The following is a 120,170-nucleotide window of genomic DNA, read 5'->3' on the forward strand; positions in this document are numbered from 1 at the left end:
AGAAAACTTATTTTTGACGTTTGACTAAATAATCATTCTAACTCTTATTTTTGAAGTATTTTAACTCCTAATATTTTATTTTAAAGTTAAAAAATCTATATTTTAAAAAGTTAATTATCGGTTAACTTGTAAGTCAGGTTTACGAACATTGACACCTTTTTTTATGCTTCGTAGAAAACAAAAACTATAAAGAAAAGAAGTGAGTACCAATTACCATAAAGTTGGTGTATTCGACAATGGTTCCACCATAATTACGACAAACTGTTACTTTCAAAACATACCTGGGAAGAGCAAATAATCAAACTACTGACTGTAACAAGAACTGTCACATTATGCATCCCATCAGCAGACCAACAAAACTTGAAGAAAAGGATTCTAGACCTCCAAAATTAGCACATCATATTATACATATCATATCAGACTAATTTCTAACCTCTATCAAGGTAAGTACACCAAAATATATCATCATAATAACAATCAAACTGATTCATATATACTAGTGCACAGGGGGGAAAATATTATCTTTAGAGGTTTTAAAGCAGTGGACAACATACCTAAGCTGCACATTTACACCATTATAAGATTCATATCGCATTTCAACCATAGAAAATTCAAATGGATATGTTGTTCTCTCGTATATATCCCCAGGACAATCCAATTCAAGTACTGCAAAATTTAGGAATGAGAAAAATGGTAAACAGTACAAACCAGCCAACTTAGTTTAAAAGGAACATTTTCATGTACAATTTGAGCCTCTAAAAGTATTAAAGGATATGGATAACCAAGAATGGACCGAGGGGCAGGGTGGGGAGATCATCCCTTTTTGAAATTTTCAAATTCTCCTTTTCTTTTTGAATGTTTTAGTGTATTTTCTATTGATAATTGTTTTCGTCCCTAAAATTTTATAACTTCGTCTCCTAGCATAAAATACTACATCTATCCTTATAGATAGCCATGCACTGCAAAGCACTAATTTAACTCTTAAGATCTTATATTCATCCCAACCCACTTCACATGCAATTTAATGAAACTAATACACTACTTAATGAAGATATAACCAATTTTCAGGAAGAACAAACAGATGGGAAGACAGAAAACACTCACCAAGAGAGGTGAAGTCATAAAAGTTGCCAGTGTCAAAATACATCTCTGGAAAAGTACAGCCGGATTCTGTTTTTACTTTATTTTATTTTCTGTTATTCGAACTTAAGTGTGACTGATACTCATATCGGAATATGCATAGGTTATAAGAGTCGAACACAAATACGTTCCAGAAAGATCAAATAAAATAAAAACTCAGAAGAAATTAAGAATAGGCTTCAAAGTTTATATTCAGCAATTATATCATTCAGAATTATAATTAAAAACATGGGACTGAGAGTGAAGAAGGGTAAGAACAAACCTATTTGACAAAGGAGCTCAACTTTCACACCATTATGTTTAATTCTCTTCCCTTGCCGTGGTTCTATTGTAATATGAAGATAGCAACGAATAAAAAACTCTTCAAAGCTATGATCCTAAGTCTGTTAAATATGGATAAAAACTAGAAAATTACCTTCCCGGCAAAATTATCTTGATCTCGGAAAAGCGGTACCATAAGCGTTTGGCCATTTTCCTTTTTTAATGGGACCTAAATTGAAAAACCAGATCCCGATGCAATAGATTACCTAATATAACTAAACGATCGATATGATTAAATATAAATTTGCAGATCCAAACGAAACTAAAACCGAGATGATCAAGAGAGATTACCTTCTTGCGAGTCCTTACATCGGAAAATTTGATCGAGATTGTACACACCGGCTTGAAAGCTTCAATCAATAAATTATATTTCAAAAAAAAAAGCTCAATTGCATTCAATAAAACCGCATTTTGAATATCCAATGAAATGAATGTAAGATACTACCATATTCAATTGTCGTAAACCAAAATCGAGGGAAGAAACGAAGGGATCAAGTTAAAACCGGAAGTTCGAACGAAATGTATGATTAGCTGACATTTGATTTTTGTTAAAATCGATTGTTTTAAGTTTCATGCATACATATATCAAATATTAGTACATAATTGTGTATTTTCTGGATTTAGTTTTCTCTCGTTGGTAAGTTGTTCATCTCTTTTTCTTTTTATCTTTGTTAATCGACAGCGGCATAACCTTTAATGTTTGTTGTCGAGTGTCGGTATTACTTATTGTCCTTTTATTTTTTGTTTTTTCAATAAATCTTCCTGCATGGTGTGTTTTCCTCTGTCTGCATGGCACGTTTTCTTCTAACTTTTGGCATTTTTTTTTGTCGTTTGATCATTGTTTTCATTTTTCTTTTTCTAAGGGTTGATTAGACATCACCAGACTGATCAAGATGACGCTTATATGATAGATTGTTTATCTTTCCTGCTTTGGACCCTCAGATTGGATTTGGATACCCGTTATGCGTTCGTTGATAGCTTTTCACGTCCTAAAATTAGTGATTTATTAAAAAAAAAGTTTCATGCATACATCACATGGGGAATTGAACTATAATCCATATATAATTTTGAAGTAATATTTATATTAACCCGAATAAGTTATAATCCACCATCATATTATTATTTTATATAGTAATTTTTGGATAAATTATACTCGAGGTCAATTTTGTTTTCGACTTGCCTTATTTTGATCACTGAAATTAAAAAAATTGTTTTAGTCACTTATATTAATAATTTATTACATTTTGATCACTAGACATCAATTTCTTTTCATTTGAAGACATGACATATTAAAAATATAAATTTTTATTTTGACTATTGAACTTTATATAAAATATAAATTTAACTCCTAAATTCCCCCGAGCTCTCTTTTAACTCGCACTATCGTCGCTACTCTGTCCATGCCTGAAGTGCTCATCAGATTTTTATTTTTTTTCAAAAGTCACTATTTACATCATCAGAATTTCGTAATGAAAAAACAAAAAAAAGTGAATAGACAAGTAGAAGCATAAACGCCTAAAATAAAGATGATATTATGATTATGGAAGTAAGAACGAGTCTCCTTTCCACTAGAGTGGCCATGTTTAAAAGAAAAGCATTCCCAAGGCATCCCGATAGTTGTAGCAAAGTCGATACATGAGAATAACACTCAATTTAATTACTAATATCACTTAATATGTTTTAACCATTAAGATCACTTAATAAGTTTTACATAGTTATGACATGTTTATTTTATATTAATTATTAATTAACAGTTATCATTAATTGAATAATATAATTTCAATCTTATATATTTACAATATTCTTAAATTTTAAATTAATAAAGAATTGTAAATGTTTAAATTTTATTTTACCTTCTGCTATAATTATATAGTTATATAGTTATCATATCAACAATTAACGCTAAAATTGAATAAGATAAAATAGGGACCGAAATTTTCAAATAGAAATAATACAAGGACTCAATTTCACAAAAATAAAATATGACTAAATTTTAAATTTTGAAATAGTGTAGGGACCTTTCACATATTTTAACCAAAATAAAACATCACATACATTAAAAAACAAACAAACAAACAAATTTTGTGATGAAATCTCTCTTAAAGTTGTATTGCATAACCAATAATCATGTTAATCAAGCATCTTTTAAAAAGAAAAAAAAGGTTGCACAACAAAATCCAAGTATGCAGTTTAGGAATTTCAAGAGTCCTGAGAATCTGATTGAAGGTTAGCAATTTGGGAAGCTACAAGCTTGGAGAGTTCATTAATGGCAGCTTGAACCTGATAATCATCTGACTCACTCTGGTTTTGCCTTGACCATCCAGGTAATTGTGAACTTAACCTGCTATATTCATTTGCAGAAACCCCAGTCTTCCTCGATGTGGCAAGAACTCTCTCCAAATCAGTTTGTGATAATGGCCTCGGAGCCTAGAAACCAGAAAAAGTAATTTAGCCAAAAAAACTCGGTAAGATAAATAATTGACTATTCGTGTTGCAAAAAATACAAAGGCTATATGCAAGATACAAGAGTTCATCGATTCTACACACAAACTGAAGTTTTACTCATAGATAGGTCATAGGTGTATGTTTAAGACAACTCCTAGAATCCCATCCCCTACCTCATTCCAACTCTCCATTTTTATTTTGAAATACTTGTGTTCAACACATATTTGGATATGGGCACTGGGGATATGACCCTCCAAAGTATAACTACATCTGACATTCAAACTTGAGCCGAATAACATAGCTCACTCAGCAATACTTCCAAAAAATGAAACATGGACGCAGAAAGAAATAAAAGAAAAATGCACTTACTCCAGATGGTTTTCCTTTCTTCTCCTCGTCTAGCAAGTTCCTAATAGGAAAGTATGCGGCTTTCTTACAGAGTTCGAGAATATCAGACCCTGTGTACCCTTCACATAAACTGGCAATGAAGTCAAAATTGATGTTTTCTTCAACATTCTCACCCTTCAAAATCACCTTGAGTATCTCAGCCCTCTCCCTGCGGTCCGGTAGTCCAATCTCAAAAGCCTGGGGAAGACGCCTGAGTATGGCTTCATCTAGTTCAGATGGCCGATTCGTTGCAGCAAGAACCATAACTCGGCCATTTTCTGCACAACAATATACGATTATTCAATTCTGTACTATAATTCAAAAACAATCCCTATAACATTCTAGACAACCCTTCATCACAAAACTGGAAAGATGGTTCTTTGAATGGCAATGATAATAGTATATAAGAGCTTTTTGGTACAAAAATACTCACGATCAGTGGTAAACCCATCCCATAAAGCCATGAACTCAGTCTTCATGTTTGTCATTGCTTCATGATCTGTATTACGACGCTGTCCAAGAAAACTATCGACCTCATCAATAAATATAATAGCAGGCTGAAGTTTATGTGCCAAGCTGAACACTGCAGCCACTGCATAGTAGAAGAGGAAACAAAAAATAAGATATAAGACGCATAACATTAATAGACATAAGCGGGGACTTTAATCCATTAGAAAATGCTTGATGAAAAAATGTTTAATTGATAAGGGCTAGCTTACTACTACTTGCGCATAATATGATAATTATCATCTTTTTTCTATCTTGTAATATAAATTTCAGGGTAATGATATAAAGAAACGCAGGCCATTGATTTTAAGAAAAACGAGCCTGGACATGGAAGGGTTATGCCGTTATGGCACATATTTATGTGATGAAATTATTTTTGGGCCCTGGCCTCGGGCAAAGTACATTCTATGAATCACCTCGGCATTCCGCAAAATTGTGGGATGGTTGAACCAGTTTTCTCTTCTCTTAAAAGGGTTCATTTATATGCATAAAGCGTCTTCTCACATTTCCACAAGAGTTAAAACTCCAAAGAATAAATAAATACTAGGAAAAGAAAGTGCTAATTCTGATCACTTTCAACCATATGAATTAAGGTGTAGTCGAAATAAATGCAAAAGCCTCAGAATCAATATGGATAGAGTAAACATTATCAAAACTTTACCAAGTTTCTGTGCATCACCAAACCACTTGCTCATCAGATTTGAAATCCGCACATTGATAAAAACAGCTCCAGACTCCTTAGCAATTGCTTTAGCAAGCATGGTCTTTCCAGTACCAGGGGGGCCATATAATAAAACCCCTTTTTGAGGACCAAGAAGCTTTCCATGTGAAAACAGCTCTGGCCTTCGTAATGGAAGAATCACTAATTCATAGAGAGCTTGTTTGATAGATTCTAATCCTCCAATAGACTCAAACTCCACGTCAATGTGATCAGAATTTATTACATCACATGCTATTACATCCTATTAAATGAAAAAAAAAAATAAGGTATAAGCATGCAGGCCACCATAAAATTAACAGTTAGGATCCTTTGCTTCTATTCTAATACTGAATTTCAAAGCATATATTCCACCAAATATATATTTTTGATTACCGAACATGCACGACTACCAAAGTATAGTGGTATGCATGCATTCTCAGATATGATAATTTCAGGTAAAGAGGACATTAATGAACATAATACAAAAAACACGAAAGGAAAAGAGTAAAAAATTACAAAAAATAAAACAGAAAAACACCAAAAGGCTGCAAAAAAAATAATGCAAAAAGAACACACACACAAGGTCATAAGGCAAACACACCAATGTTAACCGAAGAGTTAGTCAAGTATGATTTCATTTTAGCAACTTGAGAAGAAAAAAAAAAAGGAGGCAACAATCAAATCAAGCAACCCTAGTATCCCTTTAGCAAGCTTTAATTAATTCTATGTTCAAAATTCAGATAAAGGGCATTGATTTACATTTTAAAAAATTGCAATTCTGAACTACAAACTCCAGCCTTGGATTCTATTCCAAACAAGCAAAACCCTATCGAAAAGGGGGGAAAACTAAAGAATAAACATTCACAGTAATGGATGACTAATTCTCGCGTATTAATTTAACTTTCTACAAAACTAATTAAAAATCCACTTTTAAAAGGAAACAAATACAAATTATCATTTAAATAAGATAAAATTCTCCCCAAAAAGTGTACCTCGTAGGGATTAGTATGGATTAGAGGACGACCCAAACGCTTAGCAATTTCCTTCTTGTGCTCCAATGCTTTTTTAGAAGCTTCCCGGTTAGGGTCGAGGTGTCGGAGCCCCGCGAAGAGAACCAAACAACTGAGGGCGGCGCTGGCGGCGTATAAAATCAATTCTTGCAGGAACTTCGTCTCCGACGAAGATGAACCCATTCTTCGCATATATTGATTTGACTAATTTCTTTCTTTTATCATATTAGGAAAAAGAAAACTTTCACGTTAAGACTTATTGGGGTTCTAAATTTTAACAGAAGACGAAACAGAAAATATTTTTTCCCCCTTCGACGACAGTGCTTACGATTTTCTGAGGCCATTCAGCTTTTCTCGAATAGGATTAAGGAAACATTATGGGCCAGACCAGACCGAACGGGTTGGGGTAGACCCGTGACCGAACGGGTTGGGGTAGACCCGTAACTTTTAGGGCAAACTGAATGTCTAGTATCTAAATTATTATTTTAATTTTGTTTAAGTACCTAAACTTTATTTTATTTAAAAGTCATACTTAACATTTAATTTAAGTATTATTTTGGTATTAACCGTTAAAAACTTTATGGAATTGTTGTATGTGGTATTTTATGGATAAATTACATCATTCATCACTCAACTATCTTTTCACTCCTATTTTGGTCACTAAAGATTAAAAAATTTCAATTTAACTACTCAACTTTTAAATTGCTCTTGCTTTAATCACTCTAATTTATTTTATTAATAATTTTGTGACATAATTTTTTTATTTTATTAATATATAATTAAAATAAAAAAGTTAAATTTAAAAGTTATAGTGATTAAATTAAGAGTAGTTTAAAAGTTATGTAATTAGATTTAAAATAAATAAATTTAAGTGACCAAAATAGAAATGATAAGATAATTGAGTGTTGAATTACCCATAAAAAGGTGCCATTAATCATAGTTCCATTATGTTGTTAATGACGAGGTATCAAAACGGAACAAAAAGTAAACGTTATGTATGATTTTTTAAAAATAAAAATTTAAGTACTAAAACGAAATAAAAATAATAATTCAAGTATTAAGTTTCGGTCACCCAACTTTTTTTTATCAAAATTATACTTAATATTTGGTTTATATTTTATTTTAGTTAACATCCTTAAAATTTTAATAATGATATTGACGTAACATTTTTAAATATTTATTTTTAATTTTCATGTCATTTCCTCTAATCTAATTGTATTTTCCAATATGTTTTGGTCTAATAAGATGTCACCACCTTAAAGGAGTAAAATCAAAGGAAATAAACAAACACCGCTAGATGGGAACCAATCGCCTAGACATTGGGTTAGAGTCGTTATTAGGGTTGTAAATGAGACGAGACAGATCGCAAACTACTCGAGATCGACTCGATCTTGGCTCGATAAATACTCGGATCGAATGGACTCGACTCGAGTTCTTAACGAGCCGAAACGAGCTACTCGATATTCGACTCGAAAAGCTCGTGAGCAGCTCGAAAAAATATTATATTATAATTTTATATTTTTTAAAATTACATTATTAAAAATATATTAAAAATACATTATTGATGAATAAATATTCTTGAATTGAAAATGGTTAAAAATTATTTTTGAATAAATATTCTTATATTTATTTTAAATTGATAAAAAAATTATTTCTCTAATGACAAATATTTAATATATTTCTAATGATAATATTTGTAATAACTAATTTTTTAAATTGTTGTTATATTTTGAGGCTTTGGGTTCAAATATCATATATATCAAGGGTTTGAGCATTTAATATCAAGATACTATATTGTACTTACCTCATAACTAATTATGTGATAAGGTTTAGGGTTTAGGATTTAGAATTTATGTGATAGGATTTAAGGTTTAGAGTTTAGAGTTTAAGGTTTATGTGTTAGGGTTTAGGGTTTATGTGTTAGGGTTTAAGTTATGCCATGAAGGTAACATACAAATTATGCAAAATGATGTTATGTTATGTGACTCGTAAATAAATTATTCACATACTTATACATAAACATATCAACATGCAAAATAAATATACACAACTAATTAAAGAAAACAATCCAAAACAGAGACTAAATTAAGAAAAATCTAAATGTGAGGACTAATTTAAGCTAAAATTTAAATAATTGAGGGACTGTTTTGTACAAAATGCATAAATCTAGAGAGCCTAAAGCTAATTTACCCCTAAGGTTATGGTGGCTAAATGATAATTAACCCCAAAATTAATTAGGGTTTAGAACCTAAATTAAAACAAACCTAAACTAAATATTCATTTCAGTCGCTCAAGCCTCACGTCCTAACCTTCTCCAACTCTCCCCCTCTCATTCTCATGCAAACCAGAAAATAGTGTTGCAGGCCCGCAGCTGCCGCTCCTCTCGACTTTCTTCAACGGAGTTCTACACTTCAACTTCTATCATTTTTCCTCGCTCAACCCTAACAGAGACCCACAGCCTCTGTGGCTTCAGTCGCCTAGTGCTCCGATGTGGAGCTTAAACTTCTCCTAAACATATTTCGGTGACAACCTTCATAAAAAACATCCCCAAAACCTTAAACTTAAACCCATAAGACCCTCGTAAATACCCAGCTTCACCACTCCGTAACCATGCCAGACCACGGCCACCGTTGCCACCGCGGCCTTCGCCGTCCCCACGAGCTCCGATGAAGAGTCCTAAAGCCTGGACCACTCTTTCCTCGCTGACCTAGGCAAGAAACCCAAACTTTACTGCACATTAATGTATGCTCTAGATATGATATGTTCTCCTCAGTACACGATCTATGCCCTTCGAAAATCTTGGTGAACTTTTTTTTCATTCTTGCGTATCTTTTACCTGTATATCTGAAAACTTAAAAGAGAAAATCTTTCGCATGTGACAACATTTAGGTTTTTCAAAGTGGAGATCTCGCTGCTGTTGAAGTTGTTTTGTCGAACATGGCTGTTGCACTTGACCGTGTGCTTTTGGATGTAGAGGTAATTGTTCTAAAATGCTCTTTCAAGATGAATCTACAGTTTGTAACTTTTATGAACTTCCTTTTTCAGATACTGCATTTCGATTATAAGTTTTTATGAACTTCTACATGAAATATGACGGTAGCTTTTCAAGATCCTTTGTATTTCAACCCTACCACAAAGCTTTGCGGGAGCCATTTGACTACTACAAGTTTGGTTGCAAAATATTCGACCTTTGATTGATTTCAGGTGAGTGGACAAATACCACACTGTCTTATTATAGTGATTCTTATTTATGTGATTTAGGTTGCAGAAAACTCCGCTGATAATTGAATATGGTTTTGTCAAGAAATATAGGTTGTTAAATTCATAACTCTATTAAGGTGAACCAATACATTAGATTTTCACGTTAATGATTAGGACATATGTGAATGTCACAAGTAAGTTATATAAATTTTTGATTAATTATATCTTTGAATACAATCTAAGGTTGAAATTGTTTTATATTTTGTATTATCTGGTGGTTCATTCGTTGTATATTTCAAAATTTTCACTCCCCTTCTTCTTCCCAGAAACATATTATTTTACATGTTCCATAGTACAATTTAATTCTTATCAACTGCTGCATAAGCTGTTAATTGTCATTTCTAGTATTGGTTTTGGTGTTTGGTTCTCTGTCCCTTGTTTTTTGCTTGGTGCTCTGTCCCTTGTTTTGTGCTTGGTGCTCTGTCCCTTGTTGTGTGTCTGCAGGGCATGGATTCGAGCATGGCCAGCATGGGCGACGACAGCATTGGTTTCGGTGGATGGCAGACTAGCATGGGTCTTCCTCGGTGGGTTCACGTGGGTGGTGCACTATCTCGGGCTTCCTCGTCGATTTGCACCACATGTTAATATAATAAACATGAGTAATAATAATACTAATAATTATTATAAAAACTTCAAAACTTATATTAATTATCCTAAATTTCTTGTAATTGTATTTTTTATTTTTTAGATTTTTTTATAGTTCATACATTCATATTATAATGTATTGGTAATGGTTGATTAAAGGGAAAATTATTTATATATTTTAAATGTAATATAAGATTTTTGTAGGATCAAATTCGAGTTTGAGTTCGAGCTTTAATCTAGTTCGAGCTTGAATCGAGCTCAAAATCGAGCTTCAATCGAGCTCGAGTCTCGAGCTTCAATCGAGCTCTTGAATTTTTTTTGAGTTCTAGCCTTTTCGAGTTCGAGTCGAGTTTTAATATTATCTTTCGAGTTCGAGTCGAGCTTGAAAATTTTAGGCTCGCGAGTTTTCGAGTCTAGTCGAGCCTACATTTAAAGTTTTCGAGTTCGAGTCGAGCTCGGCAATACTCGAGCTCGACTCGGCTCGTTTACACCCCTAGTCGTTACTTTGGATAATTTTATTAATAATTATATTTCACTTATATTAAATGATAACCACAATAAATGAATTTAAATAATTTAGAATTTGCTAAAATAAACAATTTTTTGACATAATGCATCAGCTCTAAGGCATTAATATAATCTCTGCTGAGAATAAAACATCCTAAAGAAATAACATTAATATTGAGAAATTAAAAACCAACAAACATCTTATATCACGGTTCAAGAAACATAAAATATTTGATGCTACTCAGTATATACAGCATTTAGAACAGTATCCTAAGAAAGATCACAAGAAAGAGTAGACTCACTTGGGACGGATGTAGAAATTTGTGTCAAGGAGAAACGAATCTTTAAAATTTTAGGTAGGATATGACGAATTTATAAAATTATAGAGGACAAAAACATATTTTCAATAGTAAATACATAAAAAACTTAAAAATATATGATGATTTTAAATTTCAGAGATACGAAAACAGACTCACTCTCGATTCATTGTAAACATTGATACCAGTCCTATACGTTTCAACAATGATTTATTTTACTTAAGTTTTTAAGTTTGAATCTTAAATCATTCAAATTGATTTATTTGTGATTATCATTCAGTATAAGTTAAATATATTTATCTTGGCTTAGTGGTTAGGTATTTGGCCCCATCCAAGGGGTTCATGGACTGTTTCCTCCTAACAACAACAATTGTCATATTTTTTTTTTATCATTTTATTGGTCGTTTTTCAAATTTTATAATATCATTTTTAATTTTAATATTTATACATTTTATATTAAAATAGTAATTTATTATTATAATTATAAAATTAATTTTATATGGAATTCGGGATGTACATCTATTTTTTTAAATAATTTGAAATAATATAAAATAATATTATATGTATTTATAATATTTCTTAATCAAATATAATATTAGTTTTAAGAATAATAATATTAAAATATAAAATTAATTGAGACATTATTAAAATATTGCAACGTAAAACTGTTCTTTTTACCCTATGAATTGAGGCCGACAATGGCCACTTTGTCAGGCTCTTCTGGAGGCAGGAGTAATGACCGGGTGTGCCATCGGTGTATGGTGTTAATGTATTGCCACATTTCCATAACGACTGTTCGTAAAATGGATATAATATAACAATATATATAAGTTATTATTTTATGTATAAATTTTATAATAACTTATTTTATAGGGATTTTATTTTAATTTTGAATCTTAAAATATAAAATTTCAAATATTAAATTTAAACTATCATTTCATAAATCTTAAACTATAAATATAACATATAAATCAAAATAAATACATTTATATAAATTAAAATTTATATTTATATAGGATTAAGACACACTTAGATAATGTAAATCTTATTTAATTTTACATAAATTTAGAATCGTTAGATGAGTGAAAATAGATAGTTGAGATTAATTTCTTGCTCATAAGTTATTTCAACTCATCCAACAATCTTATATTTATGTAAAACTAAAAGAGTTTTACATTATGTAATAGTATTATGTATCATATATATATATATATATATATTCATTATAATTTTAAATATTTGTAATAAACTAATTTGTTTCTATTTGCATATAAAAGAAGTTAACATAAGATAAAAATTATGAATCAATATGAGATAAGAGTGACAACAAACTAATACATAAAACGAGTAATGAAGGCTAATTTAATATATGATTATGGTTCAATTTCCGAAAAATAAAATAAATATTGGGCAGTGTTAAGGTGTTGTCACTGGTAAGGTGAGTCCAATATTTAATAATTGAGAAGCCAAATAAAGATAAAAAAGTAAAGGAAAAGGAAGCATATTGATGGAAAACTTGTATGGTTCTTTTATTTAATACATAAACGTTACTACTCAGAAGAGGAATAATTAAGACGGGATAGGGGTACATGCGTAGGCTCTTTTTTCCTCGACTTCTTTGATGATCAACAACTCAACTTCAATCACCCTTAAATGTACAAATTCCTTGCCTCTACCATTTGTCCTCCTCCAAATTCATTATTCCCCATTACACGTAAAAAAAGAGACCCACCTAAAAGCCAATAATACTAAAATTAACCCTCAATTTTTTATTAAAATAATTCTTTTAATTTTTTAGTCTCTAATATTTTATTTTAGGATTAAAATACTTCTAATATTTGATTAATTCTTATTTTTTTTCCTTTCCGAAGCATTTTTGGACTCCTACGTCTTATTTGAGGGTAAAGAGACCTATATTTTGGAGCAGAAACCGTTTTTAAACTAGTGGTTTACAATTACGGAGAGACATTTTTGTCTCAAAATAAAATGTTGAGGACTAAAATGCTTCCAAAAATTATTAGTCAAAGTGACTATTTAGTCAAACGTTAAAGATTTTTTTATGACGTTATGCCTATAAAAAGTGTAGATATATAATTTTTCTAATTCTAATTTATATGTAAATATTTTATCAATTTAATATTTATTTTTTTTATTTTTCTTCATGACCCTTTAAATGTATTTTTTTAATTAAATGACTGTTTTATAATATGATGAATAATTTAGTGATATGAAATGTATTTTACTTATTTATAATTTAATAAACAATACATATTAATAATAATAACATTTGTTCGAAACAATGGATCTCAGTGGTCAATGAATTATTATTATTCCTTGAGATATCGGGTTCGAACACCAGAAATGTCAAATGTAAGATTGTTTAATATCAAATGGTTAAGAGTTTATCTTTAACATATTTTATCTTATACTTACTCCATATCAATAATAATAATAATAATAATAATAACAGTCTAATCACACGTATTTTATTTTTATTACATTGAAATTAACTTTTTAAAAGATGTATAAGTATAATCATATCAAACGTTATAGTGTATACTCATTGGCAGATTCCAAATTCGAATTATTAATCTAGGTGCTTACAAGTGGATACTGGTAGTATCTGTCTTAAAGTCTCACAACTATTTGACCATAAATATTTAAATACCCTATAATATTTAGTGCTCGAATCTGGAACTTCTAAAAATAACAATCATTCGTTTAATCAATGAGATAGTTTGGTTCGTGCCTAAATTTGAATTAGGATGTAAATGCTATTCTAAAATATATATGCTCACTTTTAAAAATATTTTTAAACTCATATATATTTGAACAAAATGAGAAATTAAAATATATATAGATTCAAATTATAAAAAATATGAATGAATAAAAAAGTTTGAATCAACACATAATTTGAGTTAATATAAAATCGGAACATAAAATCTCAAAGATCTCCACAACTTTAAAACAAAGGATTTAACTTCATAAAAGGATGTCTTTTTGTTTAAAATAAAGCAGAAGTGTATTCAGTGATGTCAATGGAATTAATGATAGATTCTCCCCATCTAGAGGCTCTAAGGTAAGACACGTGTTCGTCATATTTTCTATTTGCATGATCTGCACGCTAAGGTGTATTCTTAGAATTATCTAATTCACAATTATACTTAAAATTTATATTTATTTATAAATATTATTACATGAAATCAAATTAAATAATATTTTAATTAAGATTTGATTCTTCAAAAATGTAATCTTTAAAATTATATTAGGCTGTTATCATTTAATATATACTCAAAATATTATAAAGTTATAATAAATTGAATATCAACAAGGGATGGATAATTTGATACGTTTCAACTTGATTCGATAGGGTTGTTTTTTTTAATTGAAATTTGGGTTAGATCGAGTTTTTCTAAAGGACGAGATCGAAGTGAGTCAGGTTTAAATTTAGGTAAAAAGAATATTGACTTGAGAAAATAATATAATTACCATTTATATATTTTAGAGATTATTACAATTATATCCATGTCTATTTTCTTCAACTAATTCTTTATTTTATCTATTGAAAATAATATATATATATATATATTGGGTTGAATCAGATGTGAATTTTAACCTAAAAATTGAATCGAATTTTGAGTTAAAAAATAAAATCTCCCTAAATCCTCGTTGTATTGAATTCAAATTTAGAGGTGTAATTTTATACTTAGTTTAGATGGGTCAAAAATTTGAGACGATCCACGATCATTTAGGGTGCGTTTGGTTCACGGAATATAAGATTACCAGTGGGAATGTAAGATTACCAAGGAATAGCATTACTGGGAATGTTGTATTTTGTGTTTGGTTGGCTTAGCAGGAATGTAAGATTACCATTTTGGTTAAAGGAATAAAAGATTATTGGAATGTATATTTGACCAAATTGTCCTAATTATATTTGTGTAATATTACAAGTTGGAAAATATTATATATTTCTTTAAAAAAAAATTAAATTCATAATATTTATATTTTTTATAAAATAAAAATAAAAAGTTTAATGAAAGGGTTAAAATTTTATTTAAACCTTGAACTTTATAAAATTTTAATTATAGATTTTTTTTTGTAAATCTAAAATAATTTAAGGATAATTTGTAATTTAACATTCGTAAAATTTTTATTATTCGTGACAGAATAATATATTTTGAAAAAATAAAAATTAGGGCATTTTAGTCTAAAACGCCGGTAATCCAACAATACCTAAGGAAAGGGAGGTAATGACATTCCCGGTAATATACCCCAAAAAATCCACTATTGGTAATCTTACATTACCGGAAATAGGATTTCCGTGCTAACCAAACGGGGGAATGTGGATTCCATTCCCATGGGAATCCCACATTCCCCAATCCAAACACCCCCTTATAGTATTAACACACATATGAATAATATATCCAATATATATTTAAAATTTTATAAATATTATAACAAATTAAATATACTTTATAACAATTAAAATATCTATACAACGACTGATAATTATTTGATTTATGTGATGGAGTATTAGATTTTTTTAAATAAAATTAAAAGTTTAAATTGTAATATTATAAAATAAAGTAAATTAAATTAAGATCGTTGTCTAAAAATGATAATTAATTTCAATTAATTTAAATAAATTAAAAATATTTATTTATAATTCTCATTGAAATTTTATTTTATTCATTAATAATATGATATATTGTGATTCACTAATAATACATTATACATTTATTCGTCCTGCACCTCTGGAAACTTGTTTAGTAAATTGATTTTTTTTATAGAAAATAATATTAACTTTCGATTCCTTTAAATTAATTAAATCTTTTTATCATGCTATTATTTATATTTAAACCATCATATTAATTATAAATTATTATATTAATATTATCGCAATTAATAAAAAAATATTAATCGAAAGAATATATTAGTATAATTTAAAAGTTTAAAAATAGTATTAAAAAGCGACAGACAATATGAACTAGTGTACTCGAATTCCGTACAAAAATAAATGAGATCGTGGGATTGTAACTATATGTGGAGTAGTAATACATATTACAATTTAACTCGAAACTGATAAATTCTGAATTAATCTGATTTGTTTTGATTTGATAGGATCAATTTTTTATTTTAAAATTCAACTTCAAATAAAATTTTATATAAAATAAGATCGGATCAATTTAAATAAAGATTGAAAAATCTTTAACTTGACCAATCCAAGAATAATAGTGTAACGTTTACATATAAATTTTACGAACAATTAATATAATTCTCTCTTTATATTTTTTTAATTAAATTCTTATTTTATAATATGTAAGGTCAGATCAAATTTATACCTTACAATATAAGATTAGATTGAAGAAATGTTATTTTCAAATCAAATCAAATAAAGTGTATTTATTTTATATAGATTGAATAAAATATATATATTTTTAAAATCGAATCGGTTTCACAAAAAATCCAACCATATCGTTGCCATCACTAAGGGCATCTCCAATCCTATCTCTACTCTAAAGCATCTCTATCTCTATTGTAGAGATGAAATAATAATTCATCTCCAGCGTTATCTCTACATTACCATCAATTCTATTTTATTTATAATATTTAACTATTATAATATTAATTTTATAAATATAAAAAATCAGAAAAATATAAAAAAATCCAAAAAATTACAAAAAAATTAGTAAAATTATTTATCTAATTTTAATATATTTTAATATATTTTATAATTTAATATACTTAAAAAAAAAAAAAAAATGTGGCGCAAGTTACAGTGCCGCGCCACATCTAACGCGGCACTGTAGCAGATCTCTACTGTAGAGCAAGATCTGGCGCAGCACTGGAGCGCTACAGTGCCGAAAATCGCTACAGTTAAATAGCATTGGAGATGGGCTAAGTAGTAAGTAGTACCTACAACCAAATAAAAAATAAAAAAATCGAGAGCACGCCCACTTTCCTAGGGAGCGAGTTACAACCACGCTCGAAAACAACACCATTGGAATCACGGAGCCCATTTGTCCGAGCCATTAACAGTGACATCTAAGGTTATGCTTCGATCTGACGCCAACAGATCAACTTTGATACCCATTTCCATGGTCCCTTACTCACGCTATCTCAATTTGTAATCTCTGAAAGTGTTTTTCCTTTTTCGATTCTTTGACCTTTGTAACCTGTAAGCCTTTTTCGCTGAATTTCTCATGTTCGTTGTTAAAGGACACACGCCTTTCCCCGGTAGAGCCGCTTTCAATGCGAAAGGACTGGAACAAGTTCCATTGAATCTCTTTGAAAGGACCTCCATTTCCATGGCTACCCCTCACTTTCTTCTCTCTGTAAAATTTGTAGCTAGGATGGCAGTCGGCATAAAGAATCAAATTTTATGGCTGGAACAAGTTCCATTGAATCTCTTTGAAAGGACCTCCATTTCCATGGCTACCCCTCACTTTCTTCTCTCTGTAAAATTTGTAGCTAGGATGGCAGTCGGCATAAAGAATCAAATTTTATGGCCACCAAGTGTTTGTCGAATGGTTAATAAATGTACAGCGTGGTAACTCTGTTTGTATATATCTGCTTTACATGCAAAGGGTCTTCAACTCTTCATCCTTTTAACATTCCTTTTTGTTGCGGTTACTAAGCTGTGGGGTTGCTTTAATATAAAGACTTGGCGATTTGTGCCAAATCCACAAGCCTTGAAGTGCTGATTTTGATATACCCTTTCTGAAGTTCCTTTTTTTGGGGTCTTCTTGTTTCAGATGTGGAATTCAATGCCCTTGTGATATTGCATTGAATTGAATTTATGTACCCTTTTGGCTTTTTCGGCGTGTGGATTGCTAGTGGTCCTTTTAGAGGTGTTTATTTACTGCTGCCTCGACCATTGAACTCAAACTTTGATATTTCTATATTTTCTTCATTGTATTCGGAGCTTTCTGCTGGTCAACACGAGGAAGGAAAGGCTTGAGGTGAGAAATGAGTAAAGTATTTTATTACTTCCATGGCATGTTCTTAGATTCAGCAAAGAAAAGCATAAATGGAAATCCCAATTTGAAATTGTTTCATGAATTCTAGTTAATATGATGGACGTGAATTAGAAGAAACAAGTTTGATTTTGAGCCTGGATAGGTGTTTACCAAGCTGAACTTTAGCAAGAAGAAGATCAAGCTGATCACCAAGTTTGATTTGTTTCCTCTTTGAACCGGTCCTTAAAAATATTTGGTTTTTGTGATGATTTTAATCAGACTAGCATTCCAAGAACCAGATTTTATCAAGGGAAACGTGAACATGGAGGAGATGAAAGAGATTGAGAGGGTTGAGAGAGAAGATCCAGAAGAGATAAATGGTGAGCAAGAGGAGTTGAAGAGGATTGCACCTTGGACGAAACAGATAACAATTAGAGGACTCGTAGCTAGCCTTCTTATTGGCATCATATACAGTGTGATAGTCATGAAGCTCAACCTCACGACCGGGCTAGTTCCGAACCTCAATGTCTCAGCCGCTCTTCTTGCCTTTGTATTTGTTAGGTCATGGACAAAGCTGCTGCAGAAGGTTGGATTTGCTTCAACTCCTTTCACTCGACAAGAGAATACCATAATTCAGACCTGTGCTGTTGCTTGTTATAGTATTGCTGTTGGAGGTATTTTTTGTCTGCAATCAGTTTTTGGTTCCTTTTTGAATTATTTTTTTATCATTGATTGGATATCAATTCACCTGTTTTGTTGTTTTTGTTTTCCATCAATTGTTCAGGTGGATTTGGTTCTTATCTATTGGGTTTAAACAGGAAGACTTATGAACAAGCTGGCGTTGACACCGAAGGCAATAATCCAGGTAGCATCAAGGAACCTGGGATTCATTGGATGATTGGTTTTCTCTTTGTGAGTTCCTTTGTCGGGCTTTTGGCATTGGTTCCTCTAAGAAAGGTATGCCTATTTCTTCTACTTCACTTTCTTGCTATTCAGGGTTTCCAAGAAAAACTGATAGATTCATTCACAGCCATATCATCTAGTCTTAGTTGGTAATTTGGGTCTTTATCATGTAAGATCATACCATGGATATATCATCTTAATAGTCGAGCATTTTTGTTCTGTCAGATCATGATAATCGACTACAAATTAGCTTACCCAAGTGGAACCGCTACAGCTGTTCTGATTAATGGATTTCATACTCGTAAAGGAGACAAAATGGCCAAGTATGAACCTACGGTTCCAATTCTTTTCTTTTCAAATTCAAAACTAAACTGGTTTCAATTGTGGCATAACTCGACCTTTTAATGTTCCATTTTGCAGGAAGCAGGTTCACGGGTTTCTGAAATTCTTTTCACTTAGTTTCCTTTGGGCTTTCTTCCAATGGTTCTATGCAGGTGGAGATGCATGTGGGTTTTCTCAGTTTCCTACATTTGGTTTGAAAGCATGGAAAAACTCGTATGTGCTTTAGATTTCATGTTCTTTATGTTTAACATTTTTCCACCTATACATCTCTTGCCATATTCATTGATTCAAGAAAGTTTGATTTTGCAGATTTTACTTTGATTTTAGTATGACTTACATGGGAGCAGGAATGATCTGTTCACATCTAGTAAACTTATCTTTGCTCCTCGGTGCGGTGCTTTCTTGGGAGTAATGTGGCCACTTATTGGAGGGCTCAAGGGAGAGTGGTTCCCTGCTACTTTACCCGAAAGCAGCATGAAGAGTCTAAATGGCTACAAGGTTTGCAGAGCTTCTCCCTTAATGATATTTTATTATTTTAGCTCCAATATTGGTTCACATTTCTCATTGGTTTCCGTTTATAATGCAGGTTTTTATTTCTATTTCTTTAATTCTGGGGGATGGGCTCTACAATTTTCTGAAGGTTCTGTTTTTCACTGCAAGAAACATCCACACTAGAGTTAAAAATAGTAACCTTAAAACATGTAAGTCAGCTACATTGTAAAATGTCTTTGTTGGCTCCTCTCAAGCTCATTACTTCAATTACTTTTTACTCATTAGCTATAGCTACCATCTTGTATGGATCTAGTAGAGTCTGTTTCCATTTTACAAGGGTATGTAAGCAATTAAAATATTTTGTTTTCATGGTCCCTTTTTATCACGAGACATGTAAAACGGTGTTCATTTGATCTTGGAAGTGCTAAACCCTATAAGCATCGTCATGTTCACATAGATCCTCGGAGAATAAAAACTTTACTTTAGAGAGAGTATTCCTAGAGAATAGCAGCTTTATTAACATTCTTTACGTGTAATGCAGCATCCGATAACCAGAAGTCGCATCCGGACGATCTTCATCGAAATGAACTATTCGTTAGAGAGAGAATTCCTATGTGGGTAGCATGTGCAGGGTACACTACTTTTTCTATCGTTTCCATCATTGTTATCCCTCAGATGTTCCCCGAGCTAAAATGGTATTATGTAGTTGTTGCTTACATTCTTGCACCCTCTTTGAGCTTCTGCAATGCTTATGGTGCTGGTCTGACTGACATGAACATGGCGTACAATTACGGGAAAGTAGCTCTCTTCGTTCTTGCTGCCTTGTCTGGAAAGGAAAATGGTGTCGTTGCAGGACTCGTGGGCTGTGGTCTTATTAAATCTATTGTTTCTATCTCATCTGATTTGATGCATGATCTCAAGACCGGTCATCTAACTCTCACTTCCCCAAGATCCATGCTTCTCAGCCAGGCTATCGGAACGGCCATCGGCTGTGTTGTAGCTCCTCTTACATTCTTTCTCTTCTATAAAGCTTTCGATCTGGGGAACCCCGATGGTCAATACAAAGCCCCATATGCTCTCATTTACCGAAATATGGCCATTCTTGGTGTTCAAGGCTTCTCTGCCCTTCCCTGGCATTGTTTGCAGTTCTGCTATGGGTTTTTTTCCTTTGCCATAGCGGCCAATTTGTTGAGAGATTGTACTCCCAAGTATATCGGGGAAATGGGTTCCCCTTCCAATGGCTATGGCTGTGCCTTTCCTTGTTGGTGCTTATTTTGCAATTGATATGTGTGTGGGGAGTTTGGCTGTTTTTGCATGGCACAAGCTAAATGGCAAGAAGGCTGGTTTGATGGTTCCTGCCGTGGCATCTGGCTTGATATGCGGAGATGGGCTATGGCTTCTCCCTTCGTCGATCCTTGCTTTGTTTAAGGTTCGTCCTCCAATCTGCATGAACTTCTTTGCAACAACATAGACTATTGTGTTAAGAGCACAGTGAGGAAGATAGAGAGTGAAGGGGCTTTGTTAGTTTACATATAACAAAACTAACTTTGTCGTAGATGGAAACGAAAACCAGTATAGCGTTCAATACACAATCTGTCCTCGAGTTATAGGTAGACGAACAATAGTTTAGGCATGTATTTATGCTGTTCTAAAGTAACATACATTATATGAGCTTCAAGTCTCAGGAAAAGTTGGTTCTTATGCAGATCAATGTATGCAAAAATGTTGTAATAAAATCCAGTTTAGATGATGAATAAAGAGCAGTTCGATACCGGAATCCGATTCAAGCAACCATTATGTTACTTGTTCTGTCATTCAGACAATTTATTTGTGCTGCCTGGATACACTGTTCTTTAAACTGTTCTGATTGTCTTGTTCATGCTTCACAAATCACAATGTGTAGAAACCCTATTTGCTTGTATGTACTTTAATCCCAACGTTTTAATTCTTGTTCAAAATACACCATGTTGAAAGGAAACCATTAGTTACCCATGTTGTTGACATATCTTTTTTACGTGTGCTTAATTGTTAATGTGATATGTGTCATGGCACTAAAATGATAACGTGAAATATATCATATCACCTGAAATGATGATGTGATAATTACCATATCACCTACAATAAAGAATTAGTATGTGTCAAGTCAATAATTAAACACATGTAAAAATGTCATGTCGGTAAATGTATCAACTGTTAGTCAACTAACGATTTTCTTCCTACAGAGATAATCTGACCAAAAATTGTTTATTAGGGGTTAAAATACTTAAAAATAAAAATAGGAATTAAAGTAACTAATTTATAAACGTTATGAGGTAATTTTATTATTATATTTTTTTCCCGAATACATGATCATACTTCACAGTAGGCAAAATCTTTTTTGCTCATATTTACTTTCTAAAGAACTGGAATTTTAGTGTAGCAGTAAAAACCTGGTTGAATATGTCTCAGTTAATATCATTATTTGCATTATTTCTGAAGCCATAAACTTCATTATTTTTGGTTTTTTCTGCTGGCAGAATGTGAATAAAAGCTACATATACAGAAATTGTTAGCAAAGGAAACAATGCTGCAAGAGTGTGTACCAGGAGGAATGGACTTTCTTCTACTCTACTGAGAATCAAACAGAAAAAAGGGCTTATCGTTTCTCATGACTTTAAGATCCAACGGGAAGATTGAAAGACATTAGTGTGCTGATTTCATTTTGTTTTTTCAAATTTTGTTGAGGATTAATCGGTGACCGACGATGTCGTGATAAGTTTGAGGCCTTTAAGATTTAAAGCTAGTTTTATTCCAGGTTTAATACAGAATTAAGTGTTTAAGTTATAATTTGTTTCTTATTCAAGTGTTAATGTTTTCCCGGTTAATATAGGTGTCTAATGTTACTAACATTATTATTTTAAATGTTCAGTTCGTAATGGCCGTTAAAAAAATTACATATCTTAAACGTGTCACGTTTATATTTTTCTGAAAATTTTATTTTTTAAAATCTACTTTTTTCTAAAATCCAAAAAACCCTAAATCTCTAAAATCTCTAGTTTTAATCCCTTTATTGTTGTCACTAACCATCTCTGCCACCACCTCTATCGTCGAAACCCATTTGTTGTCGCTCTCCACTGTTAGGCCAAGTTATATTATTATATGTTTGAAAAAAGGAATTTGAGGTTAAACTATGTTTAAAGCTAATTACATATGAACTTGTGGATGAAAGTGAAAGATTCAAAAGTTTGGGATCAATCTAGAAAGATGGTCATAGTTTAGGGATGAAATTAGAATGTTCAAAAGTTTAAGGATAAATTTAAAATGAGAGTCATAGTTTGAAGATGAAATTAAAATATTTAAAAGTTTAAGGACTAATTTAAAATAAAAGTTATAGATTGAGAACATATAATACAATTAACTCTTATTTAAAGAATATAATTTTGTGACCTTGATGATAAATTTTTTTTTGTTATTCTTAGAGGTCTCGTGTTCGAGCATCAAGTATGCCAGAGGTACGAGCGTTTAATGTCAAAAAATTGATAATTATCTTTAAATAGATACTATATTGTACTTACTTTAAATTAATATATATATATATATATATAATCTTGTTTATAGAATAATTCTTTTATAGTGCTAGTGCCTGAAATAATTACCATAAAAACATAATTCAAGATTATTTTATAGTTGTATATAGTATTTATGAATAATACTGTCACGTTCTATGAGCACGGATGAGTATTGTTAAATTAGTTTATAAAATGTTAAATTATAAAAATATTAATCATATAATTATAAATTAATTAAAAATATAAATGTAATTGAATAAAAATACAATAATTATAAAACATTAGTTTTAGGGTAAATTATACCATTGATCACCTAACTATTTACCCCTTTTACTTTAACCACCAATTTTTCAATTTTTTCAATCGTGTCACCTAACTATTTGAATCTTGTCAATCAAACCACATGCCGTTAAATATTAACGGAGGAGATGACGCGTCAATTAATAAAATTTATTTAATTACACATTTAGTCCTCATTACTTACACATTCTATTAATTTTGTCCTAACTTTTATTTATTTCAATAAATTTAATACTCAATCTAATGGTGACATTCGTCACTGTGTGATTGAATAAATGGAAAAATAAATTAAATCAATAACCGCAGTTGGTGGGTTTAACCACTAAACTGGACCACTAAATTTGTCTAATATGCAAAACATAATCTATATAATTTATAATATAATTAATGATAATATATGACCTTATAAGGACTCAAACATGAAATAATTTGAATAGTATGAATATATAAAAAAGTATTATAATTGATTAATAAATGAATATTTTTTATTTATATTTTAAATCACATTTAATGAAAAAATTAAAATAAAAGTGAATATAATATGTTATAATTGAAATGAATCATTTTACATATTTTAAATTAATAAATTGTCTTCATTATTCTAATTTTATTGAACTAAAATGTATCATATATTTTGAAATATTATAACATCAATCGAATTCTAATCTTATTTAACAACTCTATATTAAAATAGACTAATTCAATAAAATCATGTTTCTCTTAAAATTTTCTTCAAATATATAATGAATAAAAAATAAAATATATAATTCTTACTCTAACCGGGATATAAACAAGTCAATACATAAGTTAAAATGCTTACTACGATAAGCCTCAACTATCAGGAAAATTCAAAGTCAACAAAGCTCTTCGTTATATTTCAATTATAATATATTAAAATTATTTTTATTTTTTCATTAAAATGATTTAAAATATAAATAAAATACATTCAAATATTAATCAATCATAATATTTATATATATATATATATATATATATATATATCATATTATCACATTATTCAATTATTCCATGTTGGAGTTCTTATTAGGTAATTTTCCCTTATTTTATTGCCATTAATTATATATATTATGTCGTGATAAATTTATCATTTAAATGGTGCAGCCCAATGATTAGGGCATTTGGTACCTCTCCTCACGTCTTGGGTTCAAACCCCACCAACAACAATTATTGATTCAATTTATTTTTATATTCATTCAATTGGTGACATGTGGCACCATTTGATTGGATGAAAATTTTATTAAATTAAATAAAAATATTAAGAAAAAAATATTCAATCACACAGTGACACATGTCACCATCTGATTGAGGATTAAATTTATTGAATTAATTAAAAGTTAGGACCAAATTAATAGAATATGTAAGTAATAAGGACTAAATGTATAATTATACAGATTTTATTAACTGCCACGTTATTACTCCTCTATTAATATTTAACGGTAGGTGACTTGATTGACAAGATTTAAATAGTTAGGTGACCCGATTAACAAAATTAAAAAATTGGTGGTTAAAGTAAAATGGGTAAATGGTTAGGTGGTCAATGATATAGTTTACCATAAAAACTAATGTTTTATAAATATTATATTTTAATTAAATTACATTTAGATTTTTAGCTAATTTACAATTATATATTTAGTACTTTATAATTTAACATTTTATAAATTAATTTAATAATGCTCGTCGTTAAATATGCTCATCTATGCTCGACGAGCGTTATATATTTTTTTAATATTTATATGCTTTTTAGAAATCATATAGTTTATTGATTGTTTTAGTTATAAAATTTTAAAGTAATATATAAAAAAATAAAGTTTTTAGATCCCAATATACGCCTAAGATAGCTGCCAAGAAGCACAAGCCAGAAAATACAATATGTGCTCCGGTCACACCTTCGAAACTTTAAATACCCGGATTTGTTATAGTCCCCTTGTATTTTATTAATGGGATTAGTTTTCACATGTAACTAACAGAAAATTTATTTAAAAAAATTACATATAGTTGGATTTAAGTCAACGTTTGACTCAACACGTGGTCTAGAATTTTAAAATATTATAAAACAAAAACAAAATAAAATAGTTAAGAATATACTCCAATTTACCAGTATATGGCTGCTCAAACTCGGATTTCTCGTGTCTGGGTTGAGTACAAACCATTCCTAGTAGGCTGAACTAGAAATTTAAATAATGATCCGCTATTGAAACAACGGTTGCTATATAACGATAATGATGTCATTTGAAACCATTATTTCACCATTAATTTGCAACATATAGTCTCTGAAAATGCAGTATAATATGTAACAGAAATTAGTACATTCATGTCTTTAAATTCCCATACAACTCTACGAGTTGAAATAAAACAAAAACACAGTTAAACCACTGCAAGTAACAAATGTACCGACCTAGGACACAGGAACAAGATGATAACATCAACTCTGAAAGTACTTTTGATTTTCGTATCACATAATGTATGTGCATATATATATATATATATATATTGGTCGTTTGCAAGCAAGGATGACTCAGTGCTTTGCAGGACGAGGAGCACGACGGCGAACAGGCGTCTTTGACGGGGCTACCCTGCATACGTAACAGGCAAATAATCGCATAAGATTACGCAAGAATTCAGATTTTACGACCTTGAAAATTTTGGAGCCTCAAGGACCAACCTAATCGGCAGTGATCCCAGAACTGCACCACTGAAGTTGAGAGCTGCAGTAGCACTCTCAGCCTGCAAATAGTGATTATAGAACATAAACATCACCCTTACAAACAGCATCGACAGATATTCCGGTCTTACGAATTGAGCTAGAAGTATGAGAAACTCTGGCAAGCAAGTTGCAGCAGTTTCGGTAAACTGATAATCTAATCGACACCGAAAACCTGATATCGCAACCATTTCGGTAAATAAAGTTAGCAAATGGGAAAATACCATTGTGAACTCAACAAAAGCACTCTGAGTTGGATGCTGAGAGTCTTTCAATAACCTCAATCGTCGAATCTAACATAAAGAGCAAACGTTCAGTAAGAAGTCATACAAGGCGAGAAATATGTCCACCAGGGCTTTTACTGCCAGTTCCAATCCTGGATAAAGGTCACAAGGGAACAACAAACCTCTCCACAAGATGATTCGAAGAAGAGCTTGACGCCAGCTTGAGTAACCTGTATCAGTTGAACAAACAAACCAGGAATCATTGCTCCGGTCGTCAATCACACTTGCATTCGAGAAAAAAACAGGACATTAGAAACTACCTTCTTGTGTATGTTTGCACAGTAAATGGTCCTTGAGCACATCTCACGTTCGCCATCGGACTGAAGAGCATAAAACAATCGAAGAGAAGTAACAAACTATGGTGCATATTTAACCTAGAACTAAGAATGAAGTTCGTTCATCATATTCATGCTGTACCTTGGGTAAAAGTGTGGGGTTAACAGGTGCAATTGCAGTCTTGGAAGGCACCACTTTCAAAGGGTAAAACCCGAGAATGGTTCCGGACAAGTTCAAAGCAGCCTTTGCAGCCTCTGCGAAAACATCGAGACATCGATGTCGTAAAATGAGGGCAGATATCAATGCTTGCCAAATTCATAAGACTTCCGTAATACCTTCGTTATGAAACTCGATGAAGGCAAAGCGGAGAGCTGATGTAGGATCCCTACACATGCGACAGTCAACAATCTACAGATCAAAACCAGAGTAAAGTTAAACCTTAGGGGAACAATCCAACACTATTAAGTTAGATAAACTGATAATTTTCGCATTATATCGGAGGAAAAACAGATACCGGTCCACAACTCAGAAAGAGACCTGCAAGAACCTCCTCAGTAACCTATATATAACAACCATTAGCAATCAATATTTTCATGCATATGAAGGTTCCTTCGAAGATCATATCTCGAAAGTCGAAATTCATATCCAAATATAGGTTGAACACGAGTAATTCGATAAAAATGAAGAGTCAGAGCAACATAAACTAACTATACCGGTGACGAAGAGCAAGAAAAGATGGATTCACCTTTTGATCAATATACGTAACATAAATGGTGTTCCTAATAACATCATCACTCTGAGCAATGCCTGTTTTCTTATTCAACTTTCTCTTCGCTTGACTATACTTTTTGTTCCTCCCCTGAGTGGAAAAGAACAAGAGAAGATCAACAAAAGCAACCAAATTGAAATCATTTTCTGATAGAATTAAAAGGAATTTGCCAAAGGGAAATGAAATATACCTTTCTATTTTCAGAAGATCGATTAGCAAGGGAAGGTGGTATGAACTCCTTAGCCATTGGATTAAGCTTAGACAAAATCTCAGCCAAATCACTCGTTCCGTTCTTCAAAATTTCACCATTCTGCAGGTCAGTGTTGTTATCGCCATTGCCATCTCTGTTAACAGCTGCTGCCGGTTTTTCTTCTTCGAGATTGCCTTTCTTAGCATTCTCCACATTTCGACCCAATGACCCCGAATTCTCAACGACCGCCATGATCAAATGTGTTTCAGATTCTTCTGTAAACAACCAAAAGAAAAAAAGAAAAAGAAAAAAACAAAAGATCCCATCTTTACTACCCAAAAAAGAAAAACTACAGTTACTGTTGTTAATGTCGGAGAGAAACGGCAACGTACCTGCCTTAACCAAATGTTTCTCCCCTCGATGCTGGAGGCCAAATCAACCTCAAAGATGGTTACTTTACGTACTGGGAATCTAACTAAGAATTAATGATGAAACGAACGAAAACAGAGTGTAAACGCTTTGTTTTTGGCTTGTGTTTTATGTTCTATGATACCATATAAATATGTGGTTATGGTTGTAACGAAAGGTTGTTAGGATTGAATTCTTTCCAACGTGATAAAATTTTATTTTAATTTAGTAAGGTTGTTAGGATTGAATTATTTTTACATTTACTAATTTTTAAATCTATCTATTAACTCAATATTATAAATGCTAACTACCATATACTTTGTCTTATTTAAATTTTAGTAACGTTAGATTCTAATAAATTTATTTTTTATCTCATAATAGTAATATAAAATATTATTAATAAATGAAATATATAATTAATAATGTTCTTTAAAATAGTAAAAATAATCATTAAATATAAAAGTAATTTATAACGTATTTGTTTATTTAAATTATGTTGGTAAATGAATTGATGTTATTCCTTGAGGTCTCGGGTTCGAGCACCATAAATGGTAGAGGTATGAGCGTTCAATATCAAATGGTTGAGAGTTATCTTCGAACATATATTACATCGTATTTACCCCAAATTAATAAAGAAAACAATTATGTTCGTATTATCATAGTATGTTTAAAATTAAAACTTAATAGTAATATATTAGTATATTTATTTCATGAAAAACATATTTTGAAAAACGTTTTCTTCATTTTTCAATGTTTAGTTGGCATAAAATAAATTTATTAATGTAATTCATTTTCTTGATCAACATAATTTTCTTTGTATTTTCTAAAAAATGACTTACAACCTGTTTTTTGTAATTCATTTTTGAACTTTTTATTTTAAAGTATAATTACTTAAAATAATATTATTTTATGTATTTAATGTTAATATATATATATATATATATATATATATATATATATATTAGTATCATTTTAATAAAAATATTAATTATTTTATAAAAAGTATAATCCATTTTTCAAAAAAATATTTTCTATAAAATATTTTCATTAAAACAAACAAACCCTATATTTATTTGCCTATATTATATTTTCAAGTACGTAGATGTTAGGTAGAAGTGAGCAAAACTCAACTCGATTGAAAAAATATTTTTTTATTTTGAGTTGTTCAAGTTGAGCTATTCAAGTTATTTGAGTCAATTTTTAAGTTCGAGTCGAGTTCAAATTTAAAAATTTCGATTCGCCTGGAAAACAAAAAATGTGGCTGAATATTTTGATAGTTTTACGATTTAGCCCATTATTTCCTTATTCCTTCAATTTCATTTTTATCAAATATGAACCACATATTCCTAAACTATTGTAGAATGCCTATGCACTTTTAATTTCTATTTTTTTATAACAATTTTTCTATTTTTCAATTTAAACCCTCAATTTTACATGATTTCCATATTTTAATTCATTCTTCATTTTAAGTCCGTTTTGACAAAATTTGAACCGCTCTCATACCACTATAGAATAACTATGTAACTTTAATTAATATTTTTTTTACTAAAGATATACTCTTTTTTTTTAATTTAGTTCTTTAACTTTGTACGTTACTCAATTTGGTCTTTTGACTATAATTATTTGCAAATTCTTTCTCTAGTCAATTCATTGACTCCTTTATACTCCCATCAATATTTTACCTTCAAAATACATTCTTTGAAATATAATATTATAAATATATTTCATAATATTAGATTGTATTTGATATATTAAATAACACTATAATGTGAAAAGAATATATAAAGTGATATATATCTTATATGGTTAGAGAAGGTCGAGAAATTGGAATCAACCTGTATCATATACTATAAATAATTATAATTAAATTTCTATAAAAACACGACTCAAATTTTATAAAATCGATTTGACTCGATAAATTTCATATTAAGTTTGAATGATAAAATACAACTCATCAACTCGAAATTTGTTGACTCGACACGACTCGATCGAATACTCACCCATAATATTAAGGATCATAATTCATATTACGGATTTGTCTAATTTATTTTTTATGGATTCATATAATATTTAAATTGGATTATAAATAGTAAATAATTATTTATTATGGATTTATAGTAAAAGTAGATATACATTTACATTATTTTTTTAAAGCTGATGTGAATTCAGATATTCAAATTTTATTTTAGATTATAAAACAAAGAATATGTTTATTTCTGGGGGAATTTGAAACTCGATCATCTTGAATTATAGTGGATCTAGATTTCTACATATTTGGATATCGATGAATAATAATATTTGATTCAAATTTGGTTTCAGAGAGTAATAGCTGGATAATTTACAAATAAAAATGGATTCAAATTTTAAATAAATTTATAGATTCGAATAATTTAAAAGTACATATTACTCACACTATGTCAATCCTATAAGGTAAACATAACCACAAGTATTTGATAAAGTCGAGTAGAATAAATAAAACATATTTAAATTGGTTAAGTCGATGAGTGTTGTTTTCAGATAATAATGGTTGAGTCATGTTCTATGAAAAATTTCCACGTTTTTCTCGTGGATAATAATTTTTACGGTCGTTAGCGAAAAGGTCAACATGGGAGAATGCATTTGGATATTTTATGTGATGATTTTTTTTATATTAAAAAATTGACTATTCAATCTCAATATTTTAATTATTTATTTCCAGATCTACGATCCTTTTTATAAATATCATTATCTTAAGAGAAGAAAACTATCAACTTTTATTACAAGGTCATCTTAAAATTGTAAGAGTTGTGGAAGCAAATGTTATTCTATGAGTATGGACACATTGAAAATATTCAATTGTTTCTTTTTTTTTATTCGGCTCAAAATGTAAAAGGTAAATTCTATCGTATATTATTAAATGTTAGGGTTCGTATCGATCATATTATTAAATTTTCATTTACTTCAATTCTAATATTAAACATTTGAACTTTAATTTCAATTATGTTATTCGATCGTTGATTTGATAACGACGTGATGACATGGACTCTTCTTATGCCGCTGTGCTAACAATGTACTCAACTCACATCTTTTAACAAGTTACCCACCAGACCTATAACGTACTGTAATGACCTAATTTCATCCAAATCCCATTTCAAACCTAAATAAAAAGGCTTAATGTCAAAAATAAGTGCAAACATAAATTATCTGACCCCAATTTAACAATTTAATTACGTTTTCTTAATCAATTGGTTCGATTTAGAAACTAATTAAAGACCGTAAGAGATAAAAATAATAATAACTAAAATATTTTTTTATAAAGTTTGAGGGTATAAAATGTTGTGGAATTCGGGTTAATTTCTACCAATAATAACAAATTCACCTTGAAAACTATTATCTAGGTGACTAGTGTAAAAACGATTGTACTAAAAATCACCCCAAAGTATATTCCCAGGAAAGAGGAGGGGTCACAATGATCCCTCTTAAAACCCACTTTCCTTAGTCAGAACTACCAAGACAAGTAATTTTAATAGGACAATAATTAACAACAACTATACTCGACAATAGCTATTAAATAGACATAAAAGAGAACACCAAATTTAACAAGGTTCGGCCAAAATTATGCCTATGTCCTCGAACACTACTAAAATAATATTTCACTAATAGAGGAAATATTACAAAGAGAGAAAGAGTACAAATAGCCTTTAATAGTGAAGAAGGCTTATATTTGTGGGATGCTAAACTAAGGAGGAGGAGGGCTCTATTTATAACAAAAGAATTTCCCCTCCTCCTTATACACAACCAATGTGAGATTTTGCCAAAAAACCAACAAATCTTCACCTTGGCAAATTCCACACACATCTCTAAAAAATCCAATCTTCAGTAGTGTCTGCAAATTCATCTTTCAATTTGTAACAATATTGACAAAGTCTAAACAATGTTTAAACTTGGCCGCAATTACCACTTTTGTCAACATATCAGCAGAATTCTCAATGGTTCGAATCTTCTGGATTATGACTCCACCTTCTTCTAGAATCTCTCGTACAAAGTGATATCGAACATCGATGTGCTTCGTCCTTGCATGGTAAACCTGGTTCTTTGCTAAATGAATAACACTCTGACTGTCATAATGCACTTTGATGTGCTTCTGTTCCATTCCCAATTCACCAAGCAACCCTTGAAGCCAAATTGCCTCCTTCATAGCCTCTGTAACTACCATATACTCTGCCTCTGTAGTAGACAAAGCTACTGTTGATTGTAATGTGGACTTCCAACTGACTGGTGCCTTTGCAAATGTAAACACATAACCAGTAGTTGATCGATGCTTGTCCAAATCACCTGCATAGTCTGAATCTCAATACCCAACTACACACTGACCATCTTGTTTGTCCTGCTGAAAGACCAAACCAACATCTACGGTGTTCATAATATATCGCAGAATCTATTTTACAGCTTGTCAATGCTCATTTCCAGGATCATGCATATACCTTCTCATAACCCCAACTGCCTGTGAAATATCAAGTCTCGTTCATACCATTGCATACATCAAGCTACCAACAACACTTGCATACAGAACCTTTGACATGTATTCCCATTCTACATCATACTTAGGTGACATGGATGCATCAAACTTGAAATAAGAGCAAGAAGTGTACTAACTGGTTTTGAATTCTCATTCATGCCAAAACGTTTTAGTACCTTACTCAGATATTCTTTCTGAGACAAACAAAGCCTCCCCAATTTCTTATCCCTTGATATCTCCATGCCTAGAATCTTCTTCGCTTCACCAAGATCCTTCATCTCAAACTCCATGTTCAATTGAGTCTTTAGTTTCGCAATTTCTGTCTGACTCCTGGAAGCTATCATCATATCATCAACATAAAGAATAAGATAAATATAGGACCCGTCTTGTAGCTTGCGTAAATACACACAATGATCATATTTTCTTCTTATGTACTTCTGCCCTATCATAAACTTGTCAAATCGCTTGTACCACTGCCTTGGAGATTGCTTCAAATCGTACAACAATTTTTCTAATTTGCACACCATATTTTCTTTTTTAGCAACTTTGAATCCATCTGGCTGAGTCATGTAGATTTACTCATCCAAGTCTCCATGTAAAAATACAATTTTTACATCCATCTGAACTAGTTCCAAATCCAACTGTGTTGAAAACATTTTGATGTTTCGATATAACAAATTAAGTATAAATGAATTTTAAGATTTTACAAATGATTTTCTAAGTATATTCGATTTAATTACTCGAATATCAAAATATTACTCCAAGTCTTTCAAGATCAATTTCAAACCTTACTAAATGTGTAAAATTGTGTTTTATACTTGAACTATTTTTTAAACAATTTTCAAAAAGAATTTTGAACCAAAATAGAGCCTAAAATCAAATTTTTCAAAGTGATGCACCGATGCACCAATCCATGCATCGATGCACCAATCCATTCATCGATGCACCAATGAATAAATTGAACATCGAATGCATCTTATGCATCGATGCACATACCATGCATCGATGCACATACCATGCATCGATGCACTCAATGCATTTGATGCATCGATGCACAAGCCATGCATCGATGCACTCAGGCTATTTTGAAACATCGAATGCATTTCATGCATCGATGCACTCTTAGTGCACCGATGCACTAAGGGTCCAACAGTCAAAATATTTGAATTTTGCACTTGATGTACCGATGCACATTGTGAATGCATCGATGCACTGACGCTCCCAACTATTTTATTAATTGTTTTCACACTTAAACGTCTCTATTGACTCCACTAAGTATCCCCAACGTTCATAATCAATTGAAGGAGTATTTAAACAAGTTCTAAAGCCATTAATCAACAAAGAAACAACAAGAAATTATTGAGAAACAAGAGAGAAAGCATCAAACATCAAGTTTGTGCAAATCAAGCCAATTTTCCTTCAATATTCATTTTGGTTTCAAGAAAACAATTTGTGCTCATTTGTAATTATCTTTGAGTGTTCTTATCGTGTTCTAGAATTGTGCAAACGTATTGCCTTGTGAGGTTTTCCTTGTAAGTTTGCAAATTTGTGTATTTCTCTTTGAAAAAGAGTGTGCTCAAGAATTGGGGTATAATTCTTGAGGGAGTTGTAAGGTTACTCTTTGTCCTCAAAAGAAAGAGCAAATTAGTGAATTTGTTGGAAAATCCTTAGTGTGAATAGCTAAGGTAGTGGACGTAGACTTTGGTTGAGAAAGTCGAACCACTCTAAATCGCTGTGCAACTTCTTTTAATTTTCTGCAAAAGCTTCTACCAACTTTTTAATTGCCAATTCACCCCCTCTTGGCCGATTCAGTCGATCGATTAACTTAACAATTGGTATTAGAGCCTCACTCATTTGAAGGTTTAATCGCCTCTTGAGTCGATTCGGGAAAAGTTACATCGATTATTAAGTCATCAATGACCTCTACTTCAAACTCCGACTTCGGTCTTGATTCATTGCTCGTTAACAAGCCTCCTTTATTTAATGGAGCTAATTATGCTTATTGGAATAATATAATGATGTATTTCATTCAAGCAAGTGACATTGGAGCATGAAATATCATAGAAGATGGATACATCAAACCCTCCACTCACATGAGATTGTGGAGTGAAGGAGAGACAAGAATGTTCTAGCTCAACTCCAAAGATATCCATATTATCTTTTGTGCTCTTGGACTGGATGAATATATGAGAGTTTTATCTTGCACAACCGCCAAGGAGATATGGGCTAAACTACAAGTCACTCATGAAGGCACAAACAAGGTAAAAGAATCTAAAATTAGTCTTCTAACACATAGCTATGAAAATTTCAAGATGAAGCCGGATGAATATGTCAAAGCTATGACGGATAGATTCTCCACAATTGTCAATAGTCTCAAATCATATGGAGAAATCATTCCAAATGACAAGCTTGTGAGGAAGTTAGTTTACTCTCTTCCAAAAGCTTGGCAATCAAAGAAGACGGTGATCATCGAGGCTAAGAACTTAAAATCTTTGACCCTCGATGAACTTATTGGCTCTCTTCTCACACATGAAATGATGCTTAAAGAAGAGTAAGATCTTGAGAAAAGAGACGAGCCAAAGAAGGAGACGGAGAAAAAGAAGAACATGAGAGTTGCTCTAAAATCAACAAAAGATGAGAGTAATTCGGATGAAGATGACGATGACGAGGAAATGATATTGTTTGCCAAACGGTTCAGAAAAATGATGAGGCCTAACCGAGGAAGAAAATTCAAACGAAATGAAGGCTTCAAAAATGAAACAAAAGAGAAGGACCTGATCATTTGCTATGAATGCAAAAAACTGGGGCATGCCAAATATGATTGCCCACAATTAAAGAGAAAAGGTGAATCAAAGAATAAGCACAAGGCTCATGTGGCTATATGGAGCAATAAAGAAGGTTCCGATGAAGTGGAACAAGAAGTAGTAAACTTGTGCTTGATGGCATTCGGGGAAGATTCTAAGGTAACCTCTAACTCATTTGATTTAGATGATTTATCTTATGATGAGTTATTAGAGGAATATAATGGGCTGGCTTCGGATTATGAGATGTTGTTTTTAAAATATAAAAATGATATTTCAAAATTGAAAAATGAAAATAAACTCATATCCAAAACCAACAACGATCTTGAAAGTAAAATCAAAGATTTGCAAATCAAACTAAAAGAGTTTGAAAAGAAAAATTAGAATTTGCAAAACTTACTTTCAAAGGTCAATGATGATCATTAAAAGAAAATTGATGATCTTAAAGCTTCTTTTGATAAAGTTGGAACGAAACGTTTTAAAAATGAAGAAAATTCAAAATCCAACTTTGTTAGAAAAAGTTTTAAAAACTACAATCATAGAGGTCCCCGAAGAACCTCTAATGCAAAAATCGTTAGAAGTATATGGGTTCCTAAAGGACTCGTTACTATTAAAGATAAGGATATCCTACACAAATGGATACCTAAGGGGACTAGGATTTTGGAAACTAATGAATATGGACCCAAAAGAATTTGGGTACCAAAAATAAAAAATTAATATATGTTTGTAGGAAAAGGAGTATTTCTACAAGACATGAGAAACAAATTCAAACTATGGTACCTTGATAGTGGACGCTCAAGATACATGACCGGAGACAAAAGCCGGTTCATAGAGCTTAACGCCAAAAATGGAGGAGAAGTGACTTTTGGTGATAATTCAAAAGGTCACATTGAAGGTATAGGTACAATAGGTAATACATCTTCCATACAAATTATGAATGTTTTATATGTGAATGGATTAAAGCATAATCTTTTGAGCATTAGTCAATTTTGTGATAAATGATTCAATGTCATATTTGAAACTAATGGTTGTAAAGTTATTGACATTGCATCTAATCAGATTATGCTTGTTGGTCATAGAATAAGAAACATTTACATGGTGCATTTAGATTCCATAGATATGACTAATTTATGCCTAGTTGCTAAGTATGAGAATGATAGTTGGTTATGGCATAGGAGACTAGGACATGCTAGTATGAGTGTTTTGCAACGGCTAATTCAAGGAGATTTAGTAAGAGGGTTGCCTAAACTAAAATTTGATAATGATAAAATCTGTGATGTTTGTGCTAAAGGAAAACAAAAGCGAATTTCTTTTAAATCCATTAATGACATATCCACTAGTAGAGTATTATAATTGATCCATTTAGATCTTTTTGGGCCATCTAGAACTACTAGCTTGGGTGGAAAACAATATGCATTTGTTTTGGTAGATGACTATTCTAGGTATACTTGGGTTCTATTCTTAAGTACTAAAGATGAAGCATTAGAAAAATTCATCACGTTTTCAAAAGTAATCCAAAACAAAAAAGGTTACTCTATAACTAGTGTTAGAAGTGATCATGGAACTGAATTTGAAAATCTTGGATTTACTGAATTTTATAATTCTAATGGTATTAGCCATAATTTTTCAGCACCTAGAATCCCTCAACAAAATGGAGTCGTTGAGAGGAAAAATCGAACTTTAGAAGAAATGGCTAGAACCATGCTTTGTGAAAACAATTTGCCAAAATATTTTTGGGCAGAAGCCACAAATACCGCTTGTTATGTTATTAATCGAGTAATGATTAGGCCTATTTTGAAGAAAACTCCATATGAACTTTTTAAAAATAAAAAGCCTAACATTAGCTATTTTCATCCTTTTGGATGTAAATGTTTTATTTTAAACAACAGTAAATACAATCTTGGCAAATTTGATGTTAAAAGTGATGAAGGAATTTTTCTGGGTTATTCCTTAAATTCTAAAGCTTATCGAGTATTTAATAAAAGAACTTTAGTTGTAGAAGATTCTATACATGTTGTTTTCGATGATAATCTCCTTCCGAGGAAGGATTATTGTTTGAATGATGATGTATGTATTATAAATACAAATGACATTAGACATGACGTTGGAGAACCATCATCAAAGGAAGAAACGGAAGATAAGGAATGTAACACCCTCAACCCATACCTGACCCGGATACGAGTCCAGGATTTCACATTGACTAAACAAAATAATATTCTTTAAAAAAATGATAAAACATTTGAACTTATATTATTAAAATACAATAATATACATATGCTAATACAAGTTTATCAAAATACTCAGAGCATACACAACTTGACCCTTTGATTACATGCCAACATTCATTTACATAACAAAAGGACCTACTGATTAAGTTGCCTCTAATCTGATAGTTGCAGGAGTAGTGTTGTCCAGCTGCTTAATCTGTCTCGTTTACTTTCTTGAATCATACATGTGAAACACTCACACACTAAGTCATCGACTTAGTGAGGCAATATAATAATAATGGCAACAAAGAAATGTAATGGAAAAACCATAATAAAATGGAATGAGATGAAATCAAATACTTAACCATGCAGTTTATATCACCATGTTCCTTACCTGTAAGCATATTATATTAACATTCATGAATTTTTATTAATAAGATTATTGGCCCATGATACCATACTGAGAACCTAAGGTATGTGAGTACTGTGAGCTTGTGCACTATGCTGTCACCACAGCTCATATAAATGCACCGAAGTGCCACGTAAAATTGCACCGAAGTGCCATGTAGAATTGTACCGTAGTGCCATATAAGATTATCCCTAAGGACCACGCAGATAATTCCTTAAGAATCATATACATATGCTAAGGATCAAGTATGTGTCTCAAAAGACCTCACACATGTTCCAAAGAATACATATATGTCCCGAAGGACCGCGTAGACCCTCTACTCTTGGCATGCCAACTATATCTATAGTTCTCATCTACATAACATGGGCTTTTCTTAAATTACATAGTATATCACATAGACATATCATTTCCTTACCTTCATCACATGACTCATGTAACTTTGCATACATATTCATTTAAAACATATTACACAAGGCACATAATATGAATTCATATCATGCTTCACAATATGAAATGAATCATGCATCAATGTATTGAATCTAGACTTATCACAAGTCTAGAACTGAATATACCACTATATTCATGCTATGCATATGCACTCACCTATATTTCCTTGCATTTTCCTCGATCGATCTTACTAGGTAATTGTTCTGGAACTTGTTTAGGCTATGTATCTACACAATAATTCATTGACACTTATCAGTATACTAATTAATATATTCTAAACTATCATTTCTTGGGCTAAACGAAAAGCCATTTTCATCTTTTAATGAATGTATGCATCGATGCACTACACCATGTAGCGATGCATCCCTTGACGGGTGCATCGATGCACTATCTATGTATCGATACAAAAATCATATTCGATGTTTGTATTTAAGGGGGTGCATCGATGCACTACTTGTGCATCGATACACTGATGGCATTCGATGTTTTTATTTTTAATTAGTGCATCGATGCACTTCATGTGCATCGATACACCTTGAACAATTTCTGGGATTTATCCTTGATGCATCGATGCACATAGCCCAAAAATGTTATTTTGAGCACGAAAATCTCTTTATAATCCTCTCAAACTTTCATAATTCACCTCCTTTTATATCCCTAACTTGCATACACTTACTTAAACTAATTATTATCCATTCAATACTTTTAAAACTTAGAAATCCAATTCTCCATATGGAATTTAAGAATCTCACTCAAATTCCAACATGTTCTAATTTTAATTCTAACACTTCCTATTTCTTAATTAGCTTGATGACAAGTCAAATCCCACTTATAATTCTTATTATGAACTCTACTATAAGATTTCACTTTTCTACTTCCTTTCTTTAATCATTCCTAACTCCATTATCTTTTGATTTTAAGATAACCTAAGCTTTCCTTAAGCTTAGTTATCATCTAATGATCAATAAGCAACCTTAAATTCATCAAGAATTTGATTAACAAGAAAACTCACCTTTAGCTTGGCTTCACGATGGAGAAGAAGAATGAAGAATAAGAAAAGTCTGGAACTTTAGTTATCCCTCAATTGCCTTCCACGTGGGTATAAAATATCCTCAACTAATATTTAATTATTTCCCTTATTAAAAGACTCATTTACCCCTTTAGTTCCTCCTTCTTTGTTAATTGATCCTACTCAAAACATTTCAATAAATTCTTTGAACTTTTCAATTTATCCAATTAGGTTACTAAATTTTTAAATCTCACAATTTAATCACTTACCCGGTATGGAGGATATTACAAGGAAACTCATGATCATCTCGAGAATCCAAACATTGAAGAAAGGGAAGTATCTTATCCAAGAGAGTACAACTATGTCAAGGATGGTGAAATTATAGGTGATCCATCAAAAGGGGTAACAACTCGATCTTCTCTTAGAAATATTTGTAATTATGTTGCATTTATCTCATGCATAGAGCCTAAGAATATTAAAGAAGCATTAAATGATGAACATTGGATTATGGCTATACAAGAAGAGTTAAATCAATTTGAGAGAAATAAAATATGTACATTAGTTGAAAGGCATAGTAATAAATCTACTGTAGGTACTAGATGGGTATTTAGGAATAAGCTTGATGAGAGTGTTAATATAGTGAGAAACAAGGCTAGACTTGTTGCTCAAGGGTATACTCAAGAAGAGGGCATAGACTATGATGAAACATACGCTTCCGTAGCTAGGATGGAAGCAATTAGAATGTTATTAGCATTTACATGTTTCATGAATTTAAATTATATCAAATGGATGTTAAAAGTGCATTTTTAAATGGTTTTATAAAGGAAGAAGTATATGTGGAACAACCTCCTGGTTTTGAAAATTTAAAATTTCCAAATCATGTTCTTAATTTGACAAAAGCGCTTTATGGTTTAAAACAAGCTCCTAGAGCTTGCTATGAAAGATTGTCAAACTTTTTAATTGAAAAATGTTTTTCCAAAGGGAAGGTTGACACTATATTGTTTTTAAAGCATAAAGGTAAAGATTTATTAGTAGTTTAAATTTATGTTGATGATATAATATTTGGTTCTACTAATGATGTTCTTTGCCAAGAATTTTCTAAGCTAATGCAAAGTGAATTCGAGATGAGCATGATGGGGGAGCTCTCATTTTTCTTGGGACTCCAAATCAAGCAAAGAAAAGATGGCATCTTCATCAATCAAGCTAAGTATGTCAAAGATATGCTCAAGAAATTTGGACTGGAAAATGGGAAACCTCATGACACTCCAATGAGTTCATCAACAAAGCTTGACATAGATGAAGGAGGTAAATGTGTGGATATTAAATTATATAGGTCAATGATTGGCTCTTTGCTCTATCTAACTGCAAGTAGACCGAACATTATGTTTAGTGTTTGCTTCTGTGCTAGATTTCAATTATGCCCTAAGAAATCACATTTACTAGCTGTTAAGAGAATCTTTAGATACCTTAAAGACACTCATAGTTTAGGACTTTGGTATCCTAGAGACTCTAACTTTAGCTTGCATGTCTTCTCTGATGCGGATTATGGAGGATGTAAATTAGATAGGAAAAGCACCTCCGGTACTTGCCAATTCCTTGGAAATATGTTGATTTCTTGGTTTTCAAAGAAAAAAAATTGTGTTGCATTATCTACCATTGAAGCATAATACATTTCAGCTGGTAGTTGTTGTGCACAAGTTTTATGGATGAAACAACAACTTTTTGATTATGGAATTGAAGTAGGTACCATTCCTATCAAGTGTGACAATACTAGTGCTATTTGTCTCACTAAAAATCATATCCAACACTCTAGAACTAAGCACATTGAAATAAGACATCACTTCATTAGAGACCATGTAGCCAAGGAAGATGTAGTTCTAGAATTTGTTGATACTTTGCACCAATTAGCGGATATCTTTACAAAACCTTTAGACAAGGAAAGATGTTGGACACTTAGGAGATAATTAGGTTTAACTAACCTTTCTTCACTTAGTGTTTAAAATAATTTTAGCACTTTTAAGAATAAATAAAAAATGCTTATAATAGTAATTTTTTATTGCATTCATTGCTATTAGTTAGGGGGAGTTTATGTTCTTTGGTGAAAATTAATTTTATGTTCAAATGTAGTTTAAGGATTAATTTGATTAATTGAACATGATTAATTTTCAATATATGAGTTGCCAATACCACTAGAGCTAATTAATTTAGCATTTTGAATGTTTTAAAATAGATTTTTGACATTTTTGTGCTTCATGCATCGATACACTTAACAGTGCATCGATGCATCCCTTTGAATGTGTATCGATACACCATGAAGGTGCACTGATGCACGCCTTGAATGTGCATCGATGTATCCGTCGGGTTTTGGGTTTAAAAAGGCTTATTTTCTTATTTGTTTTAAACCCTAAAACTAAACCCTCTCTAGCCATATACCTCTTTTCCTCTCTAAATTCTCCTTTTGCTCAAAATCAACCAAAATTTGTCGGATTCTTCAAGCTTTTCATCTCTATATCCTGCTACTATCATTAAATCGTGCAACACAACATCACATTCCTCTCAAATCTGAAAGTTTCAAGGTAATATTTCAAAAACCTCTGTTTTATTGATTTTTGAACTTAGAACTAGTTTTGATTAGTTCTAGGATGAACATTATATCGGGCATTGGTTGTTTGATGATTACAAACTAGAGTTTACAACTAATTTCATCAAAAACTTACAAATTTTCAAAGAATCTTTTGAATTTTCGAAATAAAAAAAATTGAAAATTAAATTAAATTTTTAAATTTGATGTCTTTGATTTAATTATGTTATTTCATGAAAAATTATACATATTATATTTTTTAAACATTGTTTTCTAAATAGTTTTTCAAAACTATGCCCATTAGGATTTGGTTTAGAGTACCTTGAATTATTGCGGACTCAATTGAGTTTTGGGATTGATTATATTGCATACATGTGTTTAAATTTGCAGGTTACATATTCTATTCCGATTCTTAAACCATGTCAAATCCTAAACGACCTTGGACATTGTCTAGTCGCCCAAGTCAAAACCAACCTCTTATTCCTCCACCCAATCCAAATAACCCAAATATGACCATTTTGAACTCTTGTTTCAACGTACCTGGTCGTAGACAAGATCTATATCATAGGCACCATACTTGTTTTGAGTCATACAAAATCCGGGAAGAGCGTATCCCTTCGATCCAAGCTATGGAAGATATGGACTTTCAATATATTTCTACTCTTAAATCATATAAGTTTGGTAAACTCTTTAAACTCAAACCTTTGGTTTATCATCAATTAGTCCGCATTTTTCTATTCTAACGTGGTATGTGTCCAAAACGAGCGCCGATCTGAAACTATATGAATTCGATCTTATCTTTTAGGACAATTCATTTTTATTGACTCTGGCATAATCACTACCCATTTTGGACTAGATAACTCAGGTTTAATGAAAAAGAGATTGTGGATTCACCCTATAAGGATAATGATAGTACCCTAAGAACTAATTGTGATAGATTTCTTCATTATATGATCTCTTGGTTGTTTAGGCCATCCTGAGGTAGGTACTCCTCCCTTAGGAACATAGATATATGGTGGATATATTGTATCCAACATAAAAAGAAGATTAATCTACCACAGATCATCTTTAGTGAGTTTCCATAAACATTGTTCCTTCAAAACATGTCGAAACATTAGTTTATGGATGTCTTCTTAGTAACTTTTTTATCAAACTCAGTCTAAACGTCTCTCTCGACAATCACATCCCTCTCCAAAACCAAATCAATCTCACCTCGCTGAAGAAAGCTGATTGGAAACAGGACGAGGAAACTGGTCTATGGGTCTTCGACCTTCTAAGCAAACTTTGGGAGCTAGTTCTTCTCGAGCTGCTCCTAGCTCATCTCGTACTCCTCCGACACCGGCTGCAGATGATGATCCCGAGCTTCAAGGATTATTTCAAGACATTGATGATCCCGCCAATACGCCGGCACCACAAGATGATCAAGTGCCTCCATATTTTCGTTCATTTTTAGAGACATTTAATTTACGGTTTGCTTCCATCGAATCCCATTTGACTGCTAATAACGAAGCGGTGAATCATCACTTAGACGCTTTGGAAGCTCAACAAATAGAGTTCAACGACAGATGCTTGCACGTATGGATGCTCTCTCTCTTGAGATGCAAGCTCGATTTCCTCTTCGTTCCAATCCTCCGATGGAGTAGATTTTTTCCTTGTTATGCTTTCTTGAATTTAAAACATGGATTGATTTTGATGTTTCTAGATTGTTTATTTTGGATGTCTAAATTTGTTGGTTGTTGGATGTTTGAACTTATTTGATGTTTTATGGATTTTGAACTTAATATATATTTGGTTTGGTTGAATTTATTCTTATTTTTTGAATCATTAGACATATATGATCAATTATGCCATTTCACATTGATTATGAATATTGAATTATAACTAATGGCTAATCTCTCTTTTGATCTTTGATCTTAGCAGCTTAAGTTATATATATATATATTTAATCAATTGGCTATGTTTTTCAAAACCTTGTTTAAAACGGTTTAAAGTCTTTTTGATTTAACAAAAAGGGGGAGAAGTGTAAAAGTGTTAAAGGGGAGAAGTGTAAAAGTGTTAAAGGGGAGAAGTGTTAGAGTAAGTGTGAGTAATTTCAAACTTGATTTCAAAATCTTAAAATTACTAAAATGTTTTGTTATATCAAAAAGGGGGAGATTGTTGAAAATATTTTGATGTTTCGATATAACAAATTAAGTATAAATGAATTTTAAGATTTTACAAATGATTTTCTAACTATATTTGATTTAATTACTCGAATATCAAAATATTACTCCAAGTCTTTCAAGATCAATTTCTAGCCTTACTAAATGTGTAAAATTGTGTTTTATACTTAAACTATTTTTTAAACAATTTTCACAAAGTATTTTGAACCAAAATCAAGCCTAAAATCAATTTTTCAAAGTGATGCACCGATGCACCAATCCATGCATCGATGCACCAATGAATAAATTGCACATCGAATGCATCGTATGCATCGATGCACATACCATGCATCGATGCACTCAGTGCATTTGATGCATCGATGCACAAGCCATGCATCGATGCACTCAGGCTATTTTGAAACATCGAATGCATTTCATGCATCGATGCACTCTTAGTGCACCGATGCACTAAGGGTCCAACGGTCAAAATATTTGAATTTTACACTTGATGCACCGATGCACTGACACTCCCCACTGATTTTATTAATTGTTTTCACACTTAAACGGCTCTATTGACTCCACTAAGTATCCCCAACGTTCAGAATCAATTGAAGGAGTATTTAAACAAGTTCTAAAGCCATTGATCAACAAAGAAACAACAAGAAATTATTGAGAAACAAGAGAGAAAGCATCAAACATCAAGTTTGTGCAAATCAAGCCAATTTTCCTTCAATATTCATTTTTCTTTCAAGAACACAATTTGTGCTCATTTGTAATTATCTTTGAGTGTTCTTATATTGTTCTAGAATTGTGCAAACATATTGCCTTGTGAGGTTTTCTTTGTAAGTTTGCAAATTTGTGTATTTCTCTTTGAAAAAGAGTGTGCTCAAGAATTGGGGTATAATTCTTGAGGGAGTTGTAAGGTTACTCTTTGTCCTCAAAAGAAAGAACAAATTAGTGAATTTATTGGAAAATCCTTAGTGTGGATAGCTAAGGTAGTGGATGTAGACTTTGGTTGAGAAAGTCGAACCACTCTAAATCGATGTGCGACTTCTTTCAATTTTCTGCAAAAGCTTCCACCAACTTTTTAATTACCAATTCACCCCCTCTTGGTTGATTCCGTCGATCGATTAACTCAACAAACTGTGCTACGAAAGCCAACAAAATTCTGATGGAGGAATGTTTTACAACTGGAGAAAATACTTCATTATAATCAACTCCCTCCATTTGAGCGTAGCCTTTAGCCACCAATCTTGCTTTGTAGCGGATGTTATTCTTGTCAGGAAATCCATCTTTCTTTGCATATACCCACTTGCACCCAATTGCCTTCTTTCCCTTCGGAAGACTAGCTAGTTTTCACGCCTGATTCTTTTGAAGGGATTGCATTTCTTCATTCATGGCGATCCTCCACCTTTTATGTTCTGAACTTTGGACTGCTTCATTAAAAGTGGCAGGAACGTCATCAATTGCAATTGGTGATGCAAAAGAGACCATATCAGCATAACGAACAGGTTGTCTAATTGTTCTCTTTCCCTTTATGAGTGTAATTGATTCATGTTGCTGTGGAGGTTCTTGGGTCTGAGCCTCTTCTTCATTTGACTCTTCTTCTACCATAGGAGAGTCAACATCAGTTTCTTTACTAGTTGGGACAATTCTGCTTCCTTCAAACTCCACCTGTTTGGGAGTTCCATCTGTCTGCTCCAATTTTTCTGAAGTCACATTTCTCAACATGGTAGATTCATCAAAGGTAACATCCATGCTGAAGATTATTTTCTTTGTTTATGGACACCAAAGACGATAGCCTTTCACACCAGAGGTGATCCCCATAAAGACCGCCTTCTTTGCTCTTGGATACAGCTTTGACTCCTTAACATGGTAGTATGCAGTGGAACCAAACACATGTAAGGAATCATAATCTGTAGCAGGTTCTCCAAACCATTTCTCTAATGGTGTTTTACCACCAATAGCAGTCAATGGTAAGCGGTTGACAAGGTGACAAGCATAGACCAAAGCCTCAGCCCAAAATTCTTTGCCTAACTCAGCATTAGACAACATACACTGAACCTTCTCCACTAATATCCGGTTCATACGCTCTGTCACTCCATTCTGTTGTGGTGTAGATCTGACAGTGAAATGTCTGACAAAACCTTCTTTTTCACAGACTTTTAGAAATTGATCATTTTTGTACTCTCCACCATTGTCTGTACGGAGACGTTTGATTTTTCTGCCTGTTTGAGTCTCCACCATCTTTTTCCATTTAAGGAAAAATCCTAGCACCTCATCCTTTGTCTTCATTATATACACCCAAACTCTCCGGGAAAAATCATCAACAAAGGTGACATAATAGTGTGTTCCTCCCAATGAAGTTGTCTTGGAAGGCCCCCATATATCTGAATGAACATAATCCAAAATACCTTTAGTATCATGGATTGATGTTCCAAATTTCATCCTCATCTTCTTCCCTTTGATGCAATGCTTACAAAAAGCTAATTTGCAAGCCCGAGCACCCTTCAATAATCCTTGATCTATCAGTAATTTCAAGGATTTTTCACCAACATGCCCCAAGTGCATATGACATAACCTGGTTGCTTCTGACTCCTGTTCATCAGTAGAAGCTGCCACTGTCGCTGTCCCAACAATTGTATTACCCAAAAAGTAATACACATTATTTCTTTTCCGGATTCCCTTCATTATCACCAGTGCACCAGAGATAATCCCATCTTTTGCCCTCGCTTCTAAACCTTTTGACTCTAAGGTTCCCACAGAGATGAAATTTCTCATTAAATCTAGTACATAATGGACACCTGTTAAGGTTCTGATTGATCCATCATGATTCCTCAAGCGAATTGAACTAATCCCAAGTGTGTCAAGAGGGGAATTATTTGCTGTGTAGACAATTCCAGCTTTTAGTTCTTTAAAATCAAAGAACCCTTCTCTATTAGGGTCATAAGGTGGCTACAAGCTGAATCTAACAGCCATGAACTAGAACATCTGGTTGATGGCATAGCAGATAATGCGAAATCTGAATCTGTATCATCATACTCTACCACATTTGATTCTGAGACAACCTTTCCCTTTTCAGGTTTACCTTTATTCTTTAGCCTGAGACATTCTTTCTTCCAGTACCATTTTTCTCGACAAAAGACACATTCATCTTTGCTCAATCTAGACTTTGACTTCGATCTCCCTCTTCTTCCTTTATTCTGACTCTTCGAACGACCTCTAACAACAAGAGCTTCTTCTTCGACACTTGTGTTTTCTTGTTTGTCTTTATTTCTCAATTCATAACTATACAAGGCAACAGTTACTTCACTAAGAGACACATCAACATTCCCATAAAGTAGAGTAGTTTCAAGATACTCAAACTCATCAAGAAGTGATCTCATCAACATCAGAGCCAGATCTTCGTCTTCAAAAGTCACGTCCATATTCACCATATCAGTCACCAGCTGATTAAAGCTAGTAATGTGATCATTCATAGTGGTACCTGGTACATAGTTGAAGCGGAACAATCTCTTTTTCATGTAGAGCTTGTTCTGACCGCTTTTCTTCAAAAATTTATCCTCTAGTGCCTTCCACAATTTACTTGCAGAAGTTTCCTTAGAAAATGCATACTTCTGCTCTCTAGAAAGACACGATCGAATAATACCACATGTCAATCTATTGATCCTCTTCCATTCTTTCTCCTCAACATCATCTAGTTTCTCTCCTTCAATAGCAATGTCTAGACCCTGCTGAAATAGGGCATCTAGAACCTCACTTTTCCACATGCCGAAATGACCGGTCCCATCAAAAATCTCCACTGCAAATCTAACATTTGTCACAACATTTCTTGCGGATGTTTTTGTGTCGTCTGTCATTTCTGCTACAAAGTCTATTTAATAGCTGTCAATGCGGAATGTCAATTATCCCAAGGAAATTTTTTCTGATGTAGAAGATCAGCCTAAGCCGCAACTACAGAGCATACTAAAATAAACCAAGAGCTTTGATACCAATTGTTGTGGAATTCAGGTTAATTTCCACCAATAATAATAAATTCACCTTGAAAACTATTATCTATGTGAATAGTGTGAAAACGATTGTACTAAAAATCACCCAAGGTAGATTCCCAGGAAAGAGGAGGGGTCACAATGGTCCCTCTTAAAACCCACTTTCATCAGACAGAACTACCAAGACAAGTAATTTTAATAGGACAATAATTAACAACAATTATACCCGACAATAACTATTAAATAGACATAAAAGAGAACACCAAAATTTAACGAGGTTCGGCCAAAATTATGCCTATGTCCTCGAACACTACTAAAATAATATTTCACTAATAGAGAAAATATTACAAAGAGAGAAAGAAAACAAATAGCCTTTAATAGTGAAGAAGGCTTATATTTATGGGATACTAAACTAAGGAGGAGGAGGGCTCTATTTATAACAAAATAATTTCCCCTCCTCCTTATACACAACCAATGTGGGATTTTTCCAAAAACCAATAGAAAATTTATTAGACGTATCCATTATAGTGAATAAAGTACAAAAAATATTGTATAATATTCGTTTTTATATATTTTTTATTCTTAATTTGAAAATATTACGATAATAATCCTCCAATATTTTTAGCTATAAAAATAATGTATATTTAACTCTAAAATTTATATTGATATATTAAATCTCAAGAAATTGAATTACTATGGATTTGCTTGCCATTCGACAAATCACGTTTTCTATACAAAAGTATTTGCTTTTATAATATGTTTCATATTTTGAATGTATTTATAATGATTTAATTTAAATAATCAATTGTTGTTAATGTTATGTTCATTTTAATTATCAAGTAGTCTCAGTAATAAAATAAAATGTTATTCTTTCTAAAAATTTTAGGCTTGAGAAACTGTATCTACAAACTGCAAAGTACATATACAATATTAATTAATTAAGAAAATGTTATAATTGACTTTCCTCTCGATGGAGTGATTGACTTGATGCATAGTGATTAGTCTCGGTGGGTTACATAAGTTATAGCAGCTTTGATGTTTTGGTTCCCCTTATTTGGGGTTAGATTATGTTAAACTCTATGTTTTAATTGTTATGTGTGTATTATTTTCTTCCATATAAATTTAAGGAGATTTTTAATGAGCCTATCATCTTCTCAAGGCTGGAATGTTGAGGAGTGTTCTTTTCAAAGAAAGATGGTAATCAGAGTGGCTGGTGTGTTCTTTATTCTGTAATATTTTTAGGTTTCGGAGGTTTTGTTGTTTTTTTATGTTCTCTCTTCGATCGTATTGCTATTTTTATTGTACTATTTTCTTTCATCTAGATCTAAAGAAGGTTTTAACGAACATAAACTTAAGTTCTTTTTAATCAATAAAATTATTTATTGAGCAAAAAAGAAAAAGAAAAAAAATTGAGGCACACGTAATATCTACTGTGTGATTCTTCTTTATAATCATCATACCATCTTTACTAAAAAAAATCTAAATAAATACTACATTATAATCACTCGTATTAATAAAAACGATAACCTTATTTCGGCTAAGATCTCTTTTACTCTGTTGATTTCGCTTGAACCAACTATATTCACTTTATGTTTTAATCATAACACATGTTACTTAATTTGGTATAGTAAGTCATTTTTTAAAATAAAGTGTTATTTCATACTTTTCCTCTTTGATGGTGTAGAATATTAAAAATGTATGTTTTTTTACACGTTAATAGTCTATTTATATAAATTTTCATATTTTAATGTAAGTCATGGCCATTTTATTTTTTGTAATGACATGTTTTAATTAATATCAAAATATATTGTTATGATTCGATTTGTTATATATAATGTTTAGCTTTATCATATAACTCAAATTTATCTTTAAATAATTATTATTTTTAGAGTAAACTACATATTTAGTTATATATCTATTCTTGTAGTTTCGTTTTGATCAGTCAATTTTTTTTAAATTTATATTAATTTTATGTTTTTATTCAATTTTGGTCACCCACTGTTAAAGAATTAACAATAATGTTGATGTGTTATTATAAGATAAATATCAATCATTATTAACAAAATTGTCATGTCCGCAATCTTGAATATTTTTTAACGTCGGATAGTCAAAATAAAATAAAAAATTAACGTTGAGTATAATTTTAAAAATTTATTTGAATCAACAAAATAAAACCACAAGAATAGATTAATAATTAAATACATAATTTATCCTTAATTTTTATCATTACTAACTTAAAAATAGTTTACCCTAATAGTCCGGCCCAAAGGAAATTAAATCTGAACAAAGCAAATCTTTTGGCCCGCTTTCTTAACCAAAAACTAGAGATAAAAATTTAACTCGAAATCGATTGATTATAATTTGACCCGATTTGATAAGGTTAATTTTTTAAAAAATATTTCAAGGTTAAGTTAAGTCAGATCAGATTTATGGATAATTGTTATAATATATCATCTCTCTATTAATTTTTTTTAATTAAGTTCTTATTTTATATTAAATCCGGTTAAGTCGAATTTATGTTCTAAAAATTTGAGTCGGATCAAAGTCGAGTTGAATATATATATTTTCAAATTAAATCAAATTAAAAATACATAATTTTTAGGTCGAATTAGGTTCGAGGGGAAGATATATATGTTTTAGGTCGGTCGCATTAAAAAAACACAACCCAATCTGTTACCCCCCTACCAAAAACCCCTATAGCTCTCTATAGCTGGATTTTCGCTATATATAAGCCTTCCTTCCGATTCCCATTCTCTGAGATCTCAACGCCGCGCCAAGGTATTTTACCCCTCAATCTATTCTGCTTATACTGTTTAATTTCATTTCAGTTAAAATGAATGCTTGATTCGCAGATTTACTTTTGAATAATCTTGAATACAATGGCCACCGGCGAAATCGCCTGTACTTACGCTGCGTTGATCCTCCACGACGATGGAATCTCAGTCACCGTAAGTTGAATATAATTGTTTTTTTTTTCAATGTCTTTTTAATTATTTCCATTTTTTCCCTCATTATTTCTTCATTTCTTTCTGTTTTATTTTATGTTTTAAAAACATTGTAGGCCGAGAAGATTGCTACATTGGTGAAGGCGGCGAACGTGAGCGTTGAATCTTACTGGCCAAGCCTTTTCGCTAAGCTCCTCGAGAATGTCAACGTCGATGACGTCATCACGAACGTTGGTTCCGGTGGTGGTGGTGCTCCTGTTGCAGTTTCTGCTTCCTCTAGGGCGGCTTCCGACGGTGCTGCTTCGGCCGCTCCCGCTGCTGCAGAGAAAAAGGAAGAGAGTGATGATGACATGGGATTCGGCTTGCTTGATTAAGGAAAGTTTAATTTAACATTTGATACCTTTTTTTGGGTAAACTAAAGGGTGACCACTTAACTATGGTAGAAAATTATTTTGACTATCGGTGTTTCAAATTGATCAATCAAATCACTCAATTATTTAAATATTTCAATCAAGCCATATGTCGTTAAAATTTAATAGAGCAGGTGATCTGGAAGTTAAAATATTTTGGAATAATTGTATAATTGGTCATTGTTACTTATATATTCTTTCAATTTGATCCTAATTGTAATAAATTAAAATATATTTTTAAAAGTTAAGATAATAATAAAAGATATTTTTAACTTGAAATAAGAATAAAATATATCTTTAAATGAAGTTAATAATAAAATATATATTTTTAAATTAAATTAATAATAAAATATTTAAATATATTTTAAAAAATATATTTCTAAGTGATGATAAAGATAAAATATATATTTTTATATTAAAATAAAATATATATATTTAATAAGTTAAACAAAAATTAAGATATAATTTTAAAATTTAAGATATATAAAAGATACAATATATATAAATATACATAATTTGTTGTCCAAAACATATCAAATGGTTGTTTTGGATCAATAGTTTGGCTCATTTTATTCTAGCCAGAGGTCTTGGGTTCGATTCCCTTTGCCCTTTCTTATTGTGCGGATTTATTTTATTTCAAACAGAGCCCTCTGATTGGTGTAAAATAAATCTATCAAGTTAAAATAAATTTAGTCCTCCAATTGAATGTCGACAAGTGTCATAACAGGTGTCACTAATGACACATGGCACCTCCTGATTCGAAGATTAAATTTATTTTAATTTATTATAATTAAGACCAAATTAAAAGAATATATAAGTAATAGGGACTGATTGTGTAATTATATCAAAATATTTTAATTGCCACGTCACCTACTTTGTTAAATGTTAACAACATGAGGCTTGATTGAAATATTTAAATAGTTAAGTGGTCTAATTGATCAAATTAAAACATCGGTGGTCAAAAAGATTTTTGACCGTAGTTGAGTGGTCACTCGTGTAGTTTACCCTTGTTTTTTTAGCTAATTTAATAGTTATATTTATTAAACATTATACATTTGGTAATTTGTCATTTGTTTACGAATGTGATGCATGTGTTTATCTTTGAAATAATTAGTCACTTGTGTTTATCAAACATTATATTTATTGTTGGAATTTTTTTATAATAGTCTAGAGTGATTACGAGGTAATATTTTTTTAGAATATTTTTTAGTTGTTGATAACACACTTTCATTAACATAAGTAATTGCTTGAACTTAAGACCTCTGAGAAAAATAACACTTATTTAATCATTGAGGTCGTTTGATGAATTATACTATCCGAATTTATCAAACTTCACAAATAAAAACTTAATATATCAAGTTAGGTTTCTTTGAACGTTTTACAACTATTTCATTATTATTTTTTACAAAATTATTTATCATTTTATTTTATTATTAATTATAATTTATATCACATCATATAATTACATATATCAATGTTTATTTGACATTTAATAATTTTCGTGATAAAAAACTTGATTAACGTATATTAATAATTTAGAATGAAAATAAAATATTTAATAATTAATTTAAATTATGAATCACGGTTTTAGAACATTTGGTACAATACGTTTAGAAGTCGCAATGGTAAATTGTTTGTGCAGTTCTCCAGATTATCAACTCTCTTGTAAGATTTTGTTCCAATTATAAAATAAAACTCACTAATAATAAGAATAATATATAATTAATTAATTAATTGTATTCAAATTCAATTACTTAATAACTTTTTAAAACAAACCCTTACATAATCAATTGAACAATTGAGGTGAGAATTATGAATTTTTTAAGAGCATGACAATCAGTTGAACAAATATATTAGTTAGAATCTACTTACACTATGTAAAATTCTTTAAATTTTATATGAAATTAAGACCGTTAGATAAGTGGAAATAAATGTATGAGGTTAATTTCTTACTTTTTTCAGTAAATATCATCTCATTTCTATTGTTAATTTCGATATTTTATTTTCATGCATTCAACAGTCATAAATTTATGTAAAATTAAAAGAGTTTGCAATGCATATAAGATAGGGGCTCAATTACACATTGTAAGACTCTTTTAATTTTACACAAATTTAACATCGTTTGATTAATAAAAATAGACGATTTAAATTAATTAAAAAAATAAATATATTCACTAAAACATGAGTAATTCTCGGTCATCTATTTTCACTCATCTAACGGTCTTAAATCTGTGTAAAACTATTACATTATGTAATACACACACTTATAGGGCATGATCTAATAACACATGGTGTAATACTAAGAGTTTTATACATTTTTAAGATCTTTGAATAAAAGAAATCAAAGCCTGAGATTATTAGAAAGAAAGGAGAATATATTTATTAAAAAATAAAGAATTAATTTCAATCTTTAATTTTTATCATTTAACGACCTTAAAAAAATAAAATTAAGAATTTTACTCTGATTGTAACTGCATCATAACTATATATATATATATATATATATATATAAGAGTGAAAGAGACGGGAAGCCGCATATTGCAATTCTGGTTGTTTCTGGTGACTTGTAGTTCTATGTTCCAAGTTCCAACTTATTCTAGAAACTCACCCTCTAATGTTACTTATTTAAATGAAATAGTAAATACTTGAAAACAAAATCAGACTACCTTCGTACAACAGTACCTTATTTTGTCCTAAAATCCTCCAAAATCTAATCTTGGCCGTCCATGCCACCACGTGGACTCCAACATCCCACCGTCCTTCTAGATCATTCTCGTATTTTGTTTCTTATCCTATCTGTCTTCTACTTCTCTACCCTTTAAATTAGGGATGTGTAAAAATATCCGACCCGGTTAATCCGACTCGTCAATTTGTTGACCCGGTTCTAAAAAAATCGGGTAATTTTTTAAAAAAATTTACCCGGCCAGGTCGGGTACCCGGCCCGATATTTCCTGGGTCGGGCTCGGGTCACAAAATCTAGTTTTTCCGGGTACCTGGGTACTCGAGTACCCGGTTAGTTTTTATTTTTTTTATTTTTTTATATATAATTATATAAAATATAATAAATTATTTATATTATGGATTATTATATTTTGTATTTTGAACTTTTAAATTTTTTAAATTTTATGTTCGGATATTAGAGTATGTAATTCGAAGTTTCGAACATTTAAATTTGTGTATATATTTTTTTAAATTAATAATTTGAAAATAAAAAATTAAAAATCGGGTATCGGGTACCCGATTACCAGTACCCGCAAAATCTGGGTACCCGATTACCGGATACCCGTAACATCCGGGTTGGGACACAGGTCAAGAAATCGTCGACCCGGAAGTTTCGGTACCCGGAAATCGGGTACCTGAAAATCCGAGTACCTGAATTTACACACCCCTACTTTAAATCCCCCCTTAATCCCTCATCTTCTTCATATCGAAATCAAACTCCCAACAAGCAATCAACGGCATCTTTTACAGACAAAGTCTTGTTTTTTTCACGATGATGATGTCTATGTTCAGTTCGTTCGAAGTTCTTTTGTCTGATTATTTTGGCCAGAACATGAAGTTTACCGCCACTCTAACTCCGACGGAAAAAGCGAAGCCGGCGGAAATTTATTCTTTAAAAGGGAATGGCAAAGAGACGGAGCCTAAGAATTCGTCATCGCCGCTGCCCGTGGCTAAGACACAACAGAAGCAACGTTTAAAGCCAAGGTTTGCGCCGGAGCTGGATGGCGTTCACTGTTTTGAGACAATTATCCCATACTGAGTGCTTTTGGTTTCCTTGTATATTTGCTAATATTTACTGTATATAAATATGATGATTAATTGTTTTTATGGATATACCATATGAAAGGTCCTTTATATTTTTATTTCATTCGATTTTAATCATTATTTAATAATAGTTTTGATCTTTTATATTATCGTTTTGTTTAATTTTAATCTCTTAACCATTAATTTTTATCAACCCATCAACGAAAGTCTGAGTTAGTAAATATAATAAATAAAATAAAAATTCATGTATTTATGGAGATTTTCTAGGGAGGGAGAACCAAAAAACCCTCCCCTTAGACCATGTAATTTCCCCTTTTATTTGTGAACAATTAAACTCACCTCCATTTTCGACAGCGCTCGGAGATTAGAACAAGCGCTTCATCGTCGATGCTATGTTGCTAACCGATCTAGGGTCACATTTGAGAGCCAGTTTCATAACAATATTTGAGAGCATCGTTTATGGTCATTGAGATCAAGAGAATTAAAAAGACAAGACAAACACTCGTTGGGTAGACCAGAGATGAAATCAGAGGATTCATCTATGCTTAGGAATGTAAATGAATCGAGCTTGAATTCGTTTATTTATTTTTAAAAATGTTCATATTTGAGTCGGTTGTAACGCTTCGAAATTTGAAAAAGAAAATTTTGTTTAAAATAATATAATCTTATCAATATGTAATTTTTGTAACACCTTAATCTTATTAATTTGCGTGTCATATTAAATTACCGAAGTGATTAATTATTTTTTTAAAATTATTTGTCTAATATTTAAAGTATTTACACCAAATAAGAAAATAATATTAATTTATAAAAGTGGAGTATTAATTTAAAAACTCAATTTATAAGTGTATAAACAAAATATTATAAGTTAACGCATTTTCAATTTATAATCTCTAAATGCCACTAAATTATCATCGTTATACTCTAGTATTTCACTGAAATTCCTTCGATAATATCATTATCTCATCATGCTTCATGTAACTTATAACTTGCGAACAAACACACATTTCGAAAGTTGAGCTTACAAGCTCAGTGTCCCATAATAACTCTACTATACTACAGATCGTCCATAACATAAATATATCAATGAGTATAATTAGAGAAGTAATACAACCAATGTCATTAATGTTGTTTAACCATCTATCCTATGTTTATTCACATCACAATCTCAGACACAATACAATAAGAAGGATGAGGCTCAGGTCACAAAGTTCAAACACACATCCAAACACAATACTACACCAAAGAAGAGACTCGAGTCACAGAGCTTAAACACTCATCCAGATAGGGATTATGTCATGGAGCTTAAACGCTCATCAACAATACAAAAGCAAGCATCATGATGTAGTTTTGATGAGACGCGAGTCGTCCTCACATTAGGAACGTACATCTAACTAGTCTACTTCTCTAGAGTAAATGGATGAATCTATGTCACAAGAGCATTAGCGCATCATCCGACTAATATACTTTCAGTGTCTTGGAACAACTCTTAGGATATCCGAATAACCCATCAAATAAATTCATCAAACACAATAAATTATCGTCATATATAAGTAACTTAGGTGTCCTTCTCGTTTCTCGAGTGTCAAACAAAGACATAAGCCTTATGAAATCCTACCTCATAAGGTTATTATAATTATTATACATAAAACATTATCATCACCGTATTGTTATCGAGTCTTCATATCAAGCACTCGCTATAGAACAAAATGTCTCATCACACCTCATTAATCATCCCATTATTAAATATTAATCACTCGCATTATTATTTGAGTGTCATTAATCTTCTCGTTATTATTGAACTATAGAAATTCTAGACTCCTCATTCGAGTTTCGTGTCATTATTCAATCACACTGCTAATTGAGCTCTCACCCGAGAGTTACACGTTCGATCGCACTTTTATAATCATTCAAATTTCTACTCATCACCTATTATCGAGTTCTCATCCTTAAGCTACCACTTTCAAGCTAAATGCTTTCTCTCAATCTCTATTAGACTCTTCACTCTCGAATTTATTCGACATCTCAAAGAATACTAATTGATCTTCACTGACGGTATTTATACCTCTACATGAGTATCGGTACTAGTCCATAGGGTATCGATACTTCCCCTTTAGTATTGGTACCTAAATTAATCTTGAAGTCCACTCAACCCCGCTTGGGTATTGATACCAAGCCTTTCGTATGGATACTCAATCTTCAATATGGATAATAGTTCTTTTGATATTGATACTAATTCATCTGATATGTATACCAAGCCTCTGGTATGGATATCAGCTCATCCGGTATTGATGTCAATCCCTATAGTATCAATACCAACTTATGGGTATCGATATTGAATTTAGCTTCAATGTTTGAGAAATTACTCCGATATCGGTACAACTACCCTCAATACAGATATTAAGGGACCAATATTAATACCAACTCATTCGGTATCGATACCACTCCCTAAGAAATCAGATTTTACTTAAAACATTTACAGCCTTGGTCATATTCATATATAAAAAAAAAATAGTAGAAAAATATTGTTTGAAAGTAAAGGATAAAGGGTATCAGACGGGTCCTTATTAATATATAATTTTTTAAATATATATATATATAATCATCGTAGTCAAGAAAAAAAATAAAAGATAACATATATAAATTTTTTATTTACATAAATGGTACATGTTAACTTATAAACCATTTCAGAGTGTAAAACAATTAATAAGGGCCCAACCGGGTTCGAACCGGTGACCTATTGATCTGCAGTCAATTGCTCTACCACTGAGCTATAGACCCATTGATGACATTTGAACCCACAGTTTGTTTTAGGGTTAATAGAATTCACCCTCTCAAGCGTAGAAGAAGAAGAAAGGGTAATTGAAATGTAGAAAGTAATGTGTAGAAACTAAAACAAGCATTGGACAAATACATGTAGTGATTGAAATCTATGGTTTGATAAAATGATCTCATCTTCATCCTCTGGAAGATATTCCATTGATGAATATTGTATTTTCTTTAAAACAGACATGCGAAGATCATGTTTGGATCAGCATATTGCTTCCTTTGACTTTTTTTGGTTGTTTACCCCATTAAAACTTCACTTTCTTGTTCCAAGTTGTATTCTTTTTGTCGTGGAATGTAAATTCCTCATGCATAAGTGTGTGTAATCTCATTGTTGAATGCTTAATGGTGTGCATGGTGCTTTCCTTCGTAGAGACACGCATGGCTAGCTCATGTTGTTTTTAGAGTAGATTCATGCACGTACCATGTTTCATGTAAGCATGCTTACGTATTTATGTGTTAATATATATATAGTTATATGTCCTAATTAAGTATGTACATGCATATGTGTATTTGTATATGTGGCTATATACCTGGCAAAATATATTCATATGTTTTCGACTTTAGGATTTTTTTTAATAGTTAGACGTAATTACAAGGTGGTATATGTTCATAATATTTTTTAGTTAGTAACAACACACTTAGCTGAAAAGCGTCGAAATTGTCCAATAAAATACTCATATTCTCTATAAAAAAACTATAGTATAGAGAAGTAAGGTCAATCCCCACTAACTAAGGAAATTTCAATATTGTCTTCTCGTTTCAATCCTTGATTTAAATGTGAAATAAACAAAGAGGGTTTTAGAATAAATGATAAAGTAATGACAAAGAATAAATGAAAGTAATAGATGATAAATAATAAAAAATTCAATTGTGAATATTTAGCCCTAGGCTTTGTTAGCCTCAGTTTCGATCGATCAAAGAGATTAATTTTTCCTCGATAGTACGCTGGTTACAATCTACAGGACCCAACCCCACAACTAACTCTTCTCTTTGTTAATCGAATTTTCAAGCTAATCTTTTAAATTCGATATTTGATGGTCTAACCACGTCTATCGTTATTAGCACCACGTCAGCTTTGAGTTCTAGAAGAGCCCAACTTGATTAATAATGTCCCCACGAGAATCGAACTCGATCTTGTTTCACCTTAGCCGACCACCGCTAAGTTTGTTCACACAAAGCCGAATTACGATCTACCAATCCGACTTCCAAACCGCAAGCCAAAACAACTTTCAAGTCAACGTCAACTTTTTGAGTTGAAGGTGTCGTAACTTTTAAAGGAATGGTCGATTACACTCTTAATTTCTAGATTATTAAAGAACACTATTCGATTAAATATTATATTAATTAATGTAATGTTTATACTAAAATTAACAAAATAAAACCATAAACAATCGAGTAATATAATAAGAAAATCCTAATACATTTTTCTCAAGTACAAGATTTTATGCTTTTATCTTATTAAAAAGTGTTTATTATTTATTTGGGTAATTACAAAAATGGTCCCTCGACTATATGACACTATTTTGTTGAGTCCATCGACTATTAAAAGTTATAAAATTGCTCTCAGACTATATAACGTTGCTTTGTTGAGTCCCTCAACTGTTAAAAATTATATAATTGTCACTCAACTATTCATGTGTTCCAAACTCTTTCGTTTTCGGTAAAAAATTGATGGTCGTATGATCTAGACGTTAACATATTGATTGAGATATGTTAGTCATTTGAAATTATGAGATCATATTTTAATATATCTCAGTTAACATGTTAACGTCTAGCTCAGGCGACAGTCAACTTTTAACCGAAAAGGAAGAGTTTAGAATATATGAATAGTCGGGTGACTATTATGTAACTTCTAATAGCCGAGGGACTCAACAAAACAACGTCATATAGTCAGAACCATTTAATAACTTTTAATAGTCGGATGACTCAATAAAGCAACACCATGTAGTCGATCGACCATTTATGTAACTTACCCTATTTATTTATGAAAACCCTTGATTTTAATTTATTATTGTCTCTAAATATTTCATAACTTAAATATGGGTGGAAAAAATAACGACAAAATCGGACATCAACAGATATATTGTCGATATTGAGGTTTTATCCAATTGAAGTTCATAATTTTTCTCATATTTAAATAAGTAAAATTCAAAAATAAAAAGTAGAAACCAGTGGTTTATGTATTCTGTAAGTACCCTTTAAATATAACCCACATCCATGGCTGCAAATATCCATCCCCTTTTCTTTGCTTTCAATATCTTTCTCCAAATAAATTAAGCTTTTTTTCCTCATAAAATCTTAAGTCTCCGTCGGAACGGAAATGGCTTCGAGTACTATATATGCAGCGATCCCGGTGGCTGTCGTCGGAGTTTGTTCTTTTGCTCGTCGTCATTCTGAAACCAAGGTTATTAATATTTTTTTTTCTTCTCTTTCTTTCTGTTTGATTTTGAGAAAAAAGAAAATATTAACAATAGAAATTTAATTTTTTTTTAAATCAAAGTTATTTTTTCTCGTTAATTTTTTAAAAAAATTAAATTCTAACGGTACTTATAATTCATTTTTGCTAATTTAAAAGTAAACATTTATCTACTAAAAAAGATAAAACATTTATTTCATATATTTTAAAATTTAATATATAAAAATAATTTCGAATTAAAACTAAACTAAATTCAATAAATATCGAACGTAAAACTACAACCCTAGCCTTTCTATCTTCTTTTTTTTTCCGAATAATTTAAAGTGACTATACGATAGTATCTATTCCGAACTTTCTTAACCAATCGACAACGCACACACTGCAGCCTAATTGCACAAACTCGAGATCTCTAGGGATCACTAAGGTCACTTGATTGTTCCAGCTACTTAATTATTGGTTTAATGTGTTCAGGATTTTGAAGGTTCTAAGGTGCGATCGTCTACCGGAAGTATGTCAGCGAAACGAGACCAAAAGGTGGAGAAGACAGTGTCGCCGCCTCTGAAAGTGGCTCCTCAGTTCGATGGATTGAACTGTTTTGAAACCTTGGTGGTTCATTAACGTTTTACTTGAATTGTGCATCGTTGCGGGAAATTGGCGAGGACACACGCCGAAAACTGTGACCGTCGAGAATCAAGATATATAATTTGTTAATTTAGCATAATATTTACTTGGAGATTGTGTATAATTACATACAATAAATCTTTTAATAAATTGATTTTCTTTTTGTAATTATGCTTATTAATCATTTGTGTATTTCTTTTCTTTTTCAAATATTCACTCAATTTTTCGTTTTATTTTTCAAATATTCACCTCGTCTATTAGTTTTTCCAGATTTGAAGAAATCAACTAGAGTCTTTCGATCTCCACATTGGTTGCATGATTATGTATGCTCTTGTCAATCCTTTGATTCTACCTCACGAATCCTATTTCTAATCAAATTTCATATTCTCATCTTCCACCCCATATTCAAGCTTTCTTAACATCTTCATCTACTGTTGTGGTACCAAAAACTTTTTCTCAAGCACAAAAAAAAACCTATATGGGTTCAGGCTATGCAAAAGGAGATTCAATCCCTTGAAAACAATCATACATGATCTTTAGTATCTTTGCCACCTAATAAGACCACTATTGGCTGCAAGTGGGTCTATAAGGCTTTTGCTTAAAGTTAGACAATTCGTTGATATCCTAAAAGTCAAAGAAACAAGGTATCATACCTCGTTCTTCAGCTGAAGCTGAATACATGAACATGGCGGTGGCAACTGCTGGAATAGTTTGGCTAGCTGGATTATTGAAAGAACTGGGGATGAGGTGCAGAGTGTCAAACAAGTATGTGTCTACAACAGAGCAGATTGCATATATTTTTACTTACAAAATAGGATCTGTTCTAAGTACTCACAATCATTTGACAACGAACGTTCAATCACCTTGCAGTCATTGGTGCTCGAACCCATGATCTCGAAGAATAACAACGATTCCTTTAACCACTGAGATAAGTTGGTTCGTACCTAGCTATATAAGAACTATGAATGTATTTGTAGATAACACGAAATAAAGTGAAAATTTTCCCAAATACGTTTTACCACGTCACTATATCTAATCGAGGGGAAAAAAAAAGAAATGTCACTAAATACATGAAAACCGTCAATATAGACCCAAAATGACCTATACCGACGGTTATCGGGCCTGCTTAAAAACTTGTCAGCTTATATTTGTGTCGGGCCTGGGACATCATATGTCGAGAGACTCAGCAGCAGAAGATCCATGGAACGGGCCTAAAGGAGCAGTCCGATGAAGAAGAAACCCTCATCACTATAAACCAAACTCCTCAATAGATTACAAGCCACTGTCGATTGTTGTAAGACGCACTTATCTTAAGATTATTATTATTATCCATATCTATAGTTTTCCCTCATAATCTTCTAAAGAAATAACAATGTCGCCGGGCCCTGTGGTTGAAGCCTCCCATTCTGAAACTTAGCAAGTTCCTTCTACTGAGGAGGAACCCAAGAAGCAGCCCCAGGTTTTCCTTCCTCTCAATTTCTGTACCTTTTTTTTAAACAAAAGGGGAAAACATGTCGATGTTGTGTTGTTTACAGAGCGAGGAGGAGGGTGTTGTTGAGGACGTCAAGGAAGATGATGACGACGACGATGAGGATGACGACGATGATGATAAGGAAGACGGTGCCCAAGGTTTCTCTCTCTTTAAAATTTTTGTTTGGGTCTTTTGAGTACGAAATTGTCTGTCAGTTTCATAGATTTTGTGGTTAAAAGCCTCTTGAATTGCATTTCCTTATGAAACTGGAAATCTATAATGTGTATGTTATTTCCTGTTACTGGTTCCAAATTTTGATGTCGTCTAGAATTGAATTCCATTGTTGGGTTTTCTGAAATGTTTGTTGCTCAGAGTCCTTAGAATTAGAAGAAAATCTTCTGGTTAATGCTACTTTTTTTGTCTCTTGGAAGCCAACGATTAGGGATGGGCTGAGGGGAGACTGTTTTAGATGTTTATTTTATATTTTCTATTGATAATTTATTTTCTTGTCTTAAAATTTTATAAAATCCGTCACCTAATATAAAATCCTATTTCGGTCCCGTTTGCAATGTACTCTTTCGTATATATTTGATTTCCTAGTTACCTTGATGGCAGCATTTCTTTGTGTTCTGGTGTTATATCGTATTCAACCCATATATGGATATGGGTTATGGGAATATCTCTAAGAACTCTCGAAATTACTCGGAAAAACATGGAAAAGATTGAACATATCCGTGTATAACATATATGTAAACATATCCTTATTCGACACTTTCACCCAAGTCCGAGATCGAATCATTGTTAGCAGGTGCCGATGGAAGTTCGAAGCAAAGCAGGAGTGAGAAGAAGAAAGAGTACGAAAGCGATGTTGAAGTTGGGAATGAAGCCTGTTACTGGTGTAAGCAGGGTCACCATAAAGAGAGCCAAAAATGTATGGATTCTCTGGTTTTCTTTTCAATCTTGTTGAACTACCTGATGAATGGTGAAGAATTAACCTAGTTTCTCTTGGATTCAGATTCTGTTTTTCATCTCGAAACCCGATGTTTTCAAGAGTCCGAATTCGGAGACTTATGTCATCTTTGGTGAGGCTAAGATAGAGGATCTGAGCTCGCAGTTACAGACACAAGCTGCTCAGAAATTCAAGATGCCTGAAATGCCATCTGTGATGGCAAAACCCGACACATCTGCTTCAACTGCTGGTGCACCCGCCGATAAGAAAGAGGAAGAGGAAGAGGAAGAAATTGATGAGACTGGGGTTGAGCCTAGGGACATTGAGTTGGTCATGACACAGGCCGGGGTGTCAAGGAGCAAGGCCGTCAAGGCTCTCAAGACACACGACGGGGACATTGTCAGCGCTATCATGGAGCTCACCACTTAGTTGGACTCCATGTTTTTCTTATCTTCCGCTATCGCTTACGGCCAATGAATTCCGATTAGTTCTGGTAATTATTATCAACGATCGAAGACAATTTTGACAGAATTCATATGCAATAACAATGTTTTTTGTTCTCTTGAAATAAATCAATGGTTTAATAGGTCAATATATATACACAATTCGGAGATAGAAGCAGAGTTATATATATGCTCTTGTATATTAATTAAATAGATATATACAGAAATGTGAGCAATCAAAATCACTGCCGCAGTTTCTAACTAGAAGTGGGCCTCAAAATGAAATGCATGAACTATATACACAACGAATTACAAGATCTTTGATGTGCTAATCAAACCTAAAAACAAGATTAACAGGATGGCCACCCGGAAAACAACGGTGAATAGCTTACGTGAGCGACGAGCTGAAAACTTCGACCACCGAGATGAAGTCTCTTCATGAACTGAAACAACAGACTTGGACGACAAGAAAAGAGTAGTTTTGCTCGAATTAGAAGGGGGTATTTCATGGGGTTCGTCCATGGTGCCACGATCAGCAACACAGCCAACAATGATACCCTTTTCCGCTACTTCTACCTCCTGTAAACACAACTTCATTAAGGTCCGATGCGTATTTGGATATGACAATGGTTTTTATACAAGCATCGGTCACAAACTTCTCACCTTTGTAACAACTAACTTTGAATCATCTTTGTCTGCAAAACTCCAGTTGTTTATTCCATCGTTACAGTGAAGTGCGCCGACCTGAAGGTTACACTGTAGACGTATTCTTCTTGGCGCATTACCCTGTATCATGGAGTTCCCAGTGTCCGGTTGACTTCGAGGAGGGAGAGACCTAATCCTGATTTCAGTGACAGCACTATCAACATTACAAGATGTATCCGTATGGTTGCTGAATTCTCCATCACTATTTAGCACTTTATAGAACGGCACTGTGCTGGAAAAGTTGACGTCTGGCATGCAAATCGGAATTTTGATGTTTTGTGTGCTACCTCGAGGAGCCCCCTTGTTGACTGTGTCTGTCCCTAGCTGTTCCAAAGGAAAATTCTTGTTATGAATGACCATAATTCATCAGTGTACGAGAAGATATAGCATTTGAATCAATCCTGCTACCATACAAGCAAGTGTACATGATATGATAGACAATATGTAACTAGTTAGCTTCTACTCACCAGCACTTCAGCCACTTCACCATCTGATTCACTGCATGATCTGCCATCCTTACCGAAGGTCATGGTCTTAGGATTCTCATATTCCAAATTCTTCTGATTGACAGTGTCATCACTGTGGCAGTCATCGGAATTATTCATGATGGAATCCAAGAAGTTGGAAATATATGCATCATTGTCATTTGTGCCATGCTGAAGCTCCACCCCACTGAAACCGTTTCCAACATGATCAAACATCCAAGGCGCCTGCTCCGCTTCAATCTGATTGTGCAAAGGAGAAAATAGTGGCTCCCCCATGGAATCATAAAAATGATTCAAAGCTTCTTCAAGTAGATCCACCTGAAAATCGAACAACGTCATTGCCATTGATACTACATCAACATATAAATCAAAATTCAGGGTTTCCCCCCTTCTCACCTCTGCAGGGGTTATATCCGCCGCTTGATCCATTTCATCGTAAGCTTTATAGTCATCCCAATTGCACTCGACTTTAGGTTCAACGGCTTTAGAAATCACTGAGCTGAGCTGAACCGAAAGACAAGTTTCACCGACTTCACCTTCTACAACCGGAGAGTCTTGAGGCAATTCTAACACCGATAGCATGTCTTCAGCAGGAGACAACACAGCGGGATCAACTTCATCACCGTTGATATCTTCAATGGTCTCGTCGTGTTTATGGAATAGACGGCAAATTACAAACGTGTTCTGCAGGAGAATCGAAGACAACAATATGAGAACAACATATTAGCACAAGTGAACAGCCAATTCATGATGTCAACTAATTTCCCCGATCATATTTTCCATCACAATAAGAGCTGAGATTCGAAACAAAACAGAGGTAGGGAAGAAAGTAGAAACCTGGCCAGGCTTGGTGCTGTCAAGCTCATCGAGGGTAGTACGGTACTCGTGCATAACCCAATTGGTTCTTTTTCCTCTAGGAGCCCTGCCATTATAGAACACCAGAGTTTTCTTCATGCCGATCAAGCTGGACCCAGACTTAATCTTGCGATCCTTGCCCGTTGCTTTCCAGTAACCGGCCTCGGTCGCCCTGTTGAGCCTTTTGCCGGTTGGGTACTTCCGGTCAATGGGGCAAAAGAAAAACCATTCTGGGTCTCGAGTCTTTATAGCGGATAAGTGAGGCAAATCCCATGGCTCGCATTTGCAAACATCGATCTCACGAATGACTTCAATCTCGTCGTTTTTCTCCCCGTTTATCTTGGCCCGTAAGTAAAAATCGATTAACTCCTCGTCTGTAGGTCGGAATCGGAATCCGATTGGAAGTGAATTCAGTAAGAGAACACCCATGCTAAAAACGCAGCTAAAAACAACAAAATTAGAAGAAAAGAAGGAAAAGAAAGATTTTTTTCGAAGATTTTCAGAACACCCAATGAAATCTTTGTGCTGAAATGGGAGAAGAGAATATTCAAATGGGAAAAAATTAGAATCTGGAAGGATTTAGGGTAAGAGTTTTAAAAGGAAGATGGCCATAGGATTCTGTGGAGGAAACACCAAGGAAAGAGCTTGGAAATTCATCATCGTTTTCTTTTCCAATTTCAATGGCGACACATCTACCCGCCCCGCGTTTCATCCGTGTGTGAATATTTGGTTAAATGCTTCTCTATGTCCCTGTAATATTTAATTATTTGGAATTTGATCCTATTTTTTAAATTCAGGAATTTTCTCTCTCTAATATTCAAATTAATTTTTTTATTCCATTAATAACACCATCAGAGAATTATCCAGTCTATGGTGCGATGACAAAAATTTTCTATTTTAATAAATTCTCGATCAATAATACATTTCAAATAACCAACAACCAGTTGGCCTAGTGGGATGAGACACTGAGTCTCTTAAACAAGGTCAAGGGTTCGAATCCTGGTATTTACGAATGGATCAAACTGGGTTAGGAGTGTCGCCTTCGCATCTGCAGTACCCGATCTGAATTAGTCGATTAATATATCGGATACCAGTGTGATTAATTCAAAAAAAAATATTACATTTCAAATAATCTTTCTTTTTAATGTCTTAAATTTAATTTCATATAAATTATTAATTAAACAAATTTATGTTAGATATAAAATCCGTTAAACATGATTATTACTTTATAATATATGAAAAATTTACGAATTCCAAATTTTCAAATACATGTGAATTATCAAATTTAAACAATAGAATGTGTGTTTTACATCTTTATCACATCAAATTTATTATCCCTGATGTATGATTAAAACGTGTGTTGAAAATTATTAAATCTACTTTAATACCCTCCAACATTTTTTCTCCTTGCAAATCACTCCCTCCAAATTCTAGGCAACAATCATAAAAAAGTTCTAAAAAATTATAAAAGGTATAGTGGTATAATCAATTATCAGTTACTTTAACATCATAAAACGTTAAATCTCATAAATAAAAAATAAATTTAACATTTAGTATTGTAAATGGAAAAATTAAATTAAAAAATCTCTTATAATAAATATTTATATGGTAAAGTACAAAAAAGGCCCTTCGATCATAGGGTATTGCTTTATTAAGTCATCTAACTATTAAAAGTTATAAAATAGTCCCTCAACTATAGAGTGATGTTTTATTGAATCCCCTGACTATTAGAAGTTACAAAATGGTCACTTGACTATTCATATATTCTAAACTCATCATTTTTATTAAAAAATTGGCGTTCGTTTCAGCTTGATGTTAACCTGCTAACTATGATATGATAAATTTATATTTTAATGATGTATATTGACAACATCGTTGTTTTCAAACACTGGCTCGATGACATGATGTAAACGGATAGTCAATCCATAAAACACAACTCAAACGATTTTGATATCAAATTTTACCATATCCTAATCAACAAATTAACGTCTAACTCATACGACTGTCAACTATTTTAGTGGAAAGGGATGATTTTAGTATATATGATTCAGGTGACAATTTTGTAACTTTAATAGTCATTGGACTTAACAAAACAACACCCTATAATCAGATGACAATTTTGTAACTTTTAATAACCGACATCCTCAATAAAACAACACCTTATAGTCGATAGACCATTTGTGTACTTTACCCATATTTATAATAGTTAATTTTTTTTAATAATTCTTACCTAGGGAAGAAGAAGTTTTTCTCATAATGGATATTTCGCAGAGGGGAGATGTCAACAGAGAGTTTTTAATCACATACTTTAATGATTTTTGACTGTAATACTTAATTTTAATTCATTAGCTAATAAATCATGACTATATAAAAAATCCAACATGTATCAATTCAGATTTTTTTTATTAATCTATGATGATTACAATATAGTATATGTTCTAAAGATTTTTAACTATTTGATAATGAAAATTCAAACACTCTTACAAACTCTAATGCTTGAATCTAAAATATTTAAGGATAACAATCATCATTTTAATTACAGAGACAACTTGATTCGTACATACAAAAATTAATTTTTAGTTGTCATTTTTTAGTAAAAGATTCCCTTTTACTTTTCGCTGTTGATGGTTGATTTTGTGTCAATATTCCTAATATTACTCGTTGACGTTCGTTTTGTGTCCACAATTCCTAGAATAAGGTCAAGCATCAAGTAATCTATCCAATAATATTTTAACACGTGGTGATATTGCCATTCTTAAAAGCGTGGGGTCAACACGGCTTACGTGGCTACCTATGAAAGTGCCATGAACGTTACTAGTTACTACCTTGATCCGATTTTATTTCTCTTTTAAGTTTTATGGTTAAACGAGTTAAATTAATAAAATGGGAAATTAAATAAAATTCTACACAGATTCTTACATGGTGAAGCTTTTATTAATTTATGGAATTGGAATTGGAATGGATTATATAAAAATTATTAAATCGAGAAAATTTAATTTTATTATAATTAATTATTTAATTAAATATAAATTAAAATTAGTTTGATTTTATTTTGATTATTGGGTACTTAATTAGGTTTTAAAATTTTAAACATATATATTTAATTAATAAAATTAATTAAATAAAGTTCTAATAAATAAAATATTTAATATATATAGATATAGATATCAGACAAAAGCTATCCACGTGGTATAACATTTTTTAGGATCGTTTGATGAGTGAAAATATATGGTTGAAATTAACAGTAGAAAATGATAAGATATTTGCAGAAAAAAACAATGAGATAATCTCAATCGTTATTTACACTAATCAAAACATCTCAAAAAGGATAAACTAAAAGTTTTATGCTATGTGTAAGTTGATCCTAAACTATTTTATTATTTATCACATTGTTAAAAAAGATATAATAATAAAAAAATAAAGTATATATTCACTTTGACATAATTATCGGGTTAAAATCGAGTTGATGTTTTGTTCAGATCGAATTTGAGTAAATTAAATTCGGATTGCTTTCAGTTTAAATTTCTTTTGACTCAAGTTACTTTCATTTCGAGTTACTTTCGATTTATGTTATCAGAGTAGTCTAACTAAAAAATATATAAATCAAATCTAAATTAATCTAACTAAAAAAATTATAACTTCGACTAATTCAAAAATTAACCAAATTAATCATTTTTTCAATTAATTAATAACTTAAAAAATAGATTCGATTAACGGTTAAAGAAAAATCCGATTAATTCAATTTTGGCTCAACCACCGACCAAATCAACTGATTAAACACCCATAGTTAATGATAAAAAATTTAACTATCAATAGTTAACAATCAACGAGTACAAATCAGATCAAAATGGTATGGGGCAAACCGATCAAAACGGATAAATCATGTTAAAGTGGGTCGACCAACGGGTCATGTCAATGGGGGACGATTAACGAGTTGAAGCGTTCCAGTTCGGATTTTATTCAAAGCGGTTTCAGATTCTATTTAATTACATGTATGAATTTGATTCGGGTCAAATTAAACTTGCCTGGGATTGGAGCGGGTCTAGGTATCAGATTATGGGTATACCCTTTGGGTCAACGGGTCTAATCAGAACTTTATTAAATACTTTCAGTGGTGATAATCGGAGCGTACATGTCAATGTTGCTGAAGCTAGTGAAGCTTCTCTTTCTTCATTCCCGGTAGGTGATAACAGTCATATTTTTATCCCCAAGAAGGCGCTTGCGTGGGCAAAAAGCTGCTTGTTTGGTAAAATTAAGAACCGTTATAACGAGAACATTATTCATTCTGCTTTTAAAGGTGAAGGTTTAGACGTGAAGATTAGCATTTGGCATGATTTGTGGATGATTATTCAGTTTCGTGATGATATTGATCGTCAGGGCTGCTGGACTAAGAGAGATGAATGAATTAGGTTATGGTTTGACGAGCTGGAATTCATTGAGGGATTTGAGACTAGAGCAAAAATTAAAGTGTGGATTTCGCTGAAGGGTGTTCCCCTTACTATTTGGTGTGAGAAGTTTTTTATAGACATTCGGAGCTTGTGGGGTAGGGTGATCCAGATAGACAAAGAAATTGTTGAGCGCGATAGGTTTGACGTAGCACGAGTATTGCTGGAAGTTCAATCTGAAGCTTCTGTTCCTGAGAAGATGTTCATAATTTTCAATGGTTGTTGTTATCCCGTTAAAATCGCTACGGAAGTGCACGAAGAGGCGAGAGCCTTCATTGACGGATCCTTGATGGGGGGAGGAGCGTGTCGAGCAGTCGAAGAAGATGGAACAAATTTGCCCATTTACGAGGTGGAATAGGTTGAAGGTGTTGGACACGAGGGAGTGGCGTATGGGCAAGACCTGATCGTGTCAGATAGCCAGAGGTGTAATATTTATTATGGTTTCTTAGAAGGTGGTTCTGTGCATGCACCAGTCAATGTGGGTGATTTGGATGCATATGAAGAAGGGCTCCACGATGTCCCCATTATTGCTAATAGTGGGCCAGAAAAGCAGCTTGCCCGGGACGAGAGTGTTGGGCTTATATCTATCAATAGGGATAGGGATTTTATTGGTGAATCCCATTCGATTTCCAATCCCCTAAGGCTTTTAGAGGTGCCTATCGATGAGGTGTCTTCTTTTAGACGGATGGATGAAGTCTGATGCTCTATTTTTCGTGATTCTAGGTTTGGGATTTGCAAGAAGCGGATCGATGGTCTTCAAAATTCATTTGTCAATAATTCTCAAAATTCAAGCTTGAGGGAGACAAATACGGTCAGTCTTAAATTATCCAAGAGAAACAATAAAGCGAGAAAGAAGAAGCTCGGTCCCATGGGTCGTGCTTCTCGTAAAAATGCCAACAAGAGCGGGAAACAGATCTTATCAGTAGGAGGGGAGCTAGATGGTGGCACGGAGAGTGTTGACACTGAAGCGGCGAAGGCGCTAGCTATGGCAGAAGCTCTGGGGGTGGACTTTGTGGGGTCGAGAGAGGAGGTGTTGAAAAGGCTGGAAGCAGTCGGCCATGCGGGTTAGAGTTAGTTTCTGCCTCTTGTTCCAGCTGAGTTTTTTGTTCTGGTGGGTGTTTTAAGTCTATGGTGTCCAGCCTTACTGTTTTAACGTGGAATGTTCGGGGCTTAAGAAATCCTGAAAAAATTAGAGAAGTTCATAGGGTAGCAGCTTCGTCTAAGGTGAATTTACTTATGCTTCAGGAGACTAAGGTTTCAGATTTGAATGGGTTTTTGTTTAGAAGACTGATGGAGAATAGTGTTAAAGAAATAGCTTATGCTCCTGCTATTGGGGCGTCGGGTGGTCTGATCACTTTATGGGACAAGAACCTGTTCGATGTTAGTTGTATAACAATTCATCGGAGAGTGATAGCTCTTCAAGGGAGATTAGTGTCGTCTAATAGGGTGAAAGGAATTTTAAATGTTTATGGGTCGAATGTGCATAGTGAAATAAGGAAGTTCTTTGAGCAGTTGAAATCTATTATTACTAATTGGTGTTGTCCGGTGATAATAGGGGGGATTTCAATTGTGTCAGGTGGTAGTCCAAAAGAACAAGGGCTCAGGAGCAAGTATCTGTGACGAGGCTATTTGAAGAGTTTATTTTTTATTGTAATCTGATTGAGGTGCCTATTCTGGGCAGTTTGTTCACATGGTTTAAGGGCGGTGGGAGTGCAGTGGCTAGTAGGCTTGACAGATTTCTGGTTTCGTCTGATATCTTCAGTTGGTGTCCTCTTTTAGTGCAAAGTGCTCTGTCGAGGGGCTTATCCGATCATAAACCGATTGTCTTGAAAGAGAAGAGGTCCAATAAGGTCTTTAGACCTTTCAAATGGTTCAACCATTGGGCGGATGACTCAATTCTGGTCGGAAGAATTATAGAATTAAGTGGAGCAAATGAAGGTATTGGTATTAATAATCTTTTGTCGTTGGTAAAGAATATGACCAAGGATAGAGAGAGAGAACTTAGAGTATTGAATCCTAATTCTTTAGACGAGATTAGCAGTAAGATTGATGTGTTAGAAGAGCAGTGGCTGTCGGATCTGAGTAATCCGCAACTTCAGCAGCAAATTTCTTCTTTGAAGGCTAGAATGTGGACCGTTGTGAGGAAGGAAGAACACGAATGGTTGCAAAAGTCTAGCCTTAAGTGGTTTAAAGACGGGGATAAAAACACAAAAAAAATTCACCTAGCAGCAGTTTCAAGGGGTCGAAAAAATCAGATCACTGAGCTGAAGTTTCAGAATGAGGTTTTCAAGAATCAAGCCAAAATTAAGAATGCATTTGTGAAATATTTCTCAGCTGGTTTTAATGAGGTGAAAACAATTCCTTTGAAGAAATTCGACATACCTCTTAAGAGAATAAATTCAGCCACTAAAAGGTTCATCGAGAGTCCTTTTTCGGAAGAGGAGGTTTGGCATACGATTCAATCTTCCGACGGTTCTAGGGCTCCAGGGCCAGATGGATTCAGTTTGGATTTTTTTAAGAAATTTTGGAGGCATATTAGAGGTGAAGTGATGGGGTTTATGCATGAGTTTTATTACGGAAAAGTTGTCGATCTTTCATTTAACAAATCTTTTATTGCACTTATCCCGAAGAAATCTGAGGCTATTTTCCCGGATGACTTCAGACCGATTTCCTTAGTGGGGAGCATGTATAAGATAATCTCTCGTCTATTAGCTAAGAGGTTGGGCAGTTGCCTTTCGGAGGTAATCTGAGAGCACCAGTTCGCCTTCATGGCTGGTAAACAAATAGCTAACTGCAGTTTGATTGCTAACGAAGTTATCGACGGGTTGTCAAAAAGGAAAAAAGAAGCTGTTTTGATCAAAACTAATTTTTGCAAAGCTTTCGATACAGTTGATTGGGAATTTTTGAACTTGATTCTTAAGAAAATGGGGTTCGTCAAAAGATGGAGAAATTGGGTTAATTTTTGTATTTCCACTCCTATAGCTATCTTAGTTAATGGCTCACCGACTAATTGTTTCTCAATGAGGAGGGGTCTCAGACAAGGCTGCCCGTTGTCACCACTGCTCTTTAATATTGTTGGAGAAGTGCTCAGTGGCATGTTTCAGAAGGCTTCAGACATGGGATTATGTCGTGGTGTGGAAGTCAGGTCAGGCGGGCTGGTTCTATCTCACATTCAATTTGCTGATGACTTGCTCATTTTTTCAGAATCTAACGATGAGTCAATTGCAAATATCTTTCGAATTTTAAAAATCTTTGAAGTCACAGCGGGATTGAAGCTCAACATGACAAAGACTTTGCTATTGGGTGTTAATTTGGATGATAGTAGTGTGAGAAGCAGGGCTGATCTTTTCCATTGTGGTTGTGCTAAACTACCGTCGTCGTACTTGGGATTGTTGTTAGAGCATCACAAAAACTCTAAGTTGTTATGGCAACCCATCTTGGATAAAGTTTCTAGTCGTCTTCAAAGCTGGAAAGGCAAATTGCTCTCGTTTGGAGGTAGATTAACTCTTATTAAAGCTGTCCTTGCCAATCTGCCTGTGTACTTCATGTCTATTTTCTCCATGCCTAAGTCTATTGCCGATAAGATTAATAGTCGCATAGCTAATTTTGTTTGGAATTCTAATTCGGAGCAGAGTATCCATTGGATTAAGTGGGACACGATTTGTAAACCTTTATCACATGGGGGGCTGGGTTTTTTTGATGTCAATATTAGGAATCTTTCCTTAATAAATGGATTTGGAGGTATAGTGTGGAGAAGGATAGTTTATGGAGAAAAATTATTGTAGACAAGTACAAGTATGACCAAGATGCAATCTTACCAAAATCAGTTGAGTATAAAAATTCCTCTTGGGTGTGGCGCAGTATTGTGAATCCTTCAGGGTCTATGTTACCTGCTTTTCTCACTGATCTGAGGCTTGTAATGGGCAACGGGCAGAATATAGATTTCTGGACAGAAAAAAAATCTTTAAAATCATCTTTTCCGAGGATTTTCAGTATTGTGGTTAAAAAATGCGGAAAGATTAAAGACTTTAGCCATTGGGTTCTTGGTAGATGGGAATGGAATATTGATATGAGAAGAGCTTTTTTTTATTGGGAAAAGCCTGTGTGGAGTGAATTCATCCAGGTTTTAAATAAAGCAGTTAGCGCCGAGCATGGCCACGATAGGGTATTCTGGTCGGGAGCGTTGGATGATATTTATACCCCAAAAGCATTCTGTTGTAAAGTGTCATGCGAAGGCTTATTGGAAGACCCCGTGTGGAGATCCATTTGGTATAATCATGTTCCTCCCAAAGTAGCTGCCTTTGTGTGGAAAGCAGTACGCCTAAGATTACCTGTTATGTTAGAACTGGCCAAAAGGGGTGTAATATGCTCCGATCAGGTATGCTGTTTGCATTGCAATCTCGAGCCGGAAGAGGTAAATCATGCTCTTTGTCATTGTACTGTTGTGTGAAAAGTTTGGCAACAATAATGCATTGTTTGGAATGTATATTTAGCTTTCCCTAGGAACGTCAAACAGTTGTTTGAAGTATGGTTCTCACAAAGTGTTAGAAAGAGATTAAGGCCGTTGTGGCGTATTGGTTTCTTCGGTTTAATATGGACAATCTGGAATTGCAGAAATCAGTCTAGATTTAATGGGGCTTCTTTCTCACCTGATTAGATATTTTTTAAAGATCTTCTTCAGATTGGAATCTGGGCGAAATTCTTATGGCCGATGTATTTTCCACTGGTGTCAGACTTTGTTCGCAATCCGACAGCTTTCGTTCATGCGGTAGGGTAATGGTTAATCCTACTGTTGCGTTTTCTTCTGCTATCTGCGCTAGAGTAAGGAGGGAGCAACGACTCTGCTTCTGTTTTTGGTGAGACCTATTATCGCAGTGTTTTTATGCAGTCTGCTAGTCTGTATTCTTTCCACTCTAGGGGTACTCTTTTTCCTCCGATTAGGCTTAGGGATGTATTTTAATGAGGTACATGGGTGGTTACTTTACAGAATTATTTAATACAAAGTACCCTTTTTAAAAAAAATGAAGGAAGATAATAACAACCGACCAGAGGCTAACCGTGTTGGAGGGCAAGAGCTTGATTGTCATGGAGAATGAGCATATTTTATAAGTGATTACAAGATAATACTTATGTTAGAGTTTGATTCGAATTCAAAGTGACACAAATTAATTAATGTATAAATTTAAGAAAGTAATAAACATGATTTGATTAAAATTAGAGAACTTTATTAGAATAGATTTCTATTTTATTTAGTTTCCTCTATAATCAAGAATCTATCCCTTTAAATAGATACTAAGTATGAGGGTTAGAGATTTGGTTGTCCATGAGAACTCCTCTTGTATTATTCTTCTCGACATTAGTTAATTTTCTCCTTTTATGCCCGTGGTTTTTCTCGAAAGAGTTTTTCACGTAAAATTTTGGTATCTATTTTATTGAGCTATCATTATGCATGTCGTTATTTTCTAACAAATTGGTATCAGAGTATCCAAGTTATTTGACTCGATCACGATAATGATATTTTTGAAGTATGAAATTTCGTTATTGGATCGCAACACTAAATTAATGATGTGGAAGGTAGAGGTACAAATATTTACAAGAGCTCTCTTATTTTGATGAAAGAGTAGAGAAATAATGTCAGGTTTTATACTATGCAATGTTCAACAATTATAGAAGATGAACTAATATTTTTTTCTTCGTGATAAAGGAGGATTCAATATTGAACAAAATAACTGTGAGCATAACGATTTTGGGAGCAAAAAATTGTTATATTTTGTGGACATAATGGATTTGAGAAGAAAAAGAGAGTTCAGTTCTGTGGACATGACAGATTCAAGAAAAAAATTCAGTTCCTTTAGTTTAACGGAAAAGATAGAATTATCCTTGATGATCAAGATAGTGTTGTGCATAATATTACTTGTAGTAATCAAGTTGTGAGCAAAGTTAACACTTAGGATTTCTTTACCAATGTGAATATTAAATTCAAGTTTAGACAAGTTTTGGATTCATTTTGCAATCATTATTGAAGAATACATTTCTAAGGAGTTTCGTGGAAGAAGTGTAGAATATGTTTTCAAGGTGAAAATTTTATTTGTTGAAGTGAAGATTTTTTTTTTCGAGTTTGGATGTCTCGTTGAATTTAGGTGTTTTGTTTCGAAACTTTCATACTTTCAAAATTCATGTTAAGGTGAAAATTTGTTAGATTATGACTTGAATTCAAAGTGATACAAATTAATGTTTAAATTTGAGAAAATAATAAACATGGTTTGATTAAAAGTTGAGAACTTTATTAAAGTAGATTTATACTTTATTCAGTTTACTTTGTAATCAAGTATCTATCTCTATGAATAGATATTAAGGATTAATGTTAGAGATTATGTTATCTATGAAGACTCCCCTTGTATCATTCTTCTCTTGATACTAGTGAATTTTCTCTTCTTCTACACGTGATTTTTTTCCCGAAAAGATTTTCCATGTAAAATTTTAGTATCTATTTTATTGAGCGATCATTATGCATGTCGTTATCTTCTAACAATTTATTAATAACTTTCTTAATTAATTGACAATACACATTCTACAGACATAAATGTTTGAACTAAGAATTTCTAAAAAGTGCAACATTCTTTTTTTACTATTGTGATCACTTGATGGTTCAATTCATTCTTTTATTTTAATCCATTATTATCAAGTGTTTTTAATTATCAAGTATTTTGTTTGATTCAGTCCTCAATGTTGGGTAACTGCTTTACTTAGGATAAGTACGTATCCAATTTAATTTTTATTTGTATTGAGTCATTATTCAGACACTTCCAATTATTACGAACCTACTTCAAATTGCACCATGGTAAAAATAATTTATCAAATTTGATTTTTGAAAAATTATATCAATTATATTAATAAAGTAATAATATTTATATATTTTTCTCACTAAATTAAAAAAAAAATTTTAAACGAATGCGCAAAATGCGGCAGCAAATTATACCGGAGATACAGGTTTCCCCTTATTGGGGGCATGGAGACATGTGCGTGGCGAATAAAGGCTCATGGCTTCGGCTTCTCTTTTTACCATCGAACTTAGCAAAGCACTTTTCTTTCTCAACTTACGTTATCATTATCGCTTGGGCAAATAAAACTCAATTTGATTTAAAAATTAATTATTTAAATCGATTCAAAGTGTTTTGATTTGTAATTTTATAAACTCGATACAATTTATTATTTTTAAAATTTGAATTAAGTTCTAAAATAGAATTCGAATAACTCAAAATTTTAGTAATTAATGAATTGATTTTGAAGTTTGAATTGAGTCTTTTAACTCTATATGATATATGTGTGTCACATATGAAGAAGTATATATATATATATATATATAGTTATAGAAAATTGTTTAAATTATAATCAAATAGTAAGCTAATATTATAAATATTTATAATTAAATTTAAATAGAAACTTGAAAAAATAGATCCGAAAGGACTCTACTCAAATTTTATAAACTTAAGTAAATTCAAAAAATTAAATAAAATTTTAATTATAAAATATGATCTATCAACTCAAATAACTCAACAAATTTCGACTCATATTGACTTGATCGGACGACGGACGCTCACCCCATTACCAATACTATGAAAATCAATAAATTCATCTTCTTTCTCCTAATTAAAATCTTGATTTTCATTATTGAAAATATTAATTAATTAAAATTTTATGAATAAATTAAAAATTACCTTATTTAATATTTTATAAAATATATACATTTTAAAAAACCAGTTTTTGAAAAATTCATTCTTTTAATATATTACATATTCGTTTATGATTCATATTTAGAGTTTATGATTATTCCTCTAAATAATACTATCTTCAAAATTTATTATTAACTGTAAAATATATATTATTATTATAATCAATATTCTTTTTAAACATCACATGGTTTTTCTAAAGCTAATTCGTAATTTTCAAGAAGCGCATAAAAATAATAAAATAAAAGTTGTGGTGAAACTACAAAATTGGAGAAAAGGCCGAGCGCACGACTAAAGCTTTTTCTTTTCCTCTTTTAAGAGTTAATTGCACTATACATCCTTAAGCTAACTCTAATTTCAAATTAGTCCTTAAACTTCTAAATATTCTAAATTCATCTCCAAACTATGATTGTCAGTCTAAATTGGTCCTTAAACTTCTGAATATTCCATATTCATCCAAACTATGGCCCTCGTTCTGAATTAATCCCGAAATTTTTTAACATTCCAATAACTTTCCCCTAAATCATTCAAGAGTTTGAGGATAAAATTAGAATATTCAAAAAATTTGGGGATCAATATAGAATGATGGCTATATTTTGAGGATGAATTCAGAATATTTAAGATTTTAAGGACTAATTTAGAATGATAGTCATAATTTAATGATGAAATTAAAATATTTAATAGTTTGAGGATTAATTTAGAATGAGGATCATAGTTTAAGGATGTACAATGCAATGACATAATGCCAAAATTAGCCCCTAACATTTATCAAAATGATAATTTTGCCTCCTATTCAATTTTTTGAACATTTTAGCCTATACATTTTCATTTTAGGGCAAAAAGGCCCCTAATATCTGATAGAATAATCACTTGATCCCTTATTCTTTTTTCTAGGACATTTTAGCCCTCAACGTTTCATTTTAGGTTAAAAAGTTCATATTTTGGAGCGATAATCGTGTTAACTAATGATTTCATCTATAGAGGGAGTTTTTTGGCCCCAAAATGAAATGTTAGGGGCCAAAATGCTTAAAAAAAAGAATATGAATCAAATATACTATTTTAATGAACATTGGAGGCTATTTTCGACATTATGCCTAATGCAATTAACTCCTCTTTTAATAAAAGTTGAGAAGAGAGGACAAAAGGCAAAAAGGTTAGCATTATCGAACTTTTATTTGTCTTATTTATAATCTATATTTGTATTTTTATGGCATAATACCAAAAATAGCCCCCAACATTTATGAAAATGATCATTTTGGCCCCTATTTTTTTTGGAGCATTTTGATCTCCAACGTTTCACTTTGGTACAAAAAGCTTCCTCTATAGATGAAATTATTAGTTAACACACGATTAATGCTCTAAAATATGAGCATTTTTAACCTAAAATGAAATGTTGAGGGCTAAAACGCCTTAGAAAAAAAAAGAATAAGGGATAAAATGATTATTCTATCAAATTTTAAGGGGTTTTTTTCCCTAAAATGAAACGTTCGAGGCTAAAATGTTCAAAAAATAGAATAGGAGGCAAACTGGCTATTTTAGTAAACGTTTGGGGGCTAATTTTGATATTATGCCTATTTGTATCTGATTTAGAAAATTAGTTCCGTAAAAAACCATTATTTAAGTTTTAAAATAATTCTCCAATATTAACAAGTTTGAATTGAGTTTTGAAAATCGTAATGTTATAGTAGTTAAGTGCTTTATCGGTTTAACTTCAATTAGGAATGTTGGTTGAGTCGAGTAGTTCACAAGCCATTTGAACTTGATTCAATTAAAATATAGTTAATATTTAATTTGAATTGATTTGACTCTAGTTCGAATAAGGTTTAACTCGATTCGATAAGTTTACAAATAATTTATTATTTTTTTTATAATTTATAAGATGTTGATAGCCTTATTTTTAAGATTGATTATGTATTATTAAACCCTTTTTTTCAATAATAATTGTAATATGTTAATTTAGTGTATTTGTGCATTGTTACTTTCATTGTAATACACTAGTTTGGCATATTTATGGTTTTTTATTTGGATTTTAAACTTTTGGTTTGTTTTCACAAGCTATTTTGATTATTTTTTTGGTTAAATTTATTAATTTATGTTTATATTAATCTATATGTAATATAACTAGAATTTTCATATATTAAAAAAAGGTTTAAATTATGACGAGCTTGACGAGAAATGAATTTTTTTAACGAGAACAAGTCAAATAAATTTTTATCGAACTTATTGATATCAAGTCGAGTCGAGTCAAATGTATTTTAAGAATTTAATTCGAAAATTTTTAAGTTTAGAGATCAATCTAAAATGTTAATAATAGTTTGAGATGCTTGGTGGAATTAACCCTTCTTTTTACGATTTACAGATTTCCTGCCATCCTAAAGCGCAGTAAAGAGAAAAAACAGTTAACGCGCAGTCCTGAATTTGCCGCAGGCGAATGGGAAAGCGACATGGCGGCATAAAGTCACGTGTCAACCACCGAGACTGAATCCATCAACAAATTTTGGCTGAGAAAAGATTTAGAAGGAAAAAAAAAACAAAGCCGAAAGAGAAAAAAAGAAAAACAGTATTTTGATTAACAGGTAAGAGAATAGAAATTGAAATTAGGGTTTAGCAAAGTGTGAAAAAATGGGAGTTTTGACTATGGAAACTTTGCCTTTAGGGTTTAGATTCAGGCCGACCGACGAAGAGCTCATCAATCATTACCTTAGATTGAAGATCAACGGTCGTCATTCCGAGGTTGAGGTCATTCCTGAAATCGATGTCTGCAAATGGGAGCCCTGGGATTTACCTGGTATTTTTTTCCTTTCAAAATCGTTCTTTGTTTTGCGTTTAATTTAGTTTTAAAAGAAAGAAATTATTTGGTGTACGATTGGACTGAACCTTTGATACCTAAGCCTAAGCCTAAGCCTAAGCCTAAGCGTCAGCTTCAATTCTTTTATTCCCAATTGTTTAGTTCATAAATTTTGATTCCTGCTTTTTTCGCTGCTGGAATTTTCCGGTAAAACCTAATTTTATTCCTTTTGGGGTGGAGGGGGGGGATTCCTCTTCAGTGTGCTGAGAATTTTTAATATTCCAAAATTATCGATTGTTTTTAGATTTTTATGGCTGAGATGGTTTGAATTGAATTCAGGGCTGTCTGTGATAAAATCGGATGATCCGGAGTGGTTCTTCTTCTGTCCGCGTGACAGGAAGTACCCGAATGGCCACCGCTCCAACAGAGCTACCGATAAAGGGTACTGGAAAGCTACCGGCAAGGATCGAACCATCAAGTCAAAAAAATTGCTCATCGGCATGAAGAAGACCTTGGTTTTTTACAAGGGCCGTGCTCCCAAGGGTGAACGCACTAACTGGATCATGCACGAGTACCGCCCCATGACCAAGGACCTTGACGGCACCAGTCCTGGCCAGGTTTTCTATTTAGTATTAAGTTGTTTTTAGTTTAAATTGCTGCAAATACTATCACTGCCTCGATCAGTTTTGCTATGGTTCTGTCCTATGTAACTTTGGGATTTTCTTCCTTGCAGAGTGCTTTTGTCCTATTTAAGTTGTTTCGTAAACCAGAAGAGAGGAATGATATTGGGAAGGATGATGAAGTAGAACAACCTGGGTATTTGCCTGCCATGACAAAGTCTTCTCCTGATGATACTTCATCGGATCTTCTCCAAGATACAGTGTCATCGGAGACACAAGCTCAAAAGCCGGATAACTTAATGCATAATAATCTAGTAACGGGTGATAGCAGCTGCAATAGTCATATGACTTCCGATGCAGAAGATAATGCTGTTGAAGAAACTATGGTAGAGGTGTGGAGTGGATGATTTATCTTATATTTTGACATTGTTGCATTCGTCATTGTATTGTAGACTATATTATGAATTTGTGATTATTGATAAGAGACCATCATTGTCTTGTTTTTTTAACACAAATTTCCACTTCAGGAAGACAATTCGAATTTGTGTGAGCCTAATTTCGGTGAAATCGACAACAAAGTCTTCTCGCCAATGAAATCGTATTTTTTTGATGATCTGCCACTCTGCATGGATTCTCCATATGCAAATGATTTCGGCCATGACCAAAACGGATATCAGTTCCAGGATGGGTCTTGTGAACAAGATTTATCTTTCTCATTGTTGGATGCGGTCCTCAATAACCATGATGACCTCTGTGCAGAATTGAATGGTCAGAAGAGCTCCTTTCCTGGAACTGGGATGCCCTTGTCTGATAGTTTATTCATCTCACCAGAAACCTCCTATCTCAAAGAAAATGGCATATACAGTGATGCAGATGCTAAAATGCTGCAACAACAGGTAAAGGAATGACTTGATATTATCTTTTGATGTTACAATATAGGTGAATATAATTTGTTTTTTTTTCTTTTGTTTTCTGGAGCTGCTGTTTTGGTTTCCGCCCTTTGTTTGTGTTTTTCTTTTTTCTTTTAGGACAATTTGATTTGGTTTAGTGTTGGATTCTTACATCTGTTCGATATTTTCTACTTCTTTACCAGTATCAATCAAAGATTGGAGCTCCCAAGTGGTTTGGTGGGCATATTGATAATAAGGAATCTGTGCAAATGCAAACTTCCTTCCAACCCAGCTGTGCTCAAACTGAACTTCATGACCAAGAGAGTGGAATGGGAAATATTGGTGATCTTGGAAACTATGCTGTTGGCCAAGCAACTTATTCCACTGATTCTTCTATGGGTAATAATAATTATTTGCAACAATTAGCCAGTCTGAAGAGTTATAACAATGATGTTGGTGATCTTGGTGGAACAACTGGAATGAAGACTAGAGCCTTCCAGCCTCAGCAACAGTCAAATTTTGAAAACCTTAGAACTGGAATCAGGATTAGGGCCCGTGGACCTCAGCAACAACCGAATTTAGATAACACCGTATATCAAGGAACTGCTCCAAGAAGAATACGCCTGCAAAAGAAGCTTTCTTGTGGGCCAATGAAAGTTTCTGCAGGCTGTGTTGATGATAGCAAAACTAGCCCTGGTGAAGAAGTTCAGTCTGTTCTAAGTGAGGTAGTGTAACCATGAAAAGCTAATTTTGAGACTTGATTTATTGAAGTGAACTTATCGTACCTTTCTTTTCATTTTGGTTGAGTATAATAATGGTTTATTGAAGGAAATCATGCAATGCTTCAATGCAGGTCACAGAAGCAGAAGCTACAGAAGAGACTTGTAGCTCTGATGATGAGTCAGAGAAAGAGAACCAACCATTCAAGCTCAATGGCGTCAAAGATATTGCTGAAGAATCTTCCACAAAACTGAGACAGAGGGTGAAGCAAGATGGTGAGGGAAGTAGCTGCGAAACGGCTCCATCAGTGCAATCGAACGCGGCTGCCACACATCATCATCCCCACTTGAGCTCACTGTCGGTTCTTGTTATCACTGTTTTCATTATTACTATATTGATGGTTCTTGTCATGGGAAAAGGGAGATGAGTTGGATCTTTGGTTCTTGATGTGGTTGAAAACAGGCATGTAGGTAGGTTAATCCATTTCCCACTGTACCGTGGTGTGAAAATTGATCAGGTTTTGTAAATTGTATCCTACGTCTAATATGTTATCAATTCCATATGTTACTAGTTTGCATATTTAGTCATGCAACGATAATGGCAGCCTGTATTTAACAGTACAACAAATTCACACATTATTTATCTTTACCATATTCCCTTCTGTTTAATAATCAATCATTCGACTCTTCACTCTAAAGAACAGATTGGTCTAGTGGGATGTGTATCATCTTTACCTATTACCAACTACCAATTAATCTAGTGGAATGATGTATTAGATTCCTTAAGTAAAGTCAGGAGTTCGAATTCTGGAGTTTTATATTATCCGATTGTTCCGACGCAATTGGAATCTAAGATTTGAGTGTGTACCAGGGGGTTGCTGATGGATAGGCAAAAATGGCATGGGCGTTGCGTTAACATTTGGTTTGCAAGTTTTTTCCACACCGCCGGAGGAAGTCCAAACTTTTTTCACCGGGGAATGCATCCTGGAGCATTAGAGCGACTGGACTTCAGTAGGGTTTTCTACTTTTTAATGTTTAAAAAGAATAATACACGGCCCTCGCAAATAATAGAAACTTTAATTTTCCAAATAAGACACTAACATATTTAAATTTATATGTATAATATTTATGTATCTTACAATATCTCAGTTTCAAGTGTATAAGGCTGTTATGTGGAAGACTTGATACTCTTATGCAATAAATTTATTTTGAAATTTTTAAACGTTGAATTTATAATTTATTCATAAAAAAATAATTATGATATAATATATATAATTTGAAATGAAATTTGTGATGTGATTTATAAGGCTTAGAGTAAATTACAGAAAATAGAAATAATTATGAGCCAATTTCATATAAAAGTATAATATTAATTACCAAATTGAATAAACATAAAATTATGGACTAATTTCTTAATCTCATATCCTAAAATTATCATAAGTAATATATATATATATATATATATATATATATATATATATATATATATATTAATCAATTAGTACATTCAATAATGATTTAAACTTATTGATATTTAAAATTCTTTTATATAATCTAATTTTTAATATAACAAAAATTATGAATTTAATGATTATAATTGAATTTATTAATGTAACAATCATACTTAATTCATTTTAATTTGTGAAGAGTTATTTTTTATTAACCACCCATTATTAATTTAATAAAATTTTTAAATATACTTATAGATTAGAATTTATAAATGTAAAAAATAAACATATTAATTTAATGATCAGGATTAATCATATACCTAAAAAAGTGCAGAATTGTTTTGTCACGATATAATATCAAAAAATCATTATCCAACAATTTCATCAATTGCAAAGGACAAGTAAGATAACTATTAAATTGAGTCAACATCATATTAGTTCAATAATAAATCAGATCATTTATAGATTGATTCAATTATAGGTTAGATTTGATAACATGTCAGGTAATATAAGTTAATTATCAGGTTAATCGAACTTATTCACATCATTCTTTCGGATGTAAGTAGGGATGGACATGGGATCCAAACCTAATGGTTTTCGACCCGACCCCGATCGGCTCAGAGTTTTTTAAAAAAATTTGGGATCGGGTCGGTCCGATTTTTTAATGTGATGTTCGGGTTCGGGTTTAAGGTAAAAAATATATAATTTTATCTTATATATTTAGGAATAATTATAAAAATATCTCTCTATATATTATTTTTTTCAATTAAGTTACTGTTTTTATTGAATAAAAATAATATTTTTTATTATTTCAGATCGGGTCGGATCGATTTTTAAATTATATATCGGATCGGTGAAATCTTGTTTCATGCAGATCGGGTCGGATCTCGGGTGGAGGAATTATTATTCTCGGATCGGATCGGTTGGACCAAAAACTCGACCCATACCCATCCATAGATGTAAGTGAGATTCATATCCAAAATTATTAGTCTAAGTTCGAATCAATTCCTAATTATCAGCGGCCAGTTTTGTACACTCCTATCATTATGTTCCGCCATTGATGGACAGAACAATCCAAATAACTTTATTAAATGAAATGAAATTGTATTCATTTCATAAATAAATAAAAGGGTAATAAATGTTGGAGATAAGGATAGGAGGAAGCAGCCAATGCATATATAATATAAAATACATGTGGAGGAATCTTCATCTTCCAGCTCAACCCACCACCAACACTCCGGTAAGTTCTAGATCAGTCGCGGCCTCCTCCGCCTCATATAAACACAATTCCCTCCGTAGTATTTTATAGGTGAAAAAAAAGATGATTCTGGTGGCCGTGGTGTTGGAGCTGATGAAGGAGTACACGGTGGTTTTAGCTAGAGTGCTTCACCATTTGTTCCACGAAGCTCCTTTCCTCATCCTTCATACTCTTCCTTTTGCTTCTTAATCTTGAAATCAATAGGTCATCTGTACATTGCATGGAGCTCTTTTTTTGGTGTAATGAAATGTTGTTTATCTTTCTCTGTTTATTCACTTCTCAAGGAAAGATTAGTAATTGAGACAGATTTTTGGCATATCAAACATGTTTGTATGCAATCTATGAGTTTATTTCCAAAAATAAAAACTACGATTATTTCAAGGGCCAATTTATAATATAAACCAAAAGATTATTCACAAATCATCCATTAATGTTGTTTTTGGCTTATCCTTTGAGCCATGTTCATTTTTTTAGTTGTTCATCCCTTTGAATCGGATCGGAGATTTTGATGTATGCGTATTTTAGGATGGGTAAGTGTCAATCTTGATATCTGAATTTTTTTATATTAGTTATTCATTTGACATATATTTTTTTTAAAATTTTATTTATGTCTATCTCATACAAAAAAATTCTATTATTAATACATATATATTCATTCTAAAAATTATTTTTAGACGTGTTACAACAAATTTCAATTAAATTATCAAATATTTAACTTTTAATTTTATTTCATTTGAAGCTATTGTTTTAAAATATTTATCAATTCAATTTATATTTATAATTTAATTTCAAATATTTATATTTATTATTCATGAATTTTTATCTTTAAAAAATTTTAAATAATATTATTATCGATGTATTTTATTTTTTTGAATTTTTATATGAACATATGTATTTTAAAGATTTATAATTTTTTAATAATATGATGATGTATAATTCACAATAACAAAAATATTAAAATATATTAATTAATATAAATGATTTTTCAAATGACCCTCAAAAAGTAATATTAAATCCTCACGCTAACCGAAGGCCAAACTAATGATAACAATAAATTAGATAAAAAAATGAAAGCTACAACAAATAGGTTTTCAATAGAAAAGATAAAATAAAATAATCTAAGAAGAAAAAATATTAAATAATTAATAAAAAATAATGAAATATTTTTATCTGAAAATTTAATGAATCTTTATCGTTATAAAAATAGTACTGTAGACACTCATTTTCGTCCGGAATTATTTTGTTTTATTTTTATTTATTTTTATTATATATATATATATAGTAATATAGTTTTTTTTTCAAAACATTTTTGACAAAGTATAATATATAATTTTCAGAAAACGGTTTTCGAAAATATATATTGTATAGTTTTGAAAACATTTTTAAAATATATATAATATAAAGTTTCAAAAACATTTTGAAAACATTTATATATTATATAGTTTTTAAAAGTCATTTTGAAAATATATATATATAATATATATTTTTTAAAACATTTTGTAAATTATATATAGTATATAGTTTTGAAAATATTTTGAAAATTATATAGTATATAGTTTTGAAAACATTTATATAGTATATAGTTTTGAAAACATTTATATATTATATAGTTTTTAAAAGACATTTTGAATATATATATAATATATAGATTTTAAAAAATATTTTTGAATATATATATATATATTATATAGTTTTTTAAAACGTTTCTGAAAATACATATAATATATAGTTTAAAAAAACATTTTGAAAATTTATATATTATATGTTTTTGAAAACTTTTTATATATATTATTATTGTTTATTATTATTATTATTATTATTATTATTTTCTATTTACTTATTTATTTCTTCTTTTTTCTGTCCAGGGTCTAAAAAAATCAAATGTTCGGATCCAACAGTTAGGCCTGAACCAACCCAAACAGCTAGGGTTTTCACGCTTGGAACAGTGCCGCTCAACAGGGGACCTTTAGATCAGGAGAGATCAACGACCAACATCGTAAAGGAGTTAGGGTTTGTTTAACCCTAAAAAAATCATCAAGCCATAGCCAGATCTGGACCGTTGGATTTGACCCAATCCAACGGTCAAGATCAAGTCAAGGAGAGTTCCAGAAGGCTGAACGCCAACAACCACGCACCGGTCAACACCGGGATTTCTGGCCGGGGAAATAGGGACTGACCCATCCTGAAATCCCCTGCCAACGGCGAGCACGTTACCATGATAATCAGAGATAACGAACGTCGGTGGTGGGTATAAATACCCCACCACCCACAACACCGAAAAAAAAGACCCAAACAGAGAACCACAGTACACCGAAAGCCAACACAACATCGAACAGTCGAAACGAACCACATAACCAACGAAAAAACCAAGCATCAACCGAAAAAAATCATCACAAAAATATAAGCCATACATCACAGTTAAAAAGCCACAACAATAATCATACGAAGTATTATAAAACAACCAAAAGAAACTAGAGACCGAGAGCAACATCCAAGGCCAAGAGACCCGGATCGTTAAAACATCGAAAAAGCAAAGAGTCTTCGCCGAAAAGGGTAAGAACCGAGGCTTTCTAGGCTAGATCTACTCCGATCTAGTGGTTCTTTCGTGGTTTTGAGGACGGATCTGGTACGACAGCGGGCGGCAGGCTTGTCACCGACTGTTGATCGATTTTCGGCCGGACGGGGGAGAGTTGAGAGAACTCTTCCCTCTTTTTTTTGAGCTTTGGTTGTAAATGAAACAAAAAAGCAATTTGTTGGGATATATAGGCAAAATTTGTGGGTAAATTGCATCTTAAACCATCCCACCTTAGTCGTGCTTTACATTTTGGACCCTATGGGGGACAAAATTGATCTTATGCCAATTTGTTATGCATGTTTTAATAATTTGGTAAACATACTGTTTCAGTCCCTCAAACTTAGCCGTTTCTTACACTTTGGTACTGCTCTATTCGTTTTAGTTTATTTTAATTTTATTATTAGATTTTATTCTATTTTAATTTAGCCACTATTTTCTTTCTGATTTAGCCACTACTATTTTAATTTTCACATTTTGATCCTTTTTTATTTTTTAAAAAACATTTTTCTTATTTTCAAAATTTATCATTTTTAATTTGTTTTTTTTTATTTTATTTCATTTTTCCTTTTTCCTATTAATATTTTCTTTTATTAAATTTTATCTATCTTTATTTTATTTAATTATTATTATATTAACATTTTTTTCCTTTTTTGTTCTTACAATCTAACAATACTTTTTACCTTTAAGGGGAACTTTCAATTAATCAGAGGTGAGTAATTCGAATCGAGTTTGTAAATTTTATTTTTAATTTTTAATTTTTCACAATTAAAGACAACCGAAAAATTAATTGGTACCGAAAGGGCGGTTCAAGGGTGCTAATCCTTCCTTGACCGTAACCGACTCCCGAACCCGACACGTTTCTGGTACAACGCAAATCAGGTAAGATGGTGTCCGACCTACCTAAATTCGTTTTAAAATAGTCGGTGTCCACTCTATCCCAATCAATTCAAGTCGAAACCCAATTCCGAGCCCAACCGAAAGACGGCTGCGACAAGCACCATATATATATATATAATTTGTTAAGTAATCTCGGTCATTAAAAGAAGTATTGTTTTCTTTTTAAAGTTTAAAATTTTAACAATTACGTTTACAATATGTGTACGTATTATCAATAATTAAGAAAGTGCATGTATTATCAATAATTAATAATGATTATGAACATGTTAAGAAAAATTATAAGGAAAAATTATTATTGCGTCATATTATTTTTATATAATATAAGTATAAGATTATAAAACTATCATGAAGATTTAAAATTTAAAATTATTTAGTATATACTTTTTAATTTAATTTATTAATTATTCCATCAAGACATTTTGATGTTATTGAAAGTTTTTTTTAACTTTTATTAGTCGGCACAAATGTTTTCAATAAAAATAAATTTATATCTGACCTTGAGAAAAAACCTAAAAAAATTAAATTGAAAACGATCCAAACTTAATAAAATCCGAACTCTTTTAAAGAGACTTGATTGTCACCCCTACTCATGTTTATCCGGTAAAAGTTTTGAGTTCAAACATTTACGTTTGCACGAGGTATACACATCATAAATTAGTTAAGAAAGTTTTAAACATATACTTTCTCTCACAAGAATCCAAACCAAATCGTGATGAAGACTAGAAAAAATGTGATTGATGCAAGGTGGTTGAAAGGAATAGAAGAATCAGAATTGTTTAAAAAGGATAAATTTTGATGGGGTTGGTTCAGAAATGAGAATCATTTGGAATTGAATTCTGGGAAACAGTCCCTGTTTCCCAAGCAAGCTCAACCATTTGTAGCAAGGACCCTCAAATTATATGTGAAAAATACTTGTCATATGGTATAGATTCAAAGCCTGCTGCAACCTTGCAAATGGTGTCAAGTTTTCTGGGTGAACTTGTGTTGGAACCTCATAAGTTAGAGTGTTGCACAAGATACCTGTCAAAGCGTCCCCTCAAATTGAAAATTTTAATGTTTGATTCGATTAATTTGGGATTTCCTTTTTTAAAATTGAAAAATATTGTACAAAGAGTCGTCATTAATTTTTGTTTAAAGTGTGATTGGATCACTTAAAAGATTTCGTCATTTTAATAAAAAATATTTTTTTAAAAAACTTACTAAAATAATTTGTAAATGTGTTTCAGAACTATGTATTATAAAACTATAAGATATATGTTATTTAATAAGTACGTTTCATTCCAAACAAAGTGTCAATAAAATCTTGAATTGAAATATGAATGTGAAATGCATGAGTAACTTCAAGGTAATGATAAGTGTACATGTGACAATTTGCAACCATAAAGGTCATTTATATAACACGGTTTATCATTCTGATTTTGATATATTTTTGCTCATTATGTGTGCATTATGGTATGAATTGAGTGATGAACATGTGAGATAAAAATAGTGAAGTTCATAATATTTAGGATGCTTTCCTTTAGCCTTAATGTGTATATTTTGTGTTGAATGTTAGCATTCACAGCGCCTTGTTGTTCACACTCGTTGCTAACATTTTTCACACAATTAGTTGTTAATTGGAAGCTTGATAGGTAAAGCACTTGGTGGTAATCAAGTTCATAAACGTTATCCAAATATATGTGAACTCTGATTTTGTTTGAGGCAATGTGAGAATCATTTTTGGGTCGTATGGTTAATTTTATACAATTGATATTTTTCGGTACGTAAGTGACCTATAATGACTCATGTTGAATATTGGTTTGTGATTTGAATAACAATTGAAGTATGTTTAAGTTTAATTATGTGTTGTGCATGGTATTTGACAATGCCAAAAGTGGTCAAAATGTGTAATGTGCCTTAATTAAGTGTTTTGATCATCTAGACAAATTCTAAAGTTGTTACCTAATATGTTAGACCTATAGGATGAAATGACTGTTTTGCCCTTATGAGTTTAATTTGTTAATTAAGCTAATTCAAAAGCATGTTTTGATTGTAATTGATTAAATATGATGTATGATACGTTTTGGTGTGTGAATAAGTATGTTGTTTGTTTATTATTCATTTTCATCACTTAGTATGCATGATTAGGATCTGTATAGTCATCTTTGGTAATTAGATTACTCGATTCATCCGTCGTGGTCAGATATAGAGCGTTACATTAAGAATGTAACTAATATCAATCATGACTAAAAGAATAAGATGGTGCGAACACTTGACCTAGAGTAATGAATAAACTAGTGTGATAACCTAAGATAAGTTATACCTTGGACTTAGATTTAGTTTGATAATCCTACGGAAGAGAATAAAGATTAAAAGAGTGAATAACTAATGATTAAAAGTTCATAATAAACTAACGAGCTTATTTTTATAAAACTCATAAAATATAGTAAAGTATTTCTGTACCATTTACCTTTGTTAGCTTAACATTAGGATTGCATGTTATATGTTTTATGGATCGTGATTAGATAATAATATAATCAAAAGTGTCTTAGTGGAAGTATCAGAATACAGTGAATGAAATTTGAGAGATAACAAAAATTTTAGGGCATGGAATTCATAATAATAGAAGTAAAGCACCTGAAACTCAAAGTAGAAGAACTACAAATCATGGTTTGACTAATTAATTAATTAAGTTATAATTAAACTCAAGGGACATTCTTAGTGTTGTATCCTTTTCATTGTGAAGAGAATAAAAGTTGTTTTTGTCCCTTTCTAATTAACAAATTATGCTTCCAATGGTAACCGACAATTTGTCACTAATTTAAACTAACATTTCAAAAGGCATCGAACCTTGTTCAAACTATTAGTGACGAAAAGCTTGTCGCGGAATAAACTGCGGCATAAAACCTCATGGATAAAATTCTTTTGCGTCAATAATTCATAGAACATCAACATAAAATACACTACTCCAAGTAGGCTATGACTAGGACAAGCACCACTCATAATATTATATATGTTGTGGGATGTCGTGATTCTTTAAGACAAGTCCTGAAAATATCACTCGGATAGTCGGTTGAACCGTGAACGATCGGTATTTTATTTTCAGAGTACTTACGTATCGTTTTAGTCTCAAGATTTTATCTTATATACTTAACTAGGGGTGTTGAGAGTACCTCTTTATATGCCCTAGAACAAGGATTCAAACCCCACCACGAGTGAAGAATTTAGTTATCCGTGGTGGAATTGCATGTGGCTCTACGCACAATCCCATTCGCATGAACTACCCACACAAAAACCTAAGCTTAAAATCAAGCATAAATACCTTGATAGTACAAGATACAATTGTTAAAGGTTCGACCAACTGTCTGAAGAATATTATTTTCAAGATATGTATATATGATCATCATTGTAGGGTATAAACAAGATAGGTTGAGTTCATGTTGTAACAAGTTGGAGTTTAAACTCTAACCGGAATTTGAGATTCAAAATTCAGTTTGGACTCGATTATATTTATTTTCAAAGTTTGATTTTATTTGACACTACTTTAAGTTTACTTGATTAAGTTTGATTCTCATGTAGTTTTGGATATGGGTATTAATTAGGGTATGTGTGTGGTGTTTGTAATTTTAGGAAGAATATAAGTAATTGTCAGTGCATTTGTTCACTTTGTCTGATATTATTAAAAATCCTCAGCTGATATTTTTTTAATATCTACCAATAGGTTGTGTAGGCTTCATTTAAAACAGGAATACCAAAAATCAATGTGCAATTGGGAATCAAACTTTGTTAGGTTTTCTACATTGAATATTGTTGATGCATGCTGTGTTCTTATTTTTCAAAAAAAAAAAAAAAAGAGCTGGGTAGACAAGATTTCAGGAATATATGTGTTCCCCTTTACATCAAAACATAAGTTCATTCATATCTCGAATCATCTCATCATATTCCCCTTTTGAGTAATATCATTGTTGTTATTTCTGCAGTCGTGATAAATACAATATGATTTTAAAACACCCATGCCAGTCTAATCGATTGACATGATACTTTGATACCATTCCTTTCCAATAGGGGGTTTAACATTATAATAGTTTCAAAAGTTTACGTGTGAAATATGTGTGAAGTATTATGATGCCCTCATGGAGGGGTCCAATACAGAGATATAAACACAACAAATGGGTTCATCTTTTTGAAAGAGTATCAGATTACTTTCATATCAGCAAGAGACCGTCGCAATTTCCATAAAGGAAGTTCTTTCTTTCTCCTGGTTTGGTACCCTAATAGCAATGGCTACCCTAATAGCAAGAGCATTTGGGTCTATTATGTCTGTTATTGCTCACTGTTTCTTTGGCTACCGAGACAACAAAAAGGGCATCCATCACCACAAGAAGCCTAATAAGGGCCAACCACTTTCTTTGCAGGTTCCCTTCCATCCCCCTCCAAAAAGTATGTGTCTCTTAATATATATTGTTAATTTTCTGATCCATCTTAGGTTATCTTCTTGTTTGCTTTCACCCGTCTTTCGATCTCCGACCTGATTTACTGAGTCTTAACTCGATTAATATCATTGTCGTTGAAACATACAAAAGAGATTACATGTTATCTCATATCGGTTATCCTAGTTGATCTCTCTTTTCATAGACTGTGGACCTCAAAGTCAGGATGTGCTGCGTTGGCTGCGAGAGAGTAGTCAAAAGAGCCCTTTATAAGCTTCGAGGTATATATTTGGACCATTCATTTTCTATCTCGACTCTCATAAAATTTTTAATTTTCTCCGTTATTATATTAGGTGTAAATTCGGTGGAAGTTGACCTAAAGTTGGAAAAAGTAACCGTGATTGGGCACGTCGATCGTTACAAGGTGTTGAAACGGGTGAGGAGGTCGGGAAAAAGGGCCGAGTTCTGGCCCTACCCCGACGTGCCATTGTACTTCACCTCCATGGGAGACTACTTCATGGACACGAGGAACGAGTTCAAAGAGAGTTACAATTACTACAAACACGGGTACAATCTCGGTCAACGGCACGGGAATATTCCGGTAACCCATCGAGGAGACGACAACGTCAGCAACATGTTCAACGATGATAATGTCAATGCCATCTGCTGTCTCATGTAGAAACTTGAAACCAAAAGGATTTAGTACTCATCCATTTCGATAAACGTAGGCAGTACTTGCGTTCATGTAATACTATATGCGCTGCATATAAATCTTGGGTTAATGTATATTAGAAATACTTATATTATACTTAAAATATTATTTTAGCTACTCTACTATGAAAAGAAATAGGCTTAAGTATATAAAAGGTGTTCAACGTATGTCTGTTTTTCCAGTTTAATATCTAATATTTTTTCGTTCCATTTTGATGCTTAAAGTTTTATTTCGTTATTCAAAATGGGTCACGCTATGACAGACTGTTAGTTTTCTTCATTAAGTGACACGTGTCATAATCTGATAATTTTAAAATTTTATTTTTAAAAATAAATATTAAAAATATTATTATATATATTTATAAAAAATCCTTATTTCTTTTAAATTACAAAAAAACTTAAATATTAACACCGAAGCTTACCCACAGCGGCGGCCGGTGACTACGACGTTACCCACCGGTTGGGTTTTGAGCGGACGGCGACGAGGAAGCTAAATATAGTGGCGGTGAGGCGAACAGAGGTCCGAGGCGGTCGGAATCGTCCATAATCTGAGGCGTCGGGGTGGGTTTTCGGTGAAACTTCAAGGGTTCGATTTTGACGAACGGCAACAATTATCCACGAATTGTTTTGGGGGCTTTGATCATGGCGGCGAGGTTCTTCATTGGGCTGACCGGTGACAGGAACAGATGAGCCACTACGGCGGTCGGTGTGGGTTTATGGGTTGAAATGAAGGTTTCATAGTTTTGAGATTATTTTGAAATTAATTTGTTTTTGATGACTTTCTTATAATTAAGCCACGGCTCTTCCGATGCTTAGGGATTTACTACTGTCCTGTTTTTGTTGCAGGATATGTTTGAAGAGAAGATGAGCATTCTTAAACCAGTAGGTGCACTATCCCTTGCAGGTGCTGAAGCGTATTGCAAATATTACGGCTTTAAGGTGAAGAATGTTGTTGCAATAACTAGTGGTGCAAACATGAATTTTGATAAGCTTAGAGTGGTTACTGAACTCGCTAATGTGGGTAGGCAACAGGAGGCAGTGCTTGCAACTGTTTTGCCTGAGGAGCCGGGAAGCTTCAACAGGACAGTTGGATTAAAATCAGATACTTTTTTGGATTAAAAATTATATATTTTTTTAAAATTAAAAATGCATTAATTTTGAAATAATCCCAAAACTTTAAAAACTTTCATTGCAACCTCTAAACCCACGTCGACCACCACCGTCGCTCGTCCATTCCTGTCACCGGCAAAACCCAATCGAAGCGCCTCGCCGCCATGATCAAAGCCCCCAAAACAATTCGTGTATAGTCATCTCCGTTCGCCAGAATCGAACCCTTGAAATTTCACCGAAAACCCACCCCGACGTTTCAGATTTTGGACGATTCCGGCCGCCTTGGACCTCCGTTCGCCTCACTGCCACTATATTTAGCTTCCTCGTCGTCGTCCGCTCAAAACCCAACCGGTGGGTCACGTCATAGTCGCCGTCCGCCACCGTGGGTAAGCTTCAGTGTTAGGATTTGGGTTTTTTTGTAATTTAAAGGAAATAAGGGTTTTTTTATAAAATATAATAATATTTTTAATATTTATTTTTAAAAATAAAATTTTAAAATTACTAGATTGTGACATGTGTCACTTAACGGAGAAAACTAACGGTCCTTCACGGCGTGGCCCATTTTGAGTAACGAATAAAATTTTAAAATTACTAGATTGTGACACGTGTCACTTAACGGAGAAAACTAACGGTCCGTCACGGCGTGACCTATTTTGAGTAACGAAATGAAACGTTAGGCACCATACTAGAACGAAAAAACGTTAGGTACTAAACTGAAAAAACGGGTATAAGTTGGGCACCTTTTGTATACTATCCAAAGAAATATTGAAGTCCATGTATTGTACCTTAAAGTTCATTTTACTCTATCTATTACAAAAAGGAACATCTTAGGCCCTATGATTTGAAATGTTAACATTTTGGTCCAAAATACTAAAGTTATTATTAGTTGCCTAATATATTTTGGTTTAAACACTTTTTAGGTCCTCTTACTTTTTAACTCGAGCTAATTAATCTAAATCAAAATATATTTTTTTGTGAATTTTTACACAAAATTTTTAAACACTTATGAAATCTAAACGTAAAATCAATTCATATTCTAACTTCAAACTCTGTTGTCTTCATTTACAAAGATATTACAATTACAAGTCAAAACATAAAAAGATATTTAAAATGTTTAATTGTAAAAGTGTACATTGAATTTCTTTTTAAAAATTTTAGATTTGGAGTGAGAGTATAAAAATATTTAAAATTTCATTAAAATTTCATTAAAATTATAAGAAGATATATTATATTTTTTTCGGTTTTTACTTTATTTAAAAAATATATCGAATCACAATTGAACGCATTTCATGAACTCATAAAAAGTTTCAACATCGACATAGATCGTTTTTATTTACTCATTTTCAAAATGTAAACCGAGTAAATTACTCTCCTTTTTTCAAGAGGGGTCAATTTGCTTAATTTCAATATTGACAAGGACTTAAGGGTAATTAAACCAAAACATTTAAGCCAACTAACTATAATTTCAAAATTTTGAACCAAAATGTTAACTTTTCAAATGTACATAGACTAAAATGTTCTCCTTAGAGTAGGACTAAAACGAAGATTTGGGTATAATGCAGGAACTAAAATGTTTAATTTTATAATAGAGAAACTAAATTGAATTTCGAAATATAATTACATTGACATCTAATATACTTTGACAACAAATATTTATACTTTTGTTGTTGGAGATATTTTAATTTTTATTTATGCGTTATCGATGCCCATGCATCTCTATACATTGATGTAATGTGCACTGTATATATAAATATTTATAGGATAAACTATTTATTCGGTATTTCATTTTACTCTTGTGATTATATTTTAATCATCAAAATATTTTTTAAATAAAATCATAAATAATGTTATATAAATTTTTTATTTTAGTCATCAAACATTAAAAACGACGATATTGATTTGATATTTTTTTTAATTTTCTACACAATTTTTCTTTTATTGTTAAAAGCCCATGTAACACATTCTAAGGAATAGACTAGTAATTATTAGACAAAACCTTAGTTTGAAAAGTAAAAATAAAAATAAAACAAATATTTTATTGAATCGAACAAAAAAGAAATAAGATAAGAAATCGTTTACTAATAGATAGCCATGAAATCAAATGAATAAAGTCGTTGAAGTATGTTTACACAATTTCCTTAAAATATATATATATATATATATATATATATATATATATATAGTGTTGTTATTTGTTGACTGTTTTAATAGGACAATTTTAAAACTCAAAATTGATATATTTAATGGGAAAGAGAATATTGTATTAAATACATTATTGAAATCTCCATTATTATGTTTTTCTAAACTATTATTTGTGTTTCATTTTGATACTTAAATTTTATATTTTTCAAAATCACATCTAAAGTTTAGTTTAAATTTTAATTTGGTAAAATTAACAGAACTGTTAACGTGATATTTTTTTTAATTTTTTAAATGATGGCATGACATTTTCTTAGCGTGACATGTTAACATCGCCGTTAAGTTTTTTAACGACATGCATCCAAATGAAACATAAATTAAAGATTATATATGATTTTAAAAAAATAAAGTTTAGATACTAAAATGTAACAAAAGTAACAATTTATATACTAAACGTGTAGTTTACTCAAAAGATATGGGTTTAGGTATTATTTGGGTAAAATTGCCCCCATAAGGGTTAGGGTTTAAGGTTTAAAAAATTCTTTGTTTTGATTTGAGTTTGCAGTGCCGAGATTGTTATAGAGGCTAAATAAGTGAAGAAGAAGACATATGAAAATGGATTCTTTCACAACAGGTTCAAGCGGAAGTGGGTCTTCCCAGCTTTCAACCGACCAATTCATTGACCAGATGAAGGCTCAACTTGCCCAGGCTTATGCTGAGGAGTTCCTCGAGGTTACCCTCTCAATCTTTTCTTTATTCCTTTTTCTGAGTTTTTCATATCTCTGAAAATCTTTGAGAAAATTTTGATCTTTTTGCATTTAAAATGCTGTTAGTTCCTGGGTTTATGTAGTTGGTCATCCATTTGTGCCTTTTTTTTTATTGATTTGCTGCTAAAAGCATGCTCTGCAAATGTACTTGCCCAATCATCTTCTCCTTTTCATTATGATTTTTATGAGAATTAAAATGCAATTTTACCATTTTATTGGCGTGTAATTTTTCAATTGTGAAAGGATTAAATCACCATTTCTATCATTTTAGGGTCAAAATGCATTTTTACCTCCAGATTAGCCACACTGTAGGTAACATATTGAACCTTTCTATTGGACATCTCACCTGTAGGCTTGCCTGTTGCTCACTGACTATGATCCGTTACCGGTTACTGTATCGGACGTCGAAACAGATATGATCCTTTAACGACCATCAATGTGTTCGGACATGAAAACCGAGTAACTGAGTTGGATTAACATAGCTTACGAGTGTCCTCTTTGAGAAAGTTGGCAGGATGCTTTCTACAGCATTATTGTGGGGTGAACTGCATAAAAACTTGATTCCTTTGTATCCATCATGCAGATCGTGAGGGAGAAGTGCTTCGACAAGTGCATCACGAAGCCTGGATTGAGTCTGAGCGGAAGTGAGAGTAGTTGCATCTCTAGATGTGTGGATCGATCATCGAGGCTACCAGTATCGTTGGCAGAGCTCTTTTAAATGCATCTCAATGAAATTTATGAACCAGAACATGTAAGCTTTCTGAATTTCGACAAATTTCCGAAGATGACTGATGTTTTGTGCTTGGTTTTACCATTCACATCTCTGTAAATTCTCCTGGGAATCTTTTACTTTGCATTTTGATGTTTGGTTTTGTACTTGTGAGCTCTGGTAATTCACATGGTTTCAGCTACGCTAACAAATATAGCACTGCTAAAAGTATTTCTGAAGTTTGTAGTTTGGAACAAGGCAAAAAGGTTGCGATAAAATTCGAAAAATCATCGTTACTGAATTAAATTTCAGATTTATAATCATATGTTAACAACATGAGGACTCTTAGTGTCAGGAGCGAACTCATGATCTTATTGTTAAGAGGGCGAATTTTTAAGATTTTAAGAGGGTTGAATTTATAAAATTCTAGTGACGAAAAAATATTATCGACCGAAAATATAAAAAATATCTAAAATATATGATAATTTGAAATTTTCATGAGACGATTACCCCTGTCAGCCCTAGATCGTTGTTCGGTGCATAAATAGTAAGGTTTCTACATGGTCAATGTAAGAGTTTGAATGGGATCAAATAGAGAAAAATCAAAATTCCTATTTGAATTGTCGTTGGTCTTATTACCACAGCGGAGTGTTAAACTTTTCCACTCATGGCTGCTATTGTTTAATTTTATTTTAGGGGTGAAGTATACTAATGGTCCATTGATTATAGGGTGTTATTTTGTTGAGTCTCCCGACTATTAAAAAATACAAAATGGTCCATCAGCTATAGGGTGTTGCTTTGTTGAGTCGGTTGACTATTAAAAATTACAAAAATTGTCATCTAACCATTCATTATGTTTCAAACTTGTCCTTATCCGTTAAAAAATTAACGGTCATTTGAGCTGGACGTTAACTTATTGACTAAGATATGATAAAATATGATATTATAATCTCAAATGACTATCATATCTCAGTCAACATGTTAATGTCTAATTCAGATAACCATTAATTTTTTAACGAAAAAGGATGAGTTTGGAACCTAACGAATAGTCAGGTGATCACTTTTTAATTTTTAATAGTCGAGGGACTCAACAAAGCAACACACTATAATCGGAGGACCATTTTATAACTTTTAATATTAAGGGGACTCAACAAAGTAATATCCTACATACAATGGACCATTTGTGTACTTTACTTTTTTTTTATTAAGTAGAGAGATATTATATTTTTCAAGATAATTGTCGGGATACAAACCCACACATAATAGGACAACATAAATATCCTTAACCACTCGACCAATTAATGTATATCGATTATTGTTTAATTTGATTTCCTCATTTTGCCAACCTCATTCGTGATATCTTTAATGCATGTCTTCATAGAAAAGGAAAAAGGAACTTTGAAAACAATATTACAACACCCTTCCTTTGTCTTTCCCCTATTTTATTCTTCAACTCACCACTCCTTCAAACCTAAACTATTCCTAGATTTCTCCCATCTGTCTTTACCCCCATGAAGATTATCAAAAGCTTCACCCCTTCTATCTTATTCCTTAATCTCGTAAGCGACGTCAAATTCTTGTTCGACAAGGCATTTACTCTTCTCGGTCTTCTCGAGCCACCGCCGCCTATACAAGAAGATTATCATCCTGGTGACGGTTACATTTTTTTGACAAGCAGTCGATCTGGGTTGATGCCGGTCCCGATCCAAGTTCTCATGGCGATGATCAAGAAAAACTTACCGGTTATTGAATACGGTGATTTCATCGAAAGACTGGAAGACCATGAGGATGAACAAGTGAAGAATGGTGATGATGACAGGGTATGCAGAGTATGCTTGGAATCCATGGAGAGAAGTGATGAGATGAGAGAGCTTTGTATGTGTTCTCATGTGTTCCATAAAGACTGTATTGATTCATGGGTTAATGAGGGTCGGGTTACTTGCCCTTTGTGTCGGTCTACTTTGTATCCCGAAACGATGGATTGGTCCAGATCTGATATTAATCTTTTCGTTCAACATTAATTAAATTTTAGTTTTATGTATTATAATATATATTATTTAGAATTTATAAATATATCAAATGGTTATATAAATATATGATAGCATATTTTAATATTTCAAGAGAAAAACCAGAAATTTACTTAATTAATTATAATCTCAACTTAAATCTATTTTCTCCAATTCGGTATATTTATAATCAATTAAGAAAATTCATTTGAAAATAGTATTCTTTTATGTAAAAATTTAGACAATCACGCAATGCTAAAAAGAAGAAGATGTTATTGTGTCGTTATAGTATATTGTCTTAGAGGCGAATTTGCTTCGACAATGTAGTTGTAGACGATCATTTTTGTCGGTGTACAAACGATCATTCTTAAAATTAAAACGGTATTCTTTAATTTATACACCCAAAAGAAAAATTGAAACTCAAATGATTATTCGTTTTTTTATCTACGAATGGATGATCAGAAGTAATCGAAAACCGATTGATTAACAAAGACGAAAAAAAAAAGGAAAACTGCTATTAAGTGAACAAGATAATACATGATGTTAGGAGTATAACCCGAAGAAATCGGGAATGCATTATGTAAACTTAAGATAAAGGTGTAATTAGAAGAAACCAGGAAAGATATCCCAGCCACTTACTCCCATTTTTTATACATAAATTAAAAAATATAATCGAATTTTGAATTCAAAATTTTATATAAATAGAGAATAAAGAATAAATACAATATTTAAAGATTTATTATTTTTATATAAAAAAGTAATATATCTTTGACATAAGTTAACAAGAACATCAAAGATAAAATCAAGTGAGTGACACATATGGTTCGGGCCATAACCTTAATCGCATCATTCAATACGAAAAGGTAATAAATTACTATATAAAATTTTACAATAATGAATTCATCTAGTGATTTTAATGGTTAAAGAAAATATTTGTTTTAGAAATTTTGGATTCAAATAGTTGTTTCTGCAGATATGTGTGTTGTCAATGATTAATAAAAATTTTGAACATATATTATATTATAATTTCCCTAGACGATAAAAAAAATTAAATAATAGTTAAACCCGCTAAAGCCCGCTTAATTTAAAATTTATAAAATTTTAGAAAAAATAAACTTAAAGAATTTTATAGAAAAAGAAAACAAATTACTTATAAATATGATGTTACTTATAACTATTGTAGTTCTTAAATTTATTAGGTGTTTGTCATAATTTTATCGTTGCTTAATATTTTTTTCATTTAAATATACATCATTATCATTTTGGTATTTAAAGTTTTTTTATTTAATTATGACCTTTATTTTTTTTCATGAAGTATGTTATCCATTTTGTTCTTAATTATAAAAGTCACGTGATATTCTAATAATATATCACATGACACGTAATATTTGGATTAAAAATAAGAAAGAAAAGTAAAATAAAAAATTAAAAATATACTTTTCAACTTTTAAAGACTTTTACAAAATAAATATATTTTAACAAATTAATACTTATATTTTATCAATTTTAGTATAATTGTATCTTTTAAATTTGCTCTTATACTGTAAGTATTTTATTTTATATTTCAATATTATGTTTTAGTATTTCTCTAAAGTATCCATAAAATACAATTATTAGAAACACTTGACAACTTTCTTGTTAGATTTGTATAATGTTTGACTTTGTTAAATTTTTAAGTTTGAATTTCTACTTTCAGACACTTCTGTGTATTCATATTATAGCCTTGAATAATTGTGTTTTATAAAAATATAATGTGGTTATTGTTTTATTTGTTTTTTAATTTGGTGATATAAGTGAATATTGTTTTTTTAATTTGAGTTTAAGTAATTATATCATTATATATATATATATATTAATGATTAAAAAATTAAAAAAAATATTATTTTATAATCATTTCCGGCTATTTAAAATAAAATTTAAATATTATTTATTATTTTGACAGTGCTACCTTCCTTTTCAAGTTGCTCGATCATTTTTAAAGGTGTAATAAGTTAAAACATTATTTTTTATTGTATTTAAAGCATTTAAAATTATTTTTATTAAACGGGCCGCGGGTAAGCCCGTTTAGCCCGCGGGTTAAATGGACGGGCCGCGGACCTTAAAATTCAAAACCGTTTATGAATGCGGGCTTTTTAGTCCGCACCGTTTAAGCCCGCACCGTCAAAACCCACGGGCTAAACGGGCGGGTAGCCCGTATACCCACCTCTACCTAGAGTTGCCGTCTACCAAAGTCTAAAAAAATCAAAATATTTAAAACAATGGCTTATTATAATAGGAGTCAAAGTTGTAAATGTAGGGGCCATACCTTTTTCAAATTCATTAGGATTTCGTGTGTTGATTAGTGAATGTCTGTCCAAGTTTAATAGAATGAATATCCGTGCAGTGTTTCTAAATATTTCGCACGTTTATTTCATGATGTTCCTTTTATTACTGCATGCAAAACCTTTACCTTTCACACCAATTAAACAGTTTTTGTAATTAAGAGATTTATTGTTATTTTTATATTTAATATTCGAGCACTGTATATAGTAAGAGTATGAGAATTCATTGTTAAATAATTGAAAATCATTAACATAAATTACCTTTTATATTTATCCCAAATTTATAAAAAAAAAACTCATCCAATTATAATCGGACACATGTTAAAAAATAACATTATGATGTGTTGTCCTTATTTATTACTTTTGAAATGTATATGGATTAAATTATTATATTTTAAATAGAATTATTTTTTAAAATTTATAAATTCATAGATAGATAAAAAATTTAGTGAATATATTTTTATTTTTTATTGTTAATCTCAGTAGTTTATTTTCATTCATCTAACGATTATAAATATGTGTAAAACTTTTACAATGTGTGATTGAATCCTTTTATATATAATTTTAACCTTTTATTATTACTTTTATAGTTAATGGTAATAGGAATGGTTAAGATATATTTATGGTTCAAGTGTTGATTATATTTTCATTAACAATTTTTAAAAAAATAATCTCTAAAAAATAAAAAATAGTTTAACTCCTCAAAATTTTTAAAAGTTCTCATTTTTTTTAACTTTTTTAAATATTTATATTTAAGTATCCTCCCAATTTTTTTTAAAAAAAATACTCATTCAGTCTTATTTTTAATTTTTTTAAACTAGACATTTATTTTTTGAAAATTTTAAATTAAACTCTTTGAAATAAATATTAATAATTCAAACATTTAAAAAATTAGAAAAAAAATTGGGGACAAAAGTTAGGAGAGAAAAAGAAATGGCTTTGTGTGTTGTATTGTATGCCTATATTTTAAGACCTATCCGAAGCCATGCATGCAAATCTCCTACTCGTGGTCGGTATACATTATGTGAAATAATTGGCCAAAAAAATACATTATGTGAAATACGTATACAACAATAATATTTTAAATACGGTAGATTAGCTAATATTTAATATTATTATAATATAATAAAAAAACGGTCATTTAAATATTAATTTGATTATAATTGATTATTTTTTTTATTAATCATTGATATCTGATTTATTGACAGACTAATCTAGATCAGATAATGCAGAGACAAGGACAACCCTCCCAACGCAGTTTACTATATTCGCAAACGTCAATGTTCGAATCCTTAGGATTGTTTAAGGAATCTAATGTCTCATCCTATAGAAAATTTCTATCAATTAATCTTTATTCTTCTCATAATTGCTTATTCTTCTTCCGAAAATATAATATTATTTTTTTACTTTTATGATATAATAACAATTTAACAATAATTTTTATTGTTTTATGGTAGAATCGCATTATCCAACTATAATTTTGATATTATGAACTCGTTAATCAAAAAAATAATTAAATTGAAGAAATTTTAAATATAAAGAGTTAAATTTAATTAATTATTTCAAATTAATATTAAATTAATAAAAATATATGAATTTTAAAAATTAAAACTGTTATTACATCAAATATTCAAATTGATAAAAGTATAAAAATGTTTTAAGCATTTGTTTTAAAGACAAAAATTATTTTTAAAGGAAATAGATGATTCCAGTGTACTTATCCAGTTCTGTCCATTTATTACCGAACATTTAGCAAACTCAGTGTGAATTTTGACTCAGCCAAATGAATAAACTCTGGTCGGTTAACGTTAAAAGAACAAGATAAACAACAAAATGTTCTAAGAAGATAAACATGAATGACCGTAACAGTAAATATGATAAGTACATATCTCTACTAAGTAAATATTTTAATAACGTTAAAAAGAAAATCGCAACGGTCAAAAGAATAGTTAAAAAAATTTTGTTTCTTAAGAATTTTCTCTAAAAAGATAGTATCCGCGCGGACGTGTCGAAGACACGTATTACCATTACCATTACCATTACCACTACCACTACCACTACCACTACCACTACCACTACCACTACCACTACCACTACCACTACCACTACCACTACCACGACCACGACCACGACCACGACCACGACCACGACCACGACCACGACCACGACCACGACCACGACCACGACCACGACCACGACCACGACCACGACCACGACCACGACCACGACCACGACCACGACCACGACCACGACCACGACCACGACCCGAGACGAGACGGCGGCGGCGGCGGCGCGCGAGAGTCCCCCTTGTCCTCTTTCACTCAACAAGGAAATGCAAAATACAAGCCTTAAATATAATTTCCCTAATATGCCATCCAATACTATGTGGGATTGAGCTTACCAACACTTGTTCCCAATATCATTATTCTTCATAAGTTATCATCCATTACAATATGAATTATCGATAATAAATTAATTCATTTAATAAGTATTTAAAATTATAACTTGATAAATACATGAAATAATTCTATTATTAAATAAAAATATATTTTTATATTAAATTATTGAGATAGATATTTACTATAAAAGTAAAAGATTTTTTTTTCACGTACAACCTCTATGTGAATTAGTTTCACAATAAGGTATCGGTTATGCATTGGATTCTTTCGTATTAGATGGTCTTTAATAAGATCATCATCATCATTCTTTTGTTCAACAATACCATTTATTAATGAGGTATATTGGTTCATTAACACGACTAATTCATATTGTAATGGATGATAACTTATGAAGAATAATGATATTTGGAACAAGTGTTGGTAATGCTCAATCCCACATAGTATTGGAAACACTATTGGGAATTATATTTAAGGCTTGTATTTTGCACTTCCTTGTTGAGTGAAAGAGGACAAGGGGGACTCTCGCGCGCCGCCGCCGCCGCCGTCTCGTCTCGGGTCGTGGTCGTGGTCGTGGTAATACGTATCTTCGACACGTCCGCGCGGATACTATCTTTTTAGAGAAAATTCTTAAGAAACAAAATTTTTTTAACTATTCTTTTGACCGTTGCGATTTTCTAAATCGCGTTGCGATTCTCTCAATCGCATTGCGATTCTATAAATCGCATTGCGATTCTCTCAGTCGCATTGCGATTCTCTCAGTCGCATTGCGATTTTCTTCTAAATCGCGTTGCGACTCTCTCAATCGCATTGCGATTCTATAAATCGCATTGCGATTCTATCAATCGCATTGCGATTTTCTTCTAAATCGCGTTGCGAACTTGGAAGCTCGCGTTGCGAACTTGGAAGCTCGCGTTGCGATTTTCTTTTGACCGTTGCGATTTTCTTTTTAACGTTGCGATTTTCTAAATCGCGTTGCGATTTTGATATCGCGTTGCGATTTTATTGGTCATTTTGGCAAATCCAAAAAAAATTGGTTAAAATCGTATATTATAAGGTATTTTTGGTCACTGAGGCGATTTTCTCTTATTATTATCCTCATAAAAATTTATGTAAATTTAAATATTTATACATGTATATGTTGGAGTACATTATAAAAGTAGCGTAATCAGTGTGTAATCGTGGGAAGTCACGTAATCCTTATCCTTATTCTCTTCTCTCTCTCTTTATGAACAACAATTCCCATATCTTCACTCATTTACTTTCCTCTTTTTCACTCTCCTTTTCACCCATTATACTCTACGCTTCAATTTGGGTTCCTCTCTTTCGAACAAATCCTCGAGAAAATCTATGCGCTTAACGCTCCACTTTTGGATTCGCTAGAGGGAGGATTCTTGATGGGTTTGGTTTCGGTTTTCTTGGAGATTTTGAGGAAACCCACGATTGGGGATGTGTTGACCGACCTACTGATTTTCATAGCTCCTTTATGGGTTGCCGTGATTGTTGGGGTTTTAGTTGGTTGGGCTTGGAAGCCTAAATGGGCGAATTTAGGTAGAGACATGTTCGTGGATTGTTCAACTGCTTCTTCTTCAGAGTCTAATTCTACAGGTTTTGCTTCGCTTCCGAGCTTGAATTTGGTGAAGTTTCAGTTGCCCAGTTGTATCCCTTGGAGTTCAGATGATGGATCTCAAAAGGATTCTTTCCCTTTGTCTCCTACTCTTCATTCCAATTGCAGGTTTGTGCCTCCTTTTTTTATGTATACAATTTAGCTTTTTGATTGGATAAAAACTATGATTGTATTTGAATTTGGCAACAGCTAATGTTTGTGTAATTGTGCAGTTCATCATACAATGGGAAGGAAAATCTGGGTTTTCTGACAGATGATGATTTAGAGCATTTGTTTAAATTAACTGAAGAAAAAGATGGAGGTCCTGCTTGGATTCACATGATGGATAAGTCGACACCCACCATGGCCTATCAGGCATGGCAAAGAGATCTCGAGGTATATACTTTTCCCTCTTCTATGTGCTAGTTGTTTTGGAATCCATTTGATGTGTTGAATTATGAATTATGATTTTGTTGTTCATTAGATTGGTCCTACGCAATACCGTAGCCAGACTATTTTCGATGATGCCACTCCTGAGATGGTGAGGGATTTCGTTTAGGATGACAAGTTCCGAGCGAAATCGAAGTGGGACGAGATGCTTCTCTGTGCTGAAACTCTGGAGTCGTCTCCCGTTGATGGGACCATGTTGGTCCAATGGGTTCGCAAGGTTCGAAGAAAAGTTCTCTTATTGTCTCTTTTTGGTTGGTTTTCATTGTTTGTATCATTATTTTGTAACCTGTTCTTTGGTTTGCAGTTTCCATTCTTCTGTAGTGATAGAGAGTATCTGATAGGTCGTCGGATTTGGGCGTCTGGGCGGACATATTACTGTGTTACAAAGGTAAACATACTATCCTATTCCCCGGTTTTCAGCTTTGATTAAAAGTCCGGAAGTTAACAACTCTCTTCTGTATTCATAGTGAGAAATAACTGGGTTGCAATCGACAATTAGATAAAATATTAGTGGGAACAATATACCTTTTAGGTTTGAGTAAATCTGATCATTGCTTAGCTGAACCGACTCTTATTCATGAACTTTATGGTTCATTTCACTCAAGTCTTAGTGCCTAATAGTAATCCAATGATGATAAGTCTACAACACTTCATGCCATGAGGGCAACATTTTGGTGAATTTGCTTTGTCTAGTTTTTGAAGCGACGAAGCTAACTTTTTAGTGTGTTTTACCCCATTTCAGGGAGTACCATATCCCTCTGTTCCTAGAAAAAACAAACCTAGGCGCGTTGATTTGTACTTTTCAAGTTGGCGCATTCGTGCGGGTAATGGACCTTTTGTCCTGACTTTTTAGTTTGGAATCGTTTTTCAGTTTTTTTCCCGTGCTGTTAGAATGTTTTAGACGTATTTTTCCTACAAGAATGAGGAATTGGTTTTGGTATTGGCTTAGTACAAACCTAAAGAAAACGTAGAATGCTATATTGTGTTCTCAGTTAATATGAACTCTTAAATAATTTGCATGTGATACCTTTCTGACAATTGAATCAAGGAAAGGGGATGATCAGCTGAGTGCGTGCGAGGTGTTGCTTTTTCGTCATGAAAATATGGGTACACCATGGGAAATTGCGAAGCTCGGAGTCAAGCTAGGCATGTGAGGAACTGTCCGGAGAATCGACCCTGGCTTACGCGAATATCAGAAGGAAAGAGCATCCGGAGCACCCCTATCCCATTGTGCTTCCATGGCTCATATAAACACAGAAGTAACTGCGGACTACCTAAGATCCTTGGAAAGCCACGATAACAGTTCATCAGAGCTTGAAACTCATAATTCATCGGAGAAACCTTTCGGGAAGAATAACATTCCCAAACTTTTAGTTGTTGGTGGGGCCATCGTCGTTGCCTGTATTCTCGATCGAGGGCTCTTAACCAAAGCTGTTATATTTGGAGTAGGCCGAAGATTCGCGAAAATCGGAAGAAGGTTATAATCCCGAATAGTTTTGTCCTGTCATCCCAAGGATATAATATAATATACCCAGCACCAGCAAAGCAGATTGCCATTGCAATGAAGTGAGATGTTGTTCCATGGATGAATCTTCTCACTTTCCTGCTTTTAAAGGGAACGAAGCTGGAAGATTATATTAGTTAATCCGATAAGATAGAATCGATGAGGTAGATGTTTTCGAGAAAACAAACTCTCAAACAAAAGTCGAGTTTCGGTTTTGTTCAGTGGCTCATCTATTGCATTGTTGGTTTTTTAGTCGATTATGGTCTTCAAATGCTATATGAATGGTTATATTCTTTGTTATAGAACAGGTGATGGAAGGTGGTGATGATAAGCAGCCATTCTTGGTAGACAAATTATGTCGTGGTAGCATTCCATTCATCTGCCAATTCCGACCGTCCCATTTTTCAAGTCTATAATCATATAGGCGAACGAGGACACTAAAGCCGTAATATACGAACAATAACGGTAAATATGAGTGATTGTACGGTGAAATAATACTCCTTTCGTCCTATAATTTTGATCTTATGTTGATCAAGCATATAATATTAATATGGTAAATTTGATAGATTTGTTTTTGATAAGTAAAAAATAGAACAAATAAGAATAAAAAAAATATAAATGTTATTATACGTTGATTTTTTTAATATTATATTTCGGAATACGATAATTCTAAAAATGAAATTAAACAAATTTAATGGGATAGAACAAATATTTTTAAGAAAAGAATTTAGAATTAGTCAAATATAGAAAAATAATATTAAGTAATGCAAGACAATTATACTGAGCAACTTTAATGATTGTTAGGATAAAATTATAAAAGAAATTTGTTTAACAAAAAATTTACTTCAATTAGATTTTTATTTTAATTAACATTTAACATAAAAAATACGATTTTTTATGAACCTGATGTGTAAAAAGATTTTAATGTGGAGTTTCTACCTTGTATATTTGATAACATTAATATTGTGTTACGAATGAGATTTGTTTATGTATCAATCTTATATTTTTTTCATTTTAGATTATTTATTTTATTAATTTAAGTTACTTTATAATTTGTAAATTAAATTAAATTTAAACTTAAATTGCAAATTTTAATAAAATTATTATTAATTAAATTTCTATACATTTATTTATAATTATAAACGATGTTCTAAACAACTATTATAATTAGTCAGTCTCGTTGAGTTTTGAAACAAGACTACTTATAGTAGATTAACTAAGGAAGTACTAAAATAAACATTATTTAATTATTTATAACAATAACTGAGTTTAAAAGAAGACAAGGTACACGTGGTCTTTTTCTACTGGCTAAAGAGAGCTTGGATTCCGTAGACTCGACGTGGCATGGAAGGCAAGCACAATTATTTGAAATCCTAAAGTAGGGTAAACTATACAATTTTTTACTGAATTTTATTATCTCTCCTATTTTACTCATTATATTTTAAAATTTTCCAATTTACTCATAAAATTTCGAATTACTCTTATTATTGTCATTTTAAATTATTTTATTATTATTTTAGTATGATATGAATTCTTTTATTAATATTTTATATAAAAATAATTAAAAATATAAAATAAAAACATATAGTGGTTGTCCACTATTCGCTAGCGTTGGATGCCACCATCGATGATCATAAATGGTGGTTGTTTGATCTCAGATTTCATTGGTCACTTTGTCTCAACCCTTTGAGTCCAAATCCGCCATTCATTTTGTTGGAACATTTTCTTAATCCAATCAAAAGTGAGAAAATCAAAACATTGGTCGTTGTCGACTACTTTAGATGATTGTCGTTCGGTCATAAATTTTATGGGTCACTTCACCTTGACCCCTAAGTTCGAATCCCACCTCCATTTTGTCAGAACATGCTCCGAAGTCCACAAATAGAAGATCGAAAGTTAGAAAACCAAAATGTTTCAGTCAAGATTCATGAGTTTTGAATTTTTTCCTGTGAAAAAATCATCAGATTCATACTCAACATGTCAAAGAGAGTCGCTCGTTACAATTTGGAATAAAAAAGTTGTCGGTTTTTGAAGGTCGGCGATAGTCGAAGGTGATAAGAACGGCGGTGGTGATGTTGTAGATGGTGGAGAAGTGAAAATATTATTTTATTATTTATTTTAAATTATATTTACATTTAAAAAATAATAATAATAATAAATATCACGTCATAGAAGAATAATAAAAATAATAATTTGTAGTGACTAAAATAGGAGCAAATTGAAAGTTCGTGAGTAAATTGTAAAAATTAAAGTACAGTGAATGAAATAGGTGAGAGAATAAAGTTAAGTGAGAAATGTTTTAATTTACCCTAAAAAGTAAAAATAAAAATTTAAAACTGTGCTTAAATTAAGGAAGGTAGGGCAAATTAGCATAAAAAGGTTGAGGGGTGATGAAATATTCAGAAAGGGAGAGTTGACGGAAAACCGAGTGAACTGGTTGGAGGGATCCGGCAAAGTTTCGTCGGATTTCCTCCATTTGTCGTCGGAATTTTGGAAGCTCTCTCTCTCCCTCTATATTTTTAATCGCTGGAATAGAAAGAATATTGGGAAAATGAAGGGATCTGGACCTCTTGTTGCGACCGTGCTTGCTGCTTCCACGATGGCTTTGTCCTCATCTTGCTACACCGGAACCCATAATGCTTCGTTTCCCCCTACCTCTTCCAATCAGGTAATATTCGTTTCTGTTAAAAGAAGAAAGAGAAAATCTCATTCAATGTTTAACTGACATCCTTTTCAAAATAAATTTCAATCTGAAATTTTGCCTGCTTCAATCTATTGATTCTGGATCTAAATTTGCCTCTTCTTTACTCTATTAATTTGTATTAATTCACGGTAAAATCTATGAATTCGATATTCATCTTGAGATTGTTTATGGATTATGCAGGGGACAGGGAACGGTGCGTCGAGCAGTTTGACGACATCGGGACCGGAAAAATTTGCGCCGCGGTTTGATGGTTTGAGATTCATAGAGACATTGATCACGGCTCACAGATAGAGGGAAACGCCGTTCTCTCTCCGTTTTTTATTTCCATTTATTAATTTTTGAAGGTTTCGTTTTGTTACTCAAAAACATTGGTTAAAACAAAAACTAATTTGTTACATTTTGAATAAGATTTGGAATTACGGAGTAGCGTTTTTCTGCTTGTTTAATAAGTCCCGTCGTTGTTCGCCTGCTTATTGTTATGCTTTCAGTTAGATTGATTTTGACGGTGAAATTAAAATTTCCAATTCCTCGAGTTTGGTTGATGTGAAAATATTAATATAGTTTTATTTTTTTCAAATATTTTGTTAAACTTTTTCTTTAAAATAATTAATAAATTTTTATGGTTTAAATTTGATAAAAAAATAAATTTAAAATAAGGAGGAGTTGAAGGAATAAAAAATCATGGACCAAATTGTAAAATTTTCAAAATATTCATACAAATTTTCAATTTTTCGAGTTACTTAAAATTTTAAAATTTCAACTCGAAACTGAATTGATAATTTGAGTTAACTCAAATAACTTAAATAATTCAAAATTAAAAAATAAAATTTAATGTTTTAAGTCGAATCAAATTTTACTCACCCTAAAAAAGATATAGTGAAGGGAGCAGGTGGGACAATTGCCTCTAAAAATTTTAATTTTTTATGTATTTTTTTATATTTTTTATATTTTTCATTTAAATATTACTTTTACCTCTTAAAATTTTATAAGTTTATTTTCTAATATAACATATTACGTCCACCCTATATATGTATTTTAAAGTGAAATATAAGCAAATAGATAATAGGTAAAACGATTTTAAATTAATGGGTTTTAACTAATTAATTGAGGTGAAAATGTGGTTTTTTTTTCTTTATAGGTTTTTGTTTTAAGTAGTTAAGGGTTTATTACAGAATGATTTAGCGTTGAACGAATCAATGTTGAATGATTCAGATGTTCTGTATGAATTAGTTCTGAATGTGACATGTTGTTTGATAATGACTCTGAATCTTTCAGAATGTACTTCTGTGCTGAATCATTCAACACTGTTTTACTGAATCAATCAGCACTGAATTATTTAAAAGTATAAAACAAACGCCCTAAATGTTAAACGATTCAACATTCAACGCTAAATGATTTCATTAAAGACAAACAAACAACTTCTAAGTCTATACGGTATGCGTGCGTATCAAGAAAACGAGTTGATGATCCTGACAACGCCTTCAGGCTAGTTGACTCTCGCTATTGGGAGCGGATGTGTTGGGAAATAGTGTTTTTAAGGCTGTAATTTTTCTCATTTTTTTCTTTTTACTTACCTAAATAATAGGTTAAAAAAGTTTTAAACTTAAATTATCTTATAATTATCATAAACTATTAAAAAAATAATTATTTGAGGTAGAAAGGTTTAAACTCTATAGATTTACTAAAATGTATTTCGTATCTTCAAATTATTACATATGTTTTTATTGTAATTTTCATAATACATTTGATTTAATTCTATTAAAACTAAAATAATATAAAAATAAATATAAAATTTTGGGTTGGGACACAACGGTAGGAGTGTAAACGAGTCAAGTCGAGCTCTAGTATTACTGTGCTCGACTCGAACTCAAAAATTAACTCGACTCAAACTTGAAATATAATATTAAAACTCAACTTGAACTCGAAAAGGCTCGAACTCAAAGCTTAAATGAAGCTCAAAACTCAAACTCAATTAAAACTTGATTCAAACTCGAAAAAACTCAAACTCAAAACTCAATTGAAACTCAAAACTCAATTAAAACTCAATTCAAGCTCGATTTTAAACTCAACTCAAGCTCAACGCCGAGAAAGATAAGTTTCCAACTGCACAAACCCGCTTATTTTATAGGTAGTTTGTCCTGTCATCTTATAGTATCTTATGAGATATTGTTGAGACTTGAGAGCATTACTTGTTTCAGAGCCTTCATCTTCATCCTCAAACTTAAACACAAAAAAACGCATTCCCATTGTTCAAATCCCGATCAAACAACCACTTATACACGTCCCACGAGATTTGAATCGAGACCCCATCGACTTGAATCTTCTCGTTGCCTCTAAATTTTCATTTCAGCAGCTTTATTTGCAATACCCTTTCCTTGTCGACGCGGAAACAAAGCTCTGCAAATCCTGAAGAAGGCAAGTTTTCAAAGTCTGTTAACTTTTTCTTTAAAGCCTTATTTCTTTCATCGTTCTTTTCAACTCTATATTGATCATAATTTTTTTTGTTACATCAATTACCGCAGGCAAGTTTTGAAAATTTGTCATAAGTTTTGTGGTCAAGCTGTGGGCACGAAAGAATCATAATCTTTACCACAAATCATAAGGAAAAGTTAGACCCAGCACTGCTACGGCCAGGGCGAATGAATGTGCATATTTACATGGGATATTGTTCGCCAGCAGGATTCAGGAAACTTGCATCTTCATATATTGGAATCAAAGATGACAAACTGTTTGGCTGCATTGATGATTTGATTAAAAGTATTGAAGTTACTCCTGCTGAAGTGGCACAACAACTGATGATCAGTGATGAACCCAGAGTTGCACTCCAAGGTCTCACCGAATTTCTTAACACAAAGAAGAAGGATATAGAGAAAGCTGCAGTTGAACACAAGGAAAGGATCATTGAAGAAGAGGAAGAAACAGAAGAAAAGAAGGTTGAAAGGCAAAATTCAGAGCTTGCAGAGTCTGAATCAAGATGATATATTTGACTTAGTTTAGCTATATGTCCAGTTATGGGATAACAAATGTGTTTGTTTATAGTTAATTACCTATTGGTGCTTAAAAGGGATGAATTTCATGACGACGACTTGATTTTTGGCGTTAAAATAGTGGTGACCTCAAACCAACCACAAAAGGAACTTGCAAAATAAAAGACCACTCACAAGTTTAAATTTTGTTGTATTTACAATGAGTCAATGACTTGACTCTATAGCATCACAAGGATATGCTGATCAAAGCTATTGCACAAAAAATAATCTCTATCGTGGCAACGATGAAAGAGGTAAACCCTGGAGAAAGTTATATGAAGGTGGAAATATATCTTTTGCCGATGATAGAGTTCGAATTAACTCATCTACTTGCCGTGCAGACATGCAAACCACATCCCCTACATTCTTTGTTATCCAATCTTCATGTACCCTGCAGAAGTGGGAAAACAATTTTAATGCATTGAAACAAAATTTAGTACTGATGAATTCTATGAATTCCGAATGAAAATAGACACACAATCTATTCACCGAACTAGAGAAGCATTTAAGGGGAAATAACATGAATGCAAAAGTTAATGTTGGAGGGCATTGACAGACTTCTTGAACACGGAAATGAAATAGACATTGAATAAAAGAGATTACAGTAATGATACCAATGAATACTTCCAGGTGTCCAAACATTATATTATATAAATATATATTTCTGAATCTTGTAATAAAAGCTGACAATCCAATCCCAACAGATATTTCTTTTTCATCCTTCGAGCAAGCAAGTTTTATTAGTGTCAAGTCAAGCATGTAATTCATTTATCAGTAGTACCATTGACTTTGCTTTTCTTGTTTCAATTTCCCCTGATTTACAAATGTATGGACCAATGGGGAAAAAATTAGAACCCAATTCTTATCAACAAAGACAGGACATAAGACCAAAAGCGTCAAAAGTTTTCTAAATATGAAACAATTAATGCAATCTGTTAAGCCATTCAGAAAACTAATGAGCTTATCGTGCTAAAAAAGGAAGGAGACAATCATGAGCTCAATTGAGATGGACCTTAACTGAGATGCTGCAGTTTCACCACAATCAGAAAAGTTGACCTTGATAACAGGGAGTAAATCTAACTTTAGACTAGGTTCTGCTGCACTAGCAGTGTCCAAGCAATAACCAGAACAGCACCAAGAATTTGGATTTAGCGGAACGATTTGCAACAAGGGAGACTTAGTTTTTAAATCTCTAACCAAAGTCCGAAATGACAATTCATCTTTTGCATTTTCCAGTAGTTGATTAGTGAACATTCTTTCCAAGCTATATTTCCTGTTCATGATGAGCAAACTTTAAGCCCACGGTAAGAAATTTATCATTAGCAATAAAGCAACTCTTCACAGGTATCTAATCACCATAATGACTCATATATAAGCAAAAATCAGAACAAAATATCTTTATGGTAATTGTGCCTAATTGCCAAACTGTTTTGTGCTCACCTGAATAAGTCCCCTGGTCCACCAGCTGATGAACAAGCTGAAATGTAGCATTTGAATAATCGAACTGCACCATCAATGGGTGCAGCACCATTATCAAAAGAACAAGCTCCCAGGAGTGATAAACAGTTAGGGCATACAAGTTCCACCCAATCAATATCCATCGAGAGATTGCAGGATTTAGCCATAGAGACATTTCCAAGAAAACCATTAAGGAACAATTTTTGATTAGCCAAGAGCTTTGATGTGTTTTGCTCCACTGGACAAGTTTCAGGGACATTGGTTTGGCTACGTTCATCTAAATATCGCACTCTACGCATGCATTATAATTTGCAGGTAAGTCCTTAGAAGGAATCATCGATACCAGGTGGCGGACTGCTCCAAGTCTAGACTGCTTGAGCACCCTTTTGTAAATCCCTAATTTAATTCTTGTTTGTATGTTGAATTTTACGTTTATTTAAATTTAGTCATTAGTTTAATATGTATATGCATGTTTAATAAATTTATAGTTTGGTATGTTATATTTTAATTTTTGTATTTCAATCACATTTGTTTAAATTTTCTTATTTGTTTTAAATGTTCAGGTGTCATTTATGTTATTTTCCATATTATTTTAGGTTAAACCGAATATGATCAATTGCATATAAGACCCTATAGTTTATGCACATTTTGTATTTAAGTCATTGGTTTAATTACAATTTTGTAAGTTTAATTTTACATTTACGTGAATTTAATCATCATTCTAAAGTTAGTATATTTAGCTTAAATTAGTCCTCACATTTAGGTTTCTATTAATTTAGTCCATGTTTAGGATTGTTTTCTTTAATTAGTTGTCTATATTTATTTTGCATGTTGATATGTTTATGTATAAGTATGCGAATGATTTATTTATGAGTCGCATAACATCATTTTGCATAATTTGTATGTTACCTTTATGTGCATAACCTAAACCCTAAACCCTAAATCCTAACATATAAACCCTAAACCCTAAATCATGTCATATAAACCCTAAACCCTAAATCTTAAATCATATCATATAAACCCTAAACTCTAAACCCTAAACTTTATCACATAATTAGAAGGAATGAGATGACTTAGTGAAAGGAGAGAGAGTATACTTGTTTTGATATATATTTTTTTAAATTATTAATATTTAAATTGAATCTTATTTTTATTATATTATATTTATTATCAAATAAAAAATTAGTTATGAGGTAAGTACAATATAGTATCTTGATATTAAATGCTCAAACCCTTGATAATTATGATATTTGAACTCAAAACCTCAAAATATAACAACAATTTAAAAAACTAGTTATTACAAATATTATCATTAGAAATATATTAAATATTTGTCATTAGATAAATAATTTTTTTATTAATTTAAAATAATTATAAGAAAATTTATTCAAAAATAAATTTTAACCATTTTCAATTCAAGAATATTTATTCATCAATAATGTTTTTTAATATATTTTTAATAATGTAATTTTAAAAAATCTAAAATTATAATATAATATTTTTTCGAGCTGCTCACGAGCTTTTCGAGTCGAGTATCGAGTAGCTCGTTTCGGCTCGTTAAGAACTCGAGTCGAGTTCGAGCTTGAGTCGAGTCCATTCGATTCGAGTATTTATCGAGCCAAGATCGAGTCGATCTCGAGTAACTCGTGATCTGTATCGTCTCATTTACAGCCCTACACAACGGGGTGGACGAAATTATTTTAAAACTAGTATCAAAATAGAATACTAATATATTAAATAAAATTTAGGATGAGATATATTTATTTATTTGGCTTAAACTAAAAATAGTCCCTAAACTATATTTTTTCACGTTAAGTCCCTAAACTATTTTCTGATCAAAATAAATTCCTAAACTATGTTTCTTTTTTTATTTTAAGCCCCTAAACTAATTTTTCATCAAAACAAGTACCTAATTTTTTTATGAGAAAATAACTCCAGTGACCGAAAATGCCTTATAATATACGATTTTAACAAACTTTTTTAGATTTGCGAAAATGACCAACAAATTCGCAACGCGAACTTCAATTTCGCAACTCAGTTTCCAAATTCGCAACGCGAATATATAAATCGCATTGCGATTTTCCGCAACGCAAATCTGTAAATCGCAACACGAATTTGTAATTCGCAACACAGAAGTCAAATTCGCAAAGCGTGTTTATTTTTGCAACACGAATTTTATTTTCGAATTCGAAACACCCTCACAACTATTCACGGTCAGAAATGGAAAATCAATCACTGAGGGTTAGTTTTTTTAATTATTTTTATTTTGACATTTTTGTATTATTATTAGATTTTTCATATTTAAATTGATGATAAATTTACTGGTAATTTCAATAATAGATTAATCATTTCACTTAGATTGCTTAGTAAATTCATTCGGTTGCTGCTAATACTGTTGTTTAGTCTTTAACCCTGTGAAGTTAGTATTTGTCTTTGTTTTGTCTTTTGGTTGAAATAATGCAATTTATTCAAGTTTCAATTTGCAGAAGACTATTTGAAACTTAAATTCGCAACATGAAAATGAAAATCGATTTTCATTTCGCGTTGTAATTTTAAGTTTCAGAAACTATTCTTCTTCTGCAAATTGAAACTTGAATAAATTGCATTACTTCAGCCAAAAAACAAAGACAAATACTAACTTCACAGTGTTGCGAATTTAAGTTTCAAGAATAAACTACTACTCTTTATGTTATCCTTGAACCTGCACTAAACCTATATGTTGTCCTTTTAAATGTTTACTTCTGGAATGTTATCTGATGCATTTTGTGAACTATGATATAATAATGACTTGGGTGAATACCGTGCAAGTTTGAAACATATTTTGCTTTGTTTTCACTGTTTAATATCATGTCTGTTTATAGTGTATAATTTGTAGTTTTTGGTATATCTAACTTGGTATGTTTATTGTTTTTGTAGAAATTTTTTTCGGCTTCATTGACCTTAAGGAATAAATTAAGCCTAGCCACTACAATTGCGTCGACGCTTACACCTGTGCAAAGAAAATTGTTTGAGGATACTTGCTTCGGGCCATGGCTGAAAGTACAACATCCGGGTGGAGATGCTATGTTGACCCATTTGTTTCTTCAGACCATGACTAACGATCTACCCGAGAGGATACAACGTGGTGATGAAGAG

General features: G+C 32.0%; 11 protein-coding genes, 1 non-coding gene and 2 pseudogenes across 20 annotated transcripts; 9 read left to right on the plus strand and 5 right to left on the minus strand.

Annotated features, from left to right (window-relative positions):
• Window positions 1-3,569: 3,569 nt before the first annotated feature.
• On the minus strand, window positions 3,570-6,811 carry LOC120191758 (ATPase family AAA domain-containing protein 1-B-like). Its single transcript, XM_039194678.1, has 5 exons — window positions 6,493-6,811; window positions 5,462-5,762; window positions 4,727-4,885; window positions 4,276-4,571; window positions 3,570-3,888 (listed from the first exon to the last, which is right to left on the minus strand). Exons 1-5 carry the CDS (start codon window positions 6,700-6,702, stop codon window positions 3,661-3,663), a joined length of 1,194 nt encoding a protein of 397 aa, XP_039050609.1. The 5' UTR covers window positions 6,703-6,811; the 3' UTR covers window positions 3,570-3,660.
• An 11,437-nt stretch (window positions 6,812-18,248) lies between these two features.
• Window positions 18,249-21,663, plus strand: LOC120191700 (metal-nicotianamine transporter YSL3-like). Its single transcript, XM_039194614.1, is given in 10 exon segments — window positions 18,249-18,353; window positions 18,419-18,813; window positions 18,924-19,096; window positions 19,268-19,365; window positions 19,463-19,597; window positions 19,694-19,785; window positions 19,788-19,882; window positions 19,971-20,085; window positions 20,418-21,091; window positions 21,093-21,663. Coding segments are annotated over 9 exon segments (1,989 nt in total). The 5' UTR covers window positions 18,249-18,353; window positions 18,419-18,461; the 3' UTR covers window positions 21,348-21,663.
• Window positions 21,664-26,009: 4,346 nt separating this feature from the next.
• Window positions 26,010-28,481, minus strand: LOC120191701 (polyadenylate-binding protein-interacting protein 11-like). The gene is made up of 11 exons (XM_039194615.1): window positions 28,358-28,481; window positions 27,966-28,240; window positions 27,752-27,865; window positions 27,521-27,565; window positions 27,342-27,414; window positions 27,148-27,260; window positions 26,991-27,050; window positions 26,853-26,900; window positions 26,671-26,739; window positions 26,408-26,469; window positions 26,010-26,318 (listed from the first exon to the last, which is right to left on the minus strand). The coding sequence occupies exons 2-11, from the start codon at window positions 28,215-28,217 to the stop codon at window positions 26,261-26,263; spliced, it is 894 nt and encodes a 297-aa protein (XP_039050546.1). The 5' UTR covers window positions 28,218-28,240; window positions 28,358-28,481; the 3' UTR covers window positions 26,010-26,260.
• Window positions 28,482-42,165: 13,684 nt separating this feature from the next.
• Window positions 42,166-66,885, minus strand: LOC120192028 (protein NTM1-like 9). Of its 4 annotated transcripts, XM_039194879.1 has the most exons (7): window positions 66,332-66,885; window positions 65,891-66,178; window positions 65,477-65,812; window positions 64,968-65,333; window positions 64,599-64,883; window positions 51,116-51,125; window positions 42,166-42,177 (listed from the first exon to the last, which is right to left on the minus strand). In XM_039194879.1, exons 1-5 carry the CDS (start codon window positions 66,776-66,778, stop codon window positions 64,614-64,616), a joined length of 1,707 nt encoding a protein of 568 aa, XP_039050810.1. In that variant the 5' UTR covers window positions 66,779-66,885; the 3' UTR covers window positions 42,166-42,177; window positions 51,116-51,125; window positions 64,599-64,613. The 4 variants fall into 4 exon arrangements, with proteins under 4 accessions (XP_039050810.1, XP_039050812.1, XP_039050811.1 ...); XM_039194881.1 differs by lacking the exons at window positions 42,166-42,177; window positions 51,116-51,125; window positions 64,599-64,883 and adding exons at window positions 51,623-51,667; window positions 54,547-54,551 and having other exon boundaries at window positions 65,060-65,333; window positions 66,332-66,884; XM_039194880.1 differs by lacking the exons at window positions 42,166-42,177; window positions 51,116-51,125 and having other exon boundaries at window positions 64,507-64,735; window positions 64,802-64,883; window positions 66,332-66,884.
• LOC120192031 (60S acidic ribosomal protein P1-like) lies at window positions 51,255-51,774 on the plus strand. Its single transcript, XM_039194883.1, has 2 exons — window positions 51,255-51,403; window positions 51,517-51,774. The coding sequence occupies exons 1-2, from the start codon at window positions 51,335-51,337 to the stop codon at window positions 51,772-51,774; spliced, it is 327 nt and encodes a 108-aa protein (XP_039050814.1). The 5' UTR covers window positions 51,255-51,334.
• TRNAC-GCA lies at window positions 58,285-58,356 on the minus strand. Its single transcript has one exon. It is a non-coding gene; the product is annotated as a tRNA-Cys (tRNA).
• On the plus strand, window positions 62,766-64,433 carry LOC120192030 (nascent polypeptide-associated complex subunit alpha-like protein 2). Its single transcript, XM_039194882.1, has 4 exons — window positions 62,766-62,900; window positions 62,977-63,070; window positions 63,721-63,843; window positions 63,928-64,433. The coding sequence occupies exons 2-4, from the start codon at window positions 63,014-63,016 to the stop codon at window positions 64,288-64,290; spliced, it is 543 nt and encodes a 180-aa protein (XP_039050813.1). The 5' UTR covers window positions 62,766-62,900; window positions 62,977-63,013; the 3' UTR covers window positions 64,291-64,433.
• A 1,440-nt stretch (window positions 66,886-68,325) lies between the features above and the next one.
• On the plus strand, window positions 68,326-84,124 carry LOC120192027 (protein NTM1-like 9). 6 transcript variants are annotated; one of them, XM_039194873.1, is made up of 7 exons: window positions 68,326-68,336; window positions 81,086-81,312; window positions 81,652-81,929; window positions 82,046-82,324; window positions 82,445-82,828; window positions 83,026-83,547; window positions 83,676-84,124. In XM_039194873.1, the coding sequence occupies exons 2-7, from the start codon at window positions 81,147-81,149 to the stop codon at window positions 83,967-83,969; spliced, it is 1,923 nt and encodes a 640-aa protein (XP_039050804.1). In that variant the 5' UTR covers window positions 68,326-68,336; window positions 81,086-81,146; the 3' UTR covers window positions 83,970-84,124. The 6 variants fall into 6 exon arrangements, with proteins under 6 accessions (XP_039050804.1, XP_039050807.1, XP_039050803.1 ...); XM_039194876.1 differs by lacking the exon at window positions 68,326-68,336 and having other exon boundaries at window positions 81,034-81,312; window positions 82,445-82,757; window positions 82,803-82,828; window positions 83,676-84,122; XM_039194872.1 differs by lacking the exon at window positions 68,326-68,336 and having other exon boundaries at window positions 81,034-81,312.
• Window positions 84,125-93,915: 9,791 nt separating this feature from the next.
• LOC120191786 (heavy metal-associated isoprenylated plant protein 30-like) lies at window positions 93,916-94,809 on the plus strand. Its single transcript, XM_039194702.1, has 3 exons — window positions 93,916-94,113; window positions 94,334-94,409; window positions 94,482-94,809. Exons 1-3 carry the CDS (start codon window positions 93,979-93,981, stop codon window positions 94,805-94,807), a joined length of 537 nt encoding a protein of 178 aa, XP_039050633.1. The 5' UTR covers window positions 93,916-93,978; the 3' UTR covers window positions 94,808-94,809.
• Window positions 94,810-98,659: 3,850 nt separating this feature from the next.
• On the plus strand, window positions 98,660-99,587 carry LOC120191787 (annotated as a pseudogene).
• Window positions 99,588-101,075: 1,488 nt separating this feature from the next.
• LOC120191866 (E3 ubiquitin-protein ligase RHA1B-like) lies at window positions 101,076-101,585 on the plus strand. Its single transcript, XM_039194749.1, has one exon. The coding sequence runs from the start codon at window positions 101,076-101,078 to the stop codon at window positions 101,583-101,585; it is 510 nt and encodes a 169-aa protein (XP_039050680.1).
• Window positions 101,586-107,571: 5,986 nt separating this feature from the next.
• Window positions 107,572-109,849, plus strand: LOC120191785 (annotated as a pseudogene).
• Window positions 109,850-112,219: 2,370 nt separating this feature from the next.
• On the plus strand, window positions 112,220-112,942 carry LOC120191788. Its single transcript, XM_039194703.1, has 2 exons — window positions 112,220-112,515; window positions 112,732-112,942. Exons 1-2 carry the CDS (start codon window positions 112,399-112,401, stop codon window positions 112,840-112,842), a joined length of 228 nt encoding a protein of 75 aa, XP_039050634.1. The 5' UTR covers window positions 112,220-112,398; the 3' UTR covers window positions 112,843-112,942.
• Window positions 112,943-115,750: 2,808 nt separating this feature from the next.
• Window positions 115,751-117,334, minus strand: LOC120191867. The gene is made up of 3 exons (XM_039194750.1): window positions 117,018-117,334; window positions 116,590-116,850; window positions 115,751-115,968 (listed from the first exon to the last, which is right to left on the minus strand). The coding sequence occupies exons 1-3, from the start codon at window positions 117,332-117,334 to the stop codon at window positions 115,809-115,811; spliced, it is 738 nt and encodes a 245-aa protein (XP_039050681.1). The 3' UTR covers window positions 115,751-115,808.
• Window positions 117,335-120,170: the final 2,836 nt, after the last annotated feature.

The sequence above is a fragment of the Hibiscus syriacus genome, unplaced genomic scaffold (genome assembly GCF_006381635.1).
Source record: "Hibiscus syriacus cultivar Baekdansim isolate YM2019G1 unplaced genomic scaffold, ASM638163v2 tig00116971_pilon, whole genome shotgun sequence".
Classification (NCBI taxonomy): Eukaryota; Viridiplantae; Streptophyta; class Magnoliopsida; order Malvales; family Malvaceae; genus Hibiscus; species Hibiscus syriacus.

Excerpts from the sequence above, each read along its gene's own strand:
- LOC120192030 (XM_039194882.1), top strand. The coding sequence starts at position 63,014 with ATGATGACGACGACGATGAGGATGACGACGATGATGATAAGGAAGACG. Across the intron at positions 63,071-63,720 it reads TAAGGAAGACGGTGCCCAAG|GTGCCGATGGAAGTTCGAAG; the intron begins GTTTCTCTCTCT and ends CATTGTTAGCAG. Across the intron at positions 63,844-63,927 it reads CCATAAAGAGAGCCAAAAAT|ATTCTGTTTTTCATCTCGAA; the intron begins GTATGGATTCTC and ends TCTTGGATTCAG.
- LOC120192031 (XM_039194883.1), top strand. The coding sequence starts at position 51,335 with ATGGCCACCGGCGAAATCGCCTGTACTTACGCTGCGTTGATCCTCCAC. Across the intron at positions 51,404-51,516 it reads ACGATGGAATCTCAGTCACC|GCCGAGAAGATTGCTACATT; the intron begins GTAAGTTGAATA and ends AAAACATTGTAG.
- LOC120191867 (XM_039194750.1), bottom strand. The coding sequence starts at position 117,334 with ATGCGTAGAGTGCGATATTTAGATGAACGTAGCCAAACCAATGTCCCT. Across the intron at positions 116,851-117,017 it reads GGACCAGGGGACTTATTCAG|GAAATATAGCTTGGAAAGAA; the intron begins GTGAGCACAAAA and ends CATCATGAACAG. Across the intron at positions 115,969-116,589 it reads ACTGCAGCATCTCAGTTAAG|GGTACATGAAGATTGGATAA; the intron begins GTCCATCTCAAT and ends CCACTTCTGCAG.
- LOC120192028 (XM_039194879.1), bottom strand. The coding sequence starts at position 66,778 with ATGGGTGTTCTCTTACTGAATTCACTTCCAATCGGATTCCGATTCCGA. Across the intron at positions 66,179-66,331 it reads ACAGCACCAAGCCTGGCCAG|AACACGTTTGTAATTTGCCG; the intron begins GTTTCTACTTTC and ends ATTCTCCTGCAG. Across the intron at positions 64,884-64,967 it reads CAAAGTTAGTTGTTACAAAG|GAGGTAGAAGTAGCGGAAAA; the intron begins GTGAGAAGTTTG and ends TTGTGTTTACAG.
- LOC120191786 (XM_039194702.1), top strand. The coding sequence starts at position 93,979 with ATGGCTACCCTAATAGCAAGAGCATTTGGGTCTATTATGTCTGTTATT. Across the intron at positions 94,114-94,333 it reads GCCAACCACTTTCTTTGCAG|ACTGTGGACCTCAAAGTCAG; the intron begins GTTCCCTTCCAT and ends CTCTTTTCATAG. Across the intron at positions 94,410-94,481 it reads AGCCCTTTATAAGCTTCGAG|GTGTAAATTCGGTGGAAGTT; the intron begins GTATATATTTGG and ends TTATTATATTAG.
- LOC120191788 (XM_039194703.1), top strand. The coding sequence starts at position 112,399 with ATGAAGGGATCTGGACCTCTTGTTGCGACCGTGCTTGCTGCTTCCACG. Across the intron at positions 112,516-112,731 it reads CCCCTACCTCTTCCAATCAG|GGGACAGGGAACGGTGCGTC; the intron begins GTAATATTCGTT and ends TGGATTATGCAG.
- LOC120191758 (XM_039194678.1), bottom strand. The coding sequence starts at position 6,702 with ATGCGAAGAATGGGTTCATCTTCGTCGGAGACGAAGTTCCTGCAAGAA. Across the intron at positions 4,886-5,461 it reads TGGTGATGCACAGAAACTTG|TGGCTGCAGTGTTCAGCTTG; the intron begins GTAAAGTTTTGA and ends TCTACTATGCAG. Across the intron at positions 3,889-4,275 it reads AGAAAGGAAAACCATCTGGA|GCTCCGAGGCCATTATCACA; the intron begins GTAAGTGCATTT and ends TCTGGTTTCTAG.
- LOC120191701 (XM_039194615.1), bottom strand. The coding sequence starts at position 28,217 with ATGGCGGTCGTTGAGAATTCGGGGTCATTGGGTCGAAATGTGGAGAAT. Across the intron at positions 27,566-27,751 it reads TTACGTATATTGATCAAAAG|GTTACTGAGGAGGTTCTTGC; the intron begins GTGAATCCATCT and ends TGTTATATATAG. Across the intron at positions 27,415-27,520 it reads TCTTTCTGAGTTGTGGACCG|ATTGTTGACTGTCGCATGTG; the intron begins GTATCTGTTTTT and ends TTTGATCTGTAG.
- LOC120191866 (XM_039194749.1), top strand. The coding sequence starts at position 101,076 with ATGAAGATTATCAAAAGCTTCACCCCTTCTATCTTATTCCTTAATCTC.
- LOC120192027 (XM_039194873.1), top strand. The coding sequence starts at position 81,147 with ATGGGAGTTTTGACTATGGAAACTTTGCCTTTAGGGTTTAGATTCAGG. Across the intron at positions 81,930-82,045 it reads ACGGCACCAGTCCTGGCCAG|AGTGCTTTTGTCCTATTTAA; the intron begins GTTTTCTATTTA and ends TCTTCCTTGCAG. Across the intron at positions 82,829-83,025 it reads CTAAAATGCTGCAACAACAG|TATCAATCAAAGATTGGAGC; the intron begins GTAAAGGAATGA and ends CTTCTTTACCAG.